Here is a 121,896-nt window from a genome sequence, read left to right as displayed (position 1 = left end):
CAACACATGGAGTAGCCGAGAGGGAAGGGCGGAGCAGGCGTTGCCACATGTAAGGTTTCCAACTCTGGGTCAGAAAATGCATGGAGATTTGGGGGTGCCATCATGTAACTGCAATCACCGACCGTTGGGGCCAGTTCCTCCTCTCCCTCGAGCCCCCACTGCACATGAATGGAGCCATCGCTGCCATGCCTGGCGGGCCGGATAAATGCCTTCAGGGGGCCACATTTGGCCCCCGGGCCATAGTTTGGGGACCCCTGGTATGGACCATCCCAGGTTGTTGTTTCCCTACTTTTGGGAACAGATGCTAAACTGGCACTTACGGTAACTTCCCCAATCCCTCTGAGCATAGATAACTATGGCTGGTGGTCTTGGGATGTCCACAATGGGCCCCTTTTCAGTACCCCTAACATAGTTGAGATCATACTCACCACTGATGTAATTATTTTCCTCTGACTCTGTAACCTTGAAGGGCTGGCAACTGACCAGAAGGCCATTTTTTCTGGGGATGAAACGTGCCTTCAGTGCTTTATTTTCCCACTTTCTCTAACCCCCCTCCTTTTTGTTGTTTTAGAACACAATAAACAAAAGACCACAGTGGACAGTCTGTCCTTGGCTTAAAGCCAGCGTGGCCTGTTATTTTTAAACAGGAGCTGATCCTCTCCAGAAAAAGCCACTCTGCACATGCTCAAGGCCGCTCTGCACACCACCACTGTTAGTATTTTGTTAAGTTTGCAGAAGAGCGCAAGGCACTTCAACCAAGGTTCCTTGGGAAGGAGAGGAGTGCAAGGGTGGAATCTCTCGCCCAAATGGATCGAGCCGATCCACGTTCGAGGGCAGACCTGCTATAAGAGGAGGACAGGGCAGGGGCGAGCGTCTGGGCGGGGTCTTGAGGCTGTGGTTGCCATGGGAGCCAGCTCCGTCGCCCGCTCTCTCTCCCGCCCTTTGCGGTTGCTATGGCAGCGGCAAGAGAGGCGGGACTAAGGCCGAGGCCCGACAGGTCCCTGCTCTGGAAGCCTGGTGGGGGGGCGGCGCATGCGCGGGAGGGCCCTCTTCCCCCTCCCGCAGAGCCGGCCCGGTCGGTGCGGACTCGGAGGCCGAAGAGCCGGAGGAGTCTCCGCTGCCGCCGCCGCGGGTAGGAAGAGGCAGGCCGCAGGAGGGAGCCAGCCGCCGTCGCCGCGCCGGCACCGCCGTGAGTGAGGAGGGGGGAAGCCAACCAAACGGAAAATCTGCCCCGTCATCATGACCCCCCCTCCCAATTCCTGGGCATCACTCCCGCTTCTTCTCTCGCCTCAGCGCCACTGCAGGGACGCGGGGGGAGGCGGCGGTTCCCACCTTGAGATGGGGGTGGGGTGGAGGTCGATACACGCGCGTCTTTGGAGCTGCGGGGGTCGGGGGGTCGGTTTCTGCTCATCAGGCCCCGTCCTCGGGGACCGGCCGGGACCAGGGCTTGCATGCCTCCCTCCGCCAACCGGGTGCCCAGGTGGGCCGCGGCAACAGAGCTTGGCAGAGAGGGCACCTGGGCCTGGAATGCGTCGCCTGCCTTTCTCGGGTACCAGGGATGGGCCGCCGCTCCGGAGCCGTCTCCGACCTGGCCGGGATCGCCTGACAGCTCCAAGGCCCAGGAGTGCTGATCGTCACCCCGCTGCCCTCGGACAAAGAGTCCCTCTGGCCCTCCTCCTCGCCCACCCCACCAAGCCCCAGACGTTGAAGGGATCTGGGACTCTGGATGACCCTCTCCTGCCACTCCGCTGGAGCCAGCGGTCCCTCTGAGAAGTCCAAGAGATGGATCTGGCCTCTGTTCCTCATTTCATCCGTTCTGTTCAGAATATGGGATCAAAGTAGATCCAAAGCAGAAAGGACTTGGAGGGAGAGTTAGTCAAGCGCTTGCTGGGAGGCTGCTGAAGGAGTGGGCTCGGGAAACCCTTTGGCTTTTAGAACCGGAGGCATCTTGTTACTAAACTCCTCCTGGACCTTTGGAGGTCATTTGTGTGTAGTACAATGGCACATGCCTCTGTATCTTGAAAGGTGAAGCAGGCACATGGATTCAATGTGTGGTCTTCAGCTCAGACTAGGTTCCTCCCTTGGCCACCCTGTGAAAGTGAGAGTGAACACAGAGTGGTAAGAGGTTAATTAGGAATGGCCTTTTTTGTTTCTTATGCAGCGATTGTCGAGCCAATGCAGTCTAAAAGTTCAGGGAAAGTGCCATGCAAACATGTTCCACTTAAATAGGTTGGTAGGGTGTTGAAAGGAGAAGTGGCTGAGCTTCATCTTTCTTTGAAGTTTAGCTCTCAGCTCTAGCCCTTTGAGGCTTTATAGATTAGCTTCTTTTCAACTTTATGATTCTGTGCATTGAACTCATAGAATGGTGACTGGGTTCTGCATGTAATCCTTTGGATCCATAGTCCAAACCGACATCTATAAATTGAATAATAATAATAATATGTTTGATTTGACTTGCCACCACTTGCCATGATGCTATGGAGGAGGATGGCATCAACCTGTCCGGTGGGAAATTGTGTTCATCAAGGCATTGCTAAATTTGAAAACAGTACAGCTGTGAGAAAGTTGTCTTAGTAGGAGAGGGATGTCTGTTTGTGTCTATTTTTTAAATCTCTTGGGGTGCTGGGTGGGACATTCCTTCATGGAAATGGAGGATGGGTGAGCTAGGTGAATATTAGGTTCTTTCCAACTTGGTGATCCTTTGCATCGGTCACATAAAAAGGTGACCAGATTCTGGAACTATTTGTCACAAATAATGATTCCATGAAATGTCATTCCCTCTCACTTCAGTGGACTGACCCTTTAGGAATCCCTTGCGTAGCAGTGTGAGAGGTGTGAGGAACAGCAGTGTCATTCAGGGAGCCATCTGGGGAGGGGGGGTGAGATGGGGGGCTCTTTCTTTGTAATCTACCAGCCAGTGCAGTGTCTGGATGCCAGTAGGCTGTGTCAGCACTTCCATTATAGGCAGAGTGATGAGCAACTGTTCTGTCAGCAAGTGAAGATTCTTGCGCCGGGAGACTGCTACTTGTGGATTCCATGAGAGAGAGTGTGTGCAAACTCCCTGCCTTATGGCTCCCAAATGCCTCCTCTGGACACTCTGCAGCTGCTGCAGAGAGCAAGAGAAGGTGTGGCTGGGCTTACCAGTGGTAGGATGCAGCTGTCGGAACCTGTTTGGTAAGGCCCAGGGCCTTCAGTATAGCAAACTGAGCTCTTTTTTCCCTCCTCCTTCCCTCCCCCTGCAGCTCTAGGTCTTCTTGTGGTGTCAGCACTCTCTTTGAGCGACAGTCACTTCCATGTGGCTTTCTTTTTTGGTGCATACGTAGCTTTTTGCCAAGTCACAAGAGACACCCAGGTATATCTCATAAAGTTCTGGCCGAGCTTGTGTCTGAACAGCTGAACTGAATGGTACTTGCTGTGATAAGGGGGATGGCAATAAAATGGATTCCCCCCCCCCCATTTATTCTGCAGAATACTTACAATCCAACTTTAAGGGTATCTTGAACATGGCTTTAACTACCTTGCTACCTGTAATGAACACATGTCTTCATACCTTTTGAAAACCTTGTCATATGGGAAATGTGTCTGACAAATGTGCCTAACATAGTTGTGTGAACTGCCCCTAACGCATATATATGCATCTTTTGAGGATGCCTAACTGAATCCATGAAAAGTCTCAGTGGAAAAGCCAAGCTGATGTGTTGTGAATAGTCTACTTGTGACAGCTCATTTACTCATGAAGCCCCCTTGAGTTTCTTTTCAGACTTCTTGCTGCCTCTTGGTTTATAGGCAGATGCTCCCTTTTCCTTCCTGGGACTGCCTTCCTCCTGGAAGTTTTGTCTGACTGTTCAGCAGGGCTTGCCTTAAATGCAGTCTTGATCACCCTCGAACTTGACTGTCATTAATATTTATGAGGCTGCTGGAGAGAATCATTTGTGCTTTTGCTGAGATGTCTTTTCCCCCTAAATGTGCCTTGCCGGAACTGCCTGCCTCTGTAGAGGCTCTTGGCAGGTAGGCATGGGGTGTGGGCCCCTGCTTGGAGGGATCGCATGTAGGGTGTCCTCCTCTCTCAGAAAGTGTGAGAATCAAATCTGTTTTGTGCCACACGATTCCACTGCAGCCAGTGCAGCCTTCAAACAAGTCACTGATGGAAAGGGGGTAAAAGGGTGGAAGGGTGTGTGCTTTTTTGGGGGGTGGGTTGACTGCTTATTCTAGAGCAACGTTTTCTGAGCATGCAAATCAAGCTAACATGGAGAATGGTGAAAGGGACAAGATTTCTGGCGTGGAGGAGAATCAGCAGAGAGAATGAGGTTCAAAGTCATGCAGAGAAAGTCTGAGGAGGCAACTCCAGGCACAGCCTGGGAAAAATATTTTGCACTCTGGGACTGAAAGCCTTGGGGCTTTTTTGGGGAGTCACTGTGAAATTTAAGGAACTATCCTTGCACAGGTCTGTGTAAAATTTTCACAGTTCTTAACTGCCCACTCCCTTGGATTCTTCCAGTTTAGACCTAAGCAAATGCTAATGGATGCCGATATGACCTTCCACAACCTCTCCAGGCAGCTGCTTTTGCTGACCCTTGCCAGATCCTGTTTTTTCTCCCCTCGCCCATTTTTATTATCTTTGAACACACTCAACATATCTGGTGGGTATTGACACATATCTCAGGTGGGTATTGACCGAGGTCTCTTCATTTGTCGCAGGGAAGACTTGCCACTAAATTCCTGATTCCCTAATTGTGCAGGTCTTGTAGGAGGCCCAGATCTGAATCCCTGCTTTGCTGGGGGATCTTGGACAGGCCCCACGCTCTCTGCCTACTCTTCTTCATAGACTCACTCTGGTGATAAAATGGAGAAGAGAAGAATAGCGTAAACTTCTCTGAGAAAGCCAGGGTACAAATGAAAGTAAGCAATTGATAAAGCGGTGAATGCTACACATAATTCCATCCTGTGGCAGAACTGCTGCAGCTCACTTCTCTCCTAGAGAGTTCATGCTTTTTAGGCTTTGTTAGTGTACTGCCCTGGGTTATCACTTGGGTGGGTTCACTTGCTGATTGCCTTGATTGCAGTTAGTGATAAGGCAGAGGGTTATAAGCCTGGAAAAGTTGCTAATGAAGTTTTGAAAGCCACGCTTGCTATTTGACCTGGATAAAAATCAGAAGCAGCAGCACCAGAACTGCCCTAGTTTAATTCTGCTTTATGTGACTGGGACATGCCAGTTTAATTGCAGGTGAGGTGGGGCCCACCTACAACTTGTAATGAGTGCTTGTTCAGTGTTTATGGCATGACAGAGCTGTGGGTTTGGGCTGGATTTAAATAGAGCTTATTGCTTGATGGTTAAAAGGAGCTGCAGCCTTTCTTGCGGAGGGAAGGTTTGTGCCTAGATATCACAATCCTGCAGTTCTGCAACAAAAATCACCACGGAGTTGTGAGAGGACTCTCTTCTGAGAGGTTTGGGGTAGAAGGTAGGCCTTTTTTAGGTTCTAGACAACCAATCAACATTGCTCCTTGAAGAGCACTCTGTGTGTGTGTCCTTTCATGTGCATGTATACATGCTGGGAACAGTCGATAACAGTTGTTTACCTTGGAGTTCTACAGTGACTTAGTGGATAGTTGCATGGTCTGAGTTTAGTTCTTCCTCTCCATGGTTACTTTTATTATGAGTAGTAGAGTTATTTATATATTGCATAATGTTTTAGTCTTTCTATTCTCACACATACACACACCCCACAACTCTGGTTCCTTTTTGCTATATAGTTGGGGGGTGGGGGGAAATAACTGGGCCATCTTGCTCATGGCCATCCTTCAAAAGTCACCGGCTCAAGTGTGGTCCTTGATACACGCACCTAGGGTTGACTTCTGCCATCTCTGCAGAAATATCCTTAGGCAATGGTAACAGTCCTGTGGTGTTCCTCTTGACAAATCAGAAGCTAGAAGTGTTGGGTATGAGGGCCTTTGGGGAACATGGTCTGGGCCACAGCTGCCATGGGGTTTCCAGGATGCATTCCCTTCAGTTATTTGGTTATCATCCTATTACATTCATTATCCTCATGAGGTCCAGCAGACTAGGGTGGGTGGGGAAGGGGACTCATGATTTCCGGCCACACAGAAACCTGAAAATTGACAGAAGGAGCTGTTGGCTCGTAAAGCAGATGTCAGTGTTTCTCATTGTGACCCCTGTCCCCATATTATTCTGCTCCTGACTATCCTTCCCTCATGCCGTTTGAAATAGCAAGCTCGGATTACACCCTGCAGCTGCCAGAGTTAAAACGCACTAGTGAACAATGGCCAGTAAGTGAGTGGAGGGGTAGAAATGAGGAATTCCTCCTCTGCGCTACCTGTTTCCTGCCTGGACCATATCTCAGAGCAGTGATTCTCAGACTGTGATGAAGGTCTCCCTCTCACTCGCTGTTGGGTTGAATTTTTTTCCAACTTTGCCTTCCTGCCTTTGACCCTAGGATGTCTGGATATGCCTGACTTTTACTAGTGCCACATAAACCTGTGACTCAGAGCAGCACAGTAATGTGACAGCAGGGTTTACTATGGAGGCATAACAATGTTTCCCAACCATATGCTTCCTTCAAAGACTGTATAGACAGCGAGGCTGGTGGAGTGAGGCAGCTCTATTAAACTTCCAGATGGAGTGTTCTGAGAAGGGACTGGTGGTACAGAGGTTACATTTGTTGAGGACATACAATTGCTAATTTTGGCACAGTAGAGGCTGGAAACTTCACTTGCTCAGAACTATGACCCTAGGTCTGAGTTGTCCAACTCTGACACTTCAGATGTTCATGGACTGCAGTTCCCACCAGCCAGTTGGCCATGGCAGCAGGGGCTGGTGGGAATTGTAGTCCATGAACATCTGAAGTGCCAGAGTTGGACACTCTTGCCCTAGGTCAGTGGTGGCGAACCTTTGGCACTCCAGATGTTATGGACTACAATTCCCATCAGCCCCTGCCAGTATGGCCAATTGGCCATGCTGGCAGGGGCTGATGGGAATTGTAGTCCATAACATCTGGAGTGCCAAAGGTTCGCCACCACGGCCCTAGGTATTCACAGTTGCCTTTGACACTCTTTATAGCCTGCCCTGAAAGTCCCGATCTCCAGTCCTCAGTGTCTTACTATGATTGCTTGGTGTAGAAAAGATAGTGGGTATGCATTCGCTATGTGTTCCAGAACTGAACCCTTCTAGTTAAAACTGGGTGCACGATAAGCAGTCCTGGATTCAGAGTGTTGCTGTGCCCTGTGATTGAGTGTTTCTCCTCAGAGATGATGGTAGTTGAGAGGTTCTCCGTTTTTAGAGTTGTGGGTGATGAATGATTCAGGGAAATGCTTCAAGAGGAATTGATGCTTTGAAGCTGTGAAGAGGTACCAGAAATACACTGTGTTTATGGGGATTTCAAGGTTAGCCTTGTGACGTCAGCTCAGAAGCTTGTGAATTCACACTTCCATAAATCATAGGATTTAGAGTTTTCATAAGCCCAGAGAACCCCCAAATAAGAATGGCTGACTGGATTTTGCATTGCTTTGTCTATCCTGTCTTTCTGTGTGCCAGGTCTGGGTTTCTTTGTCATGCTGCCTTCTAGCCTGATTCTTAAATTTGGTTGTGCAATAATAGAGCCATGCTCTGAAGAAAGTGCCAGAATCCTGTAAAAATAGCACCTAATGATGTGAGAATTTTCTACCTTACATCAGTATCCTTGGTAAGGATAGAGTCATTGCCTGGGTTAGGAGCAAACATTGTCTGCTCCGACTATTGGTGCTGGCTGTCAATACTGAAAATCTTCCAGTGCAGTCACTTGCAGAGGCACTCCAGTCTAAGCCCATTAAAACCTGTCCTATTAAGTAACTCTGTGTAGGATTGCTCTCTTTGTTAACTTGCTCTCTTTATTTTAAAGTGATCCACCAGCAGCTGTTAACATCTCCTTTGTAAGGAAAAGCACACAAGTTATTTGGTACATTTTTATGCTATCCAGCTTCCATGGAATTCAAGGTGCCATACATGGTTCTTGCTACCTCCATGTTATCTTCACAACAGTCTTGTGAGGTAGATTGCGTGTGAATGGCTGCTCCAAGGTTTTCCAGACAGCTTCCATGGCAGAATAAGGATTCAGGTCTGGTCTCCCCAATCCTAGTCCAAAATCCTAATTGATGTACAACTCTGACACTTCTGTTGTCTTCTTTGAGCCCTCTGGGCATAGTTCAGAGTGCTGCTCTAGACCAGGGGTAGGGAACCTGCGGCTCTCCAGATGTTCAGGAACTACAATTCCCATCAGCCCCTACCAGCATGGCCAATTGGCCATGCTGACAGAGGCTGATGGGAATTGTAGTTCCTGAACATCTGGAGAGCCGCAGGTTCCCTACCCCTGCTCTAGACCTACAAAGCCAAGGGTCAGCACTGTCTGAATCCATTGCTTCTATTATATACCATGTGTCATGAGCCAGCCCTTGGGTACTTAACAATATACAGAGGACTGTGAGGCAGGACCTGACAACATGGTGCAGCCAGAGTTGGCTGTTCCTGAGGAAGACCAGGCAGCAGAGCCAACTCCCTGCCTGATGAGATGCAAGTGAAGGAACCTGCAGATCCTCCTAGGGCCGCGATGGCGAACCTTTGGCACTCCAGATGTTATGGACTACAATTCCCATCAGCCCCTGCCAGCACGGCCAATTGGCCATGCTGGCAGGGGCTGATGGAAATTGTAGTCCATAACATCTGGAGTGCCAAAGGTTCACCACCACTGTCCTAGGGAATCCAGTAATGAGTCAGCTGTGCATAGGAGGCAGAAGCAGAGGCAGCTGCTGCAGAAGCAATGGAGGAGTGCTCGTATTGCAGTAAGATATGGGAAGATAGAAGTTTCTGCATCTGATGAGGATTACCGTAACTCCTTGCAGAATCCCAATCCCTTGGACAAGGCTCTTTATATAAGCCTTGCTGTGAGCTTGCTTCTGCCTGAGTGTAACAAGTGTGTTACTTGTCGCTGCCATGTGCCTGGTTCATCGCTGATCTCCAGCCTGTTTATTGGTTCTCCTGTACCACGACCTTCGGACTATTATCTGACTATGCCTTGCCTGTCACCTACCTTGACCCACTAGACTGTTATCTGAGTACGTTTCGCCTGCTGCCTGTCTTGACCCATTAGACTGTTATCAGACTGTGCTTTGCCTGCCGCCTGTTTGGCCCTGCATTGCCGGACATGACCATGCCCTGCCTGCAGAGGCGTACCTCCCATTGGGCAAAGTGGGCAGCTGCCCTGGGCGCCACCTTGTGGTGGGCGACAAAATTGCAGGTTTGTGAGGGATTTTGTATTTTCAGTGTTTTTCCGTTTTTGGCCTGCAGGGGGCGCAGATTTTAGGCTAGCAGCACCAAAATTTCAGAAGAGGGATTTTTTGGGAGACTCTCCTGATGATGTCACCCAGGTTTGGTGAGGTTTGGTTTAGGGAGTCCAAAGTTATGGACTCCCAAAGGGAGTGCCCCCATCCTCCATTGTTTCCAATGGGAGCTAATAGGAGATGGGGGCTACACCTTTGAGGGTCCTGGCTGCTGGACCCCCTGAACCAAACTTCACTGCAAATCTGGGTGGTATCATCGGTAATGGGTCTCACAAAGAGAAACACTCTGAAATTTTGCAGTTGCTGCCTATCTTCAATAAATTTGCACCCTGACAGCAGGCACCCCCTAAATTTCCCCAGATTCTCTTTTTAGAAATTCGCTCCTTCCCACCAATGCTTGTTTTTTTTTTTCTTTCTTTTTATTCTCTCGAGTGCCTAATAAAGGTTTGTTGTTGTTGTTGTTGTTGTTAAATCTACCCCCTTCATGGATTTCAAGGGAGAATCACCAGGGGAGTCCCCAGTTTAAACACCATTTAAAATGATGCTGTTTGGGGGTGGATTCCAGCATCACTTGTTTAAACCAGGGAGCCCAGATTCTCCTTTTAAATCCACCTTAAAGGGAGAGTCTGGGCCCCCCCCCAGTTTAAATAACATTGAAAGTGATGCTGTTTCCCCCAATTGGGGGGACTGGATACAACACCATAAAATGTTTTCATAGCAGTAATAAAACATTTTGAAAGCATTTTGAAAATGTTTTCCAAATATTATTTCGACTGTGTGGCATGGCCCATTGCTATGTTCAGATTTGTGAGTTGGGGGATGTTCTATAATGTGATGGTGACTTTGAAACGACCTGGTGGAAAAAATTATTGTTTGGTCATGGTGGGGGCTACCCGTGGGGGGGGGGGCATCAAACTCAGGTTTTGCCCAGGGCTCAAGTTTGCCTAGGTACGCCCCTGCCTGCCTGCCAGCAGCATACCACAGCATCCTTACTCAGCATCGTGTATTCTCTTAACAAAGCCTGATATTGTAATGACCATCCCACAGCATTGATGTGCCTGGCTTCTGCACACATCCAAGTCAGAGTCGGACCATCTTCCAGATGCTGGCCAATTCTTGCTGGCTGGGTTCTTTTTTTAAAGATTGGGATTAGGTAGAATTTTGTATATCCATTTATTTTATTCATCTAATAGGCCACCCTTCCCCAAATGGGCTCAGGGGGGCTTACAGTGGAAAATTTGTAACATAATGATAGCAAACCCATAAAATTGATATCATTATAATACAAACTATAATACAAACTATCCTTAGCACCATTTGAACCAAGGGTAAATCTGTCAACCTGCTAAACTCCCACCCAATATCTCTTGTTAGTCACCTCAGAGGAGGAGGAAATGAGAGGGAAGGGAGGTCAGCAAGGTGGAAAACTGTTGCTGTCCTTAGCCATGGGCCTGGAGGAGCAACTCCATCTTACAGACCCTGCGAAATTGTGCTGAATCCCACAGGACCCTGTCTCACTTGACAGAGTGTTTCACTGGGCCAGGACCGAAAGAGCCCCAGTCATGGTTGAGTACAGCCAGACTGTTTTAGGGCCAGGGACCACCAGCAAATTGTTATTTGATGAGTACGGTGCTCTCTGGGGAACAAATGGGAGGAGGTGTTGTCAGCTGGTGGAGAACTGACTGGATGTGGATGTGAGCACGTTATGGAGTCCCTGTAGAGACTCGGGCAGCTGCATTTTGTATCAGCTGAAGTTTCCAGTCTCAAGGGCAGCCCTGTGTAGAGTGAGTTGCAGAGTAAGGATGTCCCATGTATCCCAGAGTCGGCGAGACAGTGAGCCAAGAGGTCATGACCAACTGTGTCGGATGCTGCTGTCGAGTGAAGCAATAGCAGCAGCGCTGATTGCACCAGTCCAGTTGCCTCTGGAGATCGTTCGTGAGAGCAACCAAGGCTGTCTCCACCCTGTGACCATGCCAGAAGCTGGATTGAAATGGACCCAGAACTGATGTGACCTCCAGAAAGTGTTCTGCCACCACCCGTTCAACTACCTGACCCAGGAATGGAAGATGGGACACTGGGTGGTAGTTGGAAAGATCCACTGGATCTAAAGATGACTTCTTCAAGAGCAGCCTTACCACTGCCTCCTTCAGACCCCCGCATAGTCTTAATTTTTAAAATTGTTTTACCAATAGAAAAGATGCAGAGAAAGACAAGAGAAAACGAAATAAACATAAAAGAAAAGAAAAAGAAACTTGGGGGGGGGAGATATGAGAAAAGAAGTGGAGGGGAGAAAACAGCTTCTGAGAGCTGAATAACTCATCCACACTTGCTGCTCCTAGGTCAGTGGTGGCGAACCTTTGGCACTCCAGATGTTATGGACTACAATTCCCATCAGCCCCTTCCAGCATTCCACCAATGGGCCATGCTGGCAGGGGCTGATGGGAATTGTAGTCCAAAACATCTGGAGTGCCAAAGGTTCGCCACCACGGTCCTAGGTCTTTTCAGAACTGGTGGGTCTAATAAAATCCAGCTGGTCCACCCATTGAATTTAAGATCTCCAGGTCTCGGAGAGGCGACAGCTGAGTTTCACTACAAGCCAGCGAGATTGCCTCTTTCAGCAATGTGTGGCAGGGAGCTGTTGGTAGCTCAGATGAGATAGAGCACTGTTTCTGCGGAAGTCCAGACCCCTTGCATATCAAGGACACCGAATCCTGAGCTCCAGAAAACCTGAGCAGCCTGATATATACTAAAGAGCATGTGTGGAAGAACAGAACCCTGTGGAACTCCACAAGACAAATCCCACCCAGTTGATTCTCCCCCTCGGATGGAAACTCTTTGCTTCTGATCAGAGAGAAAAGGGTGAAGCCACCAAAGCAGAGGTGGGATCCAGCAGGTTCTCACCAGTTCCCGAGAGTGGGTTACTAATTATTTGTGTGTGCCGAGAGGGGGTTACTAATTGGGTCCGCTTTCCCATCTTTACACCCTCGCCTCCCCAAGAGGCATCCTGCCTTTGAACGTGAAGGTTCCATATAGCAATTGCGACTAATAATGTCACTCCCTGAACTGGGTTAATCCCTTTCAGGTCCTGCAATTCATTGATTCTCAGCCTTTTGTACCTTTTATCTCACCAGTCTCTATCAAAGAACCTGCGTGTTTCACCATTGCTGTGTTCAGATTTGTGAGTTGGGGCATTTTCTATAATGTGATGATGATTTAGAAATAACCTGGTGCAAAAAAATGTGGTGGGGTGGCTGCCCATGGGGGGTGGGGGGCATCCAACTCAGATTTTGCCCAAGGCTCAGGTTTGCCTAGGTATGCCTCTCCCCCCTTTGCTGAGCGGGGGCTGGAGAGGGAACCTGTTACTAAAATTTTTGGATCCCACCACTGCACCAAAGGGTTCTGCTCTTAACACCAACTCTGGCCTGAAGCCATTGAGGGGATAATGGGAATGTGGGAGAAATCTGAAACACAAAACACATATTTTCTAAATAGTTAAGTTTTTCAACTTTAAGGACATCGTTGCATTGTACCCAGTGCATTTTGAAACTTGATAATTCTATGCCATTTTAAAATTAATTCAGACAATAACTACAGATTTACTCTGTGCTGGAAAGAGGGAGAGAGAGAGCAAGCTTACCCGCAAAGCATATCTGAGAGACAGTCAATAAATGGAGTATGAAATAAGAAACTTTCCTTTATACAGGCAACATAGCAGACTGGAGGGATTGTTAGAGGGTGTGTGTGTGTTTGCTGTCAAGTTACAGCTGACTTATGGAAATCCCATAGGGTTTTCGAGACAAGAGATGTTCAGAGGTAGTTTGCCAAGGTGGTTTGCCATTGCCTTCCTCTGCATGGGATGAGAGAGTTCTGAGAGAACTGTGACTGGCCCAAGGTTACCCAGCAGGCTTCATGTGGAGGAGCAGGGAAACAAATCTGATTCACTAGATAAGAGTCTGCCACTCATGTGGGGGCTGCGGACCACTCCAACAGAGCAACTTCAGCCTGAGGTTCTTTATTAGGAGATTTGTTGTAACTGTCCTGCGTATTGATTCTATTGCACAGTTTTGCGTTTGCCTTTTTAGTATTGGTTAATCAGCTTCTGAGCTCACCATGAAGATGGGAGTTGTGTTTCCAGTGCTACCAGAAAGGACTAAAACAAATACTTCTTGTTTGCCATAAAGGCTAACTTTGGGAGCAGGGTTAGATTATATGGCTCTGAATTAGCTAGGCATGGGATTCTGTCTACGTCTTTTTGCGTGGCCCATCTGGGACCAATCCGAGAACAGAGTAAGCAATTGTTAGGCTCAAAACAGAGCATTTTATTTAACCCCAGAGAAGGCTGCACAACACGAATGCAGTGGTGTATTCTGAGAGCTGCGCTGTTCATAGAAGTCGGCTTTCTGAGCAGTCACTGTCTTCAGATGCCAAACCCAGGAGGTAGGTAGAATAAATACTGGACAAGATGCTAGTCTCCTTCCCCAGACTCATTGATCATTTTTTTATAATGTATTAGGCTTCTTATGCTTCCCTTTCCCAGCTGAAGCTGGGCTTAGGGTGGCTCACATACATAATAATAATACAATATAAATTACATATAAAACGTAGCAAGCAAGTAAAAACAATAACTTTACAACCTCAGTTCCCTTACAATTCCCTTACAAAATCACTTCAGGAACCATTTTCAGATCCCGAATGGCCTAAAATTCCTCTCCCACCCACCACAAACAAGGTAAGCAGGTATGTGGGGGTACGGGAGAGGAGGGGTAGATCGGGAGACCAGCAAGATGAAACAAGAGTCATAGCTGCCTCAACCAAAGGCCTGCTGAAACATCTCTGTTTTGCAGGCCTCCGGAACTGATTGAGAACCTGCAGGGCCGTGGTGTCGGCTGACAGAGAGTTCCACCAGGTTGGAGCCAGGACCAAAATTGCCTTGGCTCTGGTTGAGGCGAGCTGGATATTTTTGATCCCCAGATGATTGGCAGAAGTATAAAGGTAAAATTTGAGTCCTGTAAAGGAGGAGCTGGCAGGCAGCTTTTTTTATTTCTCTTGTTAAAATACATTTACTCTTCACACAGAGATTGTTCTCTGCAACAAATTGCTGCCGCCTGTGAATGCTTCTGTCCTGGGACTTGAATAAGCAGAACTAGGCAGACAATGGGATGGTAGGCCAGAAAGCAAAGCCCTCCCTCTGTCTGGGGCCATAGCAAATGGGCGAAAGGCGTAGAACCTGCTAGCTAGGAAGGTCTGGGCATTGAGTGTGTGCCCAGTGAGCTGAATTGGCAGGCAGCAGGGCTGGGCAAGCGGGTGGGATTCAGCAGGGAGATTAGGCTGAGTTGTACACATAGAGGTGTCATATATAAATCTGGTCCAACACCCCCCACTCCCCCCAAATATGTATATGAAAGCAGAGTATGCCTAGAAAAAAATATTTCAGCCTTCCCAGACATAATTGGACAACTTTGTGGCCAGGGCAGAGATGATCCTGCAGTGTTTTTCATCAAATCCTGTGTCTGAACAGGGGTGAAACACATATCAATGAGGAGGTGGAGTGTATGCAAGAGAGGGGAATGGTCTACATGGAACTGAAGAACTGAGGGAAACCAATTGAGATATTTCTTTTCAAGAGCCAGTGCAGAGCCGAGTGTTTTGAACTCGTGCACTTTAGCACCATCCTCAGATGCTTACATATTCTAAGGCTTCTTTCACCTCTGCTTGTAGTCAGTGTGCGTCTCTAAGCAGTGGTTGCAACCTAAATGTGGCGGCCTGTTTGGATGCTTCCTGGGGCTCCATCAAGTAAGAGTACAAGAGTTGGGGTCGTATTGCTGTGATCACGTTGACATGGCAGTTGATATTCCTTGGGTAGGCTTGGCTTTGTCCATCATCTGTGGAGATTCTAACAATTCCTGGAATCCTTCTCACATAACTCCAGTCGTGCCGGCGGTATGGCGAGAGGCCTCCATCTCTGAAGCATTCTTGTGTGGCCTGCAGGCCCCTCCCTTTAGTTTTACTGTCTTTCAGAACTGAGCCATCTAGCCCTCCTGGCTGCTGGTAGGTAGCTAAAAGCTCTAGTGCCCTGTTCTGTGCCTTTATATGAAGGTTGTGATAAGGTGCTCCACCTCACCTTTCTTCACTCCCCAGTCCCAGCCACTGCATTTCCTTCAGATGTCACCCATCTGGGGCATAGGCAGTGTCCTCGCAGGACTGCAATTCGTGACCCTGATTCCTGTGTCCGGTGCCTTCAGGGGCTCTAATCTCATCTTGAAATGAGATTGGTCATCTAAACTCCCCTGGGATTTAGGTGCCTTATTTAGACTTGCTTGTGGAGGTGTCTTTAAGAGAAGGCAGAGGCAGAAGCAGCTGAAGCAATCGGGCAGCTTCTTTGAACCCGGCAAGGACCAAGGTACAAAGAAAGCCTTCTCCATGCCAGGCTAGGAAGTACCAGTGCCTGCTTATCTCAAAGGTGGTTGGGTGTTGGAAGTTGTGATCTGATTTGCATCTTGACAAGAGTAGGGTGCATTCACCCAGGCAAGGGTGAATGGGAAAGAGGGCTGCTCCAATAGTAGACACTTGGGTGTTTAGCGCAGTCCCTTAATGTGCTTTCTCCCCACCCAAGTAATTGGACAACACTAGGGTGCTGTGGGTTTTCCGGGTTGTATGGCTGTGTTCCAGTAGCATTCTGGTGTTTTTAGAATCAAAGACCAAGGGCATGCTGGGTTCATGGACAATGGACTCCACCCAGACACAGGGTTTGAATTCACGAAGACTGTTGCTGCTTCAGGGAGTGCAAATGTGGATCACTTCCTGGACTGAAAACCCCCACCCGCATTACAATGCAGTCAACCACACCTTTGCATGGCAAGTTCCACCCAAACACTTACTGATTGGTTCCCCACCATGGGACATGGACAATATATACCCCACTAAACATTCCCTTCTCACTGGACACAGTGTAACAGATTTCTCTCTGTGATACACCTCTGGATGCCAGCCACAGATGCAGGCAAAATGTTAGGAACAAGATCTACCAGACCACGGCCACACAGCCCAGAAAACCCACCACAACCAATGCAGGCAGAGTTCCAGCCCTTGAGAGCACAGAAACGTGTATGACTGCAGCTGCCCAGAACAAACAAGCACCAGTCTTGCCTGCCACCTATTGCAGTCTAGCCAGACCCCTTGGAATGAGGGTGCCTCTTGAGTTGTGGGGCTGGATGGTCTCTGTACTGCCCAGAAAATTCCTCAGTCTGTCAAAAGTTAAGTTGCCTTTTTGGGGGATGTTGAAGTGGTGAGAGGGAAGCTCTGACTGGACTCATTTTTTTCTTTCAAGTTGCAGCGGACTGATGGTGACCCCATAGGGGTTTTGAGGCAAGAGACATTCAAAGATGGTTTGCCATTGTCTGCCCCTGAATAGTGGTCCGGGACTTCCTTGATGGTCTGTCATCCAAATACTGACAAGGGTTAACCCTGCTTACCTTTGGAGATCTGATGAAACTGGGCTAGCCTGAGCTAACCAGGTCAGGGTTTTGACACATTCACGGTTTGAAAAGCTTGCTTGCTTGTTTGTTTGTTTATGTTTTACTTCTTTCCCCAGTTGGGACCCAAAGCAACTTATGGCATCTCCCCTCGCCTCCCTGTGATTTCTCCTTCCCAGCTTAGCACACCTCTGTAGGGAGTTGAGTTTAGGGCTATGGAGAAGTGATTACCCACTAGTAGCCTAGCGCGTTCACGCCATGATGAGTTTCTGTGGCAGGATGGGGATTTGAACCTGTGTCTCCCAGATTCTAGTCTGAAATCTAACCACTTTTCCAAACTGGCACTTTGCCTGGCTTTCAGTTAGCATTGAACTTTTTCTCAACTGAAATAAGGGTTAAAATTCTGTCGATAAAGAAGATCTCAAATGGCTCCATTTTAGGTGCCAACTTGGGTTTTTACTCTTCCCCCGCCCCCATACACACACAAATTTTTGCAGAACCAAGGCATAACCATCCTGTTCCTTATAATTGTGGTTGCATCTAGATGATTGGGCTGGGATCCTATACTTTAGCACTGCATCCCAGTTCTATTCTGTGTCCATTTCTATTGTAGAGGCATTTCTGTGCTGCTGTTCATCATTCCTCTGGAGCCAGGGTCTTGCACAAAATCAGTGTTTTCCTAGGGAATGTGCTTCACGGCACAGGATTTCCTATGCAGCAAACAAAGAGAAGTGCATGCAGAACAAACCTATAGGATCCAAGCCACTAAATTTCAGAGGGGAACCTACTATAGAAACGCATGTACTGTGTTAAGAAAGTTTATAGAGCTTTCTTTTCAGGATCGAAGGTGGGTGTGGAGTCCTGCTTTTCTTCAAGGGCTGGATTTGAGCAATACTGATCAGTTGCCCTTTGTGCTAGTCACAAAATTTCATACCCTACTTTTTCAAAGCCAAGCTGAACACCAGGATTTTTCGCTGGCTTGTGTGTCTATTAGAAAACAACTTTTTCCTCTTGGAGGAGTTTTCACTTTGTAAAAAAGTGCACAATGCTCTCCCTGCCCCCCCAAAACACCAAACAAATGTTTAGACCAGACAATTTGGAAACTAACCTATATTGGGACACCTGACTGCACAGTGCGAGCAACAAATCAGTTTTAGAACCAGAGTCGATCATGTCTGGAGGGCCATTTTTTTGAGATGGAGGCTGGCGTTTTGCTGTGAATAAGAAACCACTCCAGAAAGCCAATCAGTTGGAAAGCGTAGAACCAGAGTCAAATTTGTGTGGGAGTAAAGACATAAGAGCTCTGGAAAATGAAGCTGCTCTGCAGCAAACTCCACCCCACCCTACACAGGTACTTGCTTCTGTTTTTATGTACATTTTCATACAGGTTGCAAGGGCTGGGTTGTTTAGCAGGTATTGCTTTCTCTGGCCAATCCTCTTTCTGTGAAATTCCCATTTGGATAACCCCACTCAATGGTTGTCATAATTCCTCCAAGTGTTGGTTGTGCAGAATAAATAACTGTCTCATTAAAGCATGCCCTGTTGCATGGAATGGAGAGTGACTCTATCCACATAATTCTTTATGAGCTTTGAATTCGGCATTGGGCCAGAGCTGTTACCCGAAATGGGGGGAGTCTTTCCCTTTTAGAGTGGGGAATTAGCGAGAGCAGACTCTTGGCTTAGCAGAAGGTTCAGCAAGCTCAGGATCTTGGTTGCCTTTGTTTATAGAAATCAGTTTTTGCAAGAAATTCAACAGGAGAGTGAATAAGGTTTAACTATTTTATAACGGGATAATAGGGGTATACAAGCATACAATATTCAAACCAGCAGAACACACTCACAGTCCTAAGATATAAACAGTGTTGAGTGGATAGGTCTGGAATAGATGATTGAATTGGTGAGTAAGGGTTATAGTTCACCTGATCTTGGAGCAGAGTGGTCCCAGGAACAGAGTTGAGCAGCTGGCGCTTAGCTCTGGCGGAAGAACAATGCATTGTGGAACAGTATTACAGAAAGAGAGGTATTTAGAAATATTGAACAAGGGCTACTGGGAGAGGGAGCCTCTTATAGGGAAAAAGGGACCTTCAGGATTATGTAAAGTAGTCCTCGATCTCCCAGGACAAAGGGGAGTCGAGACTGGCATCAACCTTAATGGCTAGGTCATTAATCTAATGGTTGAGGTATTGAGCCCTTCGGGGATGAGGCAGTCTATAAATTTAATTAATAATAATAATAATAATAATAATAATAATAATAATAATAATAATAATAATAATAATAATAATAATAATAATAATAATAATAATAATAATAATCAGCTTGATGGGCCAAGCTTGGAAATGCCTGAAAGGGGGAAAGGTAGCTGATGGAATTACAGCAATAGAACAATGACAATGTAAATGAGACGGTCATTAGAAAGATTGGTCAGAGGAAGAAGCATTGGGTTAATAGAACACTGGGCAGGAACACTCAGGAGCAAACATATTAACAAGTCCTTTGTCTCTACAGGGGTGTATGATCCAGGACTGGAGATGGGAACGTTCTCCAGAGCAGAGTCATTGTGGTCTCTTAATCCCTTCAGGTGTGGTGTGAGATAGGTGCTTTGCATGGCAGACGTGGGCGAGGGCAAGTCCAAACAAGCTTTTACTGTGTCCTTGTGGGTGCACTGAGCTAATGCAGAGAATGGGCTGCCCATTTTGGCATGGCACTGCTAGGCACTCTAAGGATTGACAGAGTGGGTAGAAGCATCACTGTCTTAAAACACTCCCCCCAATGGGTCAGTCTGGTATCACATTTGCATCTGCAGAGTTTGCACAAGAGCCTGCTAGATTGTGTCTGATGTTAATTTGAGAGCATGCATGAGCTATTTGTATTTTTGTTTTTGTGTAGGCTGGTTTCACATCACTGTGTGTTGCCATTGTTGTTGGCATATCCAGCCCCAGCAGCAAGCCTTGGGACTAGGCTGCAAGACAGAGAGAGAGAAATATAGAACTGTCTTTTGTCTACTTAAGAGTCCTCTGGAAATAAGCATGCTGTTGGCATAAAAACGTAAGAAAAGCCACACTGGATCGGACCAGGACCCATCAATTCCAGCAGTCTGTTCACACAATAGCCAACCAGATGCCTCTAGGAAGCCCACACGCTAGACAAGTGCAGCAGCAGCATCCTGCCTGTTTTCCACAGCACTTAACGAAACAGGCATGTTTCTCTGAGGTTGAAGAGAAATATGCATCATATCCATTTTGACTAGTATCCATGGATAGTCATAGCCTCCATGAACATGTCCATTTCCCTCTTACAGCCTTGTAGGAGCTTAACTCTTTGGAAACCATTTGCTGGGCTGCAGTTGGGTCCGGGCTGGTGTGGCTTTCTTTTCATGCCAAGGAAGGATGTTGATAGAGCTGTCTTCTCTGTTGGTCTCCCTGCCGTCTCTTGTCTCCACACCTTCAACTTTGTGTCCTGCTGAAATTACTCTCGCTGCGGTATATCCAGTGCCTGGTTGAGCTGAGGTACTTTAAGGTGATGGTGTCTGGAAAGGAAATGGGTGAAGGCTTCTGTTTCTACGGCTAATGCAGTGGGACAGCAATTGTAAGCAGTGGGTGCAGGGGGACAGCCATTGTAAGCAGTGAGTTAATGACCCTTTATATCAGCAGCTCACTACAATGCACTGGCAAAACATGGGATTCCAGGGATGGAATTAAATTAAGAGCATGTTATAGCTTTTAGTTTTGGTTCAGTGTTCGCATGGAGGAGCAGCACACTTCTGGTCATGTACACAGTGAAGCTTCCAGAGGAGCCATCCAGTTAGTCTGCTATAGCAAACCAGGAAGGCTGTCTTAGGATGCCTTAAAGACATAACAGATTTATTGTGTGATCAGATCCATGAAATATTGCCCTTATTTGGCAAAACATGTATAGATATTGGGGGGAGGGGTGGGACTGTTAACATTGGGAATTAAGAGGCAATATGCAATTCCTATGGGGAGCTCAAATAATATGCACCCACAAAACAGAAGTAGTTTAATGCCTTTCTATCCAGACCAATCAGAACAGCACATTATAGTTGGAAGACTTTTCATTGGACTGGATGTTCAGGACAAAAAGTATAGTAGGTGAGGGGGAGAGAAAATGTTTCAGGGCATAATGGAAGAAGCCAAAGTCTGTAGATTTTTTCCTTCTTGAAATGAGGACCAAGAAGCGTTGCAGCCTTAATTAGATTAGATCCATGGTGGCGAACCTATGGCACTCCAGATGTTCGTGGACTACAATTCCCATCAGCCTCTGCCAACATGGCCAATTGGCCATGCTGGCAGGGGCTGATGGGAATTGTAGTTCATGAACATCTGGAGTGCCATAGGTTCGCCACCACTGGATTAGATGGTACTGGATGCAAAACAGATCTACAGTGTCATGGAGTTGGAAGGGGCCAGACAAGCCACCTAGTCCAACCTCCTGGTCAATGCAATATCAGCCTAGAGCATCCCACAAGTGTTTGTCAAGCTGCTGCATGAAGATTGCCTGAGAAGAAGCATTCACCACCAGCCTAGGCAGCCTGTTCCACTGCTGAGCTATCTTTACCGTAAAAAAAGTCTTCCTAATGTCCAGCTGGTACCTTTCCACCTGTCATTTATATCCAGCATTGCAAGTCCTATCCTCTGCTGCCAATGGAAGGAGCTCCCTGCCCTCCTCTAAGTGACAGCCATTCAAATGCTTAAAGACAGCAATCGGGTCCTCCCACCTAACCTCCTCTTCTCCAGACTAAACATTCCCAAGCCCCTCAGCTTTTCCTTGTTGGTCTTGGTCTCCAGGCCCCTGGTCATCTCCATCACTCTCCTTTGCACCTGCTCCATTCTGTCCATCTCCGTTTAAAAGTGAGGTCTCCAGAACTGTACACAAGTCCTCCAGGTGCAGCCTGACCAATGTTGTGTAAGCGGGACTACCACATCTTGCGATTTGAATGTGATGCCTCTGTTGATGCACCCCAGGACCGCATTAACTTTTTTGCCCGCACATCACACCAACTGCTCATCTTCAGCTCACAGTCCACTGAGATCTTGTTCACATACAGTGTTACCCGGAAGTGTATCCCCCGTCCAGAATGCATGCTTCTCGTTTTTGTTTCCCAGATGTAGAGTGCCATACTTGCATTTTGTTCTCATCTGCCCACTTCTCCAGTGTTTTCAGATCTTACCAAATTCTATCTTTCTCGTCTGGGGCGTTGCTACTCCTCCCAATCGTTCCTTTTAATTCACAGGGCAACTCTTTTCCCTCTGTGAGGGGTTTTAACTGTAGCTTACTCAAACACAACAGCCAAATGAGGACAGGTGAGACCCAGAGATGTCCAGGCAGTAAGGAGAGGCTGATTGTGTGCAAGGGGGCAGTAGATCTTAACTGCGTGGCAGCAAGATAAAAATTTTCCCAGCATAAACCTTTGTAAGTCCGAGCTCACTTCATCAGATGCATGAACGCTGTTGTGCATCTGAAGTCAACTCTGACTCGTGAAAGTTTATGCTGGAAATGCTTTTGTTAGTCTTTTAGGAGTCTCCTGCTTTACGTTGCTCTTACTGACTAGTATGCTGATCCATCAGCAATTATCCACTACGCAGCTGCAGCTCCTCCTCTTCTTTAGAGCTTTTGCTGCCCCCCAGTGTCTGTTCCTGGTTTGACACCTTCCTTAGAGTTCTGCTTTATTCTCCATCAGCCTGTGCCTGGCAGTGGCCGAATGAAGTGATTTTTCCACTCCCTCCCCCCACCCTGCTGCCACCCTGTCCTGTGTCCCAGTCCTCTTTTCCATTCCTGGAGCACCAGCCCTGCTTGTCACCAATAATCTGAATCCTGCCACTGCTTTTTAGGGTCTCCCTCTTTCACCCCTAGCGTTAACCCTGGGACTTAATGGCTACAATTACATTAATGTCCAAATCATAGAATCATAGAGTTGGAAGGCCCATCAAGTCCAACCCCCTATCATGCAGGAACATGCAGTCAAAGCACTGCCAACATATGTTCATCCAGCCTCTGATTAAAAACTTCCAAAGGAGGAGACTCCACCATTCTCAGAGGCAGTGAATTCCACTGTCGAACAGCCCTGACAGTCCAGACAAGTTCTGCCCAGACAAGTGCTCATAGGCTGGCAGGAATTCTGTTCCAAGGTTATGTTTTCAAAATTCTGAGTTCAAGATTGTATGAGTGTTGGATGATTACGGCAGCCCCTCTCTCTTACTGCTCCTGTGCTTCAGAGTGAGGAAGATATTCTCAGATACCTTCATTTTTATGTCTTTATTAGCCTAGATGGGTTTTTTTTAAAGCAGAGGATTAGACATTGATAAATTATACCTCTGTTAGCCATAATAGTTGAAAGTGGAACCTCCATGTTTAGAGGCAACATATCTGTGATATACCAGATGCTGGACAAAATCATCTCTCACCTTAATGGGTTACCTGGGAGCTTCCAAAAGGAATGGCTATCCATAACTTGAAACAAAGTGTCATTTTTCTTTCCTGGAACATGTAGATGGCTTTATTGGTAGAAAGCGTCTCCTATTCTGTGCAGTTCTGGAGGCCTTCTTTGCAGAGATACTTTAGTGCAGATCTTAGTCCTGTTAGCTGTGGCTCTCCTCAGCTGTCTGTGGGGATTCTTGCTTCTCCCTACCCTGTTTTCCATCCATATGAGCATCAGTTGCTCATCTGTGTCTAGTATTTCTCCAAGTAGGCATCCAAATAATTTCCCCCCTTCTCTGGCCAAATGGCATAGCGATAGCAAGCTGGAGTCAGCCCTCCCCCCATATGTCACATTCCACCCCTGACAGCATGTGCAGCGATTGCCCCATAGCAGCCCTGGAGGCTCCATGAAAATCACCTGTGCTGCGCAGCAATTCCCTCCTTTGGTCATGTTGGGAGCCAGAGGAGGGGGCGGCTCTTCCAGGAGTTTCTGGAGGAATTCCTTCCATCCCCATTTGTCCTGAGAAGGGAGGGCTGTCAGCTGCATCCCTGCAGGATGTGTGTGGCCTTTCAAGGCCCAGCAACTTAAAGCAGATAAGGCTGCTCTTGGCATTTGCAGAGGAGTAGGCCAACTCCGTCCTGGTGCCTCCCAAGTCATTTTGCCTCCTGCCCAGGGAAGATCCACAAATAGCAAGTGGGAAAACTTCCCTCCCTTTTTTCTTTAATTTAGTCTTACCCAAACGAAATGTAAATTGGCACAACAATCAAAAATAAAGCGACAAGCTGTGTCACAATGCCATTATTCTGGCTGCACAAAGATGTGTTCAAGAGAGTCAGTATAGGAAAGGCAAAAAGAACAATGTCGATCATGCTGAGGGATGTTTAAAAACTGACCTTGAAGTAAAGACGATGGAAATGAATTGCATCTTGCTCTTGAAAGTGCTGATCTAAGTTTATGGTTTGGGAGTTAGTTCATATAGTGGGCAACACAGAGCTTTCGGGGAGTGATCCCAAAGTCCAAGGGTGAACAAGAACTCTGTGCCTTGCACATAAGGTATTGAAATTCCTGATCAAATAATTTATTTTTCAGTTGATGAAAAACCTCGTTAGCAGTGAGCTTGAGCAGGGAGTCCCAGGCCAGGGCCAATGAGGAGATCTTAGTCTTGATTTGTAACCACCAGTCAGAGGTCAGAGATTTAATAAAATCGCTTTTATTAAATTTATATGCTATCCTCCTCCTCGGAGGCTCAGGGCAGCTTCCAACATAAGTAATAAAATCATACCTAAAAACAATTTAAAACATAGATGGCGACTAGACAACCAAATCTTAAATACTAAAATTCCAGAAACTTCTTACAACTACATCTCAATTGAAACCACAAAGAGGAAAGGCGGGAGAGGGGAGGGGGAGGTCTTTTTCATGGTAAAAGAGCCGTGGCTGGTCCAACCATATGCCTAAGGGAGCAGCTCTGTTTACAGGCCCTGTGGAATTGCATCAGATCCTGCAGGGCCCTGGTCTCATTGGACAGAGCGTTCTACCAGGTTGGGGCCAGAGCAGAGAATGCCCTGGTTCTGGTTGAGGCCAGCCAGGTGTCTTTCAGGCCAGGGACCACCAGTAACTTGTTACTTGCTGAATGCCGCATCCTTTGGGGAGGATACTGGGAGAAATGGTCCCACAAATATGATGGCCCCAGACCATTTAAGGCTTTAAAGGTGAATACCAGAACCTTAACAACATGGGCTGGATGAATCAGCGATCTTGGTATATTCAAGATACCCCAAAGGGCAGCTAAATGGCTGAAAGGGATGGAACAGTGTTGGAAATTCTGTCACCTCTCAACTTGGGATGGAGGATTTGAGAAGCTCAGTGTTCTGCCTGTTTGTTGATGCTGTACTTTGCTGTGTAGTGAAACCCTGACAGAGCACTAGTTTTCCTGGTTGGCAGCTACACTGTCCAAAGGGCCAAAGCTGACACCAGTAGGGCAGCAGTGTGCCCGGTGTTCTAAATATTGGTTTCTGCCACTCACCGTGTGTAGGTGGAACTCTCGGGCATGTTTTCCTAATGTAGAGTTACCTTGAACTGCAGTAGACAGGCTTGCGTATACAGGTTTACAGAAGGCTTTAGTGTTTGGGAAAACATACAGCTGGTTCAATGTATTGTTGAAGGCTTTCACGGCCGGATTCAACTGGTTCTGGTGGGTTTTCCGTGGTCAGACCACAGCCACACAGCCCGGAAAACCCACCAGAACCAATACAGCTGGTTCATTCCTGCATATTTTCCTGTGTCGGCATACGGGGTGCGAGATCACATGTTCTATGGGTAAGCTGTGTGGTATTGGGAGTGGGTGAGATACATACTGATTTTTCTGACCTATAGTTACCTTCAAGGCCTTCCCTCAAACCCCCCCCCCCTTTTTGCATTCCAGATTGGTGTGAGGATGTGTTTTGTTGTGCCTTTCTTATTGTGCATGAACAGAAGGGCTTACAGCACTTTTTGAAATGAAGAAAATTGCCTTTTGGTATCTTCCCTGTCATTTGTGTGATGCAAGCACTTCTTCTGAAAGCTTTTGCCACTGAGTGTGGTGAACCTTTACCCCAGATTTCTCACTCTGATTTCTCATGCTGGGGTGTTTGAGGGCCCTCTGGAATTATGCAAGTGTGAGAAATTTCCACAAGAGGGCACAGTTAAAAGAGCATTTTTTTAACATAAAAGAACATGGTAAAGTCACTCTTTTTTGTAGGTGTTTCCTGAGCATGGCAAAAACGAACAAGACCTGTGGAAGATGAACGTTTAAACAGGTTTGTTTGGGAGAAAAGCTCACCTCACTTTGCTGGAGAAGAGCTTCCTTAGCTTGGTTTTGGAATGGGGTTTATGGAGCCTGATAGTTTCATTTGGTGTCTCAATCAAGCTGCTGTCAACCTTGCAAAGGGGCGATTGCTCTGGCTTCCTATAACTTCTGCTGCATCTTCTGTGACTTCCATTCAGATTCCTCATAAGAAGCTGCTGATTCAGATGCCGTTTCTCATTCTTCTTCCCTCTGTGCCACCAATAATGGGCTCGTTTCAGTTTTCCGAGAGAGCGGTTCCCAAATTCTTTTCTGTCCCTGATACTCAGGACAAATCAGAAGCTGAAGTGAGTTGGAAGAACAGTAGTAGTTGCTGACAAGATTGTGGGGCTGGATCAGGGCTGCCTTGTATCCAAGACAAAGGTGAACATAAAAACGGTAGCACCTTCGAGTCCAAGAAGTTTGGGGTATCAGCTTTCAAGAGTCAATGTTCCCTTCTTCAGGTACGAGTTGGAATGGAGACCCCCCCCCTGAGTCCTTATGTCCCAGTCAGAAAGTGGGAGGGGGGTTGCAAAGAAGGAACTCAGCATGCAGACCAACATGGCTGCCCTCTGGAACTATCTTCATGAGAAAGGTTAGAAGGCTGTAGTGTCCCAGGGAGTGAGTGGGTGGTGCTCTCAATTTCCTAGAGACATACAGTAACCCCAGAAGCTGTAATTGCTGCTAAGGACCAGGAACATTTCTTGCCTGGGTAAACAGAACTTCTCTATCTTGACTAGATAACATCATGTGCCACTCTGCCTGCCATCCTACACACTCCCTTTACCAGTGCCCTGCTGTGTGCATTTGGCACATTTAGGTCACCTGTATCAAGTTTGGGGAGAATTTGTGATTGAAATTGCCCTGCATTTTTGAAGGCACCTTACGAAGCTCGTGCCCCCCCCCCCTTTCTTTTGAAATATCAGGCTGGACAGTATCAGTGTTTTGATAAGTAAATATCCAAGAACAGGAGGTTATGCCTGGGGCAGAATCTGACCTCTTCTGGCTAAGTGTTAGTGTGAGGTAGGAAAGAGAATGAGCAGGATGGGGGCGAGGAGTCACTCACTCTACTATTATTCATCAAGCAGTCAGTTGCTTCATATTCAGGCTTGTGGTGGTACACCAGGCAAACTGATCTCATTGCAATATAGCCTTGAGCAGTCAGAGTGGGACATACTGAATCTCTCAGTCTGGTCCCCTTGCCAAGTTCCGAGTTCCTATCTGGCTTTCTCCTTAGGTGACCAGCTATGTTCCCTGCTATGCTTAGGGCCAAAGGCAGATTAGGAGATAGTTGGGGAAGGTGGTTTCAGCATCTGAACACCATGGCTGTGTGCTTGACCAGGGGTGTACTGCCCAGGGGTCATATGAGGTCAAATGTCCCTGGGCTGCGGCCATTTAGTCACGTAGGGGGTGGAAAATCCCCCCCACCCCTCCTCCTTCCCCACAGGTCCATACCCTGACTTCAAGACTTGGTGCAAAAAAAGTTGTTCTCCTGGAGGCGTAGGCCATCTTGGTGGGTGGTTTCATACCCCTATCTCTGGGAGGCAGGAACTAATTTTTTTCTACTTCCTGTCCTTGGACTCCGCCCTCGCCAGTATTCTTTCTGCCTCAAAAACGGGAGAGCAAGGAACTCCAGCCGCTCCTTGATAGACCAGTCAGGAACCTGTGTTTTTGTCTTATTCCGTTTCTTTTTCGTTAAGTGTGAGTGAGTGTCTGTTGCCCCATTGCCTTCTGTGTTCTATTTAGCTGGCCACCGTGTATTGTCGTTAGGGGAAGACCGTAGCAAAGAGCAGTTTAGAAGCCAAAACAGCCTGAGAGCAATGGCGGCACAATCTTTCCCGAAACTAGCCCTACTCCCACAGCTCTACCTTGGCGGAGGCCACCAGGCGGCAGCGGCTGAGCAGCTCCCTCCCCTCGGTGACGCTGGGTCAGCTGCGAGGCCGGGAGCTTGAACCCGTCGAGGCGGTCGCTGGGCTAGCCAGGGGCGGGGCGAAGAAGCGCCATGGCTTCTGTAGCGCCTGGGCGGCAGTGCGCCAGCCAGCCTCTCGCGGGATGCTTGGCCGGAGCCGCGAGCCAAGAGGAGCAGGCGGGGCGGGGAGTTTCAGGAGGCAGCTGGAAACTGTGGAGATCCCAGCGTTCGCAGGCAGAGGCGCCAGAAGCGGAAGGAGCCATCTGATCAGGCAAGACCCATCAGCGAAGACGAGGGAGAGGGACAGGAACTTTCCTCTCGGGGATGCCCCTGATAATGCATGTGCTGTTATGGGATGGCAAAGCCTCTCACCCCAGGACTTCGCCTCCCTATTAGCCTCCACAATGGAAGCTGATAGAGCAGTCTAATAGAATATTGAGCAGTAGTCAGGTTCCCCTAACTACAGTCAGGTCCCGTTCTAGGTCCCCTATTGGGGGACAATCCCTCAGGCCTCAGCTTACCTTTAGGGATCCTCTTTCCTTCCCAGGAGAGGATCAGGCCAGTGAGGAAGAATTTGTGGAGGAACCAGGCCGCTTCTCTGACTCAGAGGAGCCACCTAGTGACAAGCGAGCAAAAGCATAAGATTTTTCAAAGTGGAAGATTTACCATTGCTTATCAATAAGGCAATCGCGGCTTGGATCTTTATGGCAGAGGGCCAGGACCCCCCCCAGGGGTCAGAAGTGTCAAGCAACTCCGCAAAGAGGGAGACCAAGGGGCAGTAGGGACTACTTCCCAAAATTCTGAAGATCATTCTCTATGCTGTCCTGTCAGAATGTGGGAAACCAGGATCAGGAAAGATTGGGATAACCCGGCCTCCTCTAAAGGACTACCGGTATAGCAAAACTTTATGTTGTCCCAGAATGCTTTAATAGTGTTCTCCGGGTACCCTGGTGGAGAGCTCGATGGATTAACTTACAATCGGAGGAGCAGTCTCTAAAGGAAGGTTCTCCAAAGATTCGCTTGACAAAAGCTGACTCTGTTCTTGGCGATCTCCGCGAGATAGGCAGCTATTAGCTTACTAGTACCATCTTCAGTCTAGCCAGAGCTTCCGTATTTTAGCTCCAGGCGTCTATTAGATATGATGATCCCACCTGAGCAGGTGGGGGTTAGAAAATTATTGGCATTTTACAGGTCAACTCATTTCGTGGACTCCACCTTTGACTCAATGTCTTCGTTACTTGCGATCAATGGCCTCCATACAGTAGCCCGCAGGATCGCGTAGCTCAGGGCTTAGTCCGTGGAGTTACACTCCAAATTGGTGCATTGGCCAGCTACCCATTCCACCCGGAAATGTTATTTGGAAAAGAACTAGACAAGATCCTGGTTGGCAAAGACAACAGAAGACCTTATAAGAATTAGATTCGAGCAACGTCTCCTCACAAACAGACCAGGGCGACCTTCAGAACTCAGAGAGCCCTGCCACGGTTCTCCAGGGACAACAAGAGCTCATCATGCAGAACCCGCGAAGACCACCTGGCAACCCGAGACCAGTCCTTCGGGGCAGGGGTAATTTAGTCCCTCTCAGGAAGAGGAAGAATTCTTCAACAACGACAAGACTTCCAAAGACTGACTATCAGCTTCATCCCAGTAGGAGGTCGCCTTCACATTTTTCAGCACCTGGAAGAGCTGACCGTAATATTAGAGCCTATGGGCCATAAGGGTCATATCACAGGGATACAGCATCCGAATTCAACCAGTTCCCAAAACAACGTTTTTCTTTTCATCCCCTCTCAATCCTTACTCTGTCCAAAGGAATCAGACCACAGAGCGAATTCAGCATCTACTAGACATCAGCCAATGCCATAGAGGTTCCACGAAGGAGAGGATTGGGAGTATATTCTCCACTACGGTCCAAAGAGTGGAGATTGGCGTGCTATCCTGAACTTCGCGGTATGTGAACAAAGACACATCCGTCTCGCCAAGTTCAGGATTAGGTCGAACAATTGCGAAGCACTAAAGACGCCGAGATCTACTGACATCCCTCGATCTTAGGCGTACCTGCATCGATACATCCAACGCGTCGGGTACTAGCCGGCCTTGATCAACGGAGACACTTTCAATACAGAGCCCTGCCGTTTGGGTTAGCCTGCGCAGAGTGTTCTCAAAGGTCCTCATAGCACCAATCATACTATTCTGGCGCCAGAAGTACATCCATCGTGCCTAGAAGCGTGTTCTAGTCGATCAACCTCAGTAGGACAAGCCCAGCAGGGGACCTGCAATTGAGTCATGTCAGCATTGGAGGAGCATGGTTGTCATAAACAGGAAAAGCTCCTGATTCCCAAACGGCAGATGGAACATCAGGGCAATAATCCTCACCACCAGCAAAATGCGTTTTTTCTTCTAGCGACAAGATACTCAAAATACAACGGTTACGTGGCAACAGTGATACGCAGCACACAATTCCCCTTCTGCAGTTGACAAGTCTCTAGGACTGTTGTCACCGACATTGACATGATCCAGTGGGGAAGAATGGAGGCGAGACCCGGCTTCAGCAGTTTCTCCCGTCCCTATCAGATGGACATAATGAAAAGGGCGGATGGCGATTCCCAATGCACTGAAGACCTCCCTTGATTTGGGCGTCCAGAGCACTGTCGCCAGGGAAAGTTTGCATTTCCAAACAGACCCCCGAAATCTTCCCGGATGCCGGCTACAGGGATAGGAGTGCCCTTTGGACTAACAAGTATGTCCGGGGACCTGGAGTCGAGCGAGTCGAAGCTTCCCGTAAATATACTAGAAATCAGGCGATCAAGCTGGCACCTACCAGAGCTTCCAGGCGAGGTGTATCAACGTAATAATAATAAGAACCGACAACTTAACAGCAAGGCATACATAAATCATCAGGAGGGTTCAAAGGTCTTTACGGCTTCAGCGGGAGGTCGCGCCAAGATCTAGTGTGGGCAGAACGTACATTACAGTCCCTGCACTTAGAACATTCAGGAAAACTAAACATAGAAGCCGTTGGTTAAGCGAAGGACTGTTGGGCGGAATGGATGATCAACAAAATAGTCTTCAGACTCACTTAACCCAGAGGTTCGGCCATCCGGCAGTGTGGACTTATTAGCGACTCAGGAAAATTGTCAAGTACCCCAATTTTGTACCTTCCGATATTACAATAACCAGTCGTCGCGGCGGATGCTCTGACATCAGTTTGGCGAGAGCCCTCTATATGCATTCCCCAACTCGAGTACTTGGTACCTGCGAAATAAGAAGAAGCATGGGAGACGAAACAAGTCATACTAAATGGCTCCTTTTGGCCGGGAGACGCCGGACGTCCAGAAATGGCAGCGTGCCCACCGTTCCATCTCCCCAAAGGCGGACCACTACTAATGCAGGGACCCTGATCCATCCGCGTCCGATTGAGCTTCCTTAACGGCATTGGAGGTTGAAAGGCGATTTGCTAAAGAAAGGCTATTCAGAAAGGTAAGGACGCCCTTCTGGCTTCCGCAGACCAGGCCACGTTATACAATCGTCATGGAAGACTTTCGTCAAATGGACCAGGGCAGACAAATCGATGATTTCTCCATCTGTCCGATGCTGGAATTCCTCCAGTCAGGATTTGAATTAGGACTGAAAAGTTCTACCCTGCGACGCCAAGTGGCCGCATTGTCCACACTGTCTGGAAGGAATTTCAAGGGCTCCCAGCCTCACGTCATCCAGGATGTAGTTCGTTTTCTTGAGGTGTTAAGCAATCTCAGCCCCCAACAATCCACCGCTTCCACGTCATTAGAGCTTCACTCGTTTGACTGCATTAACCAAGTCTCCTTTTGAACCAGTGCAATCGTGCACTTACGGTGGCTTTCTGAGATGAAGACTCTTTCTAATAGCCATTACCTCTGCAAGGCGCATATCTGAACTCAAGAGCACTCTCGAGTTAGCAGCGAATTGCTGTACTTCATCAGATATAAGTGGTCCTATAGCACTGACCCTCGTTCAAACCCAAAGTGAGTTCTTCTTTTCATCTACAGCAAGAAATAATTATACCAAGCTTTTGTCCCAAACCTTCTAGACCTACTGAAAAGCTGTGGCACACCCTAGATGCCCGCAGAGCGTTAAAGGCATTCATTATTAGGACAGAGGATATCCGTCAATCAGACAGCCTCTTCATTAACATTTCACAACCTAATGTAGGCCGCCAAATGTCAGCATCTTCCATCAGCTGCACGCTGAAGTCCTGTATCATAGAAGCCCATAAGGCTATAAATCTTCCAATCCCAACAGGTATTACTGCGCACTCAGTAAGGTCTGCTTCAACCAATAAAGCTTTTAGAAGTAATAAGAGCTTCTGTAGAGCAAATATATGCAAGGCCGCCCAGTTTGGTGCGTCACCTTCTACGATTAAAATTGAAGCATTACAAACTTAACTCATGGGCTGCTGCCGAGACAGCATCGGCAGGAGAGTGCAGGAGCACATTCTGGACTTTAATGCTTAACCCACCCGGGAAGTTAAAGGGGGGACTGCTTTGGGAGGTCCCCACCAGGATGGCCCCTCGCCTATGGGAGAACGGACCATTGGATACTTACTGGGAAGTGTCCTTCTCCTGGGGGCTAGTAGGCCATCTTGGCCCTCCCCTCAGCATAATGTCCAGATGTGCTCCTTCAGTCTTCTACTGTGTATATATACTTAATGAACCCTACGTTCAGAAGTTTGCCAATACTAGACTATTCATAGTCATAGGCTGTGTTGTTTTGTGTTATGTTGTTATGGTTATTCCGTTAAGGTTCCAAGTTTCTTCCTTTTTTTGCGGCTATGTCAGTTAATACTGGCGAGGGCGGAGTCCAAGGACAGGAAGTAGAAAAAAATTAGTTCCTGCCTCCCAGAGATAGGGGTATGAAACCACCCACCAAGATGGCCTACTAGCCCCCAGGAGAAGGACACTTCCCAGTAAGTATCCAATGGTCCGTTTGGTCATGGTGGGGGACGGTGGCCACCCATATGGCAGCCCCCTGCCCCGAAAACTCATATTTTGCACCAGGCTACATTTTTTCTAGATATGCATCTGTTGAGACCCATTTGACACCTGGGTCTTCTATCAGCAATCTCTCTTCTAAAAGGCAGCATGGCTGTTAAGATTTCCCAAAATGGCTTGTTCTTGTGTTTGAACACTGGCAACAGGCACACAGCTGTTCCTCTTGGCCACTTTTTACTTGAGTGGGCTGATTTCTAGGATCCTAGACTTTGCACCTCTAGCCCTGTATCTTTTGCCTAATGTGCCTCTGGCAGGAGGCTACCCAGCTCCTTTTGAAAACCTCTGAAGAGTGACATCCATGACATTTTCTAGGCAGCCTATTTATAGGAAAGATGTTCTTCCTCCACCCCCTTCATACAGCTTACCTATACTCATCCCCTGTAGCTTCCTTGCATCTGTTGCAGAATGGACACTGGATGCCTGAGCTTGGATCCGTTGCTGTATCCATGCCCTGGCAAACAGTCTTGTAGGGCTCTGTGGCTTTTTGATTTGTTGTGGGTGCCATTTGGGAGCCTGAGAGCTTCTGGCTCAGTGAGCACCGGGAAGTGCCTGTGGGTTCACATACAGCTGTGTGGAAGAGAAGGTGTGATCCCAGCTGACTGCTTTGCACTATTGGGCTAGCTGGCAGCACTTTCCTCCTCTTCTGTTGTTGTTGATGATGATGGGAAAGCCACACTCCCTCCCACACACACACAGCCTCTCATTTTGGCTGCTGCTCCTGTGTAGAGATGATGAGAAGGGAGTTGGAGCCTAAACTTGCTTCCCTGACCTAAGGCTCAGGCAGCATGGCAGGTGTCGCAAGTGGGGTGTGGAAGATCAAAGCTAGGCCTCAGCAGTGAGGGGTGGGTGAGGGTGGAGTTCCATGGGAGAGGAAGATCAGATTTATGCGATTCAGAAGCAGTGGATGTTTAAATAATAGTCAATGTGGATTCTACCAGCATGTGTTTTACTTCCTGGGCCATCTCAACATCCTGCAAAGATAACTACGAACAGAACTCAGAGACAAATCCTCACCTATAAATCATGCAATGCTGGGTGTCCAATTATAATGGCCTGAAGTTTAAAACCACGGAACCATTGCGCAGTGAAACAAACCAGCAAATTTCTAATCAGAGGTCTGTACATTATGGCTGGGCTCAATAGCCAAGCATTGTTTTCTAGCAGCTAGTTGTGCTGTCCAGTCCTTGTGTGATACTGTAGCAGCATTATCACCATCTATCAAATCAGGCACTGTAAGTCAGGCAGTTGTCTAGGTTAAAGACCGGATAGAATGATCTTTTTATTTGTAAGTGGTCAATTGCGAAGGACTCTTATCCAAAACTGCAAACTCTCTGGGTCAAATAACTTTGGACTTACTTTTAAATCACCAACCCTGCTGCTGCCAGTTGGTTGACAGAACCCCTCTTTTAGAGGTCTCAGAATGGTGAAGGTTTTTTATTTCATCATCCAAATGGCTTACCTAATTGATATGGTATGTTAAGATAAGCAACTATTACTTTGTTTTGGCTGCGTAGTAAGAGTCCATAAGGCAATGAGATGTACCACTAATTTTATGGACTGTTGCAGCTGCAGGAGCACTTGGCTCTGTCTGCTGATAATTTGAATTTGATGCCACCTTCAGCCAAATGTTTTATATATAAAAGGTACCCTGAAGGGAGTTGAAATGAACCTTCTAATCGCTAGTGAAAGCCAGTAAAGTCAGAGGTGTAGCTCCAAGGGGGCGGGATGGGGGTCTTCCAGGGCGGGACGGGGGCAGACGTTGGCGTGGCAGGGGCAGAGGATGCACCAGTGCACCGGGCACTTTTCTTCCTTGCTGTGCCTCTGAGTGCAGTATAATGGTTAGGGTATTGGACTAGGATCTGGGAGAACCAAATCCCATGGAAGCTTGCTGGGAGTCCCTGGGCCAGTCATTTCTCTCTCTGTCTTACCTGCTTTGCAGGGTTGTTGTGATAATAAAATGGAGGGGGAAAGAATGATGTACACTGTTCTGAGTTCCTGGAAGGAAAGTTGAGATAAAAGCATGCTAAATACATTCTTTTTTCCTCTTCATCAAATTCTTTTAAATACATCGAACGTTTGCTTAACAAAGGCTCTTCTGCGGGCTGTTTTGCAAGCCTTGCATTTCTCGTACAAAGCTAAATGATTTTACAAAGGATTGGTAACCTTTTCAAATGTCTCTTTCTTCTTGTTGCTGGAGGGCTCCTTTGAGCTAGCAACCATACTAGACTTAAAAGGGGGAGGGGAGAGAAAAGTATCCCCCTCAGTCCACTGTGATTCTTGACCGCCCTCAATTTTTGGGGGTGGGGGGAAGCATTCCCTCTGGCTAGCAGTTGGAAATGTTAAAATGGAAGGCATCTGCTCCATTAATTGCTGGTCTGTATTGGGATTGGGAGAAATTGCATTGCAAAATGTAGAGGAATCCCTCCCCCTTTTAAAATCAGGAATCTTTGCCAGCAGATTACGAGATAATGGAACAAGCATTTCTCCTGCAGAGTGGCCTGCCCGCTGTCCATACAAAATGTGAAGGGGGGTACATCTGAGCTTAGGCACTAGCAGCAGAGCCTTTTGATCGGTCTTCTGTGCTTCTAGTTGCAGCTGTCCACCCAAATCAGCCAAATCAGAGCAAACCAGCAGGTGCTGGTCTGACCCTTGTGCTTGCAGGCGCTCTGGCTGTTGCCAGTAACCTTTTCTTTTAGGTCCGTCTGAGACGATAACATCTGCCGCAGCCATGAGCTTGGGGAGCCTGAGTTCCCAAGGGCTCCACAAACCCTGACCTGCCTCATGACAGATGAATTACCTGGTTTGCCCTTGAGAGAGAGAGGTCTGAATGAGTTAGTGGGTACAGAAATCAGCCCTCAAGCTTGGCTTGCATGCTGTCTGCTGGACAAGTGTGATATATCCTGGTTGCCAGGAGTGAAAGTTGATTATCTCTGCTGATCTGACAAGTGTTTGGCTGCAAGAATGATTGAACCTGGCCTTTAGCCAGTAGGTTTTGCCCACCTCTTTACTTATAAAGAAAAGAGAATTGTTGTGTGGGAGATACATACTCCACATATTAATGTTCTATGTCTTAGTGACTTGTGCGTAATGCCCTTCTATATCCCACGGCGGCGCTGTGCCTGTGAAGCCCTTGCTGCCAAGTTGTGCTCATTGTGTTTTGAATCTTTCCTGCCTGCTGGGGAGTAACATTTTGTGGCAGAATTCACCGACCTTGGATATTAGGTACCAGTTCCTGTTTTGAACGGAGCTATAGGCTACGGTGCATTGTCGCCTTTTAGGTTGCTGGGGTTTCTATCAAATAATTTTGGGACTTGACGTAAAGCTGTCTGCATCTTGCTCCTTCAGGTGCGGGCACTGTGGCTCTTCATCGCTCCTGCTCAGATTTCCCATTAATTAAGCCAGCAGAGTCCCGTCCAGTTCCTGTCCAGTTTCCCTTTTGATCCAGATGAATCAACATATTGGCGCTCTGCACATTTCAGTGCTGAGCCTTGTCTGTAACACCAGCTGCTGTGGGCTGGCAAAGCCCCCCACCCAATACACTTATGCCAGTCCTTCTTAATGCTTTGGGAAGCCATGGACTGGAGGGGGGGGGGGTAGTGAGGAGTGCCACAGTTGCATATGGCCATACTAAGCCTGCGGGCAGCTGGAAGAGCCTCTGGGACTTGGCTGCCCATGAGCTGAAAAATGCACTGTTGCCATCACAGACTCTGCCATGGTTGCCTTGCTTGGACCCTAAGGAAGGCTGATGTTTGCATGGAAGTCCCCACCCCACCCCACACAGATGCACAAGAGTTTGCTCTGTCTTGTGACATTGTGAGGGGTCCAGCTTGAACTTGGAGACAATGGCTGCTTAAGAAGGTGAACTGTATGGCATCATACCCCATTGAAGTCCCTCCCCTTCCCAAACCCTCCCCTTCTCAGGCTTCAACCCCCACCCCACCCCATGGTCCAAGTTTTTCCCAACCTGGAGCTGGCAACCCTAGGTAGGGTGCCACAAGGGTTCTATTTGATCCTCATTCTCTTTCTGTTCTTTTCTTCCTTTTACTGGGTGTGTTGGCCATCGCTCATTTCTTTTGAGTCCCCTTAAAAAGAAAGGCTTGGGGAGAAATGGTTTTCCCTCAGGACTTTTCCCCTTCATTTTTCCAACAGAAAAGTGGAAGACATTTTGTGGAAAGCAAAACAGCTGGGAAACGTTTTCTCTTTTGAAAAGGGGGACGTGGTTCTTATGATAAATTTTTACTTTCCAGATGCTTTCTAAGATGGTGAAGGTTTAAAATAAAAGGCAGTTTTCAGCATTAGATGATAACCCCCTCCCACATAGATTGTTGTGGGGGGGGCATGGAAGGAGAATGCCGCACAACTGCTACTTCCATTGCCATTGCCCACGGTTTCTTTTCTTTCTTCATGCCCCCCTCCCTGCATATGCACACCTACTGACTGAGCTCCTCTACATTGGCTGCATAAGTGCAGACTAGTTAGAAGTCTCTGAGTTGGAAGTCCTTGTTAACATCCCTCCCTGCCCGCCCGCCCACCACCCCACCCCTGCCCCCTGCAGCGAGTCTTGTCTATACACTGCCTAATAATGTGGCTGTTTTTGATCCTCACTCTGTGGACAGGTTCACAATTAGATCACTTCTGTGTATACAGTAGACATATGCAACTTATTTTCAAGGAGATGGATAAATTTAGCAATTTTTTGCAATTTTAATGTGGCATTGGGGGATAATACACTACTTGGTGTTTTCAGTGTTGCTGTTGTTGGACTTAATTTCTAAGTGTGCTGATATGCCTTAACACTGTGACTATTATGAAGACTGTTTCTAACTTCTGTTCACTTAAAAATTTATATTTCTATTTTCATCTCTTAATTGCTTCCTATTTCTCACATGGCAAAGGCAAAGAAATACATTCTTACATAGCTCTTGTAATCTGTATCTTATTCAGTTTTTGTTATATATATATAGAGAGAGAGAGAGAGAAAGAGAGAGAGAGAGAGAGAGCGCTTAGAAGCATTAATGTTGTGTTTTTGTTCACACACAGCAGCAAATATACCAAGTTTTTTTAACAAAAGTGAGTCATTTATTCTTTTAAATGTCATAGCACTGCCAAAGAGTGGTACCCAAGTTATGAACAATGTGTTTTATTCAGTAAAACAAGTTTAGCATCTGTAAGAAAGCAAATCTTGCATAATTTCATTTTTCCCCAGACATCCCCCAAATAAAATGTGGGAGGTGTTTTGGCCATGGCTTCAATATTTCTGGAAAATGTACATCTCTAGTCCCTATTGAGGAAGGTTTATATATGTGATCGTATCTCTGTGCTGGGCTCTCTGTCTCTGCCCTCTGCCACCCTCCGTCTCCATCCTGAGAGTTCCATTTTTGCTTTTCTTTTTGACACCCAAGAGACAGGCATGGTTGCTTTCTTATCCTAGCCTGTCCTGATCTCAACAGGGATCCCACCCTCACCCCCCTCCACCCATTTGTAACTACAGTTTCTCAACCCTGCCAACTCTTGGAGGCTGTGGATGCCCCAGATCCCTTGGTGCGGGATCCCAGCACGAAATATTCCCCGCATTACAGGAAGTGAGCGAAGAACCTGAAAATCATGCTTAGCTGCAGGATTAATTCCGGCTTATATTCCAGTGACCTGCAAAGGGTTAATTTGACCAGGGCCAAGACTGGCATGTGACAAACCCCTCCTTCCTGCCTTGCCTTCATTTTCCTCCTTTCTGTGCTAGAGTAGGGCAGCAATATGCTGTGATCCTCTACCAGCTGCGGCTTGGTCTGCTGCTGCTCCCTGGATAGACCATGGCCCCAGTCAGAGTACGCTCTTTGCTGTCTCCTTCCTGCGGAAGCAGTGTGGAAGAGCAGTGCCTCGTCCCTTTCCGAAAACACACTGTCCGGGAGGAGCGCTTCTACAGGTAGGTGCAATAAACCTTTGGTTCCTGGACCTCCCTCAGCTCCTGCTATCTGCTGTGCTCCAAGGCAACTCTGAGTTGTCTCCACTGTGGTCCAGGAATGCATGAGATCAAAGGCCAAGAGATGACATGACAAGGCATGAATTTCTTGGGCCATTGTAAGATGTGCACAGGACTTTGCTGGAAGCCCTGAAAGAGGTTTGAGGGGAGGGTGCCAGTGTCCTGGGATGGGGCTCTTGTGAGGAAGTAACTATAGTTTGGGGCTGGATGGGATGTCATGAGTGTCAGAGCCTGCTGCATATTCCTAAGATGCCAAGGAGACAGTGGTGGAATTCAAATAATTTAACAACCGGTTCAGAAAGGACTCAGTGGTGGGATTACAACCAGTTCTCTGAACTAGACAAAAAATTAGCTATTGGTTCTACTGAACCCGTGTGAATAGGCTGAATCCCACCACTGCAAGGACACCTCTTTCACCTTCAGACCACATTCTCTGCTGCAGCCAAGGGAAGGAACAGTGGAGCAAAAGGCAGTTTCTTGCATCTGTCCCCAGGCAAGTGAATACAGTCTTTCCCTTCCCCCTCTGGCAATCTGGACTCTGCTGTGATTCAAGCAATCTCTGCTTTGCCAGCAATAGTGAAAGTCTCTTTAACCCTTTAATCTGATTTGACCCAGCTGTTCCACGAGTGCCCCGTTGGGGAGTTAGAGTCTGAGTGGAGGAAGGAAGGGTTGGTTTGAGTGCTTTGCATAGCAGCCGATAGAATACTTTATTTACGGTCAATGACCAAGTATTAGCAGCCGATAAGAGAAGGTTGGGCTTTGGAATATTTGAACATGAACGAGGTGGCACTTAGGGGGTAGGGGCTGGTATTGCTACACGTTGGTCTCTCAGGCTATATCAACAGCATGGATATATTCCTGAGAGATCTGCATGGACCGGGATGGAGGGGATCAAAGCTGCTGGGTTTTGTAGTGGACTAGACATCTACAAGTTTGTTTGTGTCTTCCTTGCAAGATATTAAAACATACTTGCTAAAATGGGGGATTTCAGGAAAATTAGGTATAAATTTTGCTGATGTATAGAATGCACATTTATGAGGGCTTTGTAGATGGACACTAGTTATTTTTTGATGGTGTTGGTATCTCTGATAGTGCTGATTTCCTCTGAAATTTGAGAGTTTGTTTGACACAGGTCAGGGGTGCCCAACTCCAATCCTCCAGATGTTCATGAACTATGATTCCCATCAGCTCCAGCCAGCATTATGATGGCAGGGGCTGATGGGTATTGTAGTCCATGAACATCTGGAGGGGCAGAGTTGGATACATCTGACCTAGGACTTTTTGATTCATGTAAGTGAAAGAAGGTCTGAAGGTATAGCTGAGTGCCAGTTTTCAGACCCTGCATATATGCATACTGGTACAGTCTAGTTTCAGCCAGAAGCTAATCACAGCGCTGGGCCCAGTCCAGAAATTAAGCAAGTTAAGATATAAAACCAACCAACCACTTTTAACATGTTTTTAAAAAATTCCTAGAAGCTAGATTATGTTTTTTTTCTAGCTGATGGTTTCATATGTTTTAGCAGGTAATCTGTTTGTGTTGTCTGTCTTAAAAAGCTAAAAACATCTTACAAAGCTAAATGTGTCTTACAAAGCATTTCACTGATTCCAAATGTGTGTGTGTATGTGCTGCCAAGTCCCATCTTACTTATGATAACTCTACAGGGTTTTCAAGGCAAGAGATGTTCAGAGGTGGTTTGCTGTTCATTACCTGCCTCTGCATGAGCTGAGGGAGTCCTGAGAGAACTGTGACAGCCAGCGGGTTTAGTAGTTAAGAGCAGGTGGATTCTAATCTGGAGAACAGGGTTTGATTCCCCACTCCTCCAACTGAGTGGCAGAGGCTTATGTGGTGAACCAGATGTGTTTCCACACTCCTACATTCCTGCTGGGTGAGCTTGGGCTAACTACGGCTCTTCAGAACTCTCTCAGCCCCACCTACCTCACAAGGTGTCTGTTTTGGGGAGAGGAAGGGAACGGAGCTTGTAAGCCACCTTGAGTCTCCTTACAGGAGAGAAAGGTGGGGTATAAGTCCAAACTCTTCTTCTCTTCTTCTTCATGTGTACAGTGTGAATTATCCTGAGGAGTCCCTTGGTTTTTCTAAATTGGGGGATTTGGGGGTGCACTGGAAAAACATTTTTATACCATAGACATATATAAAATTTTGATTTTTTTTGTTTAAATGAAAAGAATTTTCATAGAATCATAAAGTTGGAAGAGACCCCAAGGGCCATCAAGTCCAACCCCCTGCAGTGCAGGAACACACAATCAAAGCACTCCCGACATATGTTCATCCAGCCTCTGTTTAAAAACCTGCAAAGAAGGAGACTCCACAACTCTCTGAGGCAGTGAATTCCACTGTCCAACAATCCTGACGGTCAGGAAGTTCTTTCTAATGTTTAGGTGAAATTTCTCTTCCTGCACCTTGAATTTTGACAACAATATGCTTTAGTGTGCCTAAGAATAATTCTTTATTAAAGAGTTCAGTATTTTCAGTGCTGTAAAATTTAGCTTCGTATACAAACATGTTGGCTGTCCTAGTTACTGTGACATGTTCCAAAGGAAACCTCTGTCCAAATAATATACTTTCGTTTGTTTACTGCTTAATTCATTTTCTATCTTTAGCTTTTATTTTTCCTACCTCTCCAGTGGCAGGAAATTAAAGATGTATGTGCCATGGTAGCTAGGCTACAGACATTTGCAAGTCTCTGAGTGTACTTGCAATTTTTCTTATAGAAAATGAGGATATCGGATATTTATACTTTTAAATTCCATAAGTAGGTTAGTTTTATTTGCTAAGTTGTAAACAGTGCATTTTATATTGTTCAATCAGTAAATTAAGCTTAGGTTTGAGATGAAAGCAAATTCCTAGTCAGGCATTTGTCATTTTCCACCACAGCTATTGACCAGTGACTGTAGGGTGGACTTTGGGGACAGGGAGAAGACCCGGAAGAGGGAAGAACCCTCCCAAAGTAGGAGAAGGGAATACAGCATGAGAAATCACACTGACTTGCTGCTAGGGTACTGTGCCTGATTTCTCCTGCCCTCTTTTTAGAGGAGGGGAGATTAGGAGAGGGGTCCAGCAGCTGCTAAGCCGCTTATGAACCATTACATGAAATGCTTTCACTCTGATGGGGGAGGGATTGAGGGATCTGCATTCTGAGGGCTGTCCTGCCAGTGCAACGAGGAGCAGGCCCTTCTTTTCAGAGCAGACCTCAAAAGCCCCCCCACCCCACCCCAGATCAACCAACAGCCCAGTTCAGTATAGAAAACCTCGGTGAAACCTGCCTTACCTGTCTTCCCTTCAACCTCTCTCACCCCTTCTGACCCAGTAGAATTGTAGCAGGGAAGATAACAGCTGAAGCCCAGCCTGGCTCCAGATCCTGCTCAAGAGGCAAAACTGTTGAGATGGTCCATCAGGAAGGGCAAGCAGCCCCTGCTGTCCCACGGTGGCCTTCTCAGGTGTGATCAAAACAGCTGATTTGGAGTGACAGCTTGGATTAACTGAGACCCCGTGGTCCAGGAAGTTGTCTTGCCTACACCATTTCACAGTGGATTAACAGGAGGCACACTTCACCAGGAAATTCTCCTTTGCAAGCCCAGTTGGAATGGGCAAGAGCAATTCTTGCAGGGCATATTCTCTTTCCAAAGACCTTTGTGTGTATGAGGCAACCCCCTAGAGAAAGCCCCATTTGCATTGCAGTCAAGCAAAGGAGAGGCTTAATACTGCCAGGGATTCACTTGGGGAAATTCTGCTTGGAGTCCTACCAGCTACAACAAATGCATTTCCCTTGTGGCACAAGAATCTTTGCTTCAGTCTTCTTAATTTCATCACTGTGCATACTTGGAGCCTTTTGAGATTCACCTTTGTGAGGCTTAACCCAATACCAGTCTCTCAGCTCCAGACTGTTGACCAGATAGCTGCTACCAGGGGAGCCATGTTACTCCATTCTGAGTCTTAATTCACCAGACAGCAGCCGTCCAGTTTCCTGGGAAATGGATGTGCCACTGGAAATGTACCACTGGGAATGCTCCCTTCTTTCATGTAGTAAAGTGCTTGAAGTCCCTTTCTGATCAGTCTGGGCTGAGTCATAGTGACTCAGACATATTCATGCTGTACATTTGGAATGCTATGCTTCCAGCAGGCCCCAAACTCAATCCCAGCCTCTCCAGCTGCAAGGTTGGCAACTGCATGGACCAGTAGAGTCCTTGGGTTGCTGATGTCAGCTGAAATATTTATTTGCTTATTTTACTGTACTTCAGTTAAAATATCTCCGTGAAACATGTATTTGAGACAGTCTGCAGAACGTATAAAGCAATAGGACATTTCCCTAAAATAGCATGCAGGAATCACAAACAACGCAGCTGGTAAAAACTACTCAGATTCCATAGAGAAATTAAGGACATCCCCAACAAAAACCTACTTGCAGCATAATCAGCCCCAAAAGAACAAGCCCATCTTTGCACAGCACTGAAAAGGAAGCAAAGCGGGTTCTGGGTGGATGTCCTTTGAGAGGGAGTTCAGTAATTGGTGCACACTACAGAGAAGGCCCCCTTTCTTGTAGCTGTGAATGCACCTGCAACTTGCATTTATGTGTGTTCCTGATGTGTAAGGAAAAGCCTGCTTGCATTCACTTTGCAATTGAAACTAGGGACAAGTACCTAGATAAACGTCTGGTTTCAAGTGCACATTCAGCTGTACATACATTGAATGTAATGTGACAATTACTAAGCACAAGTATAAAGGAAAATCAGTGTACGCTCTGCATGATTTGTATGTGCATTCACTATAACTTGTGAACAGGGCTAGGGACTCAAGGAGAAAGGCCTTGGGATTGTCTCAACGGCTAGGTGAGCTAATGTAGATAGAAGTGGAGTAGGAACTAGTTGGCCACTGTCCTATCATTGTATAAGGCGACTTCATGGCTTTTCGCCCTGCAGATGGAATGAACGGCTGTTCCTGCCTCCTGGGCAGGGGCTGAACCTTAACTTTTTGCTTTCTGATCAATGCTCATCATTCTCTTTCCTGTGCAGTTGGGGCATGGCCGTCAATGTGTATTCCACATCTGTGACTAGCGAGAACCTGAGTCGCCATGACATGCTAGCATGGGTCAACGACTCCCTGCAACTCAATTACACCAAGATCGAACAGCTCTGCTCAGGTACTGTGAGGGGTCAGAAGGGAGTTGGGGCTGGGGTAACGTGGCTGCCCTGGTAGCAGCTTGGTGGCCAGCAGAAATCCACTTGGCTCTGAGCAATGTTGCTAGGAATTAAGTGACAGATGCTGAGCCAGAGGGAGAGTAAGGGCTTTAAAATAACGCAACCTCCTGGTCAGGAAATGAGGAACAACAGATGTGTGTGAAAGCCAGCTTTTTGCATGTCTGTCTGTCTTTCTGTCTCTGTATTTTCACCTTGCAGGTGCTGCTTATTGCCAGTTCATGGACATGCTGTTCCCAGGCTGCATCCATTTGAGGAAGGTGAAATTTCAGGCCAAGTTGGAGCATGAGTATATCCACAACTTCAAAGTGTTGCAGGCGGCCTTCAAAAAGATGGGCGTGGACAAGGTGGGTTTATTTCTTTATTTAAATTGCCACCTTCATGATTCAAGGTGAACACTGGAAAGCAATATAAATGTTGAATAATAATACCTGTGTGTGTTGTGCCATCAAGTCGCAGACAACTTATGACTGGGTTTTCAAAGCAAGAGGCTAAGGGAGGTGGTGTGCCATGGCTGCCTTTCGCATAGTGGCCCTGGTACTCCTTGGTGGTCTCCCATCCAGGGCCCATCCTGCTTAGGCTAGCTTGGGCCATCCAGGGTAGGGCAGCTAGTAATGACTGTGACATCTAATTCCTTGTTTTTTAGTATAGCATTATTTTCTGTTTTTCACAGTAACATTTCTCAAACTATTGTGTCAGCAATTCTAGTTCCCCATGAAGGCCATTCCTATTCCTAAAGCTTGGCTGCATTCCTGCCCACTGAACATTTCTGTTTTTTGAATGGAGAGTGAATTGTTAGGTCCTTAAGCCAATAAACGGACTCTGAAGTATTAATCAGCAGTGTTTCTTGATGAGGTATTGAAGCACCATACTTGGCAAAGCCGGTTCCAACAAAATTGGCATCTTACAGTCCCATATATTTCCCAACAAATCCCCCATCCCAACTTCCCAGAGGCAGCCTCTGGAACCGAGACAGCCCCAAGGTCAGCAACGGATAGAAAAGGAGCCACCTGGTCTTCTGCCCAAAACAAGATAACAGTTGTCACTCTTTTCTCACGGGACAGGCAATACAGGGGAAGCCTAGTGTACTGCAAAGTATACAGAGCCATAAAGCATAGGTCAAGGAAGGAATGCACAGCGGTGACATATAGCAGGCTGGTTACATATATCAAAGAGGCATTGATTGGTTATATCTGGCGATTACATAGTTTCAAGAATGCATCTCATTTACTCAGATATGCCCCCCTCCCCCCCAACAGTAGAGGGATGGGGTTGAAAGACCTAAGAGGGGGCAGGGGCTGCACAAAGAAGTTTGATAACTGTCTCCATTCCCTTCCAATTATGGACTTGTGTATTTGCAGATTATCCCTGTAGAGAAGTTGGTGAAGGGGAAGTTCCAAGACAACTTTGAGTTCATTCAGTGGTTTAAGAAATTCTTTGATGCCAACTATGACGGGAAGGAGTACAATCCATTGCTGGCGAGGCAAGGCCAAGAGGTGGCCCCCCCTCCAAACCCAGGTGATCAGAACTTCAACAAATCCAAGAAACCCATTGGCACTGCAGGTAATGTTTTAGGAGAGGGCTGGCACCCCAGGATCCCGCCTCTAGCATGACATCAGCTCCCTGGCATCCAGCTTGGCAGTTCCTGGGGGGCCCACAGGGTGGGCAGGGAACAGAGAATCCAGCTCTATTGGCTTTGGAAGTGGCAACCTGCTGTGTGGCATGTGGACTTTGGAAGGGTGCTGAGACATTCTCTGGTGGCCAGAAATGCAAGAGCCTCAAACTCACCCAGGCAGGTTGCTGCCTACCCGTTCCCGAGGGGAATACACATCCTTGCATGCTGCTGCGCTTGAGTGGGTGGAGGCTGATTGCATTGTATGACGGCTCCAGTGATCCCCTGGACAGTAGTCAGATCTGCCTCTCTTTGGAATCTCTTGCTCAGCCCCACCGCCTGCTCTTTCCGTGAAGAAATTTGGAACTGGGACCCACCAATCAGACCCTGCACAGGTTCTGCCTGAATGGATGAGTGGCTTGCCTGCTCGGAGCTTCTTTGGCTGATTATACACTGCAGCTCCCCTGTGCAGCAAGGAAAGGTTCCCTTCGCTGCAGAGATTTCTGTATAGATGTGCTTATACTTATGGTGCCAAAGATCCCCAAAGCCCTGCAGTTAGTGAGAGCGGAGAACTGCCAATGTTTTTCTTCACTTTGAGGTTTCTGCTCCTTCCGGTCTCCTCTCCCCCCTCCTTGCTCCCTGCTCTGTGAGAAAGAAACAGAGAACTGTCAGAGGGGACAAAGAGAGGGGGGAGGCCACAGCAATCTGCCTCCTCCCTCAGAAGAAAGCTGGATCTACTGCTTCTGTTTCAAAAACACATCAATATCGATTTAACAGCCATTTAAAGGGCTTTAATGAAGCCAGCAGTCTTGTGACTGCTGGGAGCCACCTGGAAATGGGGGCAGGCAAGCTGCACAGCAGGCAGTGGGGGGCCTTCTTGTGTGTAAATGGATAAATCTGAGGAGACCCAGCTATGGCTTGACTGCACAGCTAAGAGCCTTGTGGAAAAGGCTCCATGTGCAATGGGCCTTTGGCTGCTTCTTAACATTTGTAAAAGTGCTTTCCCATCTTCCCTGTTCTCTTCCCACCACCTGTGAGGAGTTGCGTGGTCGCAGTTGGGTAGTTGAGGTAGAGGGTGAGGTCAAGAATGCAGTTTATGCAAAGTCAGTCAATTGCTTGATCTTGGGAGTCCCAGTTCCAAGACCTGTGAACTGTAGAGCTGCAAAGCTCCTCTTCAGAGGTTTAGCACTGGCTAGTCTTGGATGTTGATTACTGGTAAACTTCCTACCCTTCCTTTATGCTGGGAGGGGCAATTCACCGAAGGCTCCCCTGGGAGCCTCTCCACATCCAGGCCCACCATTCTTTGTGTGGCTGTGTCTCCCAGTCCCTCTGACTTTAATAACCCCCCCCCCCACACACACACACACACAGCGTGTTCTTCACAGTGTCCAGAATGGCTCTGGAGTTGATCTCTGCCCCCACTGGACCATTTCCTGCTTCTCATTATGGTGGTGGCCATGCCTCTTGGTCTCTTACAGAAATGTATTCCCAGCTTACCTATGTGAGATGGGGTGGGATAAAGCCAAAGGAAGTAGAGCTTTTGGGCTGAACAGGGCTCAAGAGGGAGGGTTCAGACAACTGACATTGACCTCACTGAAGTAGCTGCCCTATGAAGAAAAACCATCTGTCTTGTGGTGAGTCACCCAATGCTGAGTGGTTCATTGGAGTGACTTGCAGTCATCCCATGACGACTACAGGTGCTTGCATCTGCCTTCTGTGTAGAGGAGAAGGTCTGCTTGCGAATGGGGAGGTGGAAGGCCAGGGAATCACAAATGAAAGCAGCCTCGAAGTCCTGCATGGCTCTGCCCAGCTGGGCCTGCTTGCTTGTCTGTGTGAGGGTGACAGCAGCCTTTGGGGCAGCTTTGGGGCTGGCTGAGGGAATAGTGGGGGATGCGACACCTTTTCCCTGCATGTAGCTTTATGCTGCCTGTTTTGGTGATTCTGGTGGTGGTTCATCTGTGCAAAAAGGATAGGCTTTTGCTCCAGTGGGGTGGGGTTTATTTAGGCAACGTGGATAGGACTTCCTTTTACTGTCAAGGATCATTCTTGAATCCCCATGGTGTAGGAAGGGGCCCCACAGAGAAAAAGCACCTGTCTGTGTGACTTCCTTGCTAGTGATGTGGAAGCAAAAAGAGGCAGGAGTTTGGCTGATCTTCCACTTCTGTGCTACCCAAGGAATCATCACTTTCCTGCAACCAGTCCAGGGGCTCTGACTGTTCACATGTGCACACATGTACATTCCTCTCCCCCGCCCCCCCCCCCCAAAACCCCAACGTGCTCCAGTCTGGAAGGGTCTAGCCTATTATGGTTGGAGCTAGCCGATCAGGGGGACTCATAGTAACTTCTCTTTCTCTCTCTGGCTTCTTCATAAAGTCCCGCAGAGAACCTCCCCAACAGGCCCCAAGAACTTGCAGAATCCCGCCAGGATGAACATCGCTCCCAGCAATATTGTACGGAAAAACACTCCTTTGACCCGGAACGGAGGCAGCGAAGCTGATGCCCAGATCCTGGAGTTAAACCAGCAGGTGCAGGGTGGGGACGGTGCTGTTGGTTTCTCGGGGGAATGTGAAAAGGATGTAGAAGGGAGGGGGTTGTTCCCTTAGAGCAGCCTGGTGCATTGCAGGGAGACCCCCCTTCTTCCTCAGACTGAGCTATGTGGGGAGGGGGGTGCTCAGTTGGATGTCAGGAGGAAGGCAAAAGATCTCTGCCTACTACCTCTAGTGTTACTGCACTAGAGTAACAGTACTCTAGTGCAGTACTGTAATCATTTGCCAGTACTCAAAAGTATAATTTGCCAGTATAATTCCCATCAGCCTCTGCTGGTATAGCCAAGGTAGTGGTTGGGCTAACATTTCAGTAGCAGCTGGGTTAGCTTGGCTCCCATCCTCGAGAGGTTCTATTGCCTGGCATGCAGTGGATCCCCACTGAGTCTTTGGCATGACCCGTCCAAGAAGGCTTGAAACAGGCTCTCTTGCCATAGCTTCAAACCACTTGCTTGGCTGCTCATCTGTTGAATTTCTTATAGGTGTACTAGTAGCTGCTAACTAGCTTGTACTCTCTTGTCCTTGGGCTGCTTCACTTTGTGGAATAGGCATACGCATTTTCAGTGTCAATGGGTGGGACGGCCGCATGCATGTCGCCTATGAAAACGTGCTGCGCAGAGCTGTGATGGACTCCAGTTCCCTGCAGGGTGTGTGTGTATGAATGAACATGTGGTATAATGCATGTAGTTGCTTATACGTTACGGGACAGGATGGAGGTCTACAGGACGGTCAACCCAAGGATCTTTATTGAGACTGGAACTGTTTAACAGTCATTAATGACTAGGAGCCAGGAAAAGACCAGTTTGTGGATAGACTGACCAGGTTCTTTGAGTTCAGTTAAGGTTAGGACAATCCTCTACCAATACAGTGGAACCTTGGTTTTTGTTGGTAATCCGTCCGAAAAGAATCGCTGAAAACCAAAACCGATGAAAACCGAGGCAAACTTTTCCATAGGAATCAATGTAAATCCAATTAATCTGTTCTAGGCACTCCAAAAAACATACCAAAAACACATTTTTGGTGAATAAACATAGTGTTTAATGCTGAAAACAGTAACAAACAATAGCACTAGGACCAGCTTCAGGGCCAGTGGACCAATGTCTCACCAGAAAGCTGTCCGAAGAGGTCTGTTTCTGACACCTCTTGAAAATTTGTCTGAAATGGGGCAAGACATTGTCATTAAACAAGTTGCAGACACGGCCTGCAACAGCTTTGTCCGGGTGATTTTTCTCCACACACCCCTGCACCTTACTGCAAATCGATGAAAACCGAGGCAAATCGATGAAAACTGAGACAGATTTTTCACTGAAAAAATCAATGAAAACCAAAACTGATGAAAACCGAAGGCAATGAAAACCGAGGTTTCACTGTATCAAAAATGTAAATGTGTCAAGGATTGTTAGGAAATTATTTTCATGTTCTAAGCAAATATCAAAAAGCCATTACAATTCACGGGTGTCTAACTCTGGTGCCTCAGGTGTTCATGGACTATAATTCCCATCAGCCTCTGCTGGTATAGCCAATTGGCCATGCCAGCAGGGGCTGATGGGAATTGTAATACATGAACATGTGAAGCACCAGAATTGGACACCCCTGCATTACATACATCTGGGAATCTTGTCCACTGTTCTGATCATCCTGTTCCAGTGGATATCCTGGAGCTGAACATGGCAACTGAAAGGACCAAGAGGGTGGAGCACCTTCTCTATGAAAAAGGGCTGAAACGTTTTGGCTTGTGGGGGAAAACTTCTTATGGAGATGAGGGATAAAGAAGCATTCTGATTTCCCACAGTCTTTTTCCTGTCTTTTGCAATGCAGTGTGTTGGATGAACCTTTTTTGGATGAACTGAGACTTTTTCCTTAGTATATCAGGGATGTTCTGAGAATCATTCAGTCCTCGCCCATTGGCTGTGGGGGATGATCAGGAAGAACTGCTCTAAGTTCATGTGCTCTTGGAGTAGGGCTTTCAAGTCAAGTTTTCTCTCTCCCCACCCCTTTCAAACAAACAGACAGTGCTTCTTTGGGAATGTAAGGAGCCTTCCCACTTAGGCACCCTTTGCGTCAGTGATGTGAAAGGTTATCTTTCCCGGACAGGGCCCCCCGTTAATCGCAGACAAAGAGCTTCTTTCTAGAGCCAAGCTGGTCCCAACAAGTGAGCATTCAGATACTTTCTCAAGCTCGCTTTCTAGCTCCGGGCTGAAGTTTTTAAAAAGACTTTGGGGACGGGGCGGGCGGGGAGGTGTCTGGGGGGTTGCCTGTCAGCTTTCCAGCCACTTGGTTTCACAAACTGTAGTGGTGGAAAGTGCTGTCAAGACACAGCTGATTTATGGCAGTCCTATAGGTTTTCGAGGTGGAAGATGTTCAGAGGTGGTTTGCTATTGCCTGCCTCTGCATGGACTGAGAGAGCTCTGAGAAAACCGTGACTGGCCCAAGGTCACCCAGCAGGCTTCATGTGGAGGAGTGGGGAATCAAACTGATCCACCGCTGATTAGAATTAACCACTACACCACGCTGCCCCTTGCCTCACAAATGGTCACCTCGATTTATTCCTTTCTGAGTATCTGCAGCAGCATCTCTTTTCCTTGTGGAAGGCTGGAAAAAGTGAGCTGCTTAGAGGCTCTCCCTGCATACTGGTTAGTTCAGTGACTTTCAATGGAGCTCTCTGGGGACAGCTGAAACATCTCCAGGGTTGTAAAAAGAAATGCCTGCAACCCAACACATGCACCTATCCACCCACAGCAGAGGAAATGTGCTCACTATGTCAGCTGAGGCCCGTTCAGCAGGTAAAGATGCGAACCTGTTGTTTGTCATCCAGCACATAGCAGCTGTTCTTTCTCCAATACGGATTGACATGACCTACCCCGAAAATAAGCCCTAGCATGATTTTTTGGGATTTTTGGAGGATGCTTAAAATATAAGCCCTGCTCCAAAAATAAACCCCAGTTACAGATTCCCCAGTGCAGCTGATCTGGTCACGTGGGGGGTGCAGAAAATAAGACATCTCCTGAAAATAAGCTCTAGTGCATCTTTTGGAGCAAAAATTAATATAAGACCCTGTCTTATTTTCGGGGAAACACGGTAAGATGCTGCAGATAGTGTGAAAAGCAGCTCCCTCTGCAGCCATGCCGGGAAGAGGCCTAGAACCGGAAAGACTTTGTGAATAATTATTTGTTAAAAGAAAAAAATGTAGGCTAGTCTCCACCCAAACAGTGGGTTAACAGTGCAAAGTCGAACTAATTAGAAGTGGCCTGATTGAAATGCCAGAGGAGGAGGAGCATACAGCATTAGCACTTGCTAACCCATTCGCTGTTTTTTTTTTCCTGGTTCTCTCTTCTGGGCCAGTTGATGGACCTGAAGCTGACGGTGGACGGTCTGGAGAAGGAACGTGACTTCTACTTCAGTAAACTGCGGGACATCGAGCTGATCTGCCAGGAGCACGAGAGTGAAAACAGTCCCATCGTATCAGGCATCATCGGCATCCTGTATGCCACAGAGGTCAGTGCGGGAAGGGAGAGGGCATCTTTAGCCACCGATGGGGGAGAGAGGTGGCCCTTGGGCTATTCGGCCTGTTTGCCCCTTGTCCTTTGGGTACGGCACGGCAGCCACTGCCCGTGACTCTGAGCTTCTCCCACCACCCTTGCAGGAAGGCTTTGCCCCCCCAGAGGACGATGAGGTGGACGAGCAGCAGCAGCCAGAGGACCAGGATGAATACTAGTTCCACGCTCGCTCGCTCGTTGTCCGCCATGACAGACCGCCCCACGCTCCTCACTGACCATGGACATTTAAGGTTTTTGCGTTGTACAGCCTCGTCCTGCACAGTCCACACATTATAACAGGTTTCTTACCGACACGAGAGGCCGCGGTGGTTTCTGTATGTTTCGCAGATCCCACAGGAAGCCCCATGACTACATGGCAAATAGGCACCGGTAGAGGGAGGAGGCCAGCGCTATAAATAGGCCTGCGGTGGGGCAGGATGCCCGGCACAGTGCCCTGGGTTCCTTCCCCTCCTCACCCTATCCCATCCCACCCCCATCTTCCTTATTTATTGATTTTTCTTTTCCAGTTGTCTTGGGTGTGAGCGCTCCCAGCCCCCTTGTATTATATTGAGAGACAAATTCTTTGTATATTTTTCCGTACTGGATTTCGCTAGCACCTTGCCTGTTTGTGTTCATGCCGAGCCGAGTTCCGGCACCCCCTCCTGGCTTGGATGGGTGGGGGTGTCCGAGCCTGGAGGAGGCCAAGCCCAGAACTGGAAGCTTGCTCAGTGGGTGGGCCTGGGTAGGTGGGGAAGGGTTTGACTTGGGATATTTATTTATTGGGGGGTGGGGTGGATTTTAATAATGCTGCTGAGAATGTGGCTTTTCCAGCTGCTCTGTCTGACATATCAAATGGGCTTGAGGGGAGGGAAAGGAGACCTCATTCTATTCGGGGCTTCATGGTGGAGCCCGGGGGAAGGGACACGGCAGCCTTGCAGGTTGGGAACAGAGTGGAGTGGAAGCCCACCAAGAATGATCTTTCTCCATAAAGACCTTCTTGAGTTCTGTCTGGTTGCACTCGGGATTCGCTAATTAGGAGGAGCCCGGGCCTCCTCCCCCACCCCTGGTTCTGGCCCCACAGAGGTTTAGTTCATGCTGTTCTGACGATTGGCACACAGACTCTGCCTTGACCCCGTTTCCTGTTTGCATTGCCTGTCCAATCACAGACACCGGTGTGCAAAGCCTGCATCTGTGTTGCGTTTTATTTAAAATAAACTTGTGTGGTTTAAAAAACCTGTCCCAGTGTGTTTGTACTGTGAAGCCCCAACTTTCGCACTCTTGTGGATAGATGGGTCTGTGGCCCCAGGGCCCAGAAGGCCAGGGCACAATTCAGGGCCACCAGGGCTGTAAAAGTGCTTGCAGAACCCTTGAGAACACTAGCAGGCGCTTGTCTCCAAGCTACCAATCCCTTGCCCTCCAGCTTCAGGGGTTTTTTTGCAGAGGGGAGAGATATTCTGTGACTGTAGGGGTTAAACAAAGAGTTCTCATCACAGATGAAAAGGTTTGTGTATGCACATGGCATCCTTGCTGCTCAAAAGTCAAATGCCAAAGTAAAAGCAGGCTGTTCTGCCCTGTGGTGGTGGACAGTGCCATGAGATCATAGCCAACTCAAGATGATTGCATAGGATTTTCAAGGCAAGAGACATTCAGAAAGGGTTTACCACTGCCTGACACGAACTTCCTTGGTTGTCTCTCATCTAAATACTAACCAGGGTTGACTCTGCTTAGCTTCTGAGATCTGATGAGGTCAGGCTAGGTGGGCCATCCAGGTCAGGGCACTGTCCTGTCGTATCTAGCTTTAAAGCAATTTCCCCTGCCTGTGTTCCAGGCTCTAATATAAAAAGCTCTGCTGCTTTTACACCCTGCAGGTGCAGGAAAGCTGGCATTTCTGCTCAGGTCCCAGTGTAACCCCAAGAGGCCCCTCCTCATCCCCCTCTCTCCTCCCCCTGTTCTGTGGTCAGAGGACTCTTGATGTCAGCATGGCCCAGGATCTACCCTTTTGCACCCACCATTTTCACATCCATGGTGCCAGTCCCTTTGATGGAACACAGTGTGGACACTGGGTGTAGGCGCAGCCTGAATCATTCTCTTCCATTCAGATACTGATTTTACTGTTCCCTAGTGGCTAGGAAGTTACAGGTGGCTGCAACAGTGTGGAGTTGGCCTGGTTAGCTAATTGTGGCAGAAGGATTTGAAAGTAAGATCTGAAGCTATATGTGGGTATTGTATCACCAACTGAAAAGTACACAGGAAATAAAGTGTTTGGTAAGCAGACACTGCTTCACCATATTCATCATTTCCTACCTTGTTCTTGAACATTCAGTGATATCATTCCCCTGTCTACTGGCACTGGTACTCAAGTTCATTGATCATTGATCCATTGAAGGGGTGTGTGTGAGTGGAGGACATCTGTGATAATCTGGCTGTTGTGGGTTTTCCTTTAGAGTTAATCTGTCTCTTGTTGAGTTTTCCTTTTTTCCTGCTGCCTTCGACCTTTCCTAGCATTACTGCCTTTTCCAGTGACTCTTGTCATCTCATTATGTGATCAAAGTACAAGGCCTCAGTTCAGTCATTTTAGTTTCTAGAGACAGTTGAGGCTTAAAAATAGCTGAATCCATTTGGAGCCACCCAAAGAATATGTGACATGATAACTGGAGAGGCAGAGGAGATGGTTTAGAAATCACTACATCGAGAACGAGCAGCTTTGATCTAATTACACCCCGTCTCTTGTATAACCTTCTTACACCTAATTTTCCTTACCAGTTAACATTAATTTCTGGCTTTGTAGCTAATGCTCACATGCAAGAGATTTCGGTAGCTAAGAAGGTGGCCATGTCAGTTCTCGGTTTTGTATGCTGTTCAGTCTGGAGGCATTGTCCAAGGGTAGGTTTTGCTTGAGCAATAGATGGTCTCTATGATGATGCTTTTAAAGAAACTGATGCTGTTTCCCTGCAGGAAGATGACAAAATCACACATGTCCAAATCAGGCCAAGAGAAACTAGTTGGAAGAGCAGTTTCTCAGCCCTGTGGTACTAGAACATAAGAAAGAGCCTGCTGGATCAGAACAGAGTCCATCTAGTCCAGCATTCTGCTACTCGCAGTGGCCCACCAGATGCCTTTGGGAGCTCACATGCAGGATGTGAAAGCAATGGCCTTCTGCTGCTGCTGCTCCCAAGCACCTGGTCTGCTAAGGCATTTGCAATCTCAGATCAAGGAGGATCAAGATAGCTAGTATTTAGCAGCTGAAACTCTCATCTACAGAGATTTGCAGAAACTTGCTGGACTTTTGTCGCCTGCTGACCTGTCCTCATCAAACAACAGCATCCTTTGAACTCCTCATTCTCTAGTCTTCAGAATTTCTTTGGAATGACTAGTTAAGCCATCTGAGACCAGCTGTTATGTCTCAATTATTAAGTGTGGTCTAGAGATCAAAGTTCTTTTCCACTGTGGCTGGCTGAAAGATAAGAGTCCAGCTGCCAGCAAGGCATTTACCTGGTGAAAGGGGAGCAGCAATGAGACCTTTCTGTTGGAAATAATTAATTTATTTCCTTGCTAAGAAACAGATTACAGGCTTATCCTAACTGGTGGTTCATGAACTCTTTTTTTCCCCAGCTTGCACAGCTGCCAATTCCTCCCTGCAGCAGAGGCATAGCAAGGGGGGAAAGTGCCCGGTGCACTGGTGCGTCCCCCAACCCGGAATGCCCCGCCATGCCCCCACAGGGACGTGCGCCTGGTGCATTGCGCAATCCCCGCCCCCTTGGAGTTACGCCTCTGATGCACAGTCTGTCCCAGCATGGTGTAATGGTTAAAGTGTTGGACCTGGGTCTGGGAAACCCAGGTTTAAATCTCCACCTTCACAGGGATGCTTGCTGGGGAGACCTCGGGCTGGTCAGGTACTGTCAGCCTAACCTACTTCACAAGGCTGTTGTGAGGATAAAATGGAGGGGAGGAGAACAATGTAATGTATACATTCAAAGGCTGATTCAGGGCAATGCGACATTCACAGCCAAATTCCTTTTGCTTTGGTAGGGTTTTACTTGCTCCTTGCCTGAATTGGCTGAACTCTGTTAGAAAATAAAATAAAACTCAGGTCTACAGTTTTAGCTATTAGGCGTAAAAATATCCCATTTTCATGTTTGTCTTTTAACTCGGGTTTCTATCTACCCTTTTTTAGTTTCATAGCGCATATATTAATAGCTTTAATTGTGCCATACATGAACACATGAAACTGAATCAGACTCTTAGTCCCTCAAAGTTGATACTGTCTACACTGATTGGCAGTGACTCTCCACAGTCCTAGGGAGGGGTCTTTCATGTCACCTCCAGACAGATCTTCTAACTGGAGATGCTGGTGATTGACTGTCATGCCAAGCAGATATTCCACCGCTGAGCCACTGCCCATCATTTTGGATTAATGTAGACACGTCCTATTGTTAACCTTCACAATTTTTTTACCAAATTTGAATTAGATGCAAGGATAGAAACTAACCATTTGCATCCTCTACCCTCTCCAAGGGAGTTGCTGAAATTACTCCTTATCTTCCAGCTAGACTGGGGCATATACACAAACTCAGCTATAACCCAGTGGGCCTACTAATGAAATCTTGGTGACCTAATTGAGACTTCTATGGTAAAATCATTTCAATTTACATGAGTAAAAATTAATCCTGGTACAAAAAAACAATATTGCCTGATCTCTACCCTTTGTGGGCAAAGGGACTGAGAAAGCGGAAGCAAATCAACTCCCAAGTCTTCTTGGGTAACTAATCTGCTGTAGACCTTAAGTCTGGCTCCAGGCCAGGCTATGGGACAGACAGCACAGCTAGCTTTAGCTGATGACCTATGTCTGAGTCTAGACCAAGGCCATGCCTCTCTTTTGCTCTTATTGGATTTATCCGCAGCCTTTGATAAAGCAGATCATGCCTTGTTGAGATGCTTGGAGTCAGAAGCAGGTACCAGTCTACGTGCCTTGAACTGATTCAAATCATTTCTCATAGATTGGACTCAAAGGACTGCTATTGGAAAGCAGTTGTCGCTAGTGTGGGAACCTGTCTTATGGGCAGGGCTATCTTGATGTATGCGCAGGCTGGGTAGTTGCCTGAGGTCCTCATGAGCATAGGGGCCCCATGCTAATCTATGTATGCTCTGGCTTGCTGACAATAGAGAAATAAATACTGTACTAATCTATATTTGTTATTGGAAAGTGCATATTTAGTGTGTGTTTTAATTAAAGATAATGAACAATATTAATGTTAATTTTCATAACAGGTGGATGTTGGCATTCACCTGATTTTGTATCACAGTCTCCTCTGCAACCACACATGCATGTATGTGTTCATATCTCACATACTGCTTTGCCTGGGGGCCTATAATGCTAAGATGGGCCTACGTTATAGGATCCCGCAGGACACCATTCTATCCCCCGTGCTTTTTGATCGCTATGCAAAGCCCTTAAATAAAACCATTTGCAGTTTAGGGGTTAGTTGTTGTCAATATGCTGATACTCCGCTCCATATATCCTTATCCAAATATCCTGGTCCTGGATAGCTGCCTGGCTGCTGTGGTTAACTGGCTAAAAGTGAACAAAACTGAAACTAAACCCTGAGAAGAAAGTGGTATTGCTGATTGGGAAGGCAAAGGCCTTGAAGGACACTGCTTTCTTTACTTTAGATGGCATTCAACTGATTTTTGCTGAGTTAGATAAATACTGGATCAAACTTTACCATTGGAGAAGCAAGTTAATGTGGCTTTTTTCCTGCTCAGCCTAGCACATCAAATGGCACCTTATCTTGATATGGCTGATCTAGCCACCTGGATCCATGCCATAGAAACAGCAAGGTGAGAGTACTGTAATGCACTGTACACTGGTCTCCCCTCAAAATCAACTTGCAAACTCCAACTGGTGCAGAATGTCACAGTTCGGCTAATGTCAGGAGCTAGTTGGAGCACACATGTTACTCAGTTGTTAGTGGTTAAGAGTAGTGGACTCTAATCTGGAGAACCAGGTTTGATTCCCCACTCTGCTACATGAAGCCTGATGGGTGACTTGGAGTAGTCACAGTTCTCTCTGAACTCACTCAGTCCCACCTACCTCACAAGGTGTGTTTTGGGAGGGGAAGGCAAGTATAAGCCACTAAAGGTAAAGAAAAGTGGTGTATAAAAACTCTTCTTGCCTTCATTCTGCACACTGCACATTCTGCATTGGCTGCCAATTTGGCTTGTTATTTGTTTTGACATCCAGTCCCATCTGATTTATGGTAACTCCCCTGGTGTTTTCAAGGCTGAGGTGGCTTGCCATTGTCTGTCTTTGCATCATGACCCTGGTATTCCTTGGAGGTCTCCCACTCAAATACTTGTCAGGCTCAACCCTGCTTAGATTCTAAGCTGTGTTGAGATCAGGCTAAGCTATCAAGGTCAGTGTGTCAATTTGTACTGGGATCAACTTAAGGTATGGGCTACATCTACACAGCCCTTCATGGCTTTGCTCCTGCTAATCTGCAGAACTGCCTCTCCCCTTCTTTTTCACCATGACAGCTTTGCTTATCTCCAAAGGGCTCCTTCTGCACATGTCACCTTGCAAATAGGCAAAATCAAAAACTGCACATATACATTCTGTGTTGTGACCCCCACCTTATGAAATGACTTGTGGGAGGTGGTCAGGAAGGGTCTCACTCTCCTGGCTTTCCATAAACTGTAAAACTAAATTATTCAAGAGGGCCTTTCTGCACAGGCAACAGGGCTGCACTATACAAAATGGTTTACAAACTTACTTGGATAACCAGTTACTTGGATAAATTATTAGGGGGACTATTGTTTGTACTGCTGTGTATAATGTTCTGTGAGAAGGGTCCTATTAAGTAATTTTTGTACCTCTTAATGTGTCATGTTAATACTTAGGCTATGCTCCAGTTCTTTCTGGTTAATTCCGGATTTCTAAATCCCAATGCGCGGTTTTTTGAATGTCCCAATTTTTTATTTGGAGGCAGCAGTTTTTTATCCTACAAGTTGGTACTTTGTCTTAGGTTGCTCAGTTCCTTTCAGACTAGTATTTTATGCAGCACTTCCTTAGCTCTAGCAATTGTTGTCCAGTCTGCCTTTTCCAAGCTCCCACCTTGCCAAAATCTTCAGTTCCTCCCGATTTTCACAGTGGCTTCCTAGCTGCTCCAAAACACTTCATCTTCATATGCTGCTTGGGCCTCTGGTTGCCTGTCCCACACGAGGCTTCATCACTGCGCTGTATCTCAGGCCCCCCTTCACTCCTGAAGCTCATTCTCAGCCTTTCAAAATTCTCCGGTAACTGTTCCTTCAGACGACTCTGCCCTTGCTGTCCTTTACTTCTGGATAACCTCTCAAAACACCTGGGCGGTGTCACCAAATCTCTCTTCGAAATCAACGTTTCCCACCTTCCAGTTCCTGTTTCCTATTGAAAAGAAGCTCAAGCACGTGCGTCCGGAACGAACGCCACTTTTTCCGCTAATTCCCAGTGACTTCCTCCTTTCGTCAGAACAATTTAGATGGGAAGCGGATCGGGGCAGAGATCTGCGCTGTGAATAGGTAAGAGCGGAAATGTGCGTCGGCAACTTCAGAGAAGAAAGGAGAGGCCAGAAGGAACACAGAGAGGGGCAGTCGCCCATTGAAAGCGGAGTGAAGGCAGAAGTGGGTGGGCCTCCAGCAAAAAGAATAAGTCATATGGCCTGTGGGGGCGGAGCTCAGAGAGACGTGGCAAAACTAACGTATAGCTCGGGCTTGCGCGTAAGGGGTGGGGCGGTCGGCGAGCCAATCATGGAGGCTGTAGGGCGTGGCCTCCGAGTTCTGGGAACGCGCTCTGTTTCTTTTTTCCTCCTCCCCTCTCTTTTTGCGCGTGCGCCTTGGTCGGGCTGGGTGTGGGTTGTGGGGTCTCTTCGGAGAATAAAAAGAACTGGGAAAAGGGGGTGCCCCATGGCGGCGACGGCGGGGCGCTGGGAAGTGGTGCGGAAGCCCAGCCGGCGGGGCCCGGGAGGCAGCGGCAATGGTCCCGCGGGGCGGAAAGCGCTCGGCGAGGCCAATGGGGGTCGTGGTCTGGCCTCCTCCCGTGAGTAAGGGGAAGATGGGGGGCGGGGGCTGTATGTCTGGTCAGGCTGCTCAGAGGAACCTCCCTGTTTTAAGGCAGTCTCCCCTGGTATGTGAGAGTTGGGTGGGGGCGTGCGATGGCCGCACCCTGTCGGTTCTGGGGTTTTGTTTGTCTCGGGTAAAGTTGGGATGACAGCTAAGGCCAGCGCACTTGGGGTCTCGAGCAGCCCTGCTGCCCCACCTCCCGTTCGGCCTGCGGAAAGAATCGTATCTAACTGGTCTCTGTCTTGCCTTTTTGGTAGTGCCTCTGGCGCCGTCAGAAACCCTCTTTGAGCTTGCATTTGAGAAGACCATGAAGAAGCAGAACAAAGAGCAGGTGCCACCACCCCAGGGGCAGCAGCCTCAGCAGAAAAAGCAAAACCTGGGGAAACCCGCCAAGAAACTATCAGCTGGAGATTTAGGGCACAAACAAGGCCAGTTTCGGTCACTGGAGGATGCTCTGAAAGCAGTAAGTGGTGCTCTTTCAGCGGCTGAGACATTTGAGTGCACGGGAGAGTGGAGCAGCAGAACAGGTTGTGTTGCTGGTTTCTACTCCAGTAGTTCACCTGTGTGGGACCAGCAGTTCTTTTACCAAAGGGTGGGCAAGACCAGTGCTTTAGACCACAGCTTGTTTTGTTCATTGCCCCTTTCCCTGCAGAGAGAAAAGTGCTCCTATGACTTATTGTAAATAAAGAATTCAGCCTGCAGAAGGAATTTGTAGTGGTTTTGCATCCTGGATCAAATATTTCACTCATCTGTAGGAAGAAGTCTAGAAGAAGCTAATTTTTTAAAAAACGTTCTCAAAATTTTACTCCAATGCATATAGAATCATAGGGCTGGAAGAGACCATAAGGGCCATCCAGTCCAACACCCTGCCATGCAGGAATGCACAGTCAAAGCACTCCTGACAGATGGCCATCCAGGCTCAGTTTAAAATCTCCAAAGAAGGAGACTCCATCCCCCCTCTGCTGAGGCAGTGTATTCCACTGTCGAATAGCCCTTACTGTCAAGAAGTTCTTCCTAGGTGGAATCTCTTCCTGTCCTTTGAATGGCACTTGCTGCTTACATTTACATTTTTTTGAGTTGCATTACTCTATCTTCTCAGTAATTCTTCATCTAATAAAATGTTAAGTTGGGAAGTGTTCATGACCTAAACCTTTGAAGATTTAAAAGGAACTAAATCTAGAGGCTGCACCAGTAGGTGTTGCTTTATTTAGAAACCTCCACTTGATCCAGCTGCATGTGAAAAAGTGTGCGAATTGAACAGTAGGCACCCCATTGCCTCCACTGTGAGGGGGAACATTTGCAACTGAGGGGCACAGAAAAGAACACCATGTCTCTAAAGCATAGCCTGGTTAGGCTGCTGTAGATCGGGTTGGGGGGTTATTTGTATTGGCCTTTTAGATATTGTAAGCTGCTGCTTTGCTTCCTAATCTGCTTGCCTGTGGAGGAGTCTGACAACTGCTCAGTTACTGAAATCTGAGAAAGATCCTATTGACACGCAAGAAGCGGATTTCCCCACTGCTGCCATCTCATCCAGTCTCTTGGCTGCTTGTGGGGCAATGTCTTTGAAGGGTCATTCCAGTAGCTATGGTGGTGTGGAAAGAGAAGACTTTGCTGCCCAGTTGTTGACTTAAAGCAGTGCTTGTCTTTATGATGTGGGCCTTTCTGTCCTCCAGTGTGTTTAGTTCACTCTTGATCTCAGTCTGTTGCAAATGTTTTTAAAAACATGGCTTGCTAAAACAGCAGGAAATATCCTTTAGCATATATAGAAAAGTTTGTTCCAAGTGTTATGTGTTATTCTCCAGTGGTAAAATAAAAGTGCAGCAGCTTCTTACCAACAGCATGAAAGCTCATGTTGAAATACATATTGTTTGCCTTTCAGGTGTCATTTTTATTGTTTTTTTTTGCTGCAGTAGCTCTTATTTTGTTTTATTGTGCTACAGCTGTCTAGTGGTGTCATACTGAAATGAGACCAAGAAATATTGCTTGGCTTAGAGGAAGGTGGAAGCGGTAAGCGTCTTCTGCCTTACCTAATCAATGAGCTGGAGGTGTGCTGTCTCTCTGTTGGAGTAGCAGAGATAGAGAGTAGAGAGGAAATAGCGCACACACCAGCTAAGATAGGAATTGACTCCAAGTGGGGGAAGGAAGCCGTGTTCCAGAACTGCCTGATCTCCCCTCCCTGATTGCTCCAGGCTGGCTGGGTGGAGACAGAGCTGCTAAGAATGCTCTTGTTCCTTGATCCCTGGTGGGTGCTCTTTGGTACATGTTCCATCATGGCCTTTAAATGGATAATGGATTCAAGGTGCAGGAAAAGAGATTCCATCTAAACATTAGGAAGAGCTTCCTAACTCTCAGGGCTATTCGACCATGGAATTCACTGCCTAGGAGAGTTGTGGAGCCTCCTTCTATGGAGGTTTTTAAACAGGCTGGATGGCCATCTGTCAGAAGTGATTTGTGTGTTCCTGCATTGCAGGGAGTTGGACATGATGGTCCTTGGGGTCTCTTCCAACTTTATGATTCTAAAAAAAAAAAAAAGAGGCTGTCTCTGAGGCATGGAGTCTCCAAACCACTTGGCTGTCTCTTTCCTATTTCTTGGAGCTTCTGTAGCACCAAGCTCTATCCTGACAAAGTTGCCACATTGAAAGGAGTGTTGGGGCTTGGAGGCAAAGAGATTAAGTCAATCCTGGAGAAGGCGGGATAAGAGTTGATGCTGGGACCTGGTTTGTAGCCAAACGGTGCAAGCAATTTAAGTCCTGGGCAGTCTAACGTTCTCCAGTAGCAGGCTCTGTAAAAGAGCTGAGTACCCCTCGGGCAAGGCTGAGCCAGGTGAACCCATACCTTGATTCCGAAAAAGGCAACTTTATATTACTTCTTCCTGCAAGTTTCCTACAGAAACACTTCAGATTCTGACTGTTGTACCAGTTGTCACCCTTCCCAGTGTTCCTTTAACTCTTCTTTCTGCAGCTTGACTTGTCAGAACTCCAGAAAGAGCTGGACAAAAGCTTGAGCATGTTCCCAGAGAATCCTTCTGTGTGGGTCAAAGACCTGGCCGGATATCTGAACTACAAGCTGCAGGCTCCTAGGAGTGACCCCACACTTAGCCAGCACCCTCATGGTCAGTAGTGCCTTGAATTTTGCTTATGTTCAATGTATTGTCGAAGGCTTTCCCAGCCGGAATCACTGGGGTGCTGTGTGGTTTCCGGGCTGTATGGCCGTGTTCTAGCAGCATTCTCTCCTGACATTTTGCCTGCATCTGTGGCTGGCATCTTCAGAGGATCTGATAGTAGGAAAACAAGTGGAGTATATATACCTGTTGGAGTATCCAGGGTGGGGGAAAGAGTCATTGTCTGTTAACAAGTAAAGGGTGCAATTAGCAAGCTAGATTTACATGTGTTGAGTGGGATTCACCCATTAGCCTGTGAGTAACAATGAAGATAGCAAGGTCAATAGGTGAGGTCATCTGAATAGAAGTAGCCTGGCCTTTGTTCCCTTTGATTGTTTACTGTCTATAATCATCCTGTGTTTGTGTGGAGCTGATTAGTCACTGTCTTGACTCTAGTGTTTTTCAACACTGGTAGCCAACACTGGATACTCCAACAGGTATATATACTCCACTTGCTTTCCTACTATCAGATCCTCTGAAGATGCTAGCCGCAGATGCAGGCAAAACGTCAGGAGAGAATGCTGCTAGAACACGGCCATACAGCCTGGAAACCACACTGCACCCCATTGCTTATGTTGTTGATCAGAGGGAATGAGGTGTGTGTGTCTTGAAACCTGCCCTTACCACACCTATATTTCACTTACAGACACCTGTATTGCAAACCCTGGTGTTCTCCAAAATGCTCACATAGTTTGTTACCGTCACAGCTCTTGTGCAATGTTCTGCTAGACCAATAATTCTTTAAAAGGATAGTGAGAGAAATGCTAGTGTTGTCCTTGTTGATGTGCTGTCAACTACCTTTAGAATTCTGCAGTCAGAAATTCCAGATTTTTGCAATTGAAGTGTATGCCATAAATAAGAGAAATATTGCCCACCTTCTTGCACTTTGGGAATTCATATGATTCTTCAGTTGATGCAAGAAATCCTTTTAATTTTTCTTCAGATAATTGCATTTTGTTATGTTTTACTTTACAGAAAAAGCGATGCTTGGTATTTGCAGACACAGTAATTAGCTCTTCTCTCCCCATTTCCTACTAAGTGACCCTTGAAACTCTAGAGTTTTCTTTTTTTTTTCTGTGTGTTTCCTGTGTCTGAAAACTTACCATCTTTAGTCATTAAGACTAGAAACTTGACTTTAAGAAATAAAATTCTCAGGGTTGCTGTTGTACTAGATCAGGGGTAGGGAACCTGCGGCTCTCCAGATGTTCAGGAACTACAATTCCCATCAGCCCCTACCAGCATGGCCAATTGGCCATGCTGACAGAGGCTGATGGGGATTGTAGTTCTTGAACATCTGGAGAGCCGCAGGTTCCCTACCCCTGTACTAGATAATGCATTCTGCTCTTGGAAGCTGTAAAAAATTCGCATTTTCAGTAGTGCTCTGTGTCTCTGTAGATTCCTAAATGTGTTTGTTCTGCTTTGGTTCTGATGAAACATACCCCCAAAACAGTGGCAATAGGAAGGCATTCTTCTTGAGAGCCAGCGTAGTGTAGTCTAGATTAGACAGCCAGGTTGGCCATGCTGGCAGGGACTGATGGGAATTGTAGTCTGTGAACATCTGGAGTGCCATAGGTCTGCCACCACTGCCCTGGACCATCCAGGACAGTCATTACCTTAGAGAGATGGGCTGAGCATTTTTTGAAAGTGTTTGCTGAAACAAACTTCACCCAAGCTAAGGACGATAACCAACTCCTCTTGTAGTGGAATTGGAATTTTGGGATCTAAGCTTACTTTGCCAAGAGATCATCCCCATGTTACAAAATCTAAAGTCAAACAAGGCTCCAGGCAGTGATGCCATTATCCCCTCGGGAATTAATATTGAAATCAAATCCAATATGGTGGGCAAACTTGCTTGCTGATCTTTTTACAAAGATCAACGATAAGGGGATAATGCCCAAGGCATGGACCTCCTCCATGCTCGTCCCAATATTTTTAAAAAGTGACCAAAACGATCCAGCAAATTATCGTTCCATCAGTCTGCTTTCTATTATAGGGAAGATATATGCTAAACTTCTCTTGTTTAGACTAGAGGCATGGGCAAAGCAAAGTAGCATTGTTGGCCCCGAACAAGTGGGATTCTCCTAAGGGGGCAGTCAACACTCAGATCATAAGCCTGCAATTGTCTTGGCCCACCTAGCCAACAAATACTCAAAGAACAGTTCTATTAAACTAAGTGTGGCCTTTCTGGATCTAAAGGGGGCATTTGATTCTGTGAACAGGGTCTTGGTCTGTCCCTGGAAAGGGAAAGTCCAGCCAAGTCTGAGGTGCTGTTGGTCAGTGGAGAAGCTGCTTGTTGATTGCAGAGCCAGTCTGGCCTGCAGAGGGATGCCCTCCCTGAAGGAGAGCAAGCTCATGGCTTGTGGATACATCCTGCCCTACAGATACATCCTGCCCTACAGTTGGAAGCTCAGGTGTTCTCCACGGCATGTAGCACCTTTTATCGGCTCCTGCGGGTTTGCCAGCTATGGTTGTTCCTCAAAAAGTGATCTGGCTACAGTGATCCATGCTCTGGTCACATCCAAGTTAGATAACTTTGAAAGGGGTTCAGAAACTTCAGTTTGTCCAAAATGCTACAATCAGGCAACTGTTGGGTTGGTTACAGGAATCGAATCACCCCTGTGCCAAAAGATTTGCATTGGCTACCCACAATGCAAAGTGCTGGCTCTTATCATTAAGGGCCTGAGTGGGTTGGGGCCAGGGTACCTCATAGTATTCAGGCCACCAGGTAAGATCTGCCTCTCAATCCCTGCTCTCTGCCCCTCGGACTTCAGAGGTGAGTGACGGGGCATTTTCTGTGGTGGCACCTCACCTTTGAAATACTATCTCTCCTGAGGCTTGCCTGATGGCTAGTTCATTTTCTTTTAGGTGCCAGGCTTCAATGCATCTTTCTACCCAGGCTCTTAATTAGAGGTTTATCTTAGCAGCTTTTTAATGGTGTGCTTTATTTTGTAGGTAGGTTTAATACTACTTGTGTCTTAGTAGCGTGTTTTTTTAATTACCAGGTGCCTTGAGCAGGACTCAGATGAAGGGGGCATAGAAACATAATAAATCAATAATGCATCCTTTGTTTCCTGGACTACACGTGGGCTTTCTCAAGCACAGTGTTTTCCAGCAGGCTGAGCCTAAAGTTCAAGTAATGTCAAGCTGCCCGGTCCAAAGTCCACAGGAATGTGGACATTGCAGCTTAGCTGTAGACTGACTTTGGTAATTGTGCAGCAACTTGGTCTGAGATGTTCATGGGGGGGCTCAGGCCTAGGGGAGGGGGCAGGGAGAGGTTTGTGCAAGATATCTCGCTGCATTCTGTAGGTTAAGGTTTTGTTACTGGGGGACACAGGCCAGAAATTTTGATTTAAAAAAAATACCGGGTGCTGCTTAAAGTCCATGTTAAAGTCCAGCATTGCTAGTAAAATCTTCAGTCGAATATGAGCCTTGTTAGTTGATTTGGGCATTGCTTTTTGAATTTTGTAGCACTACTGATGAGCTCTGGAATTAGGATTACTGCCTTGAGGAAGCAGCAGTATTTTCTTCCATTTTGTTAAGGTGAGCCAGGGACATCCACATACATTCCTGACAGTGAATGCAGTCTTTGTGTTAAGACAGCATACAAAGCAGAGCATTAGTTCAGGTCCCCTCACATGAAACAGTTGCTGTTCCCTTGAAAAATGGAACCTCTCTCCCAAACTGGTGTTTGTTTCTAGGTCCAAAGGTGGGGAAGTTTTAATGGCAATGAATGCTGACTTTATAAATCCTTCCTCTGGCTACAGACTATCCCTATTGCCTTGTGAACAAGGAGCTGAGGAGCATAATCAAGTCTCTGCTGTCGAAATCCGGGGGCGTTCTGGAGCTTTTCTTTGACCACTGTATTTACACAATGTTGCAAGAGCTGGACAAGACGCTTGGTGAGCAAGCAAAGCTCGGGGAATAAACTTTTGGGTGAAAGGTTCTGCCACACACACTCTTCTGAAGGGTTCAACAAGCTATAATGGAGCCAAATTCAGATACTGCGTTGTGGGACCGTTAAGGGCAAGAAATTGAGTGGATGGCAACAGATGTGGAGGATGAAGGAAGAGACACTAAAATCGGCAACCGTGATCTCTGGAGCTGATTCCCACGGCCAGACCAGTGGGGCCACTTTGCTGGCAAGAGGAATGGGGGTCAGTTGTTTAGGGATTCCCAGCCCCAGTAACTAGTCCTGAGTATGTGTGTGTTCTCTGATCCACGGCTACGTTGGGAAGGGCTGCAATTTATAGTGAGGGAAGCCTCACTTGAGAGTCAGAGGCAGGATCTGAATTGGGAAGATGCAGTGAAGAATTAGAGGGGTTGTGCCACTTCCAGCCAGAAGGGGGAGAGATGGGAGATCTTTTTGAAGGTAGACAAGCAAGAATGGGAAAGCTGTTTGTTCAGAAGCGGGAGATGATTTGCAGTTGTTGTTGCTCATGGCTTCTGTGACCTGAGTGGAACTGTGAGGTACTTGTTGATTTTCCAGAGAGGCAAGTCAAGGTGGGATGTGCCTTCAGCCTGAAGGAACCTGTAGGTAGTAATACATGGGTTGGGGAGAGGGCAGAGGTTCCTCTGTTTCTGTCTATACTTAAGGGCAGCGGTGGTAAACGCTAATCATATGGGGGGCAGAAAATTGTGTGCCCCCCCACACCCCTAGGCTTGTCTGGGCCGCTGGGCATGATGGGCGTGTGCTGCGGCAAGCAGGGAGGACTCGACCGGCGAGCCTGGTGCCTGTTCTCCAGGTGGCTGCTGCCCGAAGTGGGGGCAGAGGCAGAGGAGGCAAAGATGCTAGAGAGGTGCAGAGCAAAGCCAACCATTTTTTTCTAAACTTAAACCTCAGTATTCAGGTACTTAAATACTCAGTACTCAGTATTAAATTGCCACGTTGGCACTTTGCGATAAATAAATGGGTTTTGGGTTGCAGTTTGGGCACTCGGTCTCGAAAAGGTTCGCTATCATTGCTTTAGGGTTAGCAGTTGGCAGAACGCCCATGAATGCTGGCAGGCATAGGTGTGTGGCAAAGCCTTCTCAGTCCCACAATTGCTGCAAGTACGTATGGCACATCGACAGAGAGTGTCCGAGTCCCGACCTTGTAAGCCCTGCTCTATTGTTCCTAATTGTCCTCCTTCGCTGTGCTTGCTTTCCAGGGGAGTCACTGCACGGATACAGGATCTGCATACAAGCAGTGCTGTTAGACAGACCTAAAGTGGCCACAGTGAATTTAGGCAAGGTGAGCAGCTGGGATTACATAGCCTCAAGTTGCATAAGCTGCTTTGGTTTGCTGTGGAAGTTCCTTCAGCCGTTCACACCTCCTTGAGTTCTCAGTTGTTGTTTTTAATCGACCGAAGTCATTCTTGCACTCCCGTTATAGATTGGGTTCACTCCATTTCCATGTGAGTCACATGGTAGCATTGCTGCGCCTGTCAAAATCTGACCTGGATAGCTTTAAAAGGGGCTTGGACAGATTTATGGAGGAGAAGTCGATCTATGGCTACCAATCTTGATCCTCCTTGATCTGAGATTGCAAATGCCTTAGCAGACCAGGTGCTCGGGAGCAGCAGCAGCAGCAGCAGCAGAAGGCCATTGCTTTCACATCCTGCATGTGAGCTCCCAAAGGTATCTGGTGGGCCACTGTGAATAGCAGAGTGCGGGACTAGATGGACTCTGTTCTGATCCAGCAGGCTCTTTCTTATGTTCTTAAAATTTTGTGTGAACCTTTGGGAGCACTCAGGCTTTCCAGTTTTGTGTGCCTGGAAGCAGCTCCAGCATTTTTGCTAGAGTAATTCTTGGGGGATGGAGAGGAAGGACTATAGCAAGGAGAAAAGACCGATAGAAGAACTGAAATTACCCAGATCTCAGCAGACTAAAATGTAACAGTTATAAAAAAGGAATTATCCTTTAATGAGATGCTAGATATAAAATGTTAGGCCACAAAATGTTCTCAACAAAAGAGGAAGACAAAAATTAGTAATGTGCAAAAGGCACAAGCAAACAAGCTTACACAATAATCAAAAAAAGAAAGTGGAGTGGAGCATACAAAGCTACACCATAATATGCAGACAATGAAGGTGACCCCCAAGCAACCCATTAACAGTTTGCCTGCCCTGCATTAACAGAAACAAACCAAATGGTGCAGCTATCTTACGCCTGCAATAACTTAATGGGAAGAATCACAGTGGATGCCAGATATTCTAACAGAAACATACTGATGTCATAGCCTGCTGTCCTTGGAAAGCCCATCCCAGAGGTCTTGTGGTAAACAAGTAGACCAGCATTTGTGGTGCAGATTATATGCCATGTCCCCACCTCAGAATAAGCTGGCAGTATCTTGTATCTGAAGACTGCAGGTTGTACGCTTACAATGGGATTTGCTGCTGTGGCCTGGGGATTTTCTCAGAAAGCAACTCTGCATCCTTCCCGCCCTGAGAGTTCTGGGTTCATGCTGCTGTCTTTTGCCTTTTTGCCTCAGTATCTCGAGCTCTTGAGATCTTGTCAAAACCGACCGGCCAAATGTCTCACCATCATGTGGGCCTTGGGGCAAGCTGGATTTACTGATCTTACAGAAGGACTTAAAGGTAAGTAGAACAGGGCCAGTGACCCTGTCCAAATCAATCCTGTGTACTTCATAGAACAGTGTCCCTTTTAGGTGAATGTTCATGTAGAGCATTCTGGCAGCCCATACCACAATTTAGGGGGTTTAATACACCATTTTTTCAGCATTTTGGGGGTTTAATAGACCCAGAAAATTTCAACGAAGCCAGGTCCCCATGTTGGTATGGGGGATGGGGGTGGATTTGACTTTTTGAGATATTCAGAATTTTTCAGGTCTATTAAACCCAAACCTGAAAAACTCCAGCTGCCTCCAACGTCCACGTAGAACCCCAAAGCCTTTGCAGAAGCCGCAATGTTTATCAAACAGTACTCTTTTGTGAGCCTAGTGCTCTTGTGGTGGAAGCAGGTGACACTCAGGATGGGGTCTGTGGCTTAGTAGAAAAAAACCTGCTTTTGCAGGCAGAAGCTCCCAGGTTTAATTCCCAGCTTCTCCTGTTAAAGAACTGTCAGGTGATGTGGAAGACATTTACCTGAGACCCTGGAAAGCCCCAGCCAGTCTGAGTGGATAGTAGCAAATTTGATGGATCAAGGGTCTGAGTTGTTGGCAGGCAGCTTCTTGTGGTGCAGTCTTAATGTAGCCTACCACTACCTGCACTTGTGCCAGGTGTAACACCGCTCTCCTGTTTAACAATTACTGAAGTAAGCTCTCCGCTTACTTAAGAAGCAGATGGACTTTGCTGTTGCTTCCTATTAACGAGGAGGAGTGAGAATTGACAGCAAAGGCAGCAGAAATCTGTTGCAGAGCATAATTGATCAGAGTGGGAAGTTGGAGGAGGAGAACTAAACCCTTTAACAGCTTAAACAGTGTGTGTCATTTACCATAATGGAACTTCTGAATCTACATAGAATTTAGCTGTAGTGTATTGAGGCAGAGTGAAGAAAAGTAATGCAAGAGAGAAGAAAACAAGCTGTGTTCATGGACCCTCACAGAGCACTATAACGACCAGTAACCGCCCCCAAAAACTATCCATAGGGAAGCATTTAAGATGAGTGGTTTGATATTTTTTTACTAGCTCAGTCTTGATTCATTTCCCAGTATTGGATTTGAGCTGCCTCTCGAGGTACTGCCCTGCCTTATGCAGATAGTGTAGACATTTTGCCACTGGTCACTGGATACGTGGCTCTCCCTTTCCGCTGTGAAAGAGCATGTTCATCCCTAACTGAATGCTGCTGTGCCATCCTTTTCCTCTGCAGTGTGGCTCAGCATTATGCTTCCTGTTCTGGGCATCAAATCCCTCTCCCCATATGCCATCACCTACTTGGATCGGCTGTTGATGTGAGTTTCCGTGTGGAGGTGGGTGGGTGGGGTGCAACATCAGGCTGCATCTTGTTGGCAGCCATCATGGGATATCCTGAATCTTATCCTTGTCAGCTTTGAGGGAGCACATTCTAGTCCAGTGGTTCTCAACCTTCCTAATGCCGCTCCTCATGTTGTGGTGATCCCCAACCCTAACATTTATCCATTTTACAGATGGAGAACACTGATGCAGAGGGTCTTAGGCGACCCCTGTGAAAGGGTCGTTCCACCCCCAAAGGGGTCGCGACCCACAGGTTGAGAACCACTGTTCTAGTCTTATGCTGAGAGACAAGAATTATTCTCTATCTGCTCTCTTTGGACTATGCGACATTTTAATATCTGCTTCCTCTCTCATACAGTTGAACGTTTGTGGTGTTTAGCTGTTGAATGATCTGGCTGTCAGCACTGGCACATCCAATCCAAGGGGGGGTGTTGTCTCCAGTCACTTGTGCAGGATCAATGTACTTTTCTTGCCAAGAGCAAGAATTCATGTCTGTTCAGTCCATAAACTGCAGAAGCATATCCTCATGAGCACTGGGTTCTAGGTTTGTTGGGGGGCATCTGCCTATGCCACAGGCCCTGTGGTGCTGGTGAATGAAGCTCCAAGAAAGATATATTGTCAAAGACTTTCTGTGCCTCCAAGAGAAGCACATCTGATTTTTAAAAACGCCAGCCATAGATGCAGGTGAAACATTAGGAGCAAAAACTACCAGACCTCAGCCAGACAGCCCAGAAAACTGGCATCACCTATTCCTAGAAAAGCTTACCAGAATCAGTAGCAAGAAGGAGCCAGGATGAGTCATGAAAGTGGCATTTTATGGTAGTGAGTGAGACTGGTGGGTTGATTCTGGTGTCCAAGTCCTGGAAATGACTGGGAAAGCACTTATGCTCTTTGTGCTTAGTGCTGGGGCTGTTCCCTCTGACATGCCATGCTTACTTTCTTACAGGATGCACCCCAACTTGACAAAAGGCTTTGGCATGATTGGACCCAAAGACTTCTTCCCCATTTTGGACTTTGCCTTCGTGCCCAACAACTCTTTACCACCCAGGTATAGCAGCATGTGGGAAATGTGGCCTCTACCCACTTTGTTTCGCACCGCTTGTGCAGATGGGAGGGTCCTCGGGGTGTCCTGAGTAGCACAGGGAGGTTGCAGAGTGAAGAGCCTGGTCCTGGTATGACGCACTTCCAGCCAGGCATGGTAGGTGAGCATAATTTTTCGGAGTGAAGGCTCCACAGAGCAGAAACAGTGTTTTAAGAAAGGAAGGCAAAGTGCCAAACGTGCAGACTTTTCCCTGATTGAACCTACTTAGTAAAATTGGTTACAATAGTATGACTGTTGGCACGTATCCGTAATGAACAGTATTCATATTATACCTGCAAAAGGTCAGACAGTGATGTAAAATACCTTCACAATGGCAATAGAATCCAGTCTGCTCCATTCCCATTCTTTATAGTGTTCAGAGGAAGATTAATAATCCTCCAGCATCACAAAAGAGGTTTGAAATAGCAAGAATTGAGGTAGCTTTCCATTCATGATGTGATAGTTACAGGTTCTTGTATCCGTAATGTATTTCTTCAAGGGTACAGCGTTAAAATAGTTGCTGAGGAACGGATGGGGGTTCTCAGTAATCATAAATTTCCCTCAATTATTTATTGTATTTGTGTCACACCGTACTGCCAAGATTATGGACAGATTGACAGGAATGTCTAATATACGTTTTAAAGCATATGGTAAAGTAGAATTAAGGGATGATATCACCTTCAGCCTTCTGAGCTGCTGTTTGTTGTGAGTAATCGTTTTAAACATTTTATATTCTACCATCTTGGATTGCACTGTAAAACTATCCATAAGGCTCTTGAGAGGCAGAAAACTGTTGGTCCTATAGAGTGTGACCAGAAGTAGACAGGGAGTGACCTATCTCCAGGGCGGATCATACTTCATCAGCCCCTGCCAGAATTTCCAATTGGCAGGGGCTGATGGGAATTGTAGTCCATAACATCTGGAGTGCCAAAGGTTCGCCGCCACTGTGCTAGATCAAAGCAGCCATTCTCCTACCCACAGGCCTGCAAGCAGGTTTGACCTATCTGTCGCGGAAGTGCAACCTGACCTTTGCCGTTTCCCGTGACCATGTGGAGTAGAGCCATGGGGCTGGAGGCAGGTGTCTAGATTTGGCCAGGAGAAGAGTTGTATTCTTGTAGGGGAAGCTGTCTCTTCAGACTGAAGGGAAAATGTTCTGGTTACAGACTGCAATTGTGTGGTTGGATAATCTTATGAAAAGCCCCAGTAGTCAGAACTTGCCTTTCTTTTGCCCCTGGCACAAGGTGGAATCCTTCTCATTTCCAGGCATGGTGGACTGATGTGATTTTTCTCTCTCCTCAGCCTCCAAGAGCAGCTACGGCAATTGTATCCCCGCCTGAAAGTGCTGGCCTTTGGGGCCAAGCCAGAGACCACGCTACATACGTACTTCCCTTCCTTCCTCTCCAGGACCACTCTCAACTGCCCTGATGACATGAAAAAAGAGGTGAGGCTGGGGCAGGTTAAGAGAGGCCCAGGTGTTGCTTCTTCCTTGCCTATCAGGTTTCTTATGGCTGTGGTAGCTAGCTAATTAATGAGTTAGACTAAAAAGGTATAGCCTCCCAGCAAGCACTGCAACAGCTCATATCACAAACATTTTACTGGAAGCATGACCATGTTTCTCTACTGGGTGTGGGTTTGCCGTTGCCTTCTCCAGTTGTCTACACTTTACCCCCAGCAAGGTGGGTGCTAATTTTACCAACCTCAGAAGAGTGGAAGGCTGAGTCAGCCTTGACCCGACTACCTGAAACTGACTTCTGTTGAGATTGAACTCAGGTGGTGAGCAGAGCTTTAACTGTAGGACTGCAGTTTACTTCTCTGTACCACAAAGGCCTCACAGTCTGTCAAAGGGTTCTTCCAATGATTGGGAGTAAAAGTGCATTACTTTTAAAAGTTTTTCCCCCCCAATACTTAAAAGCCCGTACACTGCAGGCCTTCTCCTGGAACATCCATTCTCTTTAGTATTCAAAAGAGGTTGAGGAATGGAGCCTGCAGAGCCGATGCTTGCTGCTTCCATCAGATGATGCGCTGCCAAGTGAGGGTCTTGTCCTTTGAAAGCTCAACTGCAAGGGTTTCCTGGTCCCTGACTCGGTGAGCCTGCAGTAGCCATTCCCATGCAGGTCGCCACCATTTCTTCCTTCGGAGTTCTCCTCTTCTCCTCCTTTCCTCTTCTGATGAGGCATGAAGGGTTTGGATTTATAGCCCACCTTTCTCTCCTGTAAGGAGAGACTCAAGGTGGCATACAAGCTCCTTTTCCTTCCTCTTTCCACAATAGGCACCTTGTGAGGTAGGTGGGGCTGAGAGAGTTCCAAAGAACTGTGACTAGCCCAAGGTCATCCAGCAGGAATGTAGAAGTGCGGAAGCTCATCTGGTTCACCAGATAAGCCTCTGCCACTCAGGTGGAGGAGTGGGGAGTCAAACCCGGTTCTCCAGATTAGAATCCACCTGCTGTTAACCGCTACACCATTCTAGCTGAAGGTATTCTGGGAGTCACACAAAACAGAAAAGATTCTGGCAACAGTCTGCTCCATCGAAATAAGGCAGGTTTGTGTTTTTCTTCAGAACTTTGTTATACATTTGTTTTATGCCCATTTAATTGATTAACATACATATGGTTAATTGACAACCTTCATAAGAATGCAGTGAATTAGAGGCCTGGGGCTTGGGATGGGCTTCAGAGAAATACAGTGGCTAGTCCTGTGCTTTGCATTCCCTCTCTGCTTTGTAGTCCAGCAGCCAAGAAATTGATGCCTGAAATGATTCATGCAAGAACCAGCCAATGTGAAAGAAAGCAGCTCCTCCCTGGCCATTTTTGTACAGAAGGGTTTCAGAGGGTATTCAATTTGGAGATTTTGTGATGGAGGTTCACAATTCCCATCAGCCATGCCAGCAGGGGCTGATGGGAATTGTAGTCCATGCACATCTGAAGCGCCAGAGTTGGACACCCCTGGCTTAGAGCAACTAGTCATCTAGAATAATTGACAATGGAAAGTGCAGTCAAGTTGCAGATGTGTGATGGCTGATTTTTCAAGGCAAGAGATGAACAGAGGTGGTTAGCCATTGTCTGCCTCTGCTTAGCAGCCCTGGACTTCCCTGGTGGTCTCCCATTCAAATAGTAACCAGGAAGCCCTGCTTAGCTTCCAAGATCTGATGAGATCAGGCTAGCCAGGACCATCAGTGTCAGGCCCTAGAATAATTATGCCAGGGTAAATTCCCTTCCAGGTGTTCTAAGAACAGTAGTGATATCCAGAATGTGAATTAACAGCACCAGAGTATTAGAAGATAATACTTAGTGGAAAAGCCAATAATGCTAGGAAAAGTGGAAGGCATTAGGAAAAGACCCAGTGTGAGCCATGGCCCTCAGTTTGTAAGACTGTTAACAATAGGATATTTTGGAGATGAATAGTTCACAGGGTCACCATAAGTCAGAAGCAACTTGACAGCATGTAATGCACACACATGACATATTCCATAGGTGTTGCCTCCCCTACCCATGTCTTCTCCCTTGTGTGCCAGAGAGAGGCAGGGAACCTCAGAGCTAGGGAACAGCAATATTTTTCTGCCTGCAGTAGCATTTGGGGAACCTGAACTTTCATGATGTTCACACAGCTCTTGAAACTAGTATAGCCTCATGACTTCATCAATGACCCTTTTGCAGAGTTCTCTTTCTGATTATTAGACCTCTGAGAATAATTCTTCTCTTATCCCGGTGCAGCTGCTGAACTGCCTGAGCGACTGCCTCAACCTGGATCCTCTTAGCTCCAGCGTCTGGAGACAGTTGTACATAAGACACCTTTCACAGTCCAGGTGCGAATAGGCGAGTGCCCTTCTGCTGCCTCTGTGATCCTGATTCATCTTGTCTGAATTATCCTAGTTGGATTGCGGCTTTGACTTGTGTTTTTAAAAACATTTCTAGCCCTCCTGGTTTCTAAAGATGATTAACCGCTGTTTTATATGGAGTTTTAGTAAGTTTTATTGATTATTAACTGGATGGAGTTTATGTTATTTGTTTACTGTGTTTTTGTATGATTTGCTCCTTTATTCAGCATTGTATGAATTTTATGTTGTAATAATCACCGAGCCCTTCAGGGATGGGGGCTGTATAGAAATCTAAGAAACAAAACTAACTAAAAGGAGGCTCAAGAAGGTGTGCTTAGAATCCTAAACAGGAGGATTGCAGCGCCATAGAACTCGTGATTTTACATACAGACAATCTCGATTCATCTTTCTAGAAATGGTTTTAGATAGGCTTCTGCCCATATGTAACCAATATGGGAAGGAGTGCCAGCACCCTTAATCATGGGCAGTGCTAGCATCTACAAGTGCTATCCCCATCCTCAAATACATCCTCAAATACATCCTCAAATACAAGTGCTATCCCTTATCCCCATCCTCAAATACATTATGTGTGCAAAGGCAGCTTCGTGTAGTCATATGTTCAGATGCAGCAAAGAGAAGTGGAGGCTCTCAGCTGCAAGCCAAGAAAGTATTTTTTTAAAAGGGAGTGGACTCTTGGCCTGGGCAGTCCGCAGCATCCTCTTCGTTCCTCTGCCCCTCAGCCCATATTAAATATCTGTGTTCAGGCCCTTGGGTTCACTTTCCCTTCTATGCATTCCATCTGCTAGATAGCTGAAGAGAAAGCAGAACTGTGAAGTGGCCTGTCCGCTTGTGTGCAGGGCCCAGCTGTCTCCACCCGCACTGCCGAGCTTTTGCGTCACAGTGGCAGAACGCTGTGACCAGGCCTGATTTGTCAGTGGAGGCTCTCTGTGTCTAATATATTTGTTTTGCTTTCCCTTCCCAGCCTGCTCCTCAATCACCTTTGCGCATCCTGGAATGACATTTCCAGAAAGGTTTGTGTTCCTTGGTCACTGTTACTTGCCATGCATGGAGAAAGGGGCCAGGGGCATTCCCAGTTCCTGTCTGGTGGGGGTTCAGATCTAGGTGGAGCTGTCATAAAACAGTCAGCAGATGCAGGGGGAGATGGCTTTTGGTAGAGTATTTTAGTATGCATCTAAGTATTAATAACATTACGAGTATTTAGTTAAGCTAGCTAGTTAGTATGATGTAGTGGTTTGGAGCAGGTGGATTCTAATCTGTAGAACTGGTTTGGCCCCCCTCACTACTCCACCTGAGTGGCAGAGGCTTATCTGGTGAACCAGGTGTGTTTCTGCACATTCCTGCTGGGTGACTTTGGGCTAGTCACAATTCTTCAGAACTCTCCTAGCTCCACCTACCTCACAAGGTGTCTGCTGTGGGGAGAGGAAGGGAAAGGAGCTTGTAAGACACCTTGAGTCTTCTTACAGCAGAGAAAGGTGAGGTATAAATCCAAATTCCTCTTCTTTTTCCACCAGTATTTGTTTAAAACATTTATTATTCATCTTAGGCCTGATAAATAGGATAGGTTAGAAGGCTGAGAAAAATGCTAGCCATAGGACTTCATAGCTTGTGCGTCAGCTCAGGGCCAAGCATGTAGCTGGCCTGTCAGCTCTGTGGCTGTGATTGGAGTGACTGACTCTGCACGTTAGGAGCATTAGGTTGCTTGGTGGAGTAGGCTGGTTCTTTCAAGCAAGGAACTTGGCCAGTGTGGCTTAGTGGTTAAGAACACGTGCACTCTAATCTGGAGAACAGGGTTTGATTCCCCACTCTGCCACTTGAGCTGTGGAATCTTATCTGGTGAACTAGATTAGCTAGTGCAGTGGTGGCGAACCTTTGGCACTCCAGATGTTATGGACTACAATTCCCATCAGCCCCTGCCAGCATGGCTGATTGGTCATGCTGGCAGGGGCTGATGGGAATTGTAGTCCATAACATCTGGAGTGCCAAAGGTTCGCCACCACGGAGCTAGTGCATTCCAACACATGCCAGCTGGGTGACCTTGGCCTACTCACAGTTCTTTGGAGCTCTCTCAGCCCCACCTACCTCACAGGGTGTTTGTTGTGGGTGGGGGGGAGGGAAAGAAGTTTGTAAGCTCCTTTGAGTCTCCTTACAGGAAAGAAGGGGGGGATATAAATCCAACTCTTGTTCTTCTTCTCGTCCTTCTTCACTGAAGGCAAATGGCTGGCTGGCATTTCAATACTTGGACCCTGCAGCTCCTGAAGGCTGACTCTGGGCTCAGTCTATGCCTCCTGCTGCTACTTCAAAGCAATGTTTGTGATCCTTTTCTTCTCCAGATGCGGAAATCTTTGCAGGAAACAGTCCATTCCTTTCAAGTGACGAACGAAGAGCTGACCCTGAAAGGACCAAACAGTGCTCAGGAGGTTGCTGCTTGCAGGTCCACCTGTAAGGTAAATTTCCTTGCTTGGAAGGAGAAGACAGCGTTTGGAGGCTAGCAGATCCTAAGTGAATCTTGTGTTTGTCTTCCTGCCCTACTAAACTTGTTTGATTCCTCTTTTGACTTTGTCTTTTTCAGGCCTTGCTGCTCAAAATGAAAAGCAGCAGGTTCCCCTGGTTTCGGCTGCTGCTGGTTATCCTGGTGTTTACCACGGGGTTTTTGATGCATGACATCAGAACTCACGGCTCCTTCCAAGGTTGGTCCTTTCTCAGGAAGAAAGGGGATCTGTGTGGGAGGGGGATTTCTTCAAATGTGCCTTTGAAGGAGAAACCAATTATTTCCTTTATGGATCGAGAGACTTGGCCTGGGCAGGCTACTCTTGACCACACTCCCACTCAAGGAGACTTGCGGGTTTTTTTTCCCCCTGACAGCTTCTGCCTCTGCTCACGTCCTCCGCAATTCTGGCATCCTGTCTGCTTCTCAGCAAGCCTGGAACAAAGTTTCCCATTACTCTTTCAAAGGATACAGGTCAGTGACTTGCTCTTGATCTGCATCAGCAGAGAAGAACAATAGAAGTACCTTCCCTTAAGGGCAGGTGGGGATGAGGAGCGCATAGTTGCTCAGCACTTAGCATGGGTGAGGCTCTTGATAGGTTTCATAGAGCTTAAGATTCTGCAGCTGGCATAGTTCATTTAAGAGGACAAAATGTGCTCAGGCGCTGATTCATTTGGTTCATGGACACTGTTGTGAAGGTTTCAGTACACAACTGTTTCAGTCCAGGGACTGATCATGCCAGCTGCTTGTGCTCCTTGGGCAGAACAGATGGATTCCGATTCGTGCTGGCAGAACCAGCTCGGGTTGACCACTGGCTTGTCCTTTATCCTCTTAGTGGTTAAGAGCAGGTGGCTTCTAATCTGGAGATCAGGGTTTGATTCCCCACTCCTCCACCTGAGTGGCAGAGGCTTATCTGGTGAACCTGATGTGTTTCCGCACTCCTACATTCTTGCTGGGCGACCTTCAGCTAGTCACAGTTCTTTGGAACTCTCTCAGCCCCACCTGCCTCACAAGGTGTCTGTTGTGGGGAGAGGAAGGGAAAGAAGTTTGTAAGCCGCCTTGGGTCTCCTTACAGGAGAGAAAGGTGGGATATAAATCCAAACTCTTCTTCTCCTCTATCCTTTGCTATGAAAAATGGGAAGAGTGGTGTAGGTTTCCACAACTCTTCCTGTGTCTTCTTTTGCAAGCAGCTAAGCAACAAGTGGTCAGGTTGTAAGGATAATTCCCCTACAATGCTTTCGACTGACCTATTGGACTGGCAAGATTTGAAGTGTATAGCTTTAGGTCAGATGTAAGATGAGGATTCACAGATGTCTAATTGAAATATTTGGCAAAAGGATATAAACCCAGATCTATACAGTTACATTTGCTAGATGTTTTTATTTAGAAGAAGTGGAGGAGGAGTTTGGATTTATATCCCCTCTTTCTCTCCTGTAGGAGACTCAAAGAGATTTACAATCTCCTTGCTCTTCCCCCCTCACAACAAACACTCTGTGAGGTGGGTGGGGCTGAGAGAGCTCTGAAAAGCAGTGACTAGCCTAAGGTCACCCAGCTGGTGTGTGTGGGAGTGAATTCCCCAGATAAGCCTTCACAGCTCAAGCGGCAGAGCAGGGAATCAAACCCGGTTCCTCCAGATTAGAGTACATCTGCTCCTAACCACTACACAACTGCTGCTCCTTTACTCTTAACTTTTTTGCTTCTGAATAGTACTCCCAACTGCTAGATGCTTTTATTTACTCTAACTTTGCTGCTTCTGAACAGTCCTCCAATTGTAAGACATCCACTATGATTTTAGGGATATCCTAGATGCCTTGACATAGCCGTGTCTCACTGGGTGGTCTGACACGTTGGAGAACACTGCAGTGACCTCCATGCATGTCCTTCAAGAAAGCGGTGTAGGTTGCTAGTAGATCAGATACATTGTTGTGGGTTAAAGGTTATTGCGCAAAGTGCTGACAAACATTGACAAACATTTCGGCTGATCTAAAGCAACTTCTTTTAGAAACCTTCTCCGCCCCTCAGGCCTGACTTAGAATGGAGGTGGCATCCTTTTCCCCAGGGGAAAAAATCATTCTGTTAGTGTAATACTATGGCCTGGGAGACCCATGTTTGAATCTCCACTTGGCCATGAAAGCTTGCTGGGGGACATTGAGCCAATCACTGCTGTCTCTCAGCCAAATCTCCCTCCCAGAGTAGTGGTTAGGATAGAATGGAGATGAGGAGACATTGCTGTAACCACTTTGGGACCCTGCCAGGAAGGGAAGCGGGGTGTTAATGTCTAAACAAAGATGCTTTCCCTTCCAGGTGGTTGGAAGCAAATGTGCCCCTGTACTACTCACACATGGTGACTGTTTTGGGGCCTAACCTGGAGTTAGTCTGGGCCAAGACTAATGAGACCACCATGTACATCTCGAGGAAGTGCTCTACTCAGCTAGCCTGGCTCGGAGACAACCTTCCCAGGCTCATCGAATGGGTAAGAATAGCATTGTCAAGGACTTTCACATATGGAATGAACTGGTGGCTGTGGGTTTTCCAGGCTGGGTGGCCGTGGTCTGGTCGTTTTTACTCCTGACATTTCAAAACATGAACAACAGATGCAGATGAAACGTTAGGAGCAAAAACTGCCAGACCAATACCACACAGCCCGGAAGACCCACAACAGCCAGGCGAGGGTAGAGCTCCCTCCATTTGCCTACCCAGCGTGCCAAGTAGAGGTAAGGAATGAGAAAGTAGTATGGGGTGGTGGAGGTTACAGCCCAGAATATTTACAGGAAGTGTGTTATCAGAAATGGTGGAAGAAAGGAGCCACAGCACGCAAGAGTGGGCTTTGTGTGGCCACCACTTCCAGGTGGATCAGTTTTCCCAGCTCATTGTTCTGACCACACTGACGGAGCAATACAGACCTAAATCTGTCAAGACAGATTTTGTATCCATGCCATCCAGCGCTACTCAGTGGAATTGAAGAGTGAGGTATCCAGCTCTTCGTGCAGAGAATATTTTCCTGCCGTTTGCATTAAGCCGCCCAGTTCTCCACGTCCAGCGGGGCTTCTGAACAGTTCTGTGAGAGAAGAGAACAGCTAGGAAAGGGGCAGTAAAAACTCTGAGGAATAGTGGAAGGTGTGGAGAAAGGATCACAAGCAGCATTCAGAGGCTCAGTGGAGCTGATGGAAGGGACACGAAGGCTATGTCAAAACACCTGGAGCAGCTCCTGGTACAGGTGGGGGGTGCCGTTTGTGCTATTCAGGGGGGACTCTTAATTCTCCAGATCAGGGAAGGGTCTTTGTTTCTATTATTAGTTTCAGATGCTGTGTATCTGCTCCCTTCTCTCTGCTTTAGTTCTCCTTTCTGCCAGCTAATTATGTGTGATCTGTATCATTATGGTGAGCCCCGTAAAGGGATGCTGTGCATGAAATCAGCATCTGTTCTTATCCAACCCAACTTCTCAAGGCAGGGGCCAGAATGAATAATTACAGTCCGTAAGCTGTATGCTAATGATGTGGACTTTGTTACAAGCAGTCCACCCTGAAAGTGGCTGAGCCGAATCTTCTTCTCTCTCCTTTTCCTGCCAGCTCCAGACCCACCTTCCCGATTCTGTGTTGCACCTGGCTGAGCACCTCAAGGAACTGCTGCTCTTCCTCATGAGGAACTATCTTCTGCCAGCTGTGGACTACGTTGCTGGGATGCTAGAGCAAGGCTGGCAACTCTGGGTGGCTTCTTGCAAGTGAGCATTTTGAAGCATGAATTGACGGTTATCAAAAATGACTTTGAGGCAGATCTAAAGAGGGAGACCCCTCAAAAAATATGTAGAATCGTACAGTTGGAAGAGACCACAAAAGCCATCAAGTCCAACCACATTCCATGCAGGAATACACAATCAAAGCACAGGTGCCCTTGACAGATGGCCAGCCAGCCTGTGTTTAAAAACCTCCAAAGGAGGAGGCTCCACCATCCTCCGAGGCAGTGTATGCCACTGTTGAACAGCCTTTACTGTGAAGAAGTTCTTCCTATTGTTTAAGTGGAATATCTTTTCCTGTACCTCAAATCCATTATTCCTTGTCATGGTGTCTGGAGCAGCAGAAAACAAGCTTGCTCCATCTTCAACATGACATCCCTTCAAATATTTAGGATACATAGGAGGGGGACTGATATTGACAGAAGAGTTGTGGCAGTGAGGGTGATATGCCACGGAGTGTATTAATTGTTCTTGGGACTGTGTACTGTCACATCCCCATGGATTCAAAACCTGGATGTTCTAGAAGAATCCACCCTCCTGGAAATTGCAGCTTTAAAAATTCCTGCTTAGAATTTTATAAGCTGAGTTGGCCAGCAATTGTTGTAGGGGGCACTTCTCATCCAAGTGCATCATTCAAAAAAAATGAACTATATGAAATAAGCAATAACAGATTCGCAGCAGATGCTACCCATGCTGTTCCAAGCTCTTCAGCCAAACGGACAATTAACTCGGGGCTCTGGTTTGTTACCTTCTCTTGCTATCATGCAGGCACTCTGTGTTTGCGGATGCAGGATGTAAACAAACCAGTTTGTAATGGTCTCCATGTTTAATAGTTGCAGTGGCACAGTAAGATTAGTGAAGTTTACTCAGAACTAGACCTATTGTAAACTATAAGGATAGGCAGATTGCCTTGTTGAAGGCGCTCTTCCACAGCTGGTGCCAAACCCCTTTAGCAAACCATGGGCATCTTGGTACTGGGGCAGGGGTCGGCAACCTTTACCACCCAAAGAGCCATTTGGACCCATTTTCCATGGCCCCAAAGATCTACCGAGCCGGAGAGGCAGCTCCACACGGAACCACTTCCGGTTCGGCCCCTCCACTCACCTTTCCTTCCAGCGCTGCTCTGGAGGGACATGCCCATGCTACCCTCCGACCTCCAGGCCACGCGGAGCCGCAGCATGAGGCTGAAAGAGCCGCATGCGGCTCCGGAGCCGCAGGTTCCAGACCCCTGTACTAGGGGGAGGCAGCAGGTGTCAATGACTTTCAGCTTCCCCTCCAGCTTTTGACGGATCAAAGTTGGCATATGGGGCTGACTCGGCAGCTGCTTATGCAGAAGCACAGGCTTTCGGCTCCTTCCAGTTTTGCAATTTTGCCGCCACCCTGAGTCATGGGGCGCAGAGAGAGGAGTCATCAAGCAAGCCCTCCTTTAATTTCTTCACATTGGCTCCAGCCTGCATAGGTGGAGCAGACCAGCAGTTAGCCTGGCTGCATTCCTCTGTATAACTTATAGCCACCGTGAATACAGAAAAAGAATACTGAACACATTCAGTTTGTGGTCAGCAAATGGCAGTAATATGATGTATGCAGTAATCTTTTCATAAACTGTCGTTTACAGTGACAAAGACGCAATATGTAATAGATAGGACAGCAATCTGGATGTTTTCCCATTTAATCCGTCTTAGCAATTGTGAAACTGGAGCTCTGCTGGTTTTCAGTCTCTAGAATTTTAATGCAAGCTGGAGCATAAATTTAATCACCGGGCTAATACTGTGCTGACTAGAATGCACATTTCACCTCTGATCCATCTCTGTTTTCCTCCTCCTAGTGGTGAAGGGACGTGGGACTGCTTGAGAAGACAATTGGCAAACCTCACCCATTCCTCGTGGATATACCTCCAGGACACAACTGTTGCCATCAAGGACTGGGCCTTGGCCATTATCTCCGGCCACTGAGATCCAGGAGTTGGGCGGGAGGTTTGGGTTGCTGCTGGTATGAGTGCCAGCAGTGTGTGCCAACTACTTGTTCTTCATGCTGATCCTCAGGGTCAGGGATGATCTCCTGCTGTGAAGCCTTGCTTTGCCTGGGCCAGAGTCCGTCTGGGTTCTGAACCCACCGTACCGGCAGGCCAGTTCTCCCTGTTCTTCGCTCAGGCCTTAGTTGCCCCCTTCTTATTGGTCGGTCCTGTTGCTTAGCTGTTGCTATGGGATCATGGGGTCAGCCACAGCTTTTAAAGCAGCAATGCAGAAATCCCCGACCAGTTGTCCCTCTGGCTGCTTGACGCTGGGGTGCAAGTGGAAAAGCATTGCCTCTCTCCTTCCTGAGTAAACTGTTTGGCTTTGTTTTCCCAGAGAAATGGAGTGGTCCTCTTCCCTGTCATTTTATGCATGGAGCTCCCATTCCTGTCCTCAGTTCTTGGAACTGTGCTTCCACCTACCCCCACCATTCCTCTTTTCCTGAAGTCATTCCCCAGGACTTGTGCTTGCTCGTGACACTTTCTTGCTCATCCCCCTTCCATTCCCTCCTCATCTGGGAGATGGACTTCATGCACAGCATCCCAGACCTCAGCCAGCACCCTTCAACTGGTCAGTGACTGTCTTGGTGCAGCCAGCAACTCTCCCCTGCCTTCCCCCCCCCCCCAGTCAAAGCAAGGATTGTAAGCCTCTTCTGCCACTCCCCTCAAGTGCTGCCTTTGCCTTTTTCTGTATCCAGGAAGAAGCTGCTGGCTTGTCGCCCTTTAGACATGTGAATAGAAATCGGAGCCACGTGAGATCAGTAGAGAAGTTTTGCTCCTCTTTTTGGCTCTGGAGATAAGCTTGCAAGCCCTGGAGCGCCACTCTTGCCGCCCTCCCCCGGCTTGCAGGGAAATGAACAATTCTCACAAAGATGTGGGAGTGGGTCCTGGTTTTAATAGCATTTCCTCACCCCCCGTTTAAATTCTCTTCTCGCCCCTCACTAAATTAAAAGTTGTCCTGGAGTGAAGGAGGAATGCTGTCCTGCACTATCCCATGAGCGTTACACAGTGTGAGTGCAGCCTTTTGGCTGCTGGGACTAGATTGTGGCTGCCTCTGTGCTGTGGCATGGATCTTGCTGGGTATTCCTGTCTCCTCCTTGAAATTAATGGGCAGGGACTGAGCCATGACGGATTTGCTGGAGGAAATAATGAATTGGAGGAAGCGTCTCTTAAGTTGGGTTGCACACTCATCCATAGTGTCTGTCATGATTGTCTGCTTGCAGGTTGGGCTTGCCCCTTCAGTGTCCATCGGGCACTTTTGTGGTGCCAGACTCAGGTGTGTATTTGCAGGGCAGGTGTGTTAGAGCAGGACTTGGGAGAAGCCCATTGTCTGCTGTTATGGGGGTCTGACCACTGATTATGAGCTGTGCTGCTTGATTCAGTTGGAATTCCAAAGGTAATGGGACTAAGTCATGACAGTTCTGTGGCGCTCTCATCATGTGCAATAAATGAAAATATGTTTGGCTACAATCCTTGCCTTAATGTTGTCTGTCTTTGCCCTGTGCATCAGATGGTTTCTTAGGCTAGACCAAGTCTCCTTTCTCTCTCTCTCTCTCTCTCTCCCCCTCCCCCCCTAATTTCTGCACACTGGAGCCACCAGCTTCCTTCCCTTAACACTGGCCCCAAATCCTCTGCCCCTTCATTGTCCTTTCAGAGGCTGGGCTGCTGCCTTCCTCCTTTTTCTTCCTCATTCAGTGTGCATGAAGTGTATTTATTTACTTCTTTTATTGTCCGCTTTTCTCGCTGAGACTCAAGGTGGATTACAATGATAAAACAATGCAGTGAGAACAGTGTAATACATACAACCATCAAAAATGAGAGAACGTTGCACAAAAAAAAGTACAATACAGATTGTAAGGCAGGAACTGCAAGACTGAAAATAATGCAGTGGAACGTTACAATAAACAATAATAAAGATGGATTACAAAAAACTGTACAGGTCTGGTGCTTTTTCCCATTAACTTGCTCTTCCATTGCCAAGGAAAGAGATGAACATGCATTCTGACCTCATTTGTTTGTAAGCGTGGGAGGCGGTGTGGGAGGGGGCTACATTGGCACCGGCCTCCTCCGTCCGTAGCCTGGGGGTCCACCTGGATTCGTCTCTTTCAATGGAGACCCAGGTGGCCCATGTAACCCGGGTTGCGTTTTTCCATCTTCGCCAAGCCCGGCGGCTGGCCCCCTTCCTCTCTCAAACGGATCTAGCTACTGTGATCCATGCAACGGTCACCTCCAGGCTAGACTATTGCAACTCGCTCTACGCAGGCCTTCCCTTGCGTCTGATTCGGAAATTAAAACTGGTCCAGAATGCGGCGGCCCGTCTGCTCACAGGGGGTGCCGCCAGAGACCATGTTTTACCTGTGTTGCGCCGCCTGCACTGGCTCCCGGTTGAATTCCGAATCATTTTCAAGGTGTTGGTACTGACCTTTAAGGCCTTGCGCGGCCTGGGACCTCCGTACCTGCGGGACCGTCTTGCCCCATATGTCCCAACTCGGCCTCTACGTTCAGCAGAGGCCAACTTGCTGGTGGTCCCTGGTCCCTCAATGATGCGGCTGGCCTCCACCCGGGCCAGAGCTTTTATAGCTCTGGCCCCTGCTTGGTGGAACGCTCTGTCTCCAGCTACGCGGGCCCTGCGGGATCTAAATGATTTCGGCAGGGCCTGCAAGACAGAGCTGTTCCACCGGGCCTTTGAGGGGTCCGGCCGCTGATGGCTCCCCCCCTCCTCCGCTTCTCCCTATAACATCTATAGACCTACCGCCCCTTTCTTCCCCCCCTTTTCCTTCTAGGGGATTGATTAGAGAGACGCCATCGATATATTTGATGTCAGAACGCTGCTTTTAATGGGGCTGGGTTTTAATATATAGAGCTATTCATAATGATTTTATAGTTTGATATTATTGATTTTATTGTGCTCTATTGTCTGTTGTTCGCCGCCCTGAGCCCTCCGGGGGAGGGCGGCTTATAAATATAATTAATTAATTAATTAATTAATTAATTAATTAATAAAAGGGATACAGGAGCAGTATTTATAATTTATATTAAAACAATGGTTCCCAGACTTTTTCGGGCCGCCACTCCTTGGTTCCATAAACTCATCCTCCGTGCCCCCTACCCTATTTTTTAAAAAGTTATTCAAAAATAGTGGTTTGCATGACTCGCTAAGGAAGGCGATTGCAGTTAAATTAGAAACCATAACAATCGCACATTATTCAAAATTCGATCAAAATGTTTGGGTTTAATTTATTTTAAAAATGATGAAGTTGACCCAGTGATACCAGCTTTTCAGAGTCATCTGCAGTGGCCTTCACAGTAGGTGAATGTGGCTGACAACAGCAATGTTGCAAAGGTCTTCCATTTCTGGTGCTCCAGCTTTTCCCTAGCAATGGGGCACACATGGGATGTTAGTGGCTTACCTCTGAGGTTGAACCATAGAGTTCTCTCACTGGGACCAAAATGACTTCCAGTATGCCCATCTCAGCCAGCGTGGCAAAAATGAGGCTGTGCAGGATAGACTCAAAGGCGATGGGAGGTGTTGAGGACACGCTGCAGAACAAAGTAGTATAGCAGCCTTTGCAGGACATGAAGCCCTTCTTCTGTGAGCACCTTCTGTCACAGCCCAGTCAGTAACTGCGGCGGCAGTGTACCTGGTGTAAATCTTGCAGATGGTCCTACCCAGAAGACGGGCCTCCTCCAGTTGCTGGGGTCTACAGGGTGCTGACATCATCATGGCATTCTTCCAGGTGGAGCAATTCAAAGACCCTGCAACGATGGTTATGATGCTAATTTCTTTTTGTTTTGTTTACAACATTTGTATTGATAACCATAATTAAACACTGTCCACCAAGGATAGATTCACAAGAGCAACATTTTGTGCCAAGTGAGCTTTAAAAAGTCTTGCATCCAAAGGTTTATACAGTCAATAAAGACTTGAAAGTTGTCAGCAGAAGCTCAAGATCAGATAACAATAGAAGCTTTAACAGCTATCCGGTACAGGCTCGTTTTGAGTAATACATACTTTCTTCAGAATTCTATAGCGCTCTTTGAATAACTTAACAAAATGCATTAAACAGACTTACTAAGACACAGCTGTAAACAAACACTTCTAAATCCCAACTCTCCATTAACATACCTTACGGTTTTAAATACCATCCCGAATTTGAATCTTGCACAATTGCAAGGAGTCTCAAAGCGGCTTTCCTTCCCTTTCTCTCCTTACAACAGACACCTTGTGAGGTAGGTGAGGCTAGGAGGGTTTGGAGGGTACTGTGAATAGCCCAACGTCACCCAGAAGGCTTCATGTGTAGGAGTGGGGAAACAAACCCAGTTCCCCAGATAAGAGTCTGCTGTTTGTGTGAAGGAATGGGAAATAAAATCCAGATCCCCAGATCAGATTTCACTACTCTTCACCACTACACCATGCTGGCTCTCCACTTGTAAATTCAAACCAAATGCCCTTAGGCTCCTAGTTTATAAATCAATTGTCCTTCCTGATGTAATAAATTTTTCTCACATTTGAGTGATTGTGGACCTGTAGTGTATACTTATATAAAATAAAATATTGCATCTCATTTTCCATATACCCTTTTTCCAGATACTATCCTACAAACAGAAGCATTCATAACTCTTACTGCAAATTCTTTATTAATGTTCTAATATTCTAACTCTAATGCTACTTGGCCATGAAGCCTTGATAACTCTTTTTTTCTCCTTGTGGAATTGCTGCTATACTTTTGATAGGTCCTGCTGCCTAGTGCACTTATCAAATCCCTGATTCGCCTTTCAGAAGCATGAGGAAGAATCCATAGGGAAGCAAGGACAATGTGGGGAGGAGAGCAGGACTGAGACCACTAGGCTTCTCTCTGTAGAAGGAGGAGACAAGACAGCACAGCACCACCTGGGTTGGGGGTGGGTTCACCTCACTGCAGACTATTGTGATCCCAATGCCCTTGCAGCTGTGCATGAGGACAACACCCACCCACTCTCCCTCCCAAATACACACTTTCTAGTATTTGTAAACTGGAGGTTTATCCAGAGCATTGAGATAACGGAGATGACATTTTAGTATATTTTGTGCAACCCGCTGCAATTTTCAGCAAATAAGTAGAATACCTCGGTGCATTTCCATCCCTGCCTGTCTCTGAGTGGAGCAGCGCCCACCTGAAAGTATTCTCTGGCAGATTTGAGTCCCAGCTGCATCGGAGGTCCAACAGGTCGTTATAACTCTATGAAAAGAGCAGGAAAACTCTCCAGCTGGTGGGGAGTGAAGCTGTTCGTAGCCAGGGAAAGCACCACCATGCTGCTCCAGCACAATCAGGTAGTCCAACTCCAACCCCTCTTCCAAGGCTAACTTAAGTTGGCTTTGCAAGCTTTGATGTGCCCGACTCATTTTAGTAATCTCTGTCTTGTTTTCCCCCTGCTGGATAGAAAGTTTAGTACAGAATAGCAGACACTTTAGCCCAATCACAGACAGAGGGGGATTAGCTCAAATGGTAGAGCGCTCGCTTAGCATGCGAGAGGTAGCGGGATCGATGCCCGCATCCTCCAATCACCTTGCTTTTAAACTGTTTCAAAATTAAAATAATATCGGAAGCTTTTATCTAAGACACTCACTTTTCCTAATGGGGGATTAGCTCAGATGGTAGAGTGCTGGCTAAGCATGCGAGAGGTAGCGGGATCAATGCCCGCATCTTCCAGGAACCTCGTTTTTGAACGAAATTTCAAAATTAAAATAATCTCGGCAGTTTCTATCCAAGACGTTCACGTTCACGTCCGAAAGGTAGGATGGAACTCTCTTCCAACGCAGAAAACAGCGGCCCGTCATCCAGTTTCGAGCAGTGAGCTTCAGAGAAAGCAAGAGAGAAGCGGACCGGGGTCAGGAGGAATCCCGGAAAACCCACCTATCAAGAGTTCCTCGAGTTAAATGGGGCTTTCTCTGTAGGAACTATAGGAAAATTTAAGAGTCAGCTTCCTCCCTTACTTGTTTCGAAATGCAATCCAGAAACTCCCTCGCTCCCCCCACCCTTCGAAGTAGCTGTCCCCATAATCGAGGGTAATCGTCAGGGGGGTCTGAAGCAGCAGAACATTTTGAGTCCAGTGGCACCTTTAAGATCAACCACATTTTATTTTTGGTATAAACTTTGGTGTGCATGCACACTTCTTCACATAAGCCATCAATCATTACATGATGCAGATAGAGCGCAAGTGTTGCTTGGGAGGACTATTACAGTAATCTTAATATACAGACACAGACAAGAGACTGACGTGCAAAGCTGAAGCCTGCTGCTTTTCGGGGCCCATGCATCCACATGTTCCTTGTAAACACGTGTAGCGGTGTTTTGCAAGAAAACTACAAAAACCTGGCACAGCGGCCAAAGGATAAGATCCCGCCGCTTAATTTGCGACCGGTCAGACATAGATTGCAAACTGGCTTTTGAAATAGGAAACGGACCACCAAGTTGGTCCTTCTCCTGCCCGGTGTCTCCCCGTCCCGTACTCCTGGGTCTCGGGCCCCGCAAGGTTCGGAATAGAACTCGAGCGGCAGCGTCGGCCCCGCCTTCTTCCGTTGCCATAGCAACCAAACCGTCTTGTCGCCATGGAAGGGACGCGGTCAGCCAATGGCGCGTTGCGTTGCTATGGAGAAAGCCTTCGGGCCAATGGCCGACCGGATTGCTGCGAAAGGTGTGAGCTGGCCAATAAGCAACCGCATTGTGGTTGCCTAGGTAATGGAGCCAGGGTAGGGCTGGCCTGGCCCGGGCCCCTGGCGGTGGCGGCGGTGGCGGCGGCAGTGGAGTAGGTCGGCGAGATAGGGGACGGGGGAGGTTGGGCTGGTGGCCCTGTCTTCGGCACCTACACTGGCTCATGTTGGGAGTATATGCAAATATAGGCAATCATGGGGCGTGTCCTGGCCAGTGGCCACGCCCCTCCTGTTTTGACCGCTTTGGACTCGAGTCCAGAAACGAGAGGTCGAGGTGAACCGGCAACGCAGGTTCGCCTCGGGTGGCGGGCCTACAAATAGGTGACCCGTCAACTTTCCCCATGGGCGATCCCCTGAACGCCCATGCCCTCATTAAGGCGACTCCCATGATTTTGACAGCCGAAGGCTTACTTAGCGGTACACAAGTGACCTTCTGGCCCTATTATAAGAGCTTGGTGTGAAGGAGATGTGAGATGCACCCTGGAGGAGAAAGGCTGCCCATGTTTCTGTTTCAAATACTTGACTGTGCTGTCTTGAATTATGTTCTTTATGCAGGAGAATTGGGCAGAGAAAAGGGGTGCGTAACAGTGCCTTGGAAGCTTGCTGCTCTGAGCAGGTAAAGACCCTTATGGTGGGTTTCGTTGTACATGTGTGCCAGTAGTGGGATCCAAAAATTTTAATAACAGGTTCCAATGTTGGTGGGATTCAAACAGTGGTGCCACCGCACACACGCACCTCCAGTCCCTATTGGGCAGGGAGGTTGCTTTAGTAACCCATTCTCGGCACTCAGAAAAAATTAGTAACCACTTCTAGAGAAGTGGTGAGAACTGGTTGGATCCCACCTCTGATGTGTGCGCACTGCGCATGCAGGGCAATGCGGGACCTTGTTAATGACATTGCTCAGGTTCTCCTTTTGACACTCTGGTGATCTGTAAAGTTTTGCGTCTTGCTGTGCCTAGGTGGGATCTCAGGAGCTTAACTTGTCTTCGCGGCGGGTTGTACTTTGAGAAAGCCTTTCAGGAAGAGGAGACAACTGTAATGTGTAGGTACCAAAATAATATCTTTCTCTGTTCATTGTAATGTCATTTCTCTTTCCCAAGACAGGGGAGAGCAACTGGATTTCCTCTTTCCTCTGGAGTTGAAGCTCTCTGGGTACCAAAAGTGGCTAATCCCTTCCCTCTCCACAGGAAACTCTTGTAACAACCTGCTGCAGAGAGGAGGATGAACCCCTTCTGCTGGTGGCGAGGCTATGATGGAGATACGCTGTGGTGGCCTCTTGTTCAGCTCCAAGTTTGACTCGGGAAATTTGGCACATGTGGAGAAGGTGGAATACCTAGAAGGGGAGGGCGACAGTGCTGGTAATGGTGGCAGCACAGCTTCGATGGTGTTTGGCTGCTCCCTTCCCATTGCTGACTATGAATTCAACGTGTGGACCAAACCGGACTGCGCAGACACAGAATTTGAAAATGGAAACAGGTAAAGTGGATGCAGAGACAGGTGGTAGGCCTGTTGGGCTTGTCAAGGAAAGGGGGAGCTATGCCTAGCTTAGACCCTCTCACAGGGTCCTTTCTAAGACTGACGGTATAAACCATTCCCTTTCAATGTTGTTGCTGACTAATGGATGCTCCAGGGTTAGTGTTGCTAAAGCCTTCCTTCAACCTATAGAGGCCTCTTAGAGACTGACTTGACCCTTCTGGTTAATTGTATCTGTTATTTCCTTGTGTGGCTCTATGATTCTGTGGTTGGGCCATTCATCTTCCCCTTTTCAAAGGGTCCTTGAGATGAAGTGTAATTGGTGGGACTTAGAGCAAGTTGAGAGACAGTGTGCTGTAGTGGTTAAGGTGTTGGACTATGACCCAGGTTCAGATCCCCGCTCATGCCGTGGAAGCTTGCTGGATGACCTTGGGCCAGTCATTCTGAACCCTGGCTAGTATTTGAATGGGAGATCTCCAAAGGTCACAATGCAGAGGAAGGCAGTGACAAACCACATCTAAATGCCTTTTGCATTGAAAACCCTGCAAAGTCACCATAAGTCAGCTGTGACTTGATGCAAAAAGAAAAAAAAAGCAGGTTACTAAGCTGATGGGTTTTCCATCCTTTCGTGGATCTCTCTGTGGGTAGCCATACAGGATGCTATAAGGGAAAGGATGACTTCCCTGGGACCTGGGGAACAGAAGCTGAGCCATGGCTGAGGTCCTGTCTGACTTTCCTCCGTGTTCTTGTCTTCCCTGCCCAGATCTTGGTTTCATTTTAGTGTGAAAGGGGGGATGCCAGGCAAGATGATCAAGATCCACATTGTGAACATGAACAAGCAGACCAAGCTCTACTCCCAAGGGATGTCCCCCTTAGTCAAGACTGTGCCTATCAGGCCCCGCTGGGAGCGCATTCGTGAGCGGCCTGCCTTCGAGGTATCTATGTGGCAAACCCCTTGTGGGAGAACACCAAGTCTGCCTTCACTTGGGCCTACATTCCTGTTGCCTCTGAAAGCAGCATGTGGGGGGGGGGGTGTCAGCTTTTTTCAAGGGAGTTAGTGGACCATGGACTTAAATGATGTAAGTGTGGCTTGGGCTGCACATGGCTGGGGAAGGCAGGGGTGAAGCTTGCAAGCTCCAGTTAACACAATTGAGGCACCGAGGAGCCCTGCCTCCAAAAACTGTCCACTGATGTTTCACCACTGTACTTCCCCCTGGAATTCTTTTTCCATGGCTCTGAGAGTTAGAATAACATTTTCCTTACCTTTTTGGCTCCTTGAAAGAACCTATTGTCAGCTGCTGTTCAGCTTGGTCACACTTACATGTCTAGTGGGGAGGAACTGTCACTCAATGGTAGAGTTTTTGCTTTATGACTGGAAAGTTTCTGGTTCAGTTCTTCTCATTTTAAAGGATCTCGAGTTCCAGGAACTTAGAAAGAGTCTTCCTTTGATGGAAAGTTGCTGCCAGTCTGAGTTCAGTATTAAAGAAGGTGAACCAATTGCTTATGCTGAGCTCAACAACTAGAAAACAGAATCCACAAATCAGACTTGGCAAATCTTCTAGCTTCCTTTTGCAACACCAGGGAGGAAATGGCATCTTGGAAGACTTAGCTGGGTAGCTTAATTTTCTTTGTGGTGACTTCGAGGGAAATGGAAGGCATTCTCCTCCCTCCACACAGTATTTTCTGCTTCTCTGAACCTCCTTGGCTTTGCCATGATGCTGACTGGTGTTTCAAGCAGTGGGATAAAGAAACTCATTCCCAGGGGCCTGTTCATGCACCCTCGAGTGTGTTCAGAACTTACAGCTCTCAACACAAGGCAGAGAGAGGATGGTGACTTTGAAATGGGATGTTTCATGTTTTGCCAATTTGATCAAGTATGTCTGGTTCTTCGGTGACAGCTAACAGGAGATTTCTTGCTACACCTTGCCCTTTTTGAGTTCACCTTCTGTTAAGGTTTGGAAGAGTGGTCCAGAAAGAGCCTGAAGACACGTCTGTGTCACTGCAAAAACAAGTTGGTGTGGCGGGCATTGAGAACAGGCGTTGCCAAACCAACAAAAAGGAGGAGGGGAGGCAGTGAGCAGGAATTGTGGGGTATTTAATCCAAACGCTCTAAGGGGAGAAACGTTTCTTCAGCCGTGAGCTACAACAGGATGGCAGCACCTTTGTTGTAGTAGCTTGTGGTTATTACTACCCATGGCGCTGGGCGTGGGCAGGGATCCCACCTGGGCAGTGGCAACTCAGCAGCTGCTTTTCCTCTTGTGCAGATGGCGGATACCCAGTTCGTCTTGTCCTTCGTGCATCGCTTCCTGGACTGCCGAGGAGCCACCACCTACTTTGCCTTCTGCTATCCCTTTTCCTACACGGAGTGCCAGGACATGCTGGTGCAGCTGGATGCTCACTTTGCAGAGTGCAAATACCTCCCTCTCAGTAGGTGAGCATGTCCTGCAGCCCCGCTGCTCCCTTAAGGCCATCAAGGATCTGGGGGCGGTTCAGTGTGAAGAACAGCCGAGCACTTTCTCTCTATGGGAGGGGCCCTAGGTCTGGAATTGCAGGTTCTGGATGGTCCACAGATTCCCAAGGGCCCAAAGCCTTTTTTGCAACACTCATCAAGCTAGAGAGGCAACGTGGTTGGAGAGGTTGGAGCTTTAGACTTGAATCAGGGAAATTTGCACTCAGCCATGAGAATTGCTGGGTAACTGATTCATCCACTTTCTCTCGGCCTAGCCTACCTTACAAAGTGGTTGTGGAAATAGAGTGGAGGAGGGCAAAGCCTTCCCTGAGTTCCTTAGGAGGGCAGGGTAAAAAAGTAATGGAAACGTTGGTCCCATTCATCCTTTGCATTATAGGTAGACCACTCAACAAGGGCTTGATCTCTTGGGCTCAGTGTCACTTTGTAGCTCACAAGTACCTCTCACTAGTTTGCTTCCATAGCAAGGACTCCTAATATGTAAGAGGGTAATTCAGAGCCTAGATTGGGTTTTGGCCTTGCTTTTGTCGGCCTTCATTCTACTAGAGCGGAGGTCTACAACCTGTGGCTCTCCAGATGTTCATGGACTACAATTCCCATCAGCCCCTGCCAGCATGGCCAATTGGAGAACTGCAGGTTGCAGACCCCTGTACCAGAGTCTTATCCTAAGGCGGAGGCAGTCAGTGGTTCTGTTGATTCTCTTGTGATGCCTTCAGATGAAGGTTTTCATGGCTTAGAAACGTTCCAACTGTGAACCCCATAGTGAGACAGACTTCCCCCACCCCCACAATCCTGCTCAGTTTAAATAAGTGGTCGCAGCTCCTCCACAGTCCCTTTGAACTGCCCTCCAACATTTGCTCTTCTCAACTGGAGAAGGAACTTGACCCCAGCCTGGAGCTGTAGCAAAGGCTTGTTAGACCTGAGGGTTCAAGATGAAGTTGTGAGTAAATGGACAGGTTCAAAATATCAACAGTTCAAAGTACTTCCATGTTACACAGTTGTGATGTCTTGTTGCACTGCCTTTGTTTGTCTTGGGGTACATCCTTTCCATGCTCACAGCAAGGTCTTGGAAGACACTGAGCAAGAAGTCTAAGAAGGGGTCTAGTTGTAAGGAGCTTGTTGTGGATGACCCAGCAGTTCCCCTAATCCCCAGATGGCTCTTGAAGAATCCCCCTGACTCACTTGTGTTTGGCACAGTTACATAAAACAGAGTACCAGAGCAATCTCCACTCTAGGTGTAATCCACTGCCAAACCAAACAACAAGAGCTAAAGCTTTGCGTGGAACATGGGGGATCATGGCAGAGCAGTCATTCTTGGGTGCCAATCGAGCCTGTTTTCTTGGGAGAGACGGTTGCCTTCTTCCTAGACATGCCCTTTCTTTGGTAATGTTTGAGGCACCGTCGGCCTGATGGCTTCTGCTCCTTGGTGTTTTTCTTTCCTTTGTGTGTATCAAGGAATAGTTTGGGTGCCTGATCGATATCTGCCTGTTTGGCCCCTGTCCACTAGCCAGGAAACATCCTCAGGCTGGGGCTGGCTTCCTGGGGCTGGGCCGGGCCCTTTGTTGCTTTTCCTCTGTTTCAATCACCGCCCTTGCTGCTGTGATGATTTTCTAAGAGCATACGAATAGCCTTTCTGGGTCAGACCAAAATCTTGTTCAATCTAGTCCCGTTTCCATAAACAACCAGCCAGATGCTTTATGGGAAACAGTGAAGTTAACGGCCATTTCCTGCAGCTTGCCCCCAGACTTCTGTATTCAGGAGTATTCTGGAAGAGTACAGAAGTAATTTTTTTCTCCCTTGTTGTGTCTAAGCGCCATGTCCCCTGTTAACATGAATGAATCTCAGATAGTGGCCACCCCCATATTTTGTGATTAATTTATATGTATAATTTAATCTGGATGAGAGTGTAGATGACAGCCACCTGCTCTCATGCGACTCCCTTGTTCTAGTCCCCTTTTGCTTTGATTCAGGAAACATTTCATAGAATCATAGAGTTGGAAGAGACCACTAGGGCCATCAAGCCCTGCATGCAGGAGCACACAATCAAAACACTCCCAACATATGTTCATCCAGCCTCTCTTTAAAAACCTCCAAAGAAGGAGACTCCACCACTCTCCAAGGCAGTGAATTCCACTGTCGAACAGCCCTGATTTGGATATCTGCAGCAACCATTGACAAGCTAACAGCAAGCCCTGGTCTGGGTGTGCTGGCTGGCAGAGTTTAAGTCTAGGAATGATCTCCTCCTTTGCTACTCAGCCCTGGATCTCTTTGGCTTCCTCCAAGAACCACCCGGGCAATCTTTTCTTTGTGCAGATATTAGAAGGCAGGAAATGACTTGAGATTTGTAGGAATAAGGATGATCAGAAGCGGGAAAGAAGCTCCTTCCCCTCCTCCTTTCCACATCTTGGCACTGTCACCATTCCTGTTGGCTTTTTTCATTCCCCACCTCATACCATCTGGAGCTGCCCTAGATGGTAGTGGATGCAGATAATCATTCTGGCTTACTAATTCCTAATGAGTAGTCAGATTAGCTTATAGCAACAAACGAAAGCGGGATTCCAGTGGCCTCCAAGTGGGAGATGGGGAGGAAAAAATAATTAAAAAACGGGAGCAGGGTCTTTGGGGCACTGCAAAGCCCAGTGTCTTTGGGGCACTGCAAGGGCAGCTCCCATCCTAAGACACAGTTCACTCCATCAGTGCAAGGGAGGAAGTGACTTCTGGTGCCTTTTTTGGTGCAGCTTGGCCTTGTTGGTTGTGCTGGGGCAGAGGGAGGCTGGGGATGGCCCGGTGAAAAGGGTTGAATGGAGCTGAGGGGTGGGCAGCAGGATGGGGGAAGGCTCCACTCAGCAGGACCCTCACTTGTCTGTTTGAACTAGTCTCCAGCATTGTAGCGCAAGTAGTCGGAGGGCAGACACAGTCCCTAGAAAGGCTCAGGGGAAGCCACGCCCCAGTGCCCACAGAGCGAGAAAGTGCCCTAAAGGAGGACGTGCAAAGGGGAGAAAGGAGGAGGCCCAACCCAGGGACATGCCGTAAGTGATTGATTTGCTGACCTCCCCAGACCCAGGCAAGCCCTCCAAGTGGGAGATGGGGAGGAAAAAATAATTAAAAAACGGGAGCCACCCCCCCATTATATCCCCCCTTTCTCTCCTGTAGGAGACTCAAAAGGGCTGACAATCTCCTTGCCCTTCCCCCCTCACAACAAACACCCTGTGAAGTGGGTGGGGCTGAGAGAGCTCTGAGAAGCTGTGACTAGGCCAAGGTCACCCAGCTGGCGTGTGTGGGAGTGCACAGGCTAATCTGAATTCCCAAGATAAGCCTCCACAACTCAACCGGCAGAGCAGGGAATCAAACCCGGTTCCTCCAGATCAGAGTGCACCTTGGCCATAGATCTTCATATATATATACAGGGTATTGTATTATGGGCTGCTGTATTTTCAATTCCTTTCCTAATAATCTCCAACATACAGTTTGCCTTTTTCACTGCTGCAGCACACTGGGTTGATGCTTTCATGGAGCTGTCTACTATGACCCTAGGATCTTTTTCCCTCACAGCCTCAACAAGTTCAACCTTCATTCTCCTATATTGGATTTTTTTTTGTTCTAGTGTGCATCACCTTACACTTAACGACAGCACAACAAGGTCATACTGACCCCACTGCTTGCTTACTTCCATTGTGAACTGTCCACTTATTCCTGCTCTATCCTTCCTGTCAGGTAAATAATTTTGAATCCATAAGAGAACCTGCCCCCTGAGAGCAACAGTAATTTGCACTAAGAAAACTTTCAGGTACACAGTGACCAGGAAAAAATAATTTTAAAAAGTGACAGCTTTTTTAAAAACAGTAGAGCAAAGGAGGTTTTAAAGGGACAAGAGGAAGTTTCTTTGCAGCAAATCTGACTTTTTTAAATGAAAAGGGGGGGGGAGTAATTAAAACTTCCCCAGAGAAAAGGAAACACATTTGAAACACTTAAAAAGCCTAATGGCAAAGGATTTAAACACGCATTAACTTCTGGACATTTCACATGGCTGACGGGCACTGCAATTATGTTTGAATGAGAAAAATAATTGCAACAGGTCTGAAAAAAGGAGGAAACAACATGGAAATCACTTGAAGGCAGTGAGTTTACTATGATGTCATCTAGGTCCTCCATGCAAACACTGTGAACAGATCATGACATGTTAGATGCAACCAGGAGTGTCAAATATGTGACCTCGGGACCAGATCCAATCCCTTGAGAGAGCTTATCAGGCCTGTGACCCAGCTGAGGCAACCTCCCTCTACTCGTTCCAGATCTGGCCTCAGTCTGGCAGGCACATTAACCTTAAGGTGACCAGATGGTCACCTTTATGATCCGGGACGGGGAGGCGGCCGCGCAGGCTTCTGGGGCTCGCCGTTTGCCGCCCTGTGACAGAGCGGCAAACGGCAAGCCCCAGAAGGCCATGCGCTCCTGCGGCCGGGCGCACGGGAGGCTGCCGCACTGCCTTGCGCCCCCAAGGCAGTGCAGCAGCCTCCCCACAATCGGGACAATTTGTAGAACCCACGGGACGCGGGACAAATTGTCCAAAGGCGGGACGGCTGGTCAGCCTAATTAACCTGCTCCCAATTTGGCTTGGTGAGCCTGCTGCCACCTTTCCTTGTGCTGACCCTCTCCCCCAGTGCTGATCTGAACAGACGAGTCTGCTGTGGGCTCACCACCTGAGGTAGCCCCTTCCCCAATGTCAACCACCTCCTCCCTCCCAGTTCTGGACTGGTGAGCCCACTGTAAGTGTAACCTCTATCTGTGGGTTCTGTGGGGCAGAACTTGGAAGGAGTTGCAACAAACTAAATTTAAAACAAAATGGTTTACTTCCTTAACAAATAACACTTTTAACATTTAACATTTACAATTTACAGTCCTTTTAGGTTGCATTTCAAGTCCTTATATTTACAGTCTACTGATATTGCCAAGTCCAATTCTTCTTTGCAAGTGGGTTGGCTCTTGAAGACTTCAAGGGCTTGATGAACAGGATTCAACATGATGAAGGTTTCCAGGAGAACTCTCTCCCATTACAAACACAAAAAAACCCTGAAACAATAAACTCCAACATTTACAACATAGCAAAAATAAACAACTACCTTCCCACTAGTTCCCAACAACATTGCAGTTACCTTAGCAAGGTGTTAAGGGCTTATACAAATCAAGGTCCGAATCTGGTAGCCTTGTCTCCTCCAAACTACATGAGCTCTGCAGCCTTCTGCTGCTTTGAGTCTCCACCCTTTCTGGGTCAACCCATTCTGAGCATGGGGGTTACATAAGCTCAACAACAGAGGTAGCCCCCACCCCCACCCTGTGCAGATCTGGGCTGGTGAGCCTGCTGGGGCCTCAGAACTGGCCCGACCAAGTCCCATTTATGTTGTATCCAACCCTCAGAACAAATGAGTTTGTCATTCTGGATTAAACAGTTGTACAGAACCATCTTTTTCACTTGAAACCACAACTGTCCATGTGCAAAGACTGACAAAATCACTACTGATGCCCTGAGCCTATATGGGGAAAGACTTCTCATAAATAAATATTCCAGCTTCACAAGATTACTGCCCTTTTAAAAAGAGTTCTCCTTTTTAAAAAGCTGGTGTCAATTTCTCAGTCTAATTAGTCATTTCCTGTCCAGTCCTCCCTTCCTTTAGTAAGTTGCTGGCTGGAGGGAGGGAGGAGGTTCAGATGCCTCATTTAAACACAAAGCTGGCGAGGGAAAGCAATTTTGTGCAGGCTTAGTACCTTATTCAAACTGTGGTGCAATGCACACAAAGCAGCTGCAGAAGTTTAGTTAACACATGCCACCGCTCAGATCTCGTACGTGCAAATTAAGCACATAAAGCTGCTTTGAACAGGTAGCAGCCAAGTTTAAAATTTGACATAAATTCTTTTGCTACAGACAAGTCATGTTTATATCAGGCTTAAACTTCAGCTGAATCGTGGTTTTCAGTCATATCTTTTCATGGCAGGGGGCTTCCCATTAAGGAGACCACTGGCATTTGGCCCTCACAGCCGACTGGAGCTTGAAAAATCAAGCCCAGTGGGACAGAGGCAGAGGGAGACGTGTTGAGCGCGGACAGCGAGCAATTCATGTCTGACACCAAGCAACCTCTCTTTCGTTGGAGTTCACTTCACGCAGCTCCCAACCCCACTGAGGTCAACAGAAGAGGCTTCCTGTTAATGGCTTGGATCTTTTTCTCTGTAAGATCAAGTATAGTGTCTTGCCAAATACTGAGGAGGCAGTGAGCCTCTGTGTTCTCTGGGGTGCCCTGAAAACCATTAGAATTGAGCGAACAGAGGTGCCTAGCACCTAAGAAATCAAGCTCGGCTCTGCAGCCAAGGCAATCTTTTGCTATGCCTGAAGAGAAGTGTGTATGGGATTCAAGTCAAAGTATACCCAGGACTCCATTATTATTTGGAAAGAAGGATGCTCCTCTTCAACACAGCTGTGGGTAGGATCAGCATAAAGCAGTGGTGGCGAACCTTTTAGAGACCAAGTGCCAGGGGTGGAGCGAGGGGAAACTGTGCCCAGGGCACACGTGCACCCTGTGCCCCTACCATGCCCCCATCCACCCCTGCCCTACCCTGGAATGCCCCCAGAATGCCCCCAAACACCCCCACCATGCCCCCAGAATACCCTTGCCACGCCCCACAGGGGCATGCGCCCAGTGTGTCACGCACCCCTCACCCCCTTGATGCTGTGCCACTGCCAAGTGCCCAAACTGGGGCGACGGCACGCATGCCCACAAAGAGGGCTCTGAGTGCCACCTCTGGCATGCGTGCCATAGGTTCGCCACCACTGGCATAAAGGAACACAAGAACTGCTTCGCCGGATCAGACCAACTATCTTGCCTTCTTCAATTTACTATGTTTTATATAACACACTTTGGATGACACTCTATCTGCAATCCTAACAATAACCTTGTAAGGTACACAAATATTAATTATTCAGAGCTTTCAAAGGAACATGAACACTAGCCAGTTTCAGTTACAGACGAGGATTGCCCCTTGGCCAGTTTGCCTCTGTGCAGGGTGTTCCAGTAGATGGCACCAGTGTGCTGAAAATGGCTCCGCCTTTTTGCCTCCACAGAAATCTGTCTGCCAAAGTAAGGAATGTCAGAATACTTGGCAGGGAGGGGGCAGGGGTCCCTGCAAAACCAAAAAAATGGATTCTGGCGGGGGTTGCAAGATGACAGATTTATTGCAGTATGAATCTGCAAAGAAATGTATTGTTGAAGGCTTTCACTGCCGGATTCAACTGGTTGTTGTGGGCTTTCCGGGCTGTGTGGCCCTGGTCTGGTAGATCTTGTTCCTATTGTTTCGCCTGCATCTGCGGCTGGCATCTTCAGAGGTGTATCACAGAGAAAAGTGTGTTACACTTCTCTCTGTGGACACAGTGTGTAACACGCTTCTCTCTGAGATACACCTGTGAAGATGCCAGCCACAGATGCAGGCGAAACGTTAGGAACAAGATCTACCAGACCAGGGCCACACAGCCCGGAAAGGCCACAACAACCAGCTACAAAGAAATCTTTGGCGCATCAAATCTGTTAATATTCAAGCTATCATAGGGGTCCCCAATTTGCTTTTGTGATGGCTGTGGTTCCATTAATTTTGAGGGCTTTGGTGGCAGTCTGTGCCTGCACATGGCATTTGCGTCCAGTCCTCAGCTATCCTACTTCCTCTGTGCTTTTGCTGGTTCATTTCTAATGAACGGGTATGGAATCTTCATGGCACGATATATATATAATCTGCAGTCAGGCCTGATAAGACCATAACAAATTGCTTCACGGTGACCTTCTGAACCTGGGAAGCTGGAACAAATAAGACAGCGATCCAATCTATTACATGAAAATTCCCAGTTCTATTTCTCGCCTTAGGACTGCGCAGGAAAGGAGAAGATTGGGGGGGGGGGGGGGGCAGTTTCAAATACCAAAATCAAGGAGGCACTGTGAGAGCAGGCCAAGGGGCACCTCCCTTCCCTACATGGCTTCAAAATAAATTGAGACTGCGGATGCCTGCAACGTGAATTTTGTGGAAGAATGAGACCTCTGAACCATGAAATACTTGTCTATCTGAACTCTTGCAGGAGTACTGAATTCAAGTTCTACCACTGTCATAGACTTCATTGATTTTTTAAAATAGTGTTTTCAATAACAACAGAAAAAAAGAAAGACAATAAAAACAATGGCAGATATGACATATCTCCTCTTCAATACAATTCTAAACTTCAGAGAGCTGGCATGTCTACATGAACAAAATTCTAAAATGTTATAAGCAAAAAGCCAAATACATTAATAAAAGAAAAAAAGCTCTCTCAGCCCCACCTACCTCACAGGGTGTTTGTTGTGAAGGGGGAAGGGCAAGGAGATTGTAAGCCCCTTTGAGTCTCCTGCAGGAGAGAAAGGGGGGATATAAATCCAAACTCCTCTTCTTCCTCTTCCTCTTCTAACATTCTTACAAAATGTACATCACCAGGGATTTTGTTGATTGGCAGGAAATAAATACAAAGATAAACAAATAAAAATGACAAATCATATTTTTACATTTTGATTATTCATCGTTTTCCCCTTTTAACCTGTTTTCAGCGCTACTTCAAGTATGCTAGAACCAAGGCGTATCCATATATCTATATAGTTTAAATACGTTTCACAGACTTCATTGATGATGAGTTCATAAAACGCATACTCATGATTGTTTCAGCCCCAGCTTCAGTTCTCCACCTATGCAGCAGCAAATGGAGATGATGGTAAATTCTCTGCCGGCGGGCTGGATGAGCAACTGAAATGTCCTGGAATGTTGACAAGCATTTTCATTTGTGAAGAGAACAAAGCTCTTGGCAATAAAGAATGCTTGTCAACAGTTCTGCTTGCATGAAGGAAACGGCAAGTCCATTTAGCTAGGGAACCTTAGGCCAAGGGAAAGGATTCTGGGCCAAGGGAAAGGAGGCAGTGTGTAAGCCACGTAGACAAGCTGATAAGTGGAACCAATAGTGGGCTGAGAAACTGGTTTGAGGGAGCAGAATGTATGACTCCATTTTATTGGACGCCCCCAATGCTTCTGGTTCAAACAAGTTTATTCAGAGTTTAACACTAACTTGAAAGCGGCCCTGCCGATCTGGGAGCCCGTACATTCTGTGGTTTTGAACTGCAGCCACTCGGATGTCTCTGGGCCATCTGGAAAAATAACTGGGATTTTGAACTACTGCTTCTGCCTTTTGTGAGAAATCTTGGATTCGAATCTCGTCTGAGCCATCTCTGATCTGCAGATCGAGTAAAAGCGGAGGAAGGAGCGGCAGCACTTGTTCAGCTGGCTAAGAAAAACGGGATGTTTCCGCAGAATTCGATTGGTCTTTCCAGGTTGTTTTAGCTGCTAATGGACTAACTGGCGTTTTCCCCTTAAGATCCCCTGCAGCATAACAGAAGATGCTGGGAATACAGTGCACTCGGTCACATGCAGCTGTGCACAAGCCAACGCTCTCTGGGCACACGGCTGCCTTCTTGTGCTGCGGAATGTTGTGGGGTAGCTTGGCCCTGCTGTTTTTGCTAGCCTTGAAATGGAAACTTAAGATAAGCTTAGGTTTTCTGACACTTGAGTGCTACGGAAGCCACAGGGCCCTTCTAATTGCACTGATTCCCTCTTCCAATCCTCATCCAATCCAACAGCTTAGGTTTCTGAGATGCCTCTGTGCAAAAAGGGGACATGGCAGAGGGATGAGACCCTTGTCTCATCCCTCTGCCATGTCCCCTTTTTGCATAGAGGCATCTCAGAAATCTGTGTGCCAGGATTCATTGACACCTCCTCCCACAGGCAGAGCAATTGCGCTGCCACCCTGAGCAACCATTTAACTTTCCCAACTGTAGACCGCTCCCAGCTCTCCACACAACAGAGATGATGTGCAGTAACCCAAAGTAATAGAGGGGCCATGCACCATACAGGAGGCTAGAAAGAAGGGCTCCTTGCAAATTAGAGCTCTGGCAACTGCTTTGATCTTACCGCACGAGAAAGCCAGTAGTCATTACACCAGCCTCAGGAAGCCCATAATGGAGACATCTTCAGGCCTAGGAATGCCAAGGCAAAAATCCAGAATGGATGGAAGGCATCAAGCCTGAGAACAGAGGGGCCGGGAGCTGCTGCAGTGATTTGCTGATCAATGCCATCAAGAGCCAACTCTGCTCAGGTTGTAGTGGCCCTGGACAATGAGGCTGGGAGGGATGTTATGCGGGACTGTCCCATGTGGGTCTGCCCTTTTGTCAGGCTCTGGGCCCAGTGCGCTGGCCAACTTCTTGGACTAACACTGTGAAGAGGGGGCTAAAGTGCTGCAAAGGGATCAGCTCCCTCCCAGCAGCCTGCAGCGTCGGCAGCAACTAGCATCACCCCCTGGGCCCAATTCACCCCAAGCCAAGTCCAGGCCAAGCCCCAGGAGGGGATGGCTGCATTTTGCTCAGGACAACAAAATATCTTGGTCTTAGTCAAGTTTTGTAAACAGCCAGCTGTGTGGGGTTGCCAGCCAGATTAGGGAATTCCTGGAGATTTGAGCAGGGGTGGAGATTGGTAACAGTGGGGTTTGGGAAGGGCAGGAACCTCACCTCAGCGGCTTATAATGTCATACAACCTGTCCTCTGAAGCAGTCATTTTCTATAAGGGAACTGATCACTGTCATCTGGAGATCAGTTGCAATTTCAGATGACCAGGAGGTTGGTAAGTTTACAGCTGGGTAATTTGCACTAAGTTCTGTCCTAGAAGAAGGACTGATAAGGTGAAAGTTTCCTAGTTGGAGGGAACTTTTAGCATCTCCCCCCCCCCCACACACACACACACACTCACCCTCTTCCAGGGGCTCAGGCTGAAAGTCTCTGAAGACCAAGGGACATCTTTAGCCTACTTGATATCAAGACTTCTCTTGCATGAGCAAAGAGAATTCAGTGCCATCGCTGAGCCTTCTTATACATCAAGGAAACCAAAGCCCATCTCTGCCACTTTGATCTTCTTGGTAGCAAACCCCAGTGGCTTGAATCCCACCCTAGCAGCTGGCACTCAAAACCTTGGTATCAATTCAGGTCATGTCTTGGAATAAAATACAGCTGTCCTTTTCCTCTGTGGATTATGCAGCCTTGGTAGTGGTGACTATGGAAATAATCTTTCATCAAATTTCAGTTGCAGATATATTCAGTCTCACATATTCATGGCGACCTTATCTGGGTCTTGCTAAATTATGGACCACGCTGAAGAAGATATTTGTTCATATATTGCTTGAATTAATGGTAAATTTTTTTTTAACATTTTGATTTAATACACTCATTAAGATTACCTCCAGGAATATCTATTAATTGATCTTTCTGCATTTCATTTGGTTTGGCCCTAAGATTAGGGGAGCAGTGAAACCCCCTCTGTTCTTTGGTATTCAGAGTTATGCTGACGCTGAAGGGTAAAATACATTCCTAATCATCCTAGCTGGTAATGGCTACAGGTGAGCTTCTCTTTTTCCACACATGTGCCTTTTTTGAAAGCTGCCTAAGCCAGAGGCTGTTGTGATACTTGAGGGGGGTGAGACAGCAGACTCTGCACCAATAAACTGAAGGATGATACCAAGGGATATCTCCTCCCATGGTATCCGGCCCACCAGTTAAGAGCTACCTATCAAGCCGTTTCTCAAGCCCTGGTCTCTGTGTCCTGTCTTCAGAGGTAAGATAGGTGGCGATTAGAGACAGGGCATTTTCTGTGGTGGCCCCTGCCCTCTAGAACACCCTCCACTTTGAGGCTTGTCTGGTGCCTCCTTTACTGTCTTTGGGCTTTCAGGCCAAAAGTTATCTTTTTACCCATGCTTTTTATTAAAGGGGAGAGGGTTTCTTTCCAGCTTTTAAATTTATTTAAAACATTTTTATGCTGCCATTCCCCCCAGTCACAAATTAAAACCTTTGGACAATTAAAAAAGTTTAAAATTATAAAATAATCCAATAAAAACACATAAACACAGCCCACCAGGGTGGTCGGCTTCCAGTTGGAGGACTGTGTCATAGATAGTTCTCTGCTGTTCATGCCCCTGAGGTGGTCTTAATGGCTTGTTGATTTTATCTTTATAACTTATCGTTTTAGCTGTAAGTCGCCTCCAGCAAGACTCTGATGATTTATGAAAGCTCATGAATAAATAAACCATTAATCTTGAGGTCACAGAGGCAGGGCTGGTTAGTTGAAAAGTGTTCTTTTACTCAAGCGTCATGTCAGAGGCCTAGCAGAGCCATTCCAACCACCAAAGGACATCAGAAACAGGGTGAAGTAAAACATTCTGCTATAAACACAAGGGATTGTTCTTTTTATCTGGGGCCTTGCACATACAAAGAGAGTGTGTGCGTGCGCGCGCACACGCTCACACACACACACAGAGTACAAGCAGATGAAGAGAGAGAAGAGCCATTTCCGGGGGGAGAGACATTCCCTGCCTGACTTGGCGTTCTGCTGACTCAGCTTTCTTCCTTCCTAACAGGAGGTTCTCATCACCTTCCTGCAGCAGCTGGGGGAAGTCTGGGGAGAGGAAAGGGGAAGGAAAAGATGGCAGGCAAGGAGACCTAGAATAGAATATAGAGGGCTCCAAGGAGAGGACAGGAAACAGCCCTCCTAGAAGATCCCCTGCAAAAAAGGGGGAAGGAATAGCTGGGCTGGGGTTTGCAGGAGTCCAATGTGGAGATGTCCTGTAGCCCCAGCAGCCCATGCTCTCTCTGCCTGCTGTTTCCCTTCTCAGCTGCATCCTTTAAGGTTGGGGTCTGCAACCTGTGGCTCTAGAGCCGCATGCTTTATAGTGACTCTCTACCCAAGTCAGTTAGGCAGAGAAGTATAGGAGGTGTGGTAAGGCCTGGAAACCCATGGACAATTGCCTGTAGAGCAATGGTGGCGAACCTATGGCACGGGTGCCAGAGGTGGCACTCAGAGCCCTTTCTGTGGGCACGCGTGCACAGAGTTCATCAGGTGGGGGGGGCAGAAAATCACACACACCGCACACACACATCTAGCCTGGCCTGGGCATGATCCTTTACCTGGGAGTAAGCTCGGTTGCTGGCAACGGGGCTTGCTTCTGAGTAAACCCTCCTAGGGTCGTGATTCATCCATTCGAAGTGTTGCACGGTTGCTTCACCAAGCTTACTCCTGAGTAACATGCACCTCGGAGCCAACTGTTTTTTCTAAACTAAAACCTCAGTATTCTGGTTAAATTGCCATATTGGCACTTTATGATAAATAAGAGGGTTTTGGGTTGCAATTTGGGCACTCGGTCTCGAAAAGGTTTGCCATCACTGCTGTAGATGCAGGAGGGGAAGGCCAACAGCATAGCCAGCATTAGGAGGCGGAGCTAGGATTGTTGGGGCGGGTTTACTTTTCTTCAGGTGGTGGTGAAGAAGACTCCTGGGCCCTCTGCTGGGAGACAGGACCCTAGCCATCACCTTTTCTGGTAGATCCCAGCCAGGCTGTCCTCCACGGTTCCTAGACAGGATGAGTTTGTGTTGGTTGATGGGCTTAGAGCAGACAGGTCCTGTCCCTAAAACAGCCACAAGGCACAGCACAAGAGATTTCCATGGGGGCAAGATAGATGTGATGGGTGGGGGATGGAGAATTATAAAATGATGCTGGAGACGGAGAATGTAGAGAGAACTTTTTTCTTTATTAAGATTATCCCAAGCCATCTACACTCATGTATTTATTTACATTTATGCCCTCCATTTCTCCCCTATGGGGACCCAAAGCAACTTACTTTATTTTCCTTGTTTCTGTTTTATCCTCACAACACCCCTTAGTAAGCTCTGTTACTTTCGTTATAAGGCTCCAATATGTTTTGTGGCACCAGACAGTTTTTTCCTTTTTTGGAGGGGTCCAAAATTGGTTCTTTTGAAATAAAAAGGTTGCCACCCCCTGCTTTATGAGTCCTCCTGGGGATCTGTTCTGTTACCACAGCAAGTTGGGATCCTGGTTGTTTGAGTTCAGATCCAGCCTTCGATCATAGACTCATTGGGAGAACTTGAGCAAACCACCTCTTCTCTCTCTCTCTCTCTCTCTCTCTCTCTCTCTCTCTCTCTCTCAGTTCTCATTGTAAAATAGGAACAGCAGTGACCTTATCTCTGTATTGCAGAGGAGACCCAGCCTTCGATCATAGACTCATTGGGAGAACTTGAGAAAACCACCTCTCTCTCTCTCTCTCTCTCTCTCTCTCTCTCTCATTGTAAAATAGGAACAGCAGTGACCTTATCTCTGCTATAGCAGAGGAGACCCAGCCTTCAATCATAGACTCATTGGGAGAACTTGAGCAAACCACCTCTCTCTCTCTCTCTCTCTCAGTTCTCATTGTAAAATAGGAACAGCAGTGACCTTATTTCTGCTATAGCAGAGGAGACCCATGGGGAAGGATGCTCCAGTCTCAATTCTTCTGCCCTCTCTCTGGTGCCTGTCCTAATTGGAGGAATCCTACCAAGACAGATCTGTCTGTTGGGGACTCCGCAGCACAATAACTGCAGCGAGGAATACTTTAACACTGCCAGGCAGCTACTGGTCCAAAGCAGCACCCCACCCCAGGTAATGAGTCACCCCACAGCAGGTGAAAGGCAACGACATCAGGCTCTATTTGAAAGTTTTCAGTGGTGGCTACTGAATGAAGTCACTAGTGGGTGGCTTAGTGGAAGAGCACCAGCCTAGCTTGCAGAAGGTCCCAAATTTCGCTCCTGCCAGGCTACAGGGTTGAAAAAAAAAAGAGATCACAGTCAGTCAGAATGACTAAAATGGCCAGTCTTTGGACTAATGATGATGCAGCCTTCAGTGAAATGATGCTGATCCTTAATCTGGATCCAGCAAGGCAGCACATATATTCCTGCCAAGGAGTGCTAGAGGTATCGATGGCACAAGTAGCTTGTCTTCCCATTGAAGGAAAGCTGTCTCTCTCTGTCTAGCAATATATGGCCTAGCAGCCTCTTGAAGCAACCTGCTAGGTGGCAGCCTGCCCAGGTGGTGGTCAGGAGCAAAGTCCCACCAGCCTCATCTCTGTAACTCAATGATAGTCCAGCCTGTGCAGACTGGCGCTATAGGAGTTTGCCACTCAAGCATTCATGGTATGAAACAGCAACAGAACATCTCTTGCCAGACGCAAAGGAGGACTGTGCTATGTTTTGCAGGGTTTGGCCAGCAGCAACAGGGTGTGAGACACCCTCCCCTGAATTTTCTCTGTGGTCAGAGGGAGGGAGGGAAGGAGGGAGGGAGGGATCTGGCCCTCTTGTCCCGGGCGGTCAGCCATGAGGGAGGAAGCACCTGAGGCGCCACCCTGCATGTCTATGGGGGAGAGAGACCTAGCAGGCACACTCCCTTCTGCTCACTGCCCTTTGCTCTCTGTTTCCTTCCCCAGGGGGGGTCAGCCAATGCTCAGGCTGAAAGATGGACAGAGCATGGCAGAGGAAAGGGATATAGGCTTCCCCAAGGGCATAGGAACATAGAGCAGGAAAAAAAACCCTGCAAAATCTGTCTCTTATTTCTCTCCAAAAGTGCAGAGCAGAAACCACCCTGGCCTGGTGAAAGGAGAGAGGGATGACAGGACTGGTCTCCCTGGTCTAGCAAGACTCCCTCCCTCCTTGCTGGCTTCGGCTATATATCATGCAAAACGGGTAAGATGTACACAGCTGGGGCATTCTCACTAACCGTGGACACTCCTCCGCTGCAGACGTGCCAATGCCCAAGACTGCACTCCAAGCCCTTTTGAACTGGGCTTCAGGACGAAGTCGGTTCCCATGTCCTTGTTCCTTATTTGCTGCTCCAAGTTCTTCATGCATGTCAGAGATATAGAGAGAGTCTTACTAAGGAACTGGGACAGAACAATCCTGCACCCCAAAGTAAGTTTGGATCCCCACACACTCGTATGCCTTCTACTGAGTCAGATCACTTTATTGTATTTATTTACTTTATCACCTACCTTTCTCATCGAAACTCAAGGCACATTGCTGGGCAGAAAACGATGCAATCAGATACCACAAGATGAACAACAAACAAAGCAATAGCTCAAGGACTACAGAAGACGGCGTGAACCACAAATTGTCCAAGGCAAGCAAGGGATGCTAAAAACAATATAGAAAGCAGAATCACAAAGGTGGAAGGAACTGCCATAAAAGCAAGATGATCTCTGCAATGCAGCACCACAAACCGATTGTTATTGATCATTGGTCTCTCAAGGTCAGCTCGGTCCACTCAGACTGGCAGTGGCTCTCCAGGATTTCAGGCAGAGACCTTTCACATTGCCTGCTGTATGACCCTTTTAATGGTGATGCCAGGCAAATGGTCTACCACTGAGCGATGGCCAATGTTACGTCCCAGTATCTAGAGAACTGTCTTGACGATGATGTACCCTTGCACTGATCAGCCCCAAACCAGACTGTATCAGCAGAGCACTAGGGAGACATGGCAATGCCACACCCTCAACTGGAAGATGTCAAAATGTCGCCTAGGAGTTTTGTCCTGTCTCTCTTCCTGCAGCATCCATGGACTTGGGAGATGAGAGGACAATAGAGGAGGGGGTATAACTGGGCAGCAAAGGCAACATGGGGGTTGATGTCAACAAAGGAAGTTCTGTAAAGTTCTGGGAAGAGAAAGGGGTACCATCATGCAGGTGTTCTGAGCATGTCGGACTCCAGGGGCAGATGGAGAAAGAGATGGAGTCATTGATGAGATCAAGAGCCCTGTGAGTAGCTAAGAGGGCATCTGAACATGTGCAGAGTGTTCTTTCCTTCCATAAGACAGTCCACTATAAGTACCCCTAGGGCTGGCCCAACCCTACAGGCAGCAGAATTCGTGGAATCCTCTCAAGAGGAATGTCATTCTCCCCTTCCAAGCTCGCAGTCTTGGGCTGAGGTTTGGAGGCCCTCTTTCCCCCTCCTCAGTTTTCCTAAGTTCAACCCTGTTTCTGTGTTCCAGGCGAGATGGTCCAAGATCTTTGTTCCAAGGGCCAAAAAACAACTTGAACCAGCCCTGACCAGACCAGAACTCACCCATCAAGGCTTTCTCTCTTTTGGTTCCATGCAAGCGGAAGGCACCAGGCAGCATCAAGTTAGGATCAGGACCACAGCTCATGTGGAGAAGGGACTTCAGGCCGTGGTGGGATCCAAAAATTTTAGTAACAGGTTCCCATGGTGGTGGGATTCAAATTGTGGCGTAGCGCCAATGGGGCTGGGCGGGGCACAACGGGGGCGTGGCCAGGCATTCCAGGGCGGGGCATTCCTGGGCGGGGCTGTGGCAAGGACGCAGCTGCTGCACCAGTCCTTGGGCGGGAAACAAATGCACACAGGCGCAGGCTGCCACACCCGCCGATGCACCTCCTGCTAGACTGCTTCAAGTTCTGCGTGCTACTGCTGAGAGGAGGGGCATAACTAAGGCAAAAATCACATGGCAAAATCACCAATTAGTAACCCCCTCTCGGCACACACAAATAATTAGTAACCTACTCTCAGGAACCTGTGAGAACCTGCTGGATCCCACCTCTGACTTCAGGTGTTCTTCTTGTGCTGGCCTAGAAGGCTGAATCTCAATCTCTCCAATCAACTGCCAGGGACTTTCCAGAACCAGACGGCCCCTCCTGCCTACACTTTGCCAAACATGTGGGGTCAGTATAACACATATTTTTAAAGACCTGTGTGAGGAGGTTTGTGGAGACAAAACTGTAGTCATCAGTGACTTGTATGCATTTGAGGCTCCTTCATACCCCCACTGTGCCAGGGAGCATCTGGAGGATGAAGGGCCTGTGATCCATGTAAATAGAACTCGCCTCAGTCCAGTTCTGCATCCAGAGGCCCATGCGATTTCTCAGCAGTTCAAATGGCTCGATAGCCTCTGAGGCGGAGAGTAAAGCTTCCCCTCTCCTCAAAACTCTGGTCTGCGAGGCCTGGCGGAGATAGGTAAGGCCCCGCTCGGGGGTTCTGCCAGGAAAGTGCCATTGGGCTGAATTGTGGTGGGGAGTGCCTGCCCCCCCCCATTCCTCTCTCCTCACAAACCACCGTCCAGATGCTTTTGCCATAAAAGGGAAAGTGCCTTCAGTTGGGAAGGAGCTGCCAGACTGAGAGCTAATGGGAGCCAGTCGGGCGGGTGTGGAGACTCAGGAGGGGGAAGCAACAGTAGCGCCTGTTTCGCAAGAAAAGTTGTTGGGCAGGGGGAGGGGGAGACAACACCCACATTACCAGGGAACAAACTGCAGAAACAGAGAGGAAAAAAACGAACGGCCAGTCCAAAATAGCCACACAGCTCAGGTCTGGGGAGCCTCAATTCACTACCCAGCCTACTCATACACGCACGCACACAGAGCCAAGCGGAGATGCTGGATCCCTGAGGAACAGACAGACCAGCCACGAATGGCAATGATTTTGACATACCTTTTGTCCTTCCCCAGAAATCTGCCCAGGGCTTGGAGCAGCTGAAATCATAGAATCATAGAGTTGGAAGAGACCCCAAGGGCCATCAAGTCGTTGCAATGCAGGAACACACAAGAACTGGAAGCCCAGTCTTGTATAAGCCTAGTCTTGTATAAGGAAACAAGAAGTGGTCTTCTGGGGTCTTCACCCAACTAACTTCCTTCCTTTTGGAGATGACCAAGAAACACTGCAGGGCTGCAAGGGAGAGGGCGGGAACTCCTGGTTTATTTTCTGAGCGCATGTGCAAGGGAGGCTGGACATGCACCTGAAGAGGTCTGCAACCTGCGGCTCTCCAAATGTTCATGGACTACAATTCCCATCAGCCCCTGCCCCCATGGCCTATTGGCCAAATGGCCATGGGGGCATGAACATCTGGAGAGCTGCAGGTTGCAGATCCCTGAGCTATGGAAAGCAAAGCATTTTCTTGTTAGAAGCTGGCTTCTCTGGAGCCAGCCTATCAATGCCTCTAGCTCTGCATCTCATCTACTCTGACCCATAGGGAAAGGTCTCAGCATCTGCCGAGCACCTGATGCTGCCTTATCATTGAGTCAGTTCATTAGCCTGCCAAGGTTAGGCTTATCTGCTCTGGCTGGCAGCCATTCTCTCGATGGAGGTCTTTGAAATTACCCGAGTCTTTTATGTGGAGCTGCTGGGGCTCGAACCCAGGGCCGACCCCCTGCATGTCAAGCAGATGCTCTGCCATTATATCATTGGCGGGCCTTTCGATGCCACACACAACGCACTGCCAATCCTACCGACATCACCTTCTGTTGTACTAATGAAGTCCTGCTGACTGGCATTACGGGAATAAAACCAGAGTGTTATTTGAAGGTGCATCTGGGCACATTTTACGCAGTGAGGAAAAAGGGGTTTCTGCAGTTGGAGATAATTGGGTTTAAGAAGTAGCTCGGTTCGGTTCCTGAAAAATAAATAGATTGTTGGGGAAAGGGTAAACCAAAATAGAAAATGAAGACAAAAAACCTGTTTCCTTCCAGGCTTCATGCCATTAAACCAGAAGCGTATGATGGTAGCAATTACTTGACTAGTCAAAGGCATTTAATGAATCATACAGAATTCTCATAAGTATACAGTGACATAGCAGCGCAAATGCAGAAAAGGTTACACCAATGGTAAAACTGAGAGGAGCAAAACCTCATTAAAATGTCTTTTATTTCAAGACAGTCGGACGAACGTCAGCGCAGACGTTTGCGCTGATAAAAATGTTCTGAGGCTTAAGTGTGGGGGTCAGAAACCACCCTTCAGCTATTATATATTAAGAGGGGAGAACAAGAGGGAATTTTAAGCATTGCAACTTCAAAGCAAGTTCCTCTGTATTCAGCATGACCCCTCCCCTCCCCTCCCCTTTATTTGGGACTGAATACAGTTTAAGGAAGACACATGGTAGAGCTGCCAACTCTGGGTCTGGAAATCCCTGGAAGCTGGGGGTGAGGTCTAGGGAGGGGGAGGTTTGGGGAGGGGAGGAACCTCAGCAGGATAGGCTCCACCCTTCCAAGCAGCCCTTTCCTGCAGGAAGCTGCTGTCTGGAGATCCATTGACGGGAGATCTGCAGGCCCCACGTTGTCCCAAGTGAAAAGTCAGCAAAGCCCCCCTCTTTCAGAGACACCTACACTTGTGCGTTTGGGGATAGCCTGCCCCAGCTTACATGCAGTGAAGGGAAGGGGAGTGCCACGTACAACCCTGGAGATAAACGCCTCGTTTCCAGCACTGGCTCAAAAGGCCGATCCGTCGAGAGGATCGTCCGCCCCGCCCCACCTGCCGCATTTGTGGGGCCAAAAACAAGTTATTTGGAGACAGCCAAAAATAGCAGCAGAGAGCGGGCGCGAAAGAGAGATCCCAGGGCTGAGCTTCAGCCTACCTGGCAGGCTGCCCTCCTGACCGACGTGGGCGCGCATGTGTGTGGTGGCGATGATGATGGTGATGATGGTGACGACGGACAGAGGGATTTTGTAGTTCTTTTGCAAAATCGCCTTTGCTTGCAGGGAAGGGACGGACTGATGGGGAGGGGAGGGGAGGGGAGAGAAGGTCCGAGGCTCCTCAGTCCGTCCCCGGTTGCAACTTGAGATGATGAATTCGCCCCACACCCCGCAATTTTTGGCACCCGAATTAAAGGTTTTGAGGTTTTCGTCAACCCTGAACACCCACCCACCCAGAAGGACCGGCGATGGGAACGGGGAGTCCAAAGGGTCACTTCCCTCCTCCCCACTCCCGACAGCACCATCTTAATACAGCCTGCAAGCCTTTGGGTTGCTCCCTCCCCGCATATTCCCCCCCCCCCCCACACCGCCGGCCGCCGCATCCACTGGGGGCTCCGGCGCCTGGGAGGCCAAATTCCTGTCCCCTCTCCCCCCCGAACAAGGCCCAGCTGTGTCAAGAGGCGCGAGACGAAATACAGACCCAGCCGCAGCAACAGAGCCCAGGCTGGGCTGGATAGGGAAACAGCGGCCCCGGAGTGCGTGCATCCATAGTCTGGTTTGAAACTAAGGCAGCTTGCAGTGTGCACCACCCCATGGTCAGGGGCCCCACAACCTCTTCTTCCTCCCAATATAAGCACAAAGGCTTGCAAAGCCTGCCTTGCAACAGCAATGAGACCTAAGCTAAGAATCCCCCCCCCCCCCGCCTTTGGGAAGCTCTCAAAGTGGCAACAAAGGGGGATGCGCCCAGGTGATGTGTACACTGATATTCGGCGGTAGATTGCCTCTGATTATGGAAGCTCTGGTTTCATTATTGGGTCCCTTCAGCCACCCTCTGTAAATTGCATAATTCACACATTACAGCGTTATCATATCCTCCACATATTGTCTGCAGGATTGTTCCAGGACTTGTGGGCTGTAAGTGAGGATGTAATTTTTGCTTCCGTTTCATGTGTCATGTTACCACTTATGCTGCGTTTCACCTCTAGTCGGTTTCCAGATCTCTATCAGTCAAATCCAATTGCATTGTCGATTGGTTGTTCCACTCTGTTGATTGCACTGATTTGTTCTGTGTGATCTGCTTTGAGTCCTAGTCAGAAGGGCAGATTTTAACTAATGTAAATAAAAATATTTCCCAGGCAAGGCGAGGACCCAGTTAGGACTGAAACAGTGGCACACAGAGGAAGGAACGTAAACCTTCGCCCCCACACCATTTTACCAGACCCAAAACTGCCCTGAAAAGCTACCCTGCTGAGTGAAACTTGCACATAACCAATCAGGGCATGCAAGCTTCCCCAAGAGGGCCAACAGCAGCTAGTCAGAACAATTTTAGGTTGGGGAAATAGTGATGGCGGGAGGCTTAAGCCCTCTTTCCCCACATACCTCAGCTCCAATTCAATTCAGGCCACCATTCAACTGGGAATTAAATAACAAGCAGAGAACTCTCAGGGCATGCCTTGTCAACAGAACCATATGGGAGAAAGCATGAATGCTTTGCAACCTGTGAATTGGCCCTGATTCTTTTATGAAGTCATCTCAGCTGGAGCCCATTATGCCCTCTTTCCCCTTTAAGAGACTCTTTCACAAGTAAAAACCACCACACACACACACATTGCTCAGCCTGAACCACTGTGACTGGAATGAAACTGCAACCCTACACACCTTACCTGACATGCAAACCAAACATCTGAGAACCAGCATGGTGTATCAGCACAGCTAGTCAGACTACGATCTGGGAGACACAGGGCCACATCTCTGCTCTGTCACAGAAGTTTGCTGGATAACCTCAAGCCAGTCACAGATTCTCAGTTTAACCTGCCTCACAGGGTTGTTGTGAGATTAAAATGGAAGGGAGAAGAACACCATAAGTAGCTTTGGGTCCCCACTGAATAGAGGCAGGGTGCAAATGAAATAAACATGAGGTTGTACTCTTAGGTAATATCCTGCTCCTTTACAGGATGCAAAACCCAAACGGGGGGCGGGATGGACATCATTTCTTCAATAGCCCATTGTCAGCACCCAGACACAGGTTAGGATGGCACAGAGAAACTTAACTACTTATAAGAAGAAGACCAGGCTGGTAGTTATACTGAACCTGGCCAATCCAAACACTCCATACTGTCTCCCAATGGCTGGAGCTGATGTTGTAGGTGCAGTTTTCAAGGGAGCCTGAAGGGGGCTCTCTGAGCGTTGACCATGAATTTCCCAAGTCAAGCTTTAGAGTCCTTGATTTGATTCCAGGGGGTGCAGGTTTTAAGGGGTTTGGCCCTGGCTGTCCCGGTGTTCAGTTGGTCCCATGCTTAAAAATCAAAGACACTAAGCGAAATGGAGGGAATAAACACATTCTCTGACTGGAGAATGGCACATCTCACAGAACCACAGCACTTCCCACCATACGCTGGAGGAATACACTGGGGGAAATGGATCTGCTATCCTTCCTTGTGGAAAGGATTTATTTATCTTTGTTTTGCTCTTTCTCCACAGAGCTCAGAGTGACTCTCTCCTCATCCATTTTGCCCTCACAACAACCCTGTGAGGTACGATATGCTGAGAAAGAGTGAGTAGCCCAGGGGGTCACTCTATGAGCACCATAGCAAAGCGAAGGTTTGAACTCTAGTTTCCCTGCTTGTCATCTGATACTCTAACCATGACACCACACTACCACTACATTGGCTCTGGATGTGATTTATTGGGGGTTGTCCAGAGCCAGACTCCTGTCCTGAGGTGCTCTTGGTTAAATGCCAGCCAGCATTTTTGGCTGCTTGCCATTTTGCATTCAATGGTTTTTTTTAAAAAAATGAGTATTTCAAATACAGGAGCTATCTTCAAAAGAGACAGTCAGTGGTCAGTGCTTAGCTACTGTCACCTTCTTCTGGGGATGACTGTTACCTCTGATGTTGGAGTGTCATACTAAGATCTGGGAGATCCAAATTCAAATTCCCACTGCCACCAAGCTCTCTGGCTGACTAGCCTAACATCTATCACAGGGTCATTTTAAGGATGCAGGATCTGTCTTAAGTTTCTTGGAGGAAGGACAATAAAAATTTGCTATGCAGGGATGGGGTGGGGGTGGGGGGTCCTCTGATTCTTCCCAATCCAGAAACACTTGGAGCAATGTGGTGTGTGTGTCTTTTTATGGTGTCAGAAGAAGAAGAAGAAGAAGAAGAAGAAGAAGAAGAAGAAGAAGAGGAGGAGGAGGAGGAGGAGGAGGAGGAGGAGGAGGAGTTTGGATTTATATCCTCACTTTCTCTCCTATAGGAGACTCAAAGGGGCTTACAATCTCCTTGCCCTTCCCCCCTCAACAAACACCCTGTGAGGTGAGTGGGGCTGAGAGAGCTCCGAAAAGCTGTGACTAGCCCAAGGTCACCCAGCTGGCGTGTGTGGGAGTGCACAGGCTAATCTGAATTCCCCAGATAAGCCTCCACAGCTCAAGTGGCAGAGCTGGGAATCAAACCCGGTTCCTCCAGATCAGAGTGCACCTGCTCTTAGCCAGGTCCAGGAATTTGGTGGAAGAGGAAAGATAAAATGTGTGTTTTATTGATGATTTGTGTATTTTATTGAAACCCAGGATGAATTTCTGGTGGGTTATTTTACCTTAAAAGGAAAGTAAAAAGCTGGGTATGTTAAAAACCACCCTGCAAAAGCAGCCCCCCTTTGCAATCACCTATATGGCTCCCCTCACCGCAACACACATACTCCTTTTTTCTCTTTTTCCTTTTCCATCACTCTTCAGTGCAGCAGTCTTAAGGTGCCCCTGATAGCCTCATGCTGGCTGCCTGAATGTCTGTTTGATTACATCACCCTTCTTTAGCCTATGACATCACCACTTCTGCAGCAGTAAGTGAGATGTAAGTGATGTCACCAGCAATGGAAGGCTAGGGATTCCACATTCTCCCCCCCCCTCCACATATGCTGATCAGACAGAGCTGTCTTTCCCCCCTCCTGTTAGCTCTCTGGTGCCAAGGTAGAGGCACCACAGGGGAAGCACAGGACAGTATGTGATTGTAGGCTGTTAATACATCTAGTGCTTGCCAGCTCCATGGTGAGAGCAGTCTGTTTGCTCTCTGAACCCAAAAGTTTCAGTACTACACCATAGCAGTCCAGAGTGTAGGATCCTTGGGACAAAAAATGGGGGTTGGGGTAGATGTCACACAATGTGCTGTTCTCCGGCAGGACAAAGATTATTTTTCCCCATGGAGGGATGAATTGTCAGGCACAAGGTTGGCTTGTGCAGAGCTCATAGAGTACAAGGGTTAATGCAAGTAATAGGTCAACCCTGTGCCCTTCCAGACACTCTCTCCCCAAGATCCCAACACGCTAGACTACTATATATCCTCTTGCTCCCTCCCCACCCACAAACCCCTGTGCCCTGCCTGAGAACCCTGAACTTCTGTCCCTCCTCCGTAGCATGCAAACAATAAACTCATGGCTGGGAGCCCAGAGTTATAATATGCAGAGGGAGATTCTGGAGTTGCAGGCATCATGTAAAGCGTGTGACATGGGGGTCTTGCAGAGGACATTGTGCGGGGCGGGGGGAGAAACTCTAAGTTCTAAGTTTCCGTTCCTGGCTGCAGTGCAAGAAGAAGAAGTGCTGGGTACAGATGGGGGTCTCTGCATCCTTGGACTGGAGCAGCATAACTGGATAGCTGGGGCTAAGCCTGGCCTGTAACCACTAGGAAGGTGGACCCCCATGAGCCGCTTCTTTCAGGGACAGTGGTCCAAGGGTTTGAAATTATGCCTTTGAGCATGTCCAGAATGCACTTCCTTCATCTTGTCTTAGGTTTTTACAAATTATACCAGAAGCTGCTTTATAGTGAATCAGACCAAGGCCGGTCTAGTACACTCAGACTGACAGCAGCTCTCCAGGGTCTTCGGCTGGGGTCTTTCACGTCATCTATTGCCTGGTCCTTTTAACAGCAGATGCCAGGGACTGAACCTGGGACCTACTGGCTGCAAAGCAGAGTCTGTTCCACTGAGCCAGAGACATTTCCTAAAGGTTTAAACTTTAGAGGATCCTGGGACATGCATCTAGGATTACCACTTGGCATAGGACTGAGTATGATACACATTCCAAAGGTGCAGCCTGGGCATGTGTTGATGGGAAAGGCACACCTGTTGAATTTCTGCCATTTTGTGCAGCCTATAGCCTTGGTCAGGAAAAAGAAGCAACCTGAGCTAGGAATGTCAGAGGGATTTCAGAGGGTAGAACCCCACCCACCTTTCCTTTTGGAAATAAATCTCTGGGCTCAAACTCCCGCGGTCCCCACCCATCAGCTCCCCCATCCCTGCTCCCAGCATGGTGCAGTGGTTAAGAGCAGGTGGCTTCTAATCTGGAGAACCGGGTTTGATTCCCCACTCCTTCACCTGAGTGGCAGAGGCTAATCTGGTGAACCAGTTGTGTTTCCGCACTCCTACATTCACAGTTCTTTGGAACTCTCTCACCCCCACCTACCTCACAAGGTGTCTGTTGTGGGGAGAGGAAGGGAAAGGAGCTTGTAAGCCACCTTGAGTCTCCTTACAGGAGAGGAAGGTGGGGTATAAATCCCAAATGCTCTCTCTCTCCCTCTCCTCATTGTTGCCTGCTTGTGCCCAGATCTCTCACCCCAAGAAAAAAGTCCAGCTGTGCCTGCATGCAATTCCCAGCTGGGGGGACAGCATCTGTGTTGCGCCTTGCACGCCTCTGGCCTGCACGTTCTTTCCCCCTCCTTCCTTGGCGCAGAGGAAGTCAAGGCCACTGGAGTTGCTGGGCCATGCTTGTTCTCCCTAGGCTGATGGCTTTTGCAGAGACAGGCCGACAAGTGCCAGACGTCCGTTCGGCACGCAGATGAGCAAAACAGCGATCTAAAGGGCCTGCTGGGGGCAGAACCCCCCAGACAGCGAGTGTGAGAATGAGGGTTTGGTTAGCACCAGTGGGTCTCTGGTTGAGCTTGGCTGCAATTGAGATGTCTTTCTAGCCCCTGCCACTACCTACCATTTCTTGAGCCTGTCACTTTTCGTACAGCTCCTGACACATCTTCAGCATTAGCGCAGTGCTGTTCCAGCAGTAGTCAGTAAACAGAAGCATCAAATGTTTATTGAGCCCAGCAGAGTTCTTGGCTGATCCACAGCCCAATTTTTGGGGAAGGGAGGGTCACACATACACAGACTACGTTGCACCATCTCCAAGCCTAACTGGAAATCTTCTGCTCTTTCTGTGGCTCCTGGCACGTTCACCTTCCAGAGCTGTATGGCTGGAGAATACTGTCATTTCAGTGGACTTCAAACATGAAGGTAAGGGTGTACTTACATGACAAAGAGCTCCCCCCCTTCTTTATTTTTCCATCTTACAACACTATTTGCTTGATAGGCTCAAGCCAAAATGGATTTAACTTCCTCCACTCTGAGGCAGACGTCCAAAATCCCCACCATGGTCCATATCTTCATCCAATCTGAGTTGCCCCCCAATCTCCCAGCCCAGGGGTTCTTGATTCCCACATGTTAAGGAGGTTTCCATCCCCCAAATTCTAGTGCAGGGGTGTCCAACTCTGTTGCTTCCGATGTTCATGGACTACAGTTCCCATCAGCCCCTGCCAATTGGCCATGCCAGCAGGGGCTGATGGGAATTGAAGTCCACGAACATCTGAAGCGCCAGAGTTGGACACCTCTGTTCTAGTGTGTGTGGACAAAATCCTACTTCTCTTCCTATCACATTTGTATCCTTTGCTCAAGAAAG

At 47.6% G+C, this 121,896-nt stretch overlaps 3 protein-coding genes and 1 non-coding gene across 8 annotated transcripts; all 4 read left to right on the top strand.

Moving 5' to 3' along the window:
* Nucleotides 1-1,023: 1,023 nt before the first annotated feature.
* MAPRE3 (microtubule associated protein RP/EB family member 3) lies at nucleotides 1,024-53,110 on the top strand. Of its 3 annotated transcripts, none has more exons than XM_048516136.1 (7): nucleotides 1,024-1,189; nucleotides 44,004-44,131; nucleotides 44,388-44,533; nucleotides 45,548-45,749; nucleotides 48,172-48,323; nucleotides 51,684-51,836; nucleotides 51,985-53,110. In XM_048516136.1, the coding sequence occupies exons 2-7, from the start codon at nucleotides 44,011-44,013 to the stop codon at nucleotides 52,054-52,056; spliced, it is 846 nt and encodes a 281-aa protein (XP_048372093.1). In that variant the 5' UTR covers nucleotides 1,024-1,189; nucleotides 44,004-44,010; the 3' UTR covers nucleotides 52,057-53,110. The 3 variants fall into 3 exon arrangements, with proteins under 3 accessions (XP_048372093.1, XP_048372076.1, XP_048372084.1); XM_048516119.1 differs by lacking the exon at nucleotides 1,024-1,189 and adding an exon at nucleotides 38,740-38,918; XM_048516127.1 differs by lacking the exon at nucleotides 1,024-1,189 and adding an exon at nucleotides 38,746-38,918 and having other exon boundaries at nucleotides 45,548-45,704.
* A 6,621-nt stretch (nucleotides 53,111-59,731) lies between these two features.
* TMEM214 (transmembrane protein 214) lies at nucleotides 59,732-86,116 on the top strand. The gene is made up of 17 exons (XM_048516106.1): nucleotides 59,732-59,948; nucleotides 60,229-60,434; nucleotides 62,933-63,083; nucleotides 66,896-67,030; nucleotides 68,279-68,361; nucleotides 69,601-69,706; nucleotides 70,938-71,019; nucleotides 71,988-72,089; nucleotides 73,422-73,563; nucleotides 75,832-75,923; nucleotides 76,918-76,966; nucleotides 78,287-78,400; nucleotides 78,526-78,643; nucleotides 78,819-78,915; nucleotides 80,746-80,914; nucleotides 82,011-82,162; nucleotides 84,000-86,116. The coding sequence occupies exons 1-17, from the start codon at nucleotides 59,816-59,818 to the stop codon at nucleotides 84,124-84,126; spliced, it is 2,058 nt and encodes a 685-aa protein (XP_048372063.1). The 5' UTR covers nucleotides 59,732-59,815; the 3' UTR covers nucleotides 84,127-86,116.
* Nucleotides 86,117-89,653: 3,537 nt separating this feature from the next.
* TRNAA-AGC lies at nucleotides 89,654-89,726 on the top strand. The gene has a single exon. It is a non-coding gene; the product is annotated as a tRNA-Ala (tRNA).
* A 1,169-nt stretch (nucleotides 89,727-90,895) lies between these two features.
* Nucleotides 90,896-97,909, top strand: LOC125443669 (cytosolic carboxypeptidase-like protein 5). Of its 3 annotated transcripts, none has more exons than XM_048515952.1 (7): nucleotides 90,896-90,975; nucleotides 91,432-91,492; nucleotides 91,836-91,918; nucleotides 92,064-92,352; nucleotides 93,113-93,284; nucleotides 94,614-94,780; nucleotides 97,693-97,909. In XM_048515952.1, exons 4-7 carry the CDS (start codon nucleotides 92,126-92,128, stop codon nucleotides 97,847-97,849), a joined length of 723 nt encoding a protein of 240 aa, XP_048371909.1. In that variant the 5' UTR covers nucleotides 90,896-90,975; nucleotides 91,432-91,492; nucleotides 91,836-91,918; nucleotides 92,064-92,125; the 3' UTR covers nucleotides 97,850-97,909. The 3 variants fall into 3 exon arrangements, with proteins under 3 accessions (XP_048371909.1, XP_048371900.1, XP_048371890.1); XM_048515943.1 differs by having other exon boundaries at nucleotides 90,897-90,971; XM_048515933.1 differs by lacking the exon at nucleotides 90,896-90,975 and adding an exon at nucleotides 90,984-91,197.
* The last annotated feature ends 23,987 nt before the right edge of the window (nucleotides 97,910-121,896 follow it).

Source organism: Sphaerodactylus townsendi, linkage group LG01 (assembly GCF_021028975.2).
Source record: "Sphaerodactylus townsendi isolate TG3544 linkage group LG01, MPM_Stown_v2.3, whole genome shotgun sequence".
Lineage (NCBI taxonomy): Eukaryota > Metazoa > Chordata > Lepidosauria > Squamata > Sphaerodactylidae > Sphaerodactylus > Sphaerodactylus townsendi.
Note: the sequence above shows the minus strand (reverse complement) of the source record. Positions and strands in the feature narration are given on the sequence as shown.

Coding starts and splice junctions, on each gene's coding strand:
- MAPRE3 (XM_048516119.1), top strand. CDS start 38,806: ATGGCCCCAGTCAGAGTACGCTCTTTGCTGTCTCCTTCCTGCGGAAGC. Junction 45,750..48,171: donor GAAACCCATTGGCACTGCAG/GTAATGTTTTAG, acceptor TTCTTCATAAAG/TCCCGCAGAGAACCTCCCCA. Junction 48,324..51,683: donor TCCTGGAGTTAAACCAGCAG/GTGCAGGGTGGG, acceptor CTTCTGGGCCAG/TTGATGGACCTGAAGCTGAC.
- TMEM214 (XM_048516106.1), top strand. CDS start 59,816: ATGGCGGCGACGGCGGGGCGCTGGGAAGTGGTGCGGAAGCCCAGCCGG. Junction 67,031..68,278: donor AGAGCTGGACAAGACGCTTG/GTGAGCAAGCAA, acceptor CTTGCTTTCCAG/GGGAGTCACTGCACGGATAC. Junction 68,362..69,600: donor CCACAGTGAATTTAGGCAAG/GTGAGCAGCTGG, acceptor TTTTTGCCTCAG/TATCTCGAGCTCTTGAGATC.
- LOC125443669 (XM_048515952.1), top strand. CDS start 92,126: ATGATGGAGATACGCTGTGGTGGCCTCTTGTTCAGCTCCAAGTTTGAC. Junction 93,285..94,613: donor GTGAGCGGCCTGCCTTCGAG/GTATCTATGTGG, acceptor CCTCTTGTGCAG/ATGGCGGATACCCAGTTCGT. Junction 94,781..97,692: donor AAATACCTCCCTCTCAGTAG/GTGAGCATGTCC, acceptor TGTTTGAACTAG/TCTCCAGCATTGTAGCGCAA.